We start from the raw sequence: 133,664 nt of genomic DNA on the forward strand, positions 1-133,664 counted from the left end.
TCCATGGCCTTCAAATCTTATCCTAGTGTTCTTATCCTTTGTGCGTTGCGTGCGTGCTTGCGCTCTTATTCTCATTCTTTCTCCTGCGCAAACATTATGTCCTGCATGCTTACTGCGTGTAGTTCTACTGCATCAAGTTTCGTAAATAAATTAGTTTGTTTTTACAGAAATGGCCTACTGTCACACTGCATGCAGCCTATAACCAAAAGCACACATTTTGTAAATAAGCGGGTCGGATCGCGGGTCGGGTATAATTTTGTCCTAATTAATATTCGCGGTCCGAGTTGCGGTCGGGTTGATTAAAATATCGGGCGACCGCGGGCCGCTTGTGACCAAACCCGCGCAACACTGACACACACACACACACACACACACACCATTACAATACCTCCCAAACACACACACCATACCCACAAACCCTATTACTCCTCTCCACATACACACACCATTCCCCCCAACCAAACACACAACATACCACCACCACCACCACCACCACCACCCCCCCCCCCCACACACACACACACATATAGGTACACCCCCCCACACACACACACACATAAACACACACACACCATTTCATCACCCCTTTTTCATTAAGTAACCAAATTCCTGCATATTAATGGGTCACAATTATTTGATTCAGTTGTGTTCCTGCAGTTTTCCCATTTGCCAAGGCCAGACACATGTAGCCTACAAAAATGCAGTGACCTGTAACAGATGAACAAACTATGCGCACAGGAATGTTGTGTTTCTAATACCTTTCTAATATGAAGAAAGTCAGATGGTCATTACAACATAACTGTCATGTCAGTGCCCAGTTATCAGTACTTACTGGAAATGGGTGTGTTTTATAAGCCGCTTCCACTCGGCTCTCTTTTCCATTGCATTTCATATTTTATTGTTCCATGTTCCAGTGCATTCCATATTCCATTCTGTTCCATGTTCCATATTTTTTACAGTCTATGGTTCCATTGCAGAGTTTTCCATAGGTGTGACATCATCTGTGGTGTCTACTATGTTTATTACATACTAAAGTATGAATCCTAGTAGTTGTCTGAACGCTTTATCATTGCTGAGTCATGCTGGTTTGGATGGTTGCATTTTGGAGTTTTTTTTTTAAATCTATTGTACACTATCTGTATCTTTTCTCAATGAATGGAAAGTGGTCAATATCTTTACCAAACAAATAGATTGGCCAGTTTTTAAGATGCCTAAAGATAAAAAAAAATTAAAGCTATGCATATGACAAAAGTGACTCATTCACATCAATGTATTACTAACATAACAATGATTACTGACCTACATAGAGGTTGTGATACAGTTAATTTGTTCTGTACAGTCTGGCGCACTGTGTTTTTTTAGTCTATTGGAAGCTAGTCCACAGACAGACATGTTTGGATGGTGAATGATTTCTTTTATATATACCATATATAAAGGATGCCTCCTCTCCAAACATAATATATACACTGCTCAAAACAATTAAGGGAACGCTTACAGGTTTCAACAATTGTTTGAAACCTTCCACCCTTTTCTCCATTCTCAAACTACATTCACAGAATGACTGACAGTTCTTGCAAAATAAAACACTCGCCTCAAAAGTTTTACTTGTGCACCAAACAGTGTCAGAGTACCGATCCAGTGTATGATTGAAGTGTTCCCTTAATTTGAGCAGTGTGTATATATATATATATATATACTGTATATATATAATCATAATATAATTACACCCCCCCCCCCCATCAACAGATTTTGCTGTGAAAAAAGATGCAGCATGACCTGTTTTATTAGATTAGATTAGATTCAACTTTATTGTCATTGTGCAGAGTACAAGTACAAAGACAACAAAATGCAGTTTCCGTCTAACCAGAAGTGCAATGTGATATACAAAGTATAGACAGGTGGTTGCATAGACAGGACAATATATATAATGCAGTATAGTATATGGTTGGTTTACAGAAGGTGGTTTACAGCTATATTAATTAAATATAAATATGTGCAGTGTATTAGAAGTAACCTTATAAGAGCAGAATAAATATGGTAATGCAGTATGAACAATATATGAACAACATGTACAGATATGTGCAGTGTAGTAACAGTAACATTATAATAATAATAATAATAATATTTATTTATATAGCACTTTTCAAGCATTGAGCACAAAGTGCTTACAGACAAACATGAAGAGCATTTTTTCTATGCACAAAGTGCAACAAAAGTGCTTCACACACAAGACCCAAACAAACAAATAACAAAAATGCCTAATGGAGCGGCGTAATAGCCAGCATACCCGTCACACGTGAAACATACAACATGTGAAACATTCAAGACGAATAACAAACAAACAAACAAAAACAAATAATAAAATAAATAAATAAGACATTTTAAAAAGAAAACTCATGTTAACTTAGTAGTCCAGTTGGTTGCATCTAGTTAACTGGCTGAATAGTCCAAGGGCAATGATGAAGGCGCACAGCTGTGTCCAACCCGGAGGATTTAACGTTTTCCTGGCAGTCTGGAGAGCACTGGAAGCAATGAACAGTCTGAAGTCGTAAGTGATCCTACAGATCAGCAACTCGGTGAACATTGACAGCGACCGTTTGTTGTTCAGTGAGATCGCTGTCGTCAGAGTTCTTTAAACTTCTTTCTAACGTTAACGTTAGCCTACTAAATCCAGACTCCAGGCAGCAGAGCATGGCAGCTCGCAGGTCAATCCAGTGGTCGCGGCAGCGGAGAAATCCCTTTCCGAAGCGCAGCGCCGTTCACGGATGGAGTAGACCAGAGGCCTAGGACAAAAGCCAATGCCAACGTTAGCCATTGCTAGGTCCTCAGCCCTTAACGTCACAGCATCAACAGACTTGTCAGCAAATAAAGGACTAAGAATAACACAAAAAATACCCAAAAATAAGCAAATAAAGAGAGAATACATTTAACTAGACAAAAATACAAAAAAATAAACAGAACATTACATAAAATTACGAACATTACATAAAAACAAACAAAAACATGATGCCAGACGGAGCGGTGTGTCTCGCCAGCGTCCTCGTAACCTAGCAACATTAGAAGAGTAGTGAGAATGACATGCAGTGTATTAACAGAATATATTATAAAACAGAATAAAGTATATTCAGTAGGAACCGTATAGGCAGATATGTACATTATGTACAGCTCTGTGCAGTGTGGTAACAGTACCAGTGCAGAAACAGTAACATTATAGTAAGAATAAGTGTATGTGCAGGATGAATAATATGAAGAGCAGCAGAATATGGCTATGTGGGGGTGGGGGGGTTCGGGTGCGGAGAGACCTGTAACGCCTCCCGGAGGGGAGTGGTGTGGACAGTCTGGTTGGGGTGAGAACAGTCTTTGATGATGTTGCGCGCCTTATGCAAGCATCATTTGCCCTAGATTGCCTCGATGGAGAGGAGTGAGAAACCAGAGATGCGTTGGGCAGTTTTCACCACCCTCTGCAGTGCTTTCTGGTCGGACCAGACCAATATAGTATAAGTATACTCTTTTGATCCCGTGAGGGAAATTTGGTCTCTGCATTTATCCCAATCCATGAATTGGTGAAACACACACAGCACACAGTGTACACACAGTGAGGTGAAGCACACAATAATCCCGGTGCAGTGAGCTGCCTGCATCAACAGCGGCGCTCAGGGAGCAGTGAGGGGTTAGGTGCCTTGCTCAAGGGCACTTCAGCCGTGCCTACTGGTCGGGGTTCGAACCGACAACCCTCCGATTACAGGTCCGAAGTGCTAACCAGTAGGCCACGGCTGCCCCGTGACACAGTTGGTGAGGATGCTCTCAATGGATGCTCTCCCCAGGATCTGAGGAGACAGATGGACCTTCTTTAGTCTCCTCAGGAAGAAGAGATGCTGGTGAGCCTTCTTAATCAGGGTAGAGGTGTTGAGGGTCCAAGAGAGGTACTCAGAGATATGGACACCCAGAAACTTGAAGCTGGTGACACGCTCCACCTCAGTCCTGTTTATGAGAATGGGGTGTGTGCTAGCTTTAGATTTCCTGAAGTCCACAATGAGCTCTTTGGTCTTTCTTGGTGTTGAGAGCCAGGTTGTTGTCAGTGCACCACGATGTTAGGTGCTGGACATCCTCCCTGTAGGCAGTCTCATCGTTGTTGCTGATGAGACCAATTACCGTAGTGTTGTCTGTAAACTTGACAATGGTGTTAGAGCCATGTACAGGTGTGCAGTTGTAGGTGAAGAGGGAATAAAGGAGAGGGCTCAGCACGCATCCCTGTGGTAGGCCGTTGTTCAGGGTGATGGTTGAGGAGGTGTGGTTATCTAACCTTACAGACTGAGGTCTGTTGGTTAGGAAGTCCAGAATCCAGTTGCAGAGGGAGGTATTGATGCCCACTGAGTTTGGTGATCAGTTTGGAAGGGATGATGGTGTTGAATGCTGAACTGAAGTCAATGAACAGCATTCTCACATAGGTGTTGCTATTGTCAAGGTGGGACAGGGGAGAGTGAAGTGCCGTAGAGATGGCATCCTCCGTGCACCTGTTCTGATGGTAGGCGAATTGGAAGGGGTCCAGTGAGGGTGGTATTTGACAGAGGGGTCCCAGATAGCAGGGGGGAATAACATAACCCATGGTATATGATTGAGGGGCCCAATAAGACACATCACATAGATTAACATAATCTGTGTTGACTGAGGGGCCCTTTTCAGATATCAGAAGTTTGGGCTTCAGGGCCCCCTGAACCCTTGGGCCCCTGGGCCTGGTAGGCCCATAATCCATCCCTGCATGGGACACACTGGATCAGACCCTGATGCACCCATGCAGTGAAACACCATAATATTACCCCTTTTCTCTTTTAATCAAAGTCTTTTTTTATTGTGTTTTCACATATAACAAACAACAAACACATAACAACCCACAACTCACAACATACAGATTAACACATTATATAACAGAAAATAGCCACATAACTAAAGAAACATGAATAAAGAAAATTTAAAAAAGGGGATGAGGACAATAATACTCACATCATACAATGTCACTAGAGTCCACCAGTGTAAAAACAGGTTGCCAGATACTACAAATTGATATTACCCTGTATATAACAACAAATTTGTTCAAGTGTTAAGTGGTATATTACACCATTGATCCAATGTTTAAATGTAGGTGGAGATATCCCTTTTCTGTAAAGACATGGTCACACAGAGATATACTCAGGGATGGCACAAGAATATAATGAAATAAAAACAGTTATGTGCAAGAACGCATAACAGAAGCATCAGTGTATAAACTACTTATATATAAAAAATCATACGTTCTGGTTCCAGTGCTCTCGGAATACATATGGAAATATCATTTTTGAGAGGCCATCATAGATGACTCAAATTATAGACCCCGGTCTTATAGCAATGTGCTTTTAAAGTTTTATGACATCATCCCTGATGCTGATATTTCTGTTGACAATAATACTCTGATTACATTTTGATATTAATATTACAGTAACATTTAAGGGAATTTAAGTAAACACACAACCACTAAAAACCTTTCCTGTTGGGGTGGTGTGAAAAGTTCATGAGCTTTTAAAATTGAATCGACAACTGTTATCAACTACTGATAACAGTTCGGTCCATTAGCCAATACCAGGTTGAGGCGTCATTTACAATACCCTGTGTGCACTGACAAGGACTTTGACCATGTAGCTCATAATCGAGATTTGTGAGAAGTGAGGCAACTTTCCCATCTAAATGCTGTTTTACAGAAAAGGACTTTTACAAGCTTCTCCCGATAATGTGTAACTAGCCTTATCACGCTAGTTAACTAAGACGAAGACATAAAAGTTGTGATCGAGCGTTGTGAATGTCACCTGACTTCTCCCGATGCTAAAAACATTGTGTACCGCTACATGGATTTTTACTGCCAGTGCTGCCAAAATATGATTGTCATATTTTCCATTCCTCAAAAGCAACAATGTATTGTGGCCGACTCGCTTGAGGGAAAAGACTTGTGTGTATACATTCAAAACATAAAACATAAATATATCTTATGAATTTTAAATAATTTACAAATTCTCAAAGAAAAAAAATCATTCCTGATGTGATACTCTGTATGTTGTGGACAAGCCATATCGTAAACTATTCTTATTTGGGGACTCTTCTCAATTTCATCCTGCCATGCCTCAGACATACGTTTTGTTCTGGGACGCTGTAAATACTAAACAGGCCTCTCCTTTAGTCACTGCGTCATCCATCTTTCCTCCGGAATGCTCATAATCCCAAAGTCCACATTCCATCATCAGTCCAAGATGAGTCAGCTTTTTTTTTCCCCGTTCACCAGCTTCTGCCAGTTTCCAGTCTTTATGCCCGGGACTAAAGTCTTTAACCTTTGAGTCTTCATGCTTAGGCAACACATGGCACTGTGGCCCAAATAGTAGTCCATGTTCTCTGATTTCTTCTCTGCTCTGGCCTTCCCAACACTGAGACTCGTCCTTTACGAGCCTGCGGCAGAAGATGGAGATGGAGGCTCCGGGAAGGGGGGGGCGTAGGGAGGAGGGGCCGCGTCTGGTGCCATGAAGAGTTCTGGCTTCATTTCCAGCTGAGGGAGAAAGAGAAATGTTCATATCGAGAGTTGCCGCGACGACACCATCACGCTTCATCTAGCTTCACAGATGGCATCGGACTGACTGTCTTATCTCCCTACACCTACAGTGTTGAGAAGTTAGCAAGCTAAGTAAACAATAAATATTATAAGAAATATAACAATAATAAAATAATTATAATAATAATAACAAATAATAATAATAATAATAAAATTGTAATTTTAAAGCAAATTAAAAAATGCTTTAGGCTTTCAGGTTTTTTAGAGAGAGAAAAGACTGTCTGCGCTTTGACGTGCTACCTCATGATAAGCGGGCGGTGGTGGGCTGAGGCTTCTGACTTGGCTGTAGCGAGGAGGCCGGTAGAGGTCATCGTCGGGCACGGAGGGGGGATACGGGATGATGTAGACAGACGAGCTGTCGGCCTCGCGAGCGGTCTGCATCCGACTGCGCTCCTCACGGGCGCGCTGCAGGGCTCGACACGAGGTGTTGCAGCACAGGATGACCACACAAAAGCAGATGAGGGGAACAAAGATCCTGAGGGGGAGGAGGAGAGAGAGAAAAGGATCAGAAGATCTGATCACACATCCTGCATCCTGATGTGTGTGTGTGTGTGTGTGTGTGTGTGTACGTATGTCTATAATGAAAGTGTTGTGAATCAGAATAATTTCTGTAAATGTACATACTGTGTACTTCTTATGGGGCAAGTCCAGATTACTGTTACTTTTCTTATCTTACTGTATTTTATTTCTATGGTTTATGTGGGAAACGCAATTGTAAACATTTGCAATAAGCATGTATCTAGTGTTATTATTAATGTTTACGTTCCCAGTGTCTGTTCCTTCACACACTTCCTTTTCCCCTCTGTACTACTAAGTTTGACTTTTACTCTAGTCACTTAAAGATAAAGATAAGTTATGTACTGGTTTTTGTTGTATGCTCCAGTTTAAGAGCATAGTTTTTTCTAGATGCTGGTAGTAACTAATATCATTTCCATACATTCTTTGATTCTTTGATTTGATTCTCTTTGACTTTGAATTTTATTTTTGTAATTTTGTTGCACCTTTATTTCTTTATATTACTGTTTATTTCAGTTGATTTCCTTTTTAAGTTTATCCTGCCTAGTAGGAATACTTGGTCAGATGATATTGTTACAAGTTTGTCATTTTACAGTTTTTTTTTTTCAGTCGCTAACAAGCGTTTGTCTAACCAGTTGTTACATTTTCAAAACTCTAAACACAATTAGCACAGCATCGGTCTTTTGGGGCCATACCATTCACACATTTCATGTCGTTTTCACACAATATGCAGTCAGTGAACACATTTCCACAATGCTTATTTTCTTAACAGACAAGATACCTCCCAACAAAACTATGGATTGTTTTTGTAGTATTTACGAATGTTAACACACAACATCCCACAATAGCAAACACAATATTACAAACCTTAGATACACTATAAAAAACCTCTGCTTCTGCTACCAAATGGTTTTCATCTCAGGTGCATCGCCTTGGATAATATCAGATGCGATGTTGATGAAAACATGTGGCCTAACTCTGAAGATTGCAGAGATTAGATACAGTAATTTTGTGTTTTTTTTTTAGTTCCCGCCCTTTTTATCTGGGCTTTTTGCTGTTGTTTTTTGTTCAGAATGCTCTTGTGTGTTTCATGGATATTTTGTTCACTGTAAGCAATACTGTAAAACTGTTTCTGTTCTATCATACTGTAAGCAGTATTTCTACTGCATCTCCTGCAGTAAACAGTAAAGGGAAAAAAACTGATTTGCTTTTTACTGGAATACAAACCATGAATGTGGGCATACAGTTCCCAACCAAGAAATTCAGTGTAAAAACTGTGGATAGAGCATGTTTTGCATGCAAATACCTGTAAAACTGAAATATAAAAGTCTATGCCGTTTTTGTAATGTCAACAATAGCCAGTATTTTGAAACCTGGTGTACTTTGATTGACTGCATGTACCTTGTGAAGTGAAAACAAGTGTTATTCTTTGACAGAATAATTTCATTTTGAGTCAGATTTCCAGTGTTTTGGTAAAGTTAGTGTGTGCAAGAGAAAGATGTGTTCTGTTTTGAAATGAAAAGTTAGTATATATTTAACAAAATGTGTTTTTGAGAAGAAAATTATCCATTTGGCCAATTGTGTTTTGTAGGTGTGAGTCTGTGTTGAGTTTAGAAAAAGTATCTGAAGTATGGGTAAGTGCTTGTTAGCGATTGAAAAAAACTGTAGTTATCAATAATGAGATGCTTTGTATGCAGATGGGTATACATATATTTATACTGTTTGTTCTGTAACTGTCTTAATACATTATGGAATTTACAGACTAAAATACAGAATATGCAATACTTGCGACTTCCATTTATTTTTAGAAGGGAAGAAAGTAGGCTCACTTACTCCAGTATGGGAAATGACATATCCAATCCAGACATCTTTATTTTGGTGACCTGATGGCACGCTGTAGAATGGAGCAAATCATTATATTAAGCCAGGTCAACAGGACAGCCTTCACTGAGAACACACTGTATACTTTGCAACACCCTTATTCATTGAAGGGCAATAAATAATGACCATAGTGTCTCATGGATTTCTCACTTATATCTGTAGTCCAGTCCTTCTATCTGGTTGGACCCTTAGATGAGCCCCCACTTGATGGGATTCTGCTCAAGGTTTCTTCCCCTAAAAACAAAGGGATGTTTGTCTTGCTATCAATGCCTAAGTGCTTGGTTTAAGGGGTTCAGTCTCTGGATACTACCATTTTAGTTGTTATTGATACTACATAAATTAATAAATAAAATTGAATTTAATTGACCTTTGAAATTACCTGTAAGACATTTTACTGATGTGTCCATGGGATATTGCGCAGTCAGAATTCACTGAATTTAAACATGAACATTATAAGATTGTGGATTGAAGTCTCTGATTAAGTGGATTGAAGTCTCTAGTCTCTAGTTTTACCCTGAGAGAAGCCAATAATATTACAGAAGACGGATCATACCGCACTGATGACAGATATGCAGAAAAAGATTAAATAATGAAATGCTACCAACCACACTATATCTAGTCAAATACAACTGTGCTAAATCACAAAGCAACCTTGTCCCATTATGTGTCTTAGTGATACACCACATAAAAAATAGTCATCCTCATTTTTAATGAACCAGTAGTAGCAGTTGCAACAATATAATTCTCTGTTGTTGACCCATCTATTAATATTTTGCAGCCCTGCAGAAAAGACACAGTGAATGACTGTGACAATCATTTTCTTTGTGGTGTCAAGATAAGCAGCCAGTTGTGCAAACAGATGTAGGTTACCCTTAGCAAGTAGATGGATGTGTCGCATATAGAACGTTATATGTGCATGGCATTGCATGTCATGTTTGTGCAAGGGTCTGGCGACTGCTGTCACATTCATCACATCTGTCATCACACGACTTTTGAAGCAGCTCTTGACTGATTTTATGCCACAATAGGCAATTGCCAAAAGGCCTTCAAATGATTTGATTGTGAAAAATGTACTACACTGAATTATCACCTTGCAACAAGACATCACCCTGCAATTGTGTTTTAAAGTATACAATATGATAAGATGTTTTCAGTGTTTTAGATGTATATGGCTGTCTGAGAAAAGAAACAGGTAAATCCTCATGCGAACCCTAGGAGCGAATGAGTTCATTATCATTAACGAAATTGGGTTTCACTGGTCAGTAGCCTAATTCTGTTTTGTTTTTTTTCTCCATTTAATGACTGCAACACAAATCAGTCTTTAAAGTGCTATCATGTATGACAACTATGACTTATATCCATATGGTATTTGGATTTGATGTACAGCATACCCTCGCCCACATCACACAATAAACCAAAACAAACCAAAACTACCCAAATTCCAGCTTCTGCATTCTGAAACAGATCCAGAAGGCCATGTAGGAGGGTACCACAATATGGTGACCCTCTGGCTTGCATAAACATTATTTAGCACACCGGACCAATTTTTAAGCTATGTGAGCAGGTCGCACACACAGATGCACTGGCAATCACACATCAGATCCAATTACAATACACTCTTCCCCGAGGGGTGCAGGAATAAACAGTCAAGGCCATGACTTTGAGACTGCAGTGTTTCCATGACAGTCTCAAAAAGGCATCTCAATATCTGACAGGCTGGATTTTTCATGTCGCAAACCTTAGGAACCAATCACATCAATTTGTGAGATAGCTACCCAAAGCATTCCGATGTGACAGGTAAGTGAAACTGTTGTCAGAGGTGAGACTATTAAGGTCTATGAATAATAAATAAGGCAAAGGTTCAGATAGTTCTATTCAAACCATTTTACATTCACTGCAGGCCTCTTGAGCGTCTGCTGAGTCAACCATCAATTAACTCTACGATACGAGGTCACAGTCAAGACTCTTCCTCTGTGGTTCCTCATTGGTGGAATGAGTTATGTAATGTTCTACATTGTTTTTGGACTTTCAAGAAACGTACGACTGATCTCATTGCACTTCATTCATTTCTCTTCCAGATTCAGGGTTTGTATGTTTACAAGTTGGTCTTTTGAAGAAACATGTTCTTAAAACTCACGTAACAGTTTCACAAAGATTGTAATGTTCACCAGAGCTGCCTCATTTAGGATATGCTCGGGTAAGAAAAGAATTATGCACAAACCACAAGTTATATTCTACACACTGAGTGCTGTTTGTAGTGAAACACACAGAGCACACAGTGAGGTGAAGCACACACTAACCCAGATCAGTTAGCTGCCTTGCTACAGCGGCGCTCGAGGAGCAGTGAGGGGTTAGGTGGCTTGCTCAAAGGCACTTTAGCCGTGGATGTGGGCATGGGAGAGCAGTGCTCAACCACTTCCGCCACCCCCATTTTTTCTATAGGTCGGGGATCGAACCGGTAACCCTTCGGTTCCATGCCCGAAGTACGCCACGTAAGTCACGGCTGCCCCCTTTTTTTTATATAGGCTATAGATGTTTTACTCTTTAATTCTTAAAAGCAAATACAGAAATAACCCCCAAATAACAGTTTCCCCCTCAGGGAAAAAAGGAGCATTGTAAAGACGGTGTGCAGACTCACTAAATCGCAAACAGCCAAACCTTAGAACATTGTGATCATTTCTACAGCACCTTGTAATTACCATCACATGTGCCTCCATGTGAATAGCATGGGCCGATTCCAAAATCACTATGCCGTGGCCTACTGGTTAGCACTTCAGACTTGTAACCGGAGGGTTGCCGGTTCGAACCCCGACCAGTAGGCACGGCTGAAGTGCCCTTGAGCAAGGCACCTGACCCCTCACTGCTCCCCGAGCGCCGCTGTTGTTGCAGGCAGCTCACTGCGCCGGGATTAGTGTGTGCTTCACCTCACTGTGTGTTTACTGTGTGCCGAGTGTGTTTCACTAATTCACGGATTGGGTTAAATGCAGAGACCAAATTTCCCTCATGGGATCAAAAGAGTATATATACTTACTTACTTACACACCATTCCCTCACCACAAGACACTGCCCACAGAGTCCGACTGACAGGAATTAAGAGACCATTTGACCAAAGTCAGAAGAAACAAGTCAGACTTCTTACCTCAGAGATGGTTTGTTGTTTTCAGAGTTGGTGACGGTAGAGCTCTGAGAGGCTCTTGGTGTGTCTGTATGTGTGTGTGTGTCTGTGTGTGCACACGGACGGGTGTCTCTTATCTGACAGGGGTACACCATAGGACTATAAGAGACCAGATTAGGTTTTATGGCAACAGCCACGGCCTTAAAGGTGCAGCACCTGGACTGTTTACACACCAGAGGCCAAGTGGGGCTCAGTCAGTCAGTTACAGAACCGACTATACGTCACACAACATTAAGTATGCTACAGAACCGACTAAATGTCACACAACATACGCTACAGAACCGACTAAACGTCACAGAACATACGCTACAGAACCGACCAAACGTCACAGAACATACGCTACAGAACCGACTTAACGTCACAGAACATACGCTACAGAACTGACTAAACAAGCAAATTCAGCTCAGTCATGGGCCTCCGGCTGCAAAGGTGGGCATCCTCTTGGTAAAAATAATCTTTGAGTTAAAAAATAAGAGTTGATACACTCTATCCACTGGTTTCACAGAAATGTTGTTATTTGGACATTTCAAAACTCTCTTTCCAGTGAAGGCAGCAACCCCACACACACAACAGGTGTACCTGCAGGGAATCTATCTGGATCTATAATCTCATATTTGGATTTAGGGCTACATCTACTTCAGTCAGTTTATCAACAGGCTGGGATGTGTACAAATATCTGGCAAGAATATGTGTTAAAGAAATCCACTGAAGACTATTCTTTGAGAATTATGTTAGAAAGTACAGTGTCCTTCTGTGGCAGTGTTTCCCATACATTTACTTATTTGTGGCAGCCCACCACAATATCAACATTGACCACCACACAATGATTTTCCAGGTTGTACTAAATTGTGCTTTTGTCTTTCCTGTGGACTTTTCTTTTGCTGTCTATGGGACAGTGCTGTTCCACAGGAAGTTGATTTACACAGCGGCCCCATCTTGTGAAATGGGCTAATTACAGTGGATTGACAGCAAGTATTTGTGTGAGACTATGTAGCAAGAGACACAGCAATTTAGACAACAGTTTAAAATAATAATTACTTCTTTGAACACTGCAGTTTGCCAACACATAGATAAGTAAGCTGTGGTAATAATAAGTAAGTGTATTCGAGGGGACACTGAATACAGAAGTGAAAATGTAGTCTAATCGGTGAAATTCTCCAGAAGCTGGCCAGATTTTTTACCTGTGGGCCAGTAACCACAGAGAGCCTGTAACGGCAGCAATGTAGTTAGCTTCAATTAACACCCTGATCTACTTATATGGGCAAAGATGGCCGTTTTTGGTTCTTGCCACACCTATGGCCACACCTCCCATGTCATGACGAACAGCTCACACTCACAGCTGACACTCACACCCAGAACACAATTCTAATGACCTTTCATAACCTGTAAGTGTTGCTCAGGACAGTGTCTGTTGCTCTTCTCATCAGCAGCTGTTATGTGTGTAGGTTTTTCATCTGTTCACATAAACTGTCAATTAAATTAATGTAAATGAAACAGACTTTTTCATAGAATTAAGCCCTTTATTTTCCTTCAATTAAACATCGTAACATTTTCTCTTCTTCTTTTTTTTAAATGCAGAAAGACATCTGCAAACAATTATGTTAAGCACAAGAGATGTTGTTAACGTTAATGTAAGTTAACGTCTTACATGTGCGTACAATATGCCTGTGGAAATTGCCAACTTGCACAGATTTCTTGAAAACTATATTTACAAAATTAATTTATCTTTACAAAATATATATTAATTTATTTTAGTTTGCGTCACACCGAGAAAATTAGTTTGACTACAAATGAACTCCTGCTGACTCCTGAGAAACCAGCAAGGAAAAATCCCCTGTAGCAGTCTATACTTTAAGCCATGGCTGTGAAATTGACCTGTTGAGAAAGACTGAGCAGACTGCCCAGCTGCTGTGTGTACCGTAATTGTAAAACTGCCATAGCTTGTTCTGTAGAAGGCAAACGGGAATTTATAGGGATTGTGTTAAATGATCTGGCACTAACTTTGTAATTACAACCCATCACTAATGTCTCAGGACTTGTCCTTAGTCTCAGGATGAAGACAAACACAACATGGGCAGCATACGTACACGTACAACACTTCTCTCAATGGCTGTGACAGCTAGGACAGTCTAAATGCTAGGAAGTGGAGAGGTTTGCTACAGGCAAAGAGATAGTTGTTATCCTTTCTTGGGTATTCTGACAGTTTGACTATCATGTTTTTGTATGTGTGTTGTGAGTGTGCCTGTTTCTCACCTCTGCCTGACTGATGCCCTGATGAAAAGTTCAAACAAAATAAAAAGTTAAATCAGGATTTTTAAGTTATGGGTATTAACAATGTGTGCTAGAGTTTGACCAGTGTGCTTTTAAACATGAGATGGACAAGGTTTTCATTCCACTTATAGTGATGTGCCTTTAACTCTTGTGGCATTCAAGTCATCAAACTCCACAAACTTTGGTCTAAACCTCTTGCCCCAGCACACACCATACATACATACAGTACATACATACATACATACATACAGACAGACAGACACACACTTACAGTGAAACTTTCTGCCAAAGAAAATGTTTCAATAATTACTTACTGAGCTTTTAAGCTTAACACCTAATCACATTTGTAATTTCCTGTGATTTACAGAAGATTATTGCCATGTTGTGTGTATTCATAGGCAGACGCTCTGCCCTAGTTATGTAGCCAGCTGCACATAATTCCCAGGGAAGTATCCCTGCACTCCGTTCAACACTCCTTCGCACCAGCCATCCTCGTTTTTGCTCACGACGTAGATGATATCTCCCTCCTTGAAGGCCAAGTCATCAGCGTTGCCTGCCTCGTAGCTGTACAGCGCCACCACTGTGCAAGTCAAGGAACAGCAGTGTGATTATTAGCCAGTGACAGAGACTCCCATTAACCATTGGCCAGCAGGGGGCACCAGAGTGCATCATTTGTAGGCAGAGGACTGAATTTCATCAGGTTTCTACCCTGATGTATTTGTATTCAGGTCAGGACAGACATTAGAGAGATACTGATTCAGTCCTATTAAACATATCAATAGCACAGAGTGGGGTCATTTAAGTTTATCATATAAACAACTAAACAAATGATGTCATGTTCCAGAAAAGAGCATGCAAGTGCACGCACGCAAGCACGCACACACACACACACACGCACATTAATGCATCGGGTGAATACACACATCCAAACAATGTGGCTTTTGGGTGTGGTCCATGCACCATAGACATGGCAGAGGAAGAGGTCCTACCTTTCTCGAGGTAATTAGCTGGGACAGCTGTGTCGTAGTCCACGGGGGGCGGGAGAGGTGGCATGTCATCAAAGCCATCAAAGCAGTCAAGAGGTGGCGGTGGTGGTGCAGGAATCTCCAGATCTACCGTACACGGAGAGCACCCATTAACACCCTCACCCCAGAACTGAACACGCAAGCTCTGAACACAAAAGCCATAGCATGTCATCATGTGTGTAGTCGTGACATGGAGACGTTTCCCCTTCTACACGCGTGGATCATGTTGCTAATTCATACATCACAGTATATGTACATCCACTGCATTCACATGTAATCAGAGACACATGGAAGAGCTGTAACTCACTCTGTTGTGCTCTAAACCCAAGTTTAAATGTCGCCAGAATCAGAAACTGATCAGAATAAGTTGAGCATTTACTACAGATATCCTCCATCCTGATGATTTGTAAACTAGCTGTAGAGGCCTCATGAGCTGCAGAGGCCTGATTCCATGTGCCTTCACCATAGCTGAAACACTCGTGCCAAACTCATCAAAGCCCACATCTATATCACACTGCTGCTGCACGCATCTTACTGGACTCAGCTGGCTAGTTTTTAATTAGCAGTATGAATCGATGCATACAATTATTGCGTAACAACACACATTCATCATGCACTAATTATGTTATAGATTGGATTGTAGGCTACTTTAATGTGGTCACCATTACTGCACGACACACTGCCACTCAGATCTGCATTTGGATCATTTCATCCAAACCGATAGCGGGGATGAAGTTGCACGTTTCCTTAGCAGTGCTGATGTCGCACCACACACCAAATCTCGTCAGCAGCTGAAAATATGCAACCGTATTATAACAACAGGACGCTTTGTAGTCTATATTTATTTCCAAACTCCATGACAGATAAACTTGATCTCTGCACAGAAATTGCAGTAAAAGCTTTTTTTCCCCGGCGGCCTCTCCGGCACGACCCAACCACCAGCGGCCCAGGCGGCATCAGCTTGCCAAATGTTCACACCTGCGTTGCCGCTAGCTACAGATGCCCTGGGGCAGCCGTCAGGGACAGGCGGGCGAGTGGGCAGGACTCACCCAGGTGCTCCAGGCGGGCAGGAAGCTTGGTCAGAGGGCTCAGCGAGGCGGGCGGTGCGGACGGGGGAGGGTATGAGGGAGGAGGTGGGATCATGACTGACCCAGAGGCACAAACAAGCACAGTGTAAAGCAGCAGCATTACCACAAAACAACACAAGCATTATGCATTAGGACACCTACATATCCAGACTATCCGCTATACGCCAATTCACTTTATTACTGACATATCTGACACTAACTTCACTCCTACATTATTTTACACAATAGGCTACACTTAAGGAAATAAGCATAAAATTATTACTGTATTGGGAAAAAGTAGGCCTACACGTAAAACTGTATTCAATATGAATCATATGCATAGTTCTTCTCTATTTACCATACAATATACTACTAGACTACAGTATGTTAGTCTAAATCCCTCTGATGCGTACATTAGTCTAAATCCCTCTGATGAGTATGCTAGTCTAAATCCCTCTGATGAGTATGTTAGTCTAAATCCATCTGATGAGTATGTTAGTCTAAATCCCTCTATGAGTGCATTAGTCTAAATCACTCTGATGAGAATGTTAGTTTAAATCCCTCTATGAAAATATGTTAGTCTAAATCCCTCTAATGAGTGCGCTAGTCTAAATCCTGGTCCCATGTGGGGGCCACTGGTCTTACGTGATTGGACACCGGGCAGGAAGAGCGAGCGCGTGTAGAGGGAGCGTGTGCTGGGGCCCATGCGTACCCTCAGTGAGAGTGAACGTGCACTTGGGGGGTGGCGGCGAACGCGAGAACGCCTCGTGCGAGGAGCTAAGCCACAGACAGGAAGAGACACAGACACAGAGACAGAGACAGAGAGACCTCAAAAGGTCAAAAGTCAAACTGACTGGCTGACCAGCAGAGGCATGAGCAGACCGTGCATGTAGAGCAAAGTTTATGGTTCAACATAAACACATTTAACCTAAAGACACTCAAAATGAGTTTGTGTGCAAGTCGTGCAAGTTCATGATTAATTGAAATAGTCATTAATTAAATAAGTCATAAATAAGTCACACCCTTCTTCACAATCACAGTTTCACATGCCACTGCACTTTGCATTCTAGCTTCAACATTATTCCTCATTTTGTAAGACACTTTGAACAAGAGAGTGTGCTGCATGAGTACATGTAAATTTAATGTAAATGTACAGTAACTCCATATGAGGTGTAGACAGTGAGTTACACAGTGGGGGTACCATAATAGGTTCTTAAACCTCAGGTTCACCACCACAAAGCTCTTCACATATAGTGATGATTTTCCATGTTTGTGTCACCTATGCAAACAGTTTCTGTTGCAACGTTAATGCTTTTTTGTGTTGAATCATGCAGCAGCTTGCGGCAGCTTACAAAAGCACAGAAACACAGACTGCCAAACCTGTAAGGAGGTGAGACACTGACAAACCTGATTACACATTTTGTCGAGGAAATAAATAAATTGCACATAGCAAATCACAATTCAACAAGCAGGTAATATAACAAGACCCAGGAGTGGACCCAGCTTGTGTGGGAGGGACCGGGCTCCTCTGTTTTGAGTGACAGCTGGCTACCTTCAATCTCGTCCAATGGTGGGATAGGGGGAGGAGGAAGGTCAGAGCAATCACTGATTGGGGGAGGGAGGGCATCATCCATGAGAATGGGAGGGGGGAAGCCATTCTCCTCTGCCACTGGCACACAGGAAAGAAGACTTTTTATTCACCATGCAAGAGCAACATGCAACATGCAACCTAAAACAGAGATCTTCAAGCCTGTATATAATCATTCACACCCAAACTCATCGTCAAGTTTTTAGCATGATATACTATGTACCAGTCAGTTCTTTAATGGTTTGTAAAACCCTTTTCCATTTAATTCTGTCTAACTTAACATCATCATACTACACGAATAACAGTATGGCAGATTATTATTATATTTTTTTGCAACCTGAGATGTGAGAGCATGACAGTTATGTTTTGTGCCAGAGTTCTTTATTTTGATGACTAATTTCCGTGATTAAAGCATCTTGCGTTTCTAACAGGAGACTGAGTGTTCTCGTTTCCTGTATTTGGGTGTAGGAACTTCCAGCCAGTTAACTTAAGTACAAGCGCCACCACAATCCTCAAAGTCTCGTGCCTGTGCCTGCGTCTGAACCGAGGGGTGGAATTTGACAACTGCTCATGATGCAACATCGGAATGCCATGAATAGGAATGAGGAATAGTTTAAAACGTGGCTGTCCGCATGAAGTCCGTTAAGCAGGAGGGTTATTCATAAAAATAACATTAATGGCAATTAGTGCAATGGGCCCTAAATCAAATGAGGGGCAAAGTGCAAAGTCAGTCAATGAGCAAAGTGTCTTGTGCATAGGGTGACCAGATGAGAATCGGTGAAATTCTGAAAAAAAAAAGGGGGGGAGGGGTCACGTGACTATGGTTGGCATGACACGCATATGATAACTCTGCACCAATTATAGTCTGTCTTAATAATTACAATTATGAACTCAAATGTCATTATGAAAAACAAACACAATGACTGCGCTTTAACAGTATGTGTAAATCAGGATTTACATACCGGTAATACTTGTAACACTAATAGGCCTACTACTTTATGGCAATATTTTTTTTTATTATTATTTATAAACTAAACTGTCAGCAATTAAGAAAACACAATGATTGTGTTGTAGCTTCGTGTCAACAATGGATGAAAATGAGCTTATTTTTTTAAAGATACAATAGGGACTGCTGCAGCCAATGAGCAGCCGACGGGAGCAGGCTGCAGGATGACTCAACCACCAAGAACAGTTTTTAATGTTCTATCAGACAATAACTGCTCCAAATTCTGCTCTAGCATAATTTTCGGGACAATAAGGGCAGGATTTGGGATTCGGGACAACTGCTTGGATTTCGGGACTGTCCCGAATTCTCTGGGACGTCTGGTCACCCTATGTATGAACTGTATGTGTGTGTGGGAGCATGGCACTGACCCATCAGTGTTTGTGCCTAGTATTCTTGCTCATGGTATTAATATAGCAAAGAGATTTTGTCTCGTTATTATAATAGTGTACGTTAGACTTTAAGACTTTGCACTTTGCCCATCACCTAACTTAGGGCCCTATGACAGCTACGACTTTAAAAGAGATAGTAAACCTCAGAAAATGGCTTTTAGTGATAAGATGAATGTTAACAGGACTTCAGACTGTGTCCCTCATATGGCCTGCTGACGGAATGCACTGCGAGTTTTGAACCACGACATCCAGGTGGGTGCTATACATTGGTGGTGGATTAGTGAGGTTCCCGATAAAGCGCTACATAAATGGAATGGGTTGTTGTTAATAATAATAATAATAATAATAATAATAATAATAATAATGATAATGCTCTGCCTAAATGGAATGGGTTGTTGTTAATAATAATAATAATAATAATAATAATAATAATAATAATAATGCTCTGCCTAAATGGAATGGGTTGTTGTTAATAATAATAATAATAATAACAATAATAATAATAATAATAATAATGCTCTGCCTAAATGGAATGGGTTGTTGTTGTTGTTGTTTTTGTTGTTTGTGCAGTGTTAGATGTCGATGTAGGCCTACCTGTCTCCAGAGGTGGGGCGGGTGGAGGCGGGGGCAGCGAAGCCTCCACAGGGGGTGGTGGTGGCGGAGGGGGGGGAGGCGGAGCGGCCACTTCCGCAGAGTCTGCAGCGGGGGGCAGCGGAGGAGGGGGCGGGATGAAGTCCTGGACCTCGGCCGTGCCGCCGGCGCTACCACCGTCCTCGTCCATCAGTGGCGGCGGCAGCAGAGAGCCGTCCTCCAGTAGCGTACTGGTGATGTCAGGTTCGGCGGGCAAGCTGGGCACCACCGGTGGGGCCACGGCCTTGCCAAAACTAGATCTGGAGGACGGAGAGTGGACAGTTCGGTACATCGACTGGAAATCACACAAAATCTACAGTAGCATTTAAACAAGCCGTTTTCATGCCTCAGATGAATCCTAGAGGCAGAGTAGAGATCTATTGCAGTAACTTTCAAGAGAAGTAACCTATACACACACATTACATCAGATGGCATCTGTATTGATAGTGTGGATAGTATCTAGACTGAAATCATTACAAATAAAAACAAAAGCCAGTAAAAATACCACACAAAACTCAAAATAGTGAGCAACAGCCTTTCATGCTGCCAGACAAGTCCATGCATACAACCCAACATGTTTAGTCAATATTTCCAAGCCATGGCTTCACAGCACACACATGTGAGAGTCTTACCCAGTGGAGCGGTCACTAAGAGACGTGAGTGATGCGCCACGGGACATCGTCGGGGCAACCGGGCACTGGACAGGTTCAAGCGGCCGACTATTTCTCCTGTTTTGGCACGTGCACGTACGCACACACACACACACACACACGAGCGCGTGCGCGCGCATGCACACACACACATTATTATGCATTTTACTATTATTTCTCTTGTTTCGGCATGTGAGCACGCACCCACACACACACATTATTATGTTCTCTCTCTCTCTCTCTCTCTCTCTTGTACAGTACTTACCCACACCCACACCCACACATCTCAACTCCTTTTGAAGTACTCCCCAAAGTCTGTTTACAGCTATTAATGAGATCAACTAGTCCCAATTATACCAGCACTTACTATGCTCTCTCAACATTTTGATCAGTTTTGAACATATGAACTTTACACATGCCAAAACAGAGAAACGTAAATGTGAACAGTTAGAGCAACGTGAACTGTCTCTTGGTATGGCAAGGTTTGTGACAATTACAGACAGAGGAAGTCAGCAAAAGAGGTGAGGCAAAATTAACTTCCTGTCTGAGAACCCTTCAGAGTGAAAAAAAACAGGAAATGCAACTTCACAGCATCCTACACTTTCAAACCAATCATCCTCCCTGTAACACAGTTGTGGCCTACTTCACGATTCATAAGAAAGTGTGAGTGTTGTTCATAGATACGGTGTTATAAAAGTAGGTATGAAACTCTGATAAATACAGCAATACCTATAGGTATTAGGTAACTTTCATAGAGCTAATAGTGGTTAACCAAATGTAGAGTCCATGAAGATAGTAGTCAGCATTAGCATCAGTTTTTGTCAGTTCAGCATTGCCTTGTTGGCTTGTCTGTGTTTGCTATACTACCAGCTCTGGATGAGAGGGCACCTACCCAAGCGTGCCACCGGGCTTGCGTGTCATGGTGGCTGTTCGGGCCACCTGGTTCCCGGAGTCCTGTGAGAGAGAGGAGGAGAAGCACAGATGAGCTGCAGGGCTCTGGGCTGCTGACCCCAGTCACACAGGAGCTGGATGAGGCCAGTGAGATGAGGAGCTGGCTCTGGGCATTACGGAGGGACCAGATCTCTTGTGGACAGGATGGTTAATGGGCTTTTTAGATTGTAAACATCTGCCAGTCGCTGACAAATAAGTGGTCGAATTCACAGCCTCTCAATAGTAAGTCATTGTTGTGCATCAGAAATGTACCAGCCACGTTCACATTTAAGCAGTACTTGGCTGACGGCTGCATGGTGCCAATATCCAAACTGTGAATCATCTACTAGCTGCTGACAAATAAATTGTCAAATTCAACAGCCAATCAACAGTAAGTCATCACTGTGTGTCAGAAATCTACCAGCCACGTTCGCATTTTAGCAGCACTTGGTTGGTGGCTGCATGGTGGCAATATCCAAACTGTGATGTAACGTTGGGTTAGGGGCTATGTATGTACACAGACAGTCACAGCAGGCCTACAATGAAAATATCAAATGTAGGTAAGGTATGCAAGGACCTTTCATGAACTTCAGTGAGAATAAGAAATCGCCAAAAAAGAACACCTCTGATAGAATGTTTTTGTCTGCCAGTCTGTATGTTTAATTTTGCATGCATACTTGTAGGGCTTTTTGTTTGTCTTGTTGTGTGTTTTTGTGTGTACGAGAAACAGAGTTTGTGTGTGTGTGCGTGTGCGTGTGTGTGTGTGTGTGCACTCTCCGTAAAGGAGAAGAGGACTTGTAAGGGCATCAATGAGACGGCTTAGCCCCGGCAGCACTAATTAGTGCCTCTCGCTGTTTTTTCCCACGCTGTGGCAGACTGTCAGCTCATTGTGCTGCTCTGTGTGTGTGTGTGTGTGTGTGTGTGTGTGTGTGTGTGTGTGTGTGTGTGTGTGTTTGATTACTAATTGAGGTCAGAATCCCTTCAGTGAGCGGATGTGGTAGTCAGAGAGACTAATAAAATTGAGTCTGCTAACGCTGCATAGGCACAATATCAAGGGACCAATTTTGCATGGATCTCTTTTAAAAATGAATTGCAAAATTAAGACACAACACACAATACATGAAATTAGTATCCTTCATTTGACTATGTCATGACTAAATAAAGCACAATTATATTTTTTTTCACCATACATTACTTACACCTACACATAGCCTAATCGTCTCTTTCAAACATCCTGAAGTATAGCCAAAAGAAACGCAGCAGAAGGGTTTCTCACCTTCATTCCATGCCCGAGTGAGTCTAGACTGGCATAGGAGATGGGCGTGCGGGTGTACTTGGTTTTGGGCTCTTTGCCTGTTGCCGGGGGGATGACCTTGTGGCTGCGAGGCACCCTCTTTGCTGCCGTGAAAACGCCAATCTCCCTGCGAGCCACTTTCTCTCTGTGCATGTCCACTGTCTGCGGGGGGAAAAGACAAAGCCGACATTTCAAACAAGTTATTCAAGAATGCACTCCTTTACTTTGAAATCCTACACGGCTGTGTGGATGGTGTCAAAACCCCACAAACTTCTATGTCTTTTTTTTAATCCACAAATAAATGCACAAATAAATGCATCATTTCATGGATGAGGGACATTCCTAGTGCTTTTTTAAACTTCTAGGAATTAGAGTACCAATGATGAGTACCGTCTTGCTTGCTATTTTTCCCATAATACACCAGGCTAATTTATAGCCAGACATTAAGTAACCAAGGCCACGCCAATGACCGGATCAGCCATTTCCTCAAAACGCCAACCTCTGCATAGTATACTGGGGCTGCTAAAGCAGGGACCCCTTTTTTTTTTATTTGGTGCCCCTTTTGTAGCGCACCCCTTCCTGGGTGCGACACTAGACAATGGCCGACATCAATCACGGCGAGTGCTTCAGCCCCCTCGCGGAAGAACAGTGGGCGTCATTCATGCGAGGGCCTCCGAGCCGAGCCGGGCCCTCCGGGGCTCTCTCTCCGTCCCCGGAGCGTGCCTCAGGTGACCTGGTTGGTGAGGCTGGGCACGGAGAGAGAGCTGGAATGCCCGCGGCCCCTGCCAGGGCTTTGGGGACAACGGATGGTGGGAGCGGAGCGGAGAGGAGGAGGAGGAGGAGGAGGAGGAGGAGGAGTGGTTGGCTATAGGCTATTCTCCTGAGGGCGAGGGCCCAAGAGTGGGTGCGGGAATCAAGCACTGGGCTGGGAAGCAGACACTGGAGGCTTCCATCACACAGAGACCCAGGGGAGAGGAGGAGGGGAGCGGGGGAACAGAGCCGAGCAGAGGGAGGGGAGATGGGGAGCGTACGGATAGGCTGTGGGTGGTATGGAACTGGGGATAGCTGAGACTGGTGGCTGTAATGGCTTTTCCCACAACCCCCCTCTGAATTAAGTGGGCAAACAAGGACATTTGGTGGGTGTATCACACAAGGAAAAATAAACTCAGGGAAACAAACTGCCTCGCTGCTTATGAATGCTGTCAGCAGGAACGATGATGGTTGGCTGCATTGTGAAATCTAAGTTTTTTTTCTCAACTTATCTCAAGTAGAAAAAAATAAAACCACAAGAGATGGCGGATGCAACCTCGTGGGAAACGGAAGTTCAACATTTACTGACCTTTACTAACAACTCTACTGTTTAAAGCAGTCACTTCCAAAGTTTAGAACGTATTAAATGGCTCAGTCTTTCATTGCATATTTAGAACCTTACATAACTAAGTTGCATTAAGTATTTCCTGTTGTAGATCAATAAAATGCATGTAAGCCTTCAATGATGTCAATCTGCAAGGATAGTTAAAAGTATTTCTTTAAGAGCTTGTTTATCTGTCCCATGCCTTTTATTGCATTTATCTGAATGTGTCCTGGTCCAGTGAATGTACATTAGTGATGAATGCACAGAATACACAGTGATAATGACAAGCTTCACCTTCTTACCAGTCCTTTGGAATAATTACAGATGAGGAATTACTTACCACATAAGTTAACTGTCATATTTAAAATTGACGTCTAAATATCTGAGTAAGCACTATTCAGCTTTTAAGAATACTAAAATCCTGATGGAATATTTGCTCTACCCATAATCTTATATTGTATCTTAAGAAGTAGTTTAGTTGGCACTGTCCTCAATCTCCACGTCAAGCTGATGTGTGGGGAGCCCTCTGCCGCATAATGGCATCACCCAGGTGGGTCATACACATTGGAGGTGGTTAGTAAGGTCCCTCATTAAATGTAAAGTGCTTTGGGTGCCTTAAAAAAGCGCTATATGCAATGTGTTATTGTTGTTGCTGTTGTTATTGTTATTAACCAACATATCATGTAGTTACATTTTTGATACTTATTTAGCTCTTCTGTATCCTCTCTAGTAAATCTTTCACATTAAAAAAACCCTTGACCTTGAACCCTGGTGTCTATTTGGACCATGCTGTCTGTCTGCTTTAATGTCTGTTTTTTTTTGTTTTGTTTGTTTGTTTGTTTTTTAATGGAAACAGGACCCCACAGATTCCAAAGCCCAGTATCAGGTGTTACTAAATCCTTTGTGCAAGCACTGACAATCGAGCTGATGGCGAACGCAACACTGATGGGATTTGTAGTGGCAGGTTGACACAGAGGAGTAATCAAGTGGACACCCTCCTTCTTCAATGTTTCGTCGTTGATGAGCCCTCAACACTGTGAATTCTGGAGTCCCAAACCCACCCTGTGCCAACCTGGCCTGCTAAGCCCAAAGTAGGCTACAAACCTTAGAGCAGCCGTGGCCTACTGGTTAGCGCTTCAGACTTGTAACCGGAGGGTTGCCGGTTTGAACCCCGACCAGTAGGAACGGCTGAAGTGCAAGGCACCTAACCCCTTACTGCTCCCTGAGCGCTGCTGTTGATGCAGGCAGCTCACTGCGCCGGGATTAGTGTGTGCTTCACCTCACTGTGTGTTCACTGTGTGCTGAGTGTGTTTCACTAATTCACGGATTGGGATAAATGCAGAGACAAAATTTCCCTCACGGGATCAAAAGAGTATACATACTTATACTTATATACCTGAACCGCGACACAGCCTTTGCCATTACCTGTCCGATGAGATTGACCGATGACTCCATCTGGCACAGCTGGGAGGTCTGGGCATCCAGGAGCTTCAGGACACTGCTGGCCATGTTGCTGATCTGATAGGCCACGCTGGCCAGGGACTGGGTCGTGAAGGCCTTGGTCTCCTCCAGAGCTTTCTGGGATTCATCTCCTGCCTGCGGAGAACCAGAACGACAAAGGCATGCATCACTGTCACCAATTCAATTACAGATCTGCAGAGGACACTCAGGGGGCTGGGGGCATCTGTGAATAAATCATGTGACTACACACACCACTTCAGCATGATGTGAACACATTTATTTTCACCTCCAAAAAAAAACAGGTGCTGCCTGTCTCTCAGTTTTGCACCAGCAGAGATAACGCTCACAGTTGTGTCAAACCTCTGGTGTTTTGCTCCGTATCGTGCAACCATCGACACTTCCTCTTCTGCATAGGAGACTGCTGCATTTCTCTTAAGTAGCACTGTCAAGCACATGCAACTAATCTATGAGATGCAACAAAGTGAAAGTCAGGTACAGACCCCAGAGGGAAGTCTCACCTTCATAAACCCATCTGATGACATACAGAAGCATACTGTCTGTGACTTAATTTACTGTTAGGCAAGCATGCTGCTCTAAGAGGAAGCCGGAATCACCAGCCATCAAGACATTGACGACAGCTTGTTCTGAACCTCTGTGGTTTTAATGACATGTTCCTGAAAACAGAAAGAGGTTTTCTTTCATTTCTTCTTTAGGGGTTATTTGCAGAACAGCTAGATGCAGTGCAGACTATTTATGAAGTAGCCTAGAATTCCCCTCACTCACACACATCACTATTAATTTGTCACTTTATATTTTGTTATACTCCATTAACCTTCAGAGGAGAATGTTAGGCCTATTCAACAAGGCAGACTGACATCGCCATAGCAGAGATGTCACTGTCCACGCTTATCAAAAATTCGGCAGCTCAGTTTTACAGTTCAAAGAAGTTCTCACCTCGAGATAGTTTTTCTCGCAGTAGTCCGCCACATTGTACAGGTTTGTGTAGTTTTCCAAAAGAGCCTGTCTTGCGGACGGCGCTTCTTGAAGTATTTTGACTACTTCTTCGGTGTAGTTTTGATCCTTCATCACAATCGTCTTGAATTCCCGCAGAAAATCATTCACCAACGGCGCGTCATGAAAGATGCGTTAAGCTTGTAGAGGGGCTGAGCCGCCCAGCCTTTGACGTTGTCTTATTGAGGAAAGAGAACTTGACAGTCAAAGCGAGAAGGATTTCGTGACAGCGCGCAGCGAGCTACAGACCGCAAGTTCTGTTTCACGCTTGCTCGCAGTGAACACTTTTGATCTACACAGTACACTGTCTGTCCTAAAACTAGCATTAATAAACGAATAGATTACTGCAATTTATCCCGTGCTATACAATTGTCAAAATGAACAGGCCAAATCCATGTTCCGCTCATTATAGCCTAACTGAAATCATTGTCCTATACATTTTTACTTTCTTCTTTGAGCTATATCACAGATGGATCTAATGAATGACGAGATAGGGAACGACGTCTCTGTGCCTACAGGGGCCACCAAAGATCCGATGTAGACTCACACAGCCTCTCATCTCCACCTGTTGGCATGAAACAGTTACTGAACTTTGGTCCAGCTTTGGTCAAACTGAATGAAGGCCTGATTTAAAGTCTCCAGTGAGGTTTACTTGTGGTTAGATGCTTTTGAAAACGTTATTCTCTGGGATTATCTTCTTTCTGTCTCTTTCACTGGGTTCTTTTCATTGACAATCAATGAATGATTAGACAATGTATTTGGTAATGGTGGCTGCAAACTAATATAGAGAGAAACTTAAGTAAGGGAACCAAAACAAGTAGGTTTCATTATACATTTAATAAATAAATAAAAAAAACTTTAAACAAAACACCACAAATTCTCAGCCTCATCAACAAATAAAGAAAATATTTATCTGTGTATAGTCAAATAAAAAACAACCAAAGCTAGACTAAAGCCATCCTCTTGACTTTTGCTGTGCTCCAAAAAAACTGCCCTAAAACTATGAAGAGAAACACCGCCGTGAGCACCGCATAGCACGTGAAGATGATCTTGAGAGCGTACAGGGACTCTGGGTCTGTCAGGAGGCGCTGACGGGCCAGGCGCTGGTACACCCCCAGCCTGATCTCAGCGGCACACTTTCCCTGAAGCCAGCAGTAGTAGGAGCCCTTATCCTCCAGCTGCACAGGCTGAAAGTGTAGGTGGTGGCCTGTGTCGATGAAGATGCGTGAGGTCTGGTTCAGGCCTTCCATACACTGAGAGCGGTAGAGAGGTGTGGAGTCTCTGTCCCAGGCTACTGCGTGCTCAGGCCTGGCCCCTGGGCAGGATAGGATGAGCTGGGAGTCTGCTGGGTGGTTGTGATAGTAAATGGGAACAGTGTCTGACAATGATGGTCGCTCACTGTAGCCGAGGAATTCCAGCAGGGTTTGGTGCTCCAGAGAGGAGGGTGGTTTTGGCGGGCAGGGGACGTGGCAGCTCTTCACCGCCAGCTCAGCTGCATATTTGTCTCTGTCCAGGCTCAGAGCCTGGGGCACTGCTGAGGACCCACAGGACGTGACCTTGTCCGTCTTGTGGCGGTAGCGTACCTCCAGGTAGTCGCTGTGGACGTAGCAGAGGCCTATGCGCATCTGCTCCCCTGGAACGTCACAGCGGTCGCACACTGACCACGACCAGAAACTGGTGAAGGCTTGGAAGAGTATACTGTCCCCAGATTTGACCGTTGCCACCCTGCGCTTCTTGCTCCACGGAAAGGAGACCTTCTTTACCTCCTGGACGTCCACATCATATCCGTAGAAGAAGTCTCCAGAAGCTGTTCCACAGAGGTAGTGGCCCGAGTCCGGCTCCTGCGCCCGGAAGATGAGCAGGCTGAAAAGTCGGATGGAAAACCGGCTCCGGAGCTCAGAACCCCGCCCCACACGTGACGAGTCGACCACAGATGTGCCCTGAAAATCGGTCAGTGCCCGGATGTCGGTGGAGCCCAGTTGTTTCTGGTAGAACCACACTACGCTGTGAGCCTCCTCAGGCTTGCAGTGGCAGGGCAACTCAATGGTCATGTCAGACAGGTAGGCTGCATTGTCAAAGACAAGGAATGCTGGACAAGCTTGGCTGGCAAAGATGTCCTCCGTATCCTCAGGGGCCTCATAAGCAACCAGTGTAGACAGTGCCGAGAGGGCAACGAGGAGCTGTGAGAGAAAGGTCATTTGAGGTTACCGGAAATTATCAAGGACTAAAATAACAAGAGAACTCTAGAATCATAGACTGTAAAAAAATCTAGAATGCTCAAACAGCCACTCAAAGGTTGTCATGGTAATCACTTAGCAGACCTCAGTGCCTTTATTGAGCAACATGCCTGGAACAATGATTATTTTTCACCAATCTCAAAGAACAGTTTTGAGGTCAGTGCTGATTTTTTTTTTTTATACAGTCTGGCCTGGACGTATCAAATCTAGCTCTGAGGACCATGCTGCCAGCAAACATTTTTTTCTTACAACCTATTCCACCTACTACATCCACTCTCTTACAAGACAAATGAAACACCCACTTCAATCGCCCACTTCCTGAAATCAATTTCACTGATAACCCAGTCAGTGATATATAGGATCAATTGTATCTGCACACATGAAAGTTAATCTTGACTCAACTTCACTGACCCCAACTAGATCGGCACGTAACTTGGGCGTTGTAATTGATGACCGACTTAACTTCTGAACATAGCTTCTATTACAAAATCATGTCAGTGTATGCTTTACAACATTAGGAAGATCAGACCTTATCTGATACAAGATTCCACACAACTTCTTGTTCAGACCATGGTCATCTCTAAGCTGGACTATTGTAATTCACTATTAGCTGGTTTACCCGCTTGTGTAATAAGATCATTACAGCTGATTCAGAATGCTGGATCACGCCTGGTCTTCAATCAGCCAAAGAGAACACAGGTAACTCCTCTCCTAGTTACTCTCCATTGGCTCCCTAGTAGCCAGAATTAAATTTAAATCTCTCACTTTGGCCTATAGGACACTGACTGGATCTGCTCCTAGTTATTTTAATTCAATTATCAAGCCTTACATCCCCAACCGCCCACTGCGGTCTTCTGATGAGCGTCTGTTATGCCGACCAGTCATAAAAACTATGTCTAATTCAAGACTCTATTCCTCAGTGGTTCCATGTTGGTGGAATGAGTTGCCCAATGCTCTCCGTTCTTGTGGTAGTTTTGGGTCGTTTAAGAGGGGTCTAAAGACATTCCTGTTCAACATGTACTTAGTTGTTTAAGCGCTTATGTGTTATGGTTTGTATAATATTGTTTTATTTTCATTAGGTTGTTGATTAATCTGACATTATTGTTTATTATTGATATTCTCCTTAATGTAGCCTTACCATGTAATTGTTTTTATATTATTGATTGAATGGACATTATTGTTTTATTATTGCTTTTCCCCTCATTTTCATTAGGCTATTGATTGATATTGTTTATTATTATTACTATTCTCCTAATTATATTTGACCAACATTCTAATCTGTTCCCTGTTGTGTGTCGCTGTGGACAGAAGTGTCTGCCAAATCCATAACTATAATCATAATGGACATGATGTAGGCTACTTTTGCCGTAGATGTGCTGAAAAAAGTGCAGGTACAGCAAGTTACCATGGTACCATTATTTTCTGTTTTGCTTGTTGGTTTATTTATGATAGCCTGTGTCAAGAAACAAAAAGTCTAAAATATTCATGAAAAAGTATTTAATTTTCCAAACCACTACACTGTTTCAGTTCATGAGAAAGTAACTGAGAACACAACCACACAAAAAATCTAAGGTACAACAAGCAAGACTGATATGAATAAGCCCTCTGATCACTTTAGCTCTTAGTTTCTCCATAATCGCTCATGTCATCACCAGTGTATGTAAATCCATCCATGGGTGGCCTACCCCCTCAGATTCCCAACCTGTCTATGGACCACTGCTAGGAACACCATAGATTTGCATTAAATGTTTCAATTGTTCATGAGGATTGTCATTTTCTACTGTTTCCACACCCTGATCTCCACACCCGCTGTCCTCACTGACTGCTGTAGCATCGCTGACTGCTGTAGTATCGCTGGGTGGTATTTCATCCCTCTGACTGACATCAAACTGCGCTTTGCTGTCCACTGCCTTCTGAATCTTCCGAAACAGCTCCTCACAGGCCCCCTTCTCTCCCTTGCTCAGCAAGGACACGTTGAGGCCGAATCGTGGCGTCCTCGACAGGCCGTCCAGCAACCCCACCACCACTGGCCACTCCGCAGGCTGGAAGCCCCGAGACAGAACGAGCAGCAGCTCGCCCAGCAGGCCAAAGCCCACCTCTGCGCTGAAGATGCCCCTCAGGACCTCCCCTCCCAGGGAGACGAGCAGACTGTACTTCTCGCCAACAACGCTGCCCAGCCTCCGCCAGTCCCGGCTGAACTCCGACGCTGTCCTGGGCTGGAAGTCAGACGGCTGGGGCTGTAGGTCACCAAACAGAAGACTGTTACTCAGTGTGTTGCCATAAATGCTGGGCCATTTCTGTTACTCTGTGAATGTAGAACAACATTTCTGTTCTACTATCTAACTGAGACTACTCCTAAACTTGCCCACTACACATTACATTACATTACATTACATTACATTACATTTAGCAGACACTTCTTGACCAAAGTGACTTACATATGTCAGCTATATTACAAGGGATCACATTGTCCCCGGAGCAACTTGGGGTTAAGTGCCTTGCTCAAGGGCACAACGGTGGAAGCCGGGAATTGAACCGACTTTGGTAAAGTTAGACAGAAATTGGCAGATTCGCAAGATTTGCGTTTTGCGGTTCAATAAATCATAGGAGAAACGTTTTCATTGCATAATAGAGCTCTATCTAACCGTAGCAAGGCAGACAACAAGCTACAACCCGGTTTTCACCCGAAAGAACCGTGGACATATGTGGATAAATAAAACGCATCCCTGTGAGCATTCTGCTTTCAGCCGAGCGTCTAGGACCGTCTACAAAGGGCAAAACCGAAAGTGGATACAAATACATTTAAATAGCTTCACTGTTATTGAGCCTAGTGCTTCCAAAATCATAGCACACAGCTAGTGCTTCCCTAGCAACACACTACACCTGCCAATTACGGGAAAAACTGACTCACCCTATTTATAATATATTTTTATTTGGGGTAAAATTCAATAGCTTCACTGTCATTGAGCCCAGTGCTTCCAAAATCACAACACACATCTAGGGCCTCCCAAGCAACATACTACAGCAGCTAATTATGGAAAAATGGACTAGCCCTATTTATAATATATTTTTAATGGGGGGGAAATTCAATAGCTTCACTGTTATTGAGCCTAGTACTTTCAAAATCACAACACACATATAGGGCCTCACTAGCAACATACTACACCAGCTAATTATGATAAAACGGACTCGCCCTATTTTTAATATATTTTTTTTATGGGGGAAACATTCAATAGCTTCACTGTTATTGAGCCTAATGCTTCCAAAATCACAACACACATCTAGGGCCTCCCAAGCAACATACTACAGCAGCTAATTATGGAAAAATGGACTCGCCCTATTCACAACATATTTTTATGGGGGGGAAATTCAATAGCTTCACTGTTATTGAGCCTAGTACTTTCAAAATCACAACACACATCTAGGGCCTCACTAGCAACATACTACACCTGCTAATTAGGGAAAAAAATACTTGCCCTTTTTATAATATATTTTTATGGGGGGGAAATTCAATAGCTTCACTGTTATTGAGCCTACTGCTTCCAAAATCACAACACACATCTAGGGCCTCACTAGCAACATACTACACCAGCTAATTGTGGAAAAACGGACTCGCCCTATTTTTAATATATTTTTTATGGGGGAAACATTCAATAGCTTCACTGTTATTGAGCCTACTGCTTCCAAAATCAAACACACATCTAGGGCCTTCCAAGCAACATACTACAGCAGCTAATTATGGAAAAATGGACTAGCCCTATTCATAATATATTTGTAATGGGGGGGAAAGTCAATAGCTTCACTGTTATTGAGCCTACTGCTTCCAAAATCACAACACACATATAGGACCCCAGTGGCAACATACTACACCTGCTAATTAGGGAAAAATGGACTTGCCCTATTTATAATATATTTTTAATGGGGGGAAAATTCAATAGCTTCACTGTTATTGAGACTAGTGCTTCCAAAATCAAAACACACAGCTAGGACCTCCCTAGCAACATACTACACCTGCTAATTATGGAAAAACAATTTACAATATATATTTATTGGGGGGGGGGGGGGAAATTGAATAGCTTCACTCTGTTTGAGCATAGTGCTTCCAAAATCACCACACACATCTAGGGCCTCCCTATCAACATAATACACCTTCTTGTTTTGGTAAATTATGCTCAGCCTATTTATAATATATTTTTATTGGGGATAAAATGCAATAGCTTCACTCTCATTGAGCCTAGTGCTTCCAAAATCACAACACACATCTAGGGCCTCCCTTTTAACATACTACACCTGCTAATTTTGGAAAAGCTGGCTAAGCCTATTTATAATATATTTTTATTTCATAAAAAAATCAATAGCTTCATTGTTATTAAGCCCAGTGCTTCCAAAACCACTTCACACATCTAGGGACTCCCCATCAACAGACTACACCTGCTTGTTTTGGGAAATTATGCTCAGCCTATTTTTAATGATTTTGTATTGGAGAATAAATTCAATACCTTCTCTCTTATTGAATTTAGTGCCTCAAAAATCACTCCACAAATCTTGGGTCTCCCTAGTAACATGCTACACCTCGTAGTATGGCAAGATCTAGCTCGGTCTATTTTTCATGATTTTTTCAGAGGAAAATGTCAATGGCTTCACTGTTATTGAGTCTAGCGCTTCCACAATCCTTCTTCACATCAAGGGTCTTCCTACGGTTGTACTACACACATCTATAGTCTCTTTATTGTGACAGCCCAGCTCTAACATGCCAGGTCTGTCTTTCTCCCTCGATGGCCTTGCTGCTTGCCTTGACTTTTTCTTCAATAAAGATTAATGAAAGATAGGCTGATCAAGAATTTCCCAAAGTAGCAGGTGTAGCACGATAGGGAGACCCTAGGTGTCTGGAGTGACTTTGGAAGTGCAAGACTCAAAAATACTCAAGCTATTTAAAATGTTCAAATAAAAATATATTATAAATAGGGCGAGTCCATTTTTCCATAATTAGCTGCTGTAGTATGTTGCTAGTGAGGCCCTAGATGTGTGGAGTGATTTTGGAAGTACTAAGCTCAACAGCGCAACTATTGAATTTTTCCCCAATTAAAATATGTTTTAAATAGGGCAAGTAATTTTTTCCCTAATTAGCAGGTGTAGTATGTTGCTAGTGAGGCCCTAGATGTGTGTTGTGATTTTGGAAGTACTAGGCTCAATAACAGTGAAGCTATTGAATTTGTCCCCCATTAAAAATATATTATAAACAGGGCAAGTCCATTTTTCCCTAATTATCAGGTGTAGTATGTTGCCACTGAGGCCCTATATGTGTGTTGTGATTTTGGAAGCAGTAGGCTCAATAACAGTGAAGCTATTGAATTTTCCCCCCATAAAAAATATATTATAAAAAGGGCAAGTAATTTTTTCCCTAATTAGCAGGTGTAGTATGTTGCTAGTGAGGCCCTAGATGTGTGTTGTGATTTTGGAAGCACTAGGCTCAATAACAGTGAAGCTATTTAAATGTATTTGTATCCACTTTCGGTTTTGCCCTTTGTAGACAGATGCTCGGCTGAAAGCAGAATGCTCACAGGGATGCGTTTTATTTATCCACATATGTCCACGGTTCTTTCGGGTGAAAACCGGGTTGTAGCTTGTTGTCTGCCTTGCTACGGTTAGATAGAGCTCTATTATGCAATGAAAACGTTTCTCCTATGATTTATTGAACCGCAAAACGCGAATCTTGCGAATCTGCCAATTTCTGTCTAACTTTACCGAAGTATTGAACCGACAACTTTCAGGCTACTGCACGCTAGCCCAGCTCCTTAACCACTACACTACCATCGCCTGATCAATTCCAGAGCAAGCTAGATAGATAGATACTTTATTGATCCCCAGGGGATCAATAAAGCTACAGCCACTGCATATCAGTAGCCTAGCTCAACAGACCTTAACAAGTGCAAAACCTAGACAGATGCCACACAATAATGTTGGAGGTATTTTTTGTTAAATGATTTAGCTCAATCCAGTGAAAAAGAAAAGAAACACAAAAGCTATAGCCTGACTGTGTGTGTGTGTGTGGGGGGGGTATGTTTTATGATCGTTTCAGACCAACCTGGATCCCTTCAAAAGTCTGGGGGTCGCGACAACTCTTCGTAGAGGCTACCGCGTTCCAGGGCTGCTTCCGTGGAACACGGGCTTTGTCTTTCCTGTCCAAGGGTTTCAGGTGAGATGCTAATACAATATCTCTGAAGACACAAGATTTTAGTTAGCCTACCTTCAAAATGTGACCGATTTTTGACAAGCACAATTCAAAACGTCTCAATTATTAAAAAAAATAATCTATGGCTAAGCCCACTGACGTTATTCAACTAATTTATCCGATTTTACCTAAATTCCTCATAGGTGGCAACTTTCTGATGCAAAGCCCTGAATTTTGCATCATTTTCGCGACGATATTTCTTGTCAGCTTCCACAGCAGACTCCAACTCTTTTTCTAGGGCCGAGAAATTGATCACGAATTCCGACTCCTCCATTTCATGTACGCAACAGGGTTTGAACAACAACAACTGCTATCGATAGTTAGCAGGATCTCTCTCAATGTAAGGATTTAATCTCCAAACGAATATTATCGAGAAGAAACCCAATTTACCAGAGCCACATAAAGAAATGTTCAGTGTACAACATGCAACTTTAGCCCCACTTCCGTTGACATACACGTATCCATGGTAACAATCACATGACCAGATGGGGCGTATCAAGAATTATATTCTATTCAAGATGTTTACTTTCTGTTTACCTGCCATACACATTATAGTATACATTAAAAAAAAATATCAGTTTTTCAATCAAATAGGGGAGGATATGTTTATTATACACAGTAGTAAATGATAGAGGAAAAAAACACAAAAACAAAACGCACACAAGGACAAGGAGGAAAGCAACATACTTCATGTATAAAATAGGTTAAAGGGCCCAAAAATGTGCAAAAACATTAAAAAGGGAATTTATTAATGGGGTGGTTTTTTTTAAAACAAATCTTATTTAACATTTACATTGCTAAAACAAGTCAGCTCTTCTTCCGCCTTAATCGCTTCTTCCAAAGCCTTGACAGCATCTGTAGAAAGGATAGAGTTCAAACTCATTAGAGGGCAATTAAAATGACCACCAGTGAGAATCAGACCCACTTCTACATGACTTCAAGGTGTAACAAAACTACAAACCTGGTAATCTCTGGGAAAAGTCTTTGATTTCTGCTAGACTAGCCAAAGCATTGAATGATGGAGAGAGCATGGATGCACAGAAAACCTGAAACAGTGAGAAAAAAAGAGAAAGAATTTGAGTGCAACAATAGAAGGGAGCAATTTCTATACACCACAGAAACAATACGGATATCAGCTTAAAGGAATGTTTCGGAGCAAAAACAACCTAGGGTCTATTTTATTTAAGGGAAGGCTTAAGCAGATTAGCGGTTGCAGCGCAAACCACAGTCAATGAATGCGAGAGGAGAGTTTGCTACTACTATTCTCGTGGCCTTTCCTTCAAGGTGGCCGCGACAGGAAGACAGCTAAGGTAGCCTAAAAAACCCTTCATAAAATAATTTTATAACCTTTCAAAACATTTACATTACTTCGATTTGTCTGTAGATAACATCACCACACTACCACAGAAGTGTCATTCTATTTTGAACATTGTCAGTGGTGTAAAATAGTTTGTTTTTGATATGAGTGTATGCCCGGTGCGCTTTCACTGTAAGCCAATTTGGCATTACGGCAAACAACGGTCTTGCTCAAAACTCCACCAATTAACACAATTATGCTCAAACAACAGTTTGAACCCGTTAGCTTCTGAAAATAGATCCTAAGTTGTTTTTACTCTAGAACATTCCTTTAACCACTTCAATGGTAGTTCAAATCATATTTCAATGATGGGTAGAAATCAGATATACCAAGATATACTCTCGTAACTTCTCCTCCATCTCCGCCACCTGGGACATGACATCATACAGGGGAACGATGGAGTCCTTAAAAAAAAAAAAAAAAAGCAAAGCCCCGTTATCCGCATGTTCTAGCAAAGTAATTATTAACATTGGATTAACAGTTAAAACAACCGTTAAAATTATAAACTCACATCTGAGGAGCTGCAGCTGGCCGACATCTCTCCCTTGTTGGCTGCGTCTTGCACAGCCTTAGATGTCCCATTCAGCTCCTTCACCCTGTACAATAAACCATTTATATTTCAGTTACATCATTTCCAACATTACTATTTTACTGCTCTAAAGTCATTCACTTGAATTTCCCCTAGGGATCAATAAAGTATATCTATCTATTCCCATCACCCAGTTGATATACTTTGCCCATGTCTTTGTTTTGGTGTCTCTGTCTGGTAAAGACATTTAAACTGAACTATTTTCATTCTTTAAAAGGACTAAAGAATGACTACAGTAGGACAAGTGGAAAAGGCTCAAGATGAGGACTTGATGGAAGTAGCCTACCTGTTAGCATAGCGAAGCGTGTTGAGGGTGTAATCACAAGAGCCCATACCAGGTGAGATCATTGCGATCTGAAGAACAAAGATTTTGTAAATACTTGAAGGACAACATGAATCCAGAATAAACTGAACAATCTATGCTATGATTACCGTACCATGCATGTCCTGGAGTTCTCTCCGATAAAGGAGTCACGAAGAACTTGAGTTAGCTTGCTCATCCTGAATGGGATGTGGTCACTATTGTGTCCCAGGGACCGAATACATTCCTGCCAAATTATGGGAACAATCATTAGTGTTAGGTAACTTACGGACACAGTAAAGAGGTGTTGAAAGATTTCTAGTTAATGTCATAAGCACACATTGACGGGACTTGTCTGACATCTGACATCACTTCCATCACAGGCATTAGGTACAGATGTCTTACTCACACTAGATAATGCAGCAGAGGCATCTTTGGCCTCAATTACTGACCTAATGTGCAAGCTACAAAGAGACCAATGTTTCTTTCCAGACAAGTAAATTGCGAAGCCTTGGGTACATTTATGTATTTCATCTTTGTCTGTCAGTGATTAAACTAATTGGACCTCTGTGTCTGAGAGGCAGTAATTGGGTTGTATGTGGTGAGCGTTCTGACTGGGTGATGCAGGGCCCAAAGTGAACAAAACATTTTCCCCACAGTTCAGGTGCAGCAAAGCCGCAGTGTGGTCTGCATCCATATTTGACATTATGCAAAAGAGTGAGTCATACACACAAGAGAGCACAGAAATGTCACATAGTTGAGGCTGCCATTAGTGCTCATGTTGGAAAGCATGCTTTGCTAGAATAAAAGACAGAAGGACAAGTTTGTATTTCATACCAGTAGCATTTCAATAAATTGGACACTGAAGGCCAAATGGTGCATTTCATACAGTAGGTCTTCATTAAATTGAATAGCGAGTATCCACGCAACTCAGTTAGAAGACACTGTTGAAAGTGAAGGCAAAACCTTGACTTCCAGAAGCTTTAAGCTGCAGTACATCTTTCATACAACACTGCAGTTACTTTTCACTGATCAAGGCATTCAACAGACTTTCATCAGTGGACCTGATAGACAGCATTGCATATTTACAGCCTTTACAGACGCATCCAGGCAGAGACAGACAGACAAACGGACGGACGTTTGTTTTACCTTCAGGGCCAGCAGGCTACGATTGATCTCGGCGGTCTCTGCAAGAGTCTGACGGTCGTTGCTGCGGACGTCCATCCCCCGCTCGTTCCCAGCTAGATCGACCAGAGAGAACTTGCCGTGCAGCTGCAGGTTACGCCGCAGGATAATCTGCAGCACTGCGTGGGAGCGCGAGGAGTTGGCGTTGGCAAACGTCTGGCCTGACGTCCTGCGCGCACAAACACAGCGTGAGAACACTGCTACACATAAAAACTGTTTTCCATTTACTGGCCAGCTGCACAGAAATAACATGGGCACCGAACGAACGCACTTTCCTAAAGGTTCCAGCTCAGAGGCAGATCATGCCTGCTACAAGGAATGGCCACTGGACATTAACAATCATTTAGCAGGAGAGTGAGCACTGAAATTAAGAGATTAAGTAACCCCAGTGAAAACTGAAAAAGAGTGTAAAAAAGTAATTGAGAGTCTGTGCACGCTTCCACCTGCTTTGTTATGAGAATTAAAATTGGGTAATCCTGATTAGAGGGGAGATGTGAAAAGCTGCAAGATCAAAGCATACGATTGTCTGTGAACATTTGCAGAAACATTTTTACAATTTCTGTGAATGAAAAGGTCCATCAACCAAATCGTGAGGTAATTCATGCCACTCCACTTCATGCAAATTTCAAGTCTTTTCAGTCAAAATTACGTGCTGAAAATGTTAATCAAAAAAGTTGGATGGAAACCCAACTATTGACAGAGCCCCTGACTGACCGGCAAGCACTGCCCCTCTCGATCATCTTGATGACGTCTCCCACGCAGGTGACGCTCATCTCCTGCAGGCCGACCACCTGAACCTGCTGCCACTCGTCTTCCAGCACGCGCAGCTGGGCCTTCTTATTCAGCAGGTCAAACACCTGCAACCACAGACTGCATCAACACACATCGCACCATAGCAGCGACAGAGACAAATGCATTACACAGAGTTGGATAGATGGAGGAGTAGCACCAACAACAGTAAATAGGCTGACATTTCCAGATCTCTAGGAGTAAATTCTCAGAGACCAAAGGCTTTGATAACACAGCCAGACTATTGGGGGGCAGCCATGGCCTACTGGTTAGCACTTCGGACCTGTAACCGGAGGGTTGCTGGTTCGAACCGCAACCAGTAGGCACGGCTGAAGTGCCCTTGAGCAAGGCACCTAACCCCTCACTGCTCCCCGAGTGCCGCTGTTGATGCAGGCAGCTCACTGCGCCGGGATTAGTGTGTGCTTCACCTCACTGTGTACACTGTGTGCGTGTTTCATTAATTGGGATAAATGCAGAGACCAAATTTCCCTCACGGGATCAAAAGAGTATATAAGTATGTATGTATGTGTGTGTATATATATATATATATAAATGAAATAAATAAAACTTTTTTTCTGGGGACCCACTTTTTAAAAATGACAGACTATCGCGACCCAATTTGTGACTGTGGTAGTTAAACTAGATAAGTGGTTCTCAAACTTTTTCATTCCCCACTTTGAGGGGGCATTCTCGAGCCCCACCTGTCCCTAATCGCTCTAAGAAAGTGGTAGGTCAAGCTTAAAATTGTCAAATTTATTCAAATAATGACAAGTTCTAAATATATCCTCTTCAACAGAGTTAAAATCAGCTGGTGCTGCAGATATAATAATAAATAAATACATAACACACATATTTCTGTTTTCCAGCAACATATTAGGAAGCATTGGCCATTATACAGCATTGTACAATATATTCAATGAAATTCCAACATGCTGCATTAAATGGATCCATAATCCAGTCATACTGAGCACTGCTGGTTGGGAAATATTTTTGAAATAAACTTTGCAGGGATGTGATGTAGGCCTACTGTTGAATACATGGGATCACAAGAGTGCCTCCCAATCAGACGTTTCAGCGATTTCGCTCAGAAATCTCAAAGGCATAATACTGTCGCGATCGAGGCGCCTGTCCCATACTCAAGTTTTTTTGGTGAATGCAGTAATCTTATTTGCTAGGTGAGGTAGGTGCTTGTCTTTGCCTTGTAACTGGACATTAAACTCAAATATATCGCTAAGATAGGCCAGCTTCGTCAAGAAATGTTCATTAATGAACGTGCTTGCAGATTTAAACATGCGCTCTTCCTCCAAGAAGAGGCGACTCGGAGCTCAAACAAGCGCGACAGCACTTTACCTCGGGAAAGCCACCTTGCCTCGCTGTGAAACAGTACAGCCTTTTGGTCAGCTACCATCTCTTCGCAAAGTGTGGAGAATAGACGCGCTTTTAAGGGCCGGGTTTTGATGTAATTCACCACTCTCACAACAACGTCCATTGCGCATCGGGTGCTACCTGGGCCCAGGCTACAGATAAAAAATAAATAAAAAAACTCCTGTTTTTCACGTCAGTTCGCGCCCCACCTGGCATGTCTCCGCGACCCAGTTTGAGAAACGCTGGTTTAGACTAAGTAAATTAGATAGACAGGTAATTGCTGTTACAGAAGGAGGTGGCTCAATAACTAAAAATAAATTATCCATCATAAACGAGAGAAGACCAAAACAAAACAGTAAATAAATAAATAAATAGTTCTGATTAATTTTGTAGTAATTCAGGAGTCTGATTGCTGAAGGGAAGAAGCCATTTTTGTTGTTTCGTTTCATATGAAATCTGGAAATGCTAAAAATCTGATTTGGGCTGACAGTGTGAACACAGACTTATTAGCCTGGCTCTGCCATCTCAATTAAACTCAATCTTGGATAAGATTGTAGTCTGGATAACCTTCACAAAATGAAATCTCTCAGCCACTCAGAAGGATGGGTCAATCAACAACCAGTAAGCAACCACAGTACAAACCACAGTACAAATAGTTAGCCTATTACATGCAAATGCCTACTGTAAATCATAATTAGTGGCCAGAACCTACCTTGCCATTGTAGATTTCAAAAAACGAAACAAAGGGGTCTATATCTGGGTGCTGCCTCAAGAGGCTGAAAACATCTTGGGCTGTAATGGAAAAGGGAGAGTAAGACTTTGACTCAATTGAATTTGTTCAGATGAGCAAATGCAAGAAACTCCTTTACCTGCCAAAGCATAGATGCCCTTTGAGCTGTTCTGGTTCTTTCCGGAAAAGTCTCCTCCCATTGTCTATAAAAGTGGGCAGGAGATATAATATATAAATAATGAGGACAAATAATCACGTTCCACAAATGTCAATGGGATATGTACAGACTGCAATTGTTGGAAAAAAAAAAGGGCCACTTACATGAGTTTTCCCACTGCCAGTTTGGCCATAAGCAAAGCAAGTTGCCATACCACCTTCAAAGATGCTATGTACCAGAGGTTTGGCTGTGTACCTGGCAACGGGAATTAGAAAGGCAAGAAATAATAGCTATAAATATTAAAGCTGTATTTTGTTGTCATTTTTGCTGTCCAGTTACACCGGCCCAGGCTCAAACCCACATACTTGCAGGACCTTGGATTAAAAGGCGAGCATGCTAGCAGAAAGGCTACACCCCATAGGTGCTAGCACGTGTCCAGGCATAATCTGAGGGAGGTTTACGTGCGAACGTGCCAACACACTGGCTACCATTAAATATATAATGAACATAAAAATAACATTCATGAGCAATACTATCAAGTAGGATTACCTGTAAACAGTTTCATTGGTGACCTCTTCATCAAATGAGTGATCAAAGTGAAAGACCTGGTTCTCCAAATACTTTGTGAGATCCACTTTCTGCTTGGGCTCGTGAAACAACAGCATTCCATTCCCAGGAATAGTCACAACATCAACTTCCTTTTTACCACGTTCTGAAGAATTACATTACACAAGAACATTTATTTAATTTACTTAACTAAAAAAAAAAAAGAATGAGAATATTTCCCCCCCCTTATTTTGTGCTCCCATTTTGTCCATACCTTTCTTGCTTAGTGGACGCTTTCGAACACTCACACATATTCTGGGATTTTGCACCTGTAACACAAGCAAAGACAAAAAAGTTTGCTTGACTTTTAAAAAAAAAAAAAATTTTAAATCATAAACTAATACTTCAGAACTTTACAAGGCAACATACACGGCCAGAATGCGACATGGGAACTTTTTCCACAGTCTCTCTGTATTCCTCAATCATCTGGTGAAATGGTTTGTTAGTCCGACTCGCTTCTGCTGGCTAAAACAAACAAAAATAATCAAATTAAATGAAAACAAAAGCTTTCATGCACATTCAAGCACATCTTTTCAGGAGGTGCTTCACACGTTTTTGGTCCAGTTAGTGCTACAGTTCTGAAAAACGTGTAAGGTCACAAAAGGTCATCAAAGAGGGATGATTACTTGCCTTGACCTTCTTGGTCTGGGTATCAGAGGCTTTTGGCATGATTGACAACCGCTTGCTTCCAGCAGCACTACCATTCTGTGATACAGACATTCGACGGGCTAAAAGAGAAAGACAGAGAGCGCTTGGACTGTTAGCAGACATTTATCAGACTGCAGTTTCGGTCACACACTAAAAATGAGGGTAAGAAAACACACAAGGGAAAGCCTGAGTCTAGTGCAATCATTTTGGAATTTTCCAAAGCTACTTAGAGAAGTCAATTGTATTACAAGGGCATTGTTACATTGTCCCCGGAGCAACTCGGGGTTAAGTGCCTTGCTCAGGAGCAATACGGTGGAAGCCGGAAATTGAACCCACAACTTTTCTGGCTACTGCATGCTAGCCCAGCTCCTTAACCACTACGCCACCATCGCTGTTTTGCCTCACCTGCCGTGCTTGGAGGAGCACACCTTGATTCCTCACTCTCGCACACAGCCTCGACCAGTGGGAGCTGGGCAGTGTGCTTTGGCTTGGTCCTTTTGGGATAGGTAGGCAGTGCTGGGGGCAAGAGTTTGGAAATCAGAACCATCTCCAGCAAAAAGCAAACAGACTCCTTTCACTCAGACTACAGGTAGTGCTTTTCTAGAACATAAGACTTAAAGTAAGGGAACTGTCTGCATCAGACATTTTCAAAGCGATTTACAATTATCCGCAATTATTTACAATCAACCACTTTCAACCCTGCTTAGGGCTGAATTCCAGCACAGAGCCTCCGAACTTTAAGGCTTGACCATAATACAGGATGTGCCTGGTCATAAAATTCAACCGCTCACATATTATGGCCCTACATAATCATGCTCCCATCTCACTGACCTTGGTGAACTTCAGTGCAATCCTCCCCAGCAGGTCTACTTAACATACCAAATATGAATCTCAACACCACAACTCTGGAATTCTCTTCCCCGTCACATCAGGCATTGTGAATCCATTACAAACTTTAAAAGTAACCTAGAAAGCCATCTTTTTCGGCTAGCATGCTCACTGTGTCTTGATTTCTTATGACTGCATTAGCTGATATCTGTCATTTTAATATTCTATTCAATTTGGATACATGAAATGACCTTGGGTGTTATGAGTCTTTGACTCTTTTAATAAAAAAAAAATAATAACACATTTTATCATTTCATTCCCCCTTCCTCTCTCACAGGACCATGTAACAGGGTTAACACAAGTCAACTGTACAATTCCATGACAATTCCTTGACAAAAAAACAGAATTATCATGACTATATACTGAATAGTAATATATAACAACCAATGATCTCAGAGCAGCCACATAGCGTTTAAGAGTCTTTTACTTTTTTTAGAGCAAGAGATGAATAAATGGGCATTGAATAAACAGAGTTGGGCTACTCAAGCAAGCAGTAAAGCTAATAACCAGATATACACCAATTCTCTGTGGAAATATATTTGTATTAATGTATTTTGGCAAGTCAATTTTAAACTGCTACAACAAAATTCCCTGATATTCCATGACTTTGCCTCAAAAATGATCAAATTCCGTGACTTTCCATGTCTGGAATAGACTTTCCAAAATTCCACGATCCGTGGGAACCGTGATGTAAGCATAAAAACATTCAGCAAACAACCATACACCACACCCTGGGTGTTGGCTGAGCCTAAGCCACAGCATCTTAACTACAAACTGACCCACTGATCACTCAGTTATGATGGGTAAATGGAAAAATAATCTTGTTCCCAGCCAGTGTCACGTACCTGATGGTCTAGGAATGGCGGATGGGGGCATGTCCTGGGCCACACCGTCACTAGAGACAGCGGGGTCCACCACAGTTGACTGCCTACACGCAGCCCTCGAGAAATTGGATGTGAACCTCTTGGACACTGATGAGGTTAAAACAAACAAACAAACAAACAAACAAACAAACAAAAAACAAGCCAGGGGAAAGCTAGTTTAGAAAAACCCAGCCAGAGGAGACACATTCACAGCCTCTTCCTCAATCAACAGCCAAGTGACTACTAGGGGGGGCCCAAAACATGATTAGTGAAGCACTTCAGCCAAGGAAAAGCAGAGGCAAAAATAATTAATAATAATAATTTTGCTTTGATCTGTAGAGAGCTACTGTGCAGCGCATTTGATCAAATCCAAAATTGACAACAAAGTCCACACCTTGTGCTCCATTAAAACACATAGTAAGGAGTGAAGCTACTTAGTGTGGGTGGCCGTGGTAAGCACCTTAAGCATAAACCCAATCATTATTTAAAGTGTACAGCGTGTTACAATATTGGACTGTATTCAAATCAAGACTGTAGTCAATCCCAAGAAAACGTGCACGTCATGCAAACCTGGCTCCTCAGACGGACCGGCTTGAGGTGCAGCTTCAAAGGACAAACACACACACACAAATGTGAGAGGGATGTATATCACAATATGACACGACAAATTACTGTATGTCACTGGCATTACAATGATTACATACTGTCTGATGGTGGGAGCATTCTGGACGACCTGAGTCTCCCTTCATATTTCTACAGGAAAATAAATGAAAGAGATTAAATTGAGGTTCTGTTACAATGAGCAGATAACAGAATGTGTGTTTGCTCAGGTGTGTTTCGTCACCTTCTGTGCTGGGGGCTGCTCAGCCGGCACTTGGACAGGCGGTTTGGGAGTCTCTGGCTGCTGGAAAAGGTGCGCGTTGATGACCCAGAGGTCAGAAATAGCGATCTATAACAGATTTTAAAACGAGAAGAAATTGAACAAACAGTCAGGTTTGTTTGCATGTACTGTTTTTTACTCAGCGATCCTCCGATGTTGACAAGTAGGCAGACAACAAGCCAGTGTAGTGTAGAGTGACCAGATGTTCCCTGTTTCTGGGGACAGCGAGTTCCCATCTTTGCCTGTCCCCGGTCAAAATACATGAAAACCAGTTGTGTCCCTGCTATTTGAACACAGATCATTTGATATGTTAATTATATGGACACCCAAATAGTTAGGGTCTCTTGTTTTTCAGGAAATGTCATGTTTCATCTAAAGAAATTTGGTCACTGTAGTATACAGACAGCAGCATGTAGAAACCATAACAAAGCTTTAGTCACTGAAGTGACAAGAACTGAAACACATTCAGATCAGAAGTCACCTCTTTCCCCTTATAAGCTCCATCCTCCTGCCATTCCACATTCACGGCAGCTTTCAGTTCATCCACACTTTTCACAGTGGCAGCATGTGTTCTCCCTGAAAACAACGGTCAGAATTTGTACAAAACTAGGAGACATTCAGTTAAGTTAATTAATGACGGTTTAAAAACAAATAGCATTAGGGTTACCTAATACCTTAGGGTTTTACTTTGACCACTGAACTGATCACATTAAACATCAGAAGAATAGGCCAAGTTAAAACTTAGATGAGAAGCCAGCTACAAGTTAGCTATGCCTAACGTTACGTGAGTTAGAAGTGTAACGTTAAGTTACAAAATGAACCAGGATTGGGGCCTGCATTTCCGTTTAGTAACCAGAAAAGGCTAAAGAGTTAAACAGAATTTAAAACACAGGTCGAATTATAGTAACCTTAAACGACGCCTTTGCTAGGACAAACTGAGTCAAATGTTAGCTAATGTTTGCTAGCATAACTAGTTGGAACCTACGATGCACAACTAGCAGCTAACGTTAACTTAACTTACACTTTCAACAAACTTACCATCGCTGCGACTAATCATGACAGCCATGCCTATTTCAAATTTAGCCTGTTCCATGTCTCTAATTAAAACGCTAGAAGCTCGAAGGGAATATTTTAGTGCAGTTGCAATGAATAAGAAGTTATATCCAAAACAATCGAAAATCGCTCTTCCCGTCAACCGCCCAACATTTAAAAGACGTCAACGGAAGTGGCCGCTGGGCAGGTCGGGAAAGAAAGGCGGTGCCAGGTAGTCTATCCAAAATGTGCTCCAGAGAATTTGCTAGGCTACTATTGATGGGTTTCATCAGGTCCCTTTCCACAGGTGTATTAATCAAGCACCATGCAGTCTGCATTGATAATCAAGGTGCTTGATTTTATACACCTGTGGAAAGGGACCTGATGAAACCCATGAATAGCCAACCTCTCTGGCCCATTGCGGTGCAGCAAAAATGTCACTTGTATATCTGTGGTATTTTTTATTTGGCTTTGAACATAGGCGTACATGAAATCTAGACAGTAGCTTATCAATAGGGAAAAAAAGAAAAACAACAGCACTACCACACAAATCACAGTAGGCCTAGCCTATCAATCAATTTAGACTTCAGTTCAATTAAACTTCCTTCATTATAGCATTACAAAGACGGATGTCCTTTACATTTTTATTTATCCTGCAAATGCTTCTCATGTGTTCTCAGATAAAGAAATGATGCCCAAATGTTGCATCTAGGTTAGCCTACGTCTGTCAATCTGAACCTGACACAACAAGAACAGGTGGTCAAAGCATTCTGTTGAACGGTTTTTATTATTGATGGAGAAGGTAATGTTTTATTTGCAAATACTGTGCACGAGTGGTCACAGGGAACACTGTATCCTATTTTTCATGTAGGCCTAATGAATGCAATGTGTTCATCCATGGAGCATGTTGAATGGCTACACTGAAAAATCTCGATGAGGACATTATTTGTTGTGATGTCATGAGGCAAAAGGTGAATGACACAGCACCTTAAAGCTTATTAGGCTGTCTGAAAGCACATCAAGCCCACATGACTAAAGACAAGCCTGGTGCATTTTCAGCCAAGAATGTGAACATACTTTGTGCTGTAAAAGCTACTGTGTATAACTAGCAGTCTTCCACACTGTCTTAACAATAGGCTAACAACAAGCTAAACTAGAACAATGTAACATTTTGTGCAAAAGACACATATTTTAAATACACCTGCAAAGTAATATAAGGAACATCAGGCATACAATTTTATTACGATTTGTATTTATAAAGATATGACTGAAATACTTACAGCACCTACAGCAGTGAATAAAACCTGTGCAATTTGACAATTCAGATATGGATCATTTCAGTCAAGCACACAAAAAAAAGTCTTCAGCTCACATCTTCATTGTAAGATAATTTAGAAACAGGGTGACAATATTCTTATCTTTAATGATAATCGTGCTGATATTCCTAGATAGTCATATAATTGCTGCTTCCACTGGCGTTAACTTCCCCGCAGCTTAGAGAAACCAAATGTATATAAAATATGACTAGTAAGACCTGGGAAAGAACAGCCCACAGCTGCTGTGCTTTGTGCAGCAAGGGGTGGGACTTCCTTAGAACTGATGATGATGGGGCAAACATTTTCATCACACCTTTAAAGTGCTTCAATGAATTAAAATACTGGTACAATAGCATCAACAGGGACACCATGCCATTACTTTTCACTCTCACAATATTGCTGATTATATTGCTAATTATAACAACAGTCTTGGGTATTTATTGTATGACTGATATTGTATGTTGCAGTGGCACCCCCAGAAAATTTTAACAGGGTGGCCAGATGAGGCCATTGCTGTCGTCACATCCCATGTCATGAACTGTTGTGAATTTACATATTTAAAGGAAAATTCCGGTATTTAGCACTTTGAGTCCCTTTTCTGGTTTGTTTTGGATGAACTAGAGTGGTGGACAGACATTTTGACGATTGGTCCTGTCTCGACTTTTCTGACTAGTTTTGAATCGCCTTTACGGCTTCAGAGTGGCTGCCTAACAGGCATGCACAAACATGTCCTTAAAACAACCCTAACATTCGTTTTCAAAACTGTGCAACTCACCGACTGGTTAGTGGTGTTCGTTGATTATTAAAATCAAATATATCGGCGCAATGTATGATTTCCAGCCGTCTTATTTGCTAATGTGGAACTATTTTTTCAGACAACCGCGTGTAAACTTCCGCTCAATATTTAAGCCTGAAGCATAGACGGTGGCGCAGTAATATCAACGTGCAATGAGTCTTCTAACAGAAATCAATGGGATTTTACAAAATGGCAAATAAAATACGACTGAAACTGTATTTCAGGAACATCAACCAACACCGCTAACCACTCGGTGAGTTGCACAGTTTTGAAAACGAACGTTAAGGGTTTAGTTCATCCAAAACAAACCAGAAAAGGGACTCAAAGTGCTAAATACCGGAATTGTCCTTTAAATTAATAGTAAACACTGTAAAATATAACATATAAGTGTTTTCAGTGTAATTTTTACTGTTAAGCTCTTATCTTGATCATTGGGCCATTTATGAAGAGTTTGATTCCAAAACCCTATTCTCCATTGTAATGCATTTTTTGTGCATCTTTTTTATTATTATTTTGTTTTCAAGTAATTTCAGTGGAACTGTAATTGGGTCATTATTATTTGATTTATTTTGATTTGACTTTTGATTCTTTGATATAGAAACCAAGTTCATTATTTTGGGCTGCTACTTATTCCAATTCCATGCTCCAATTTGGAAACCATGTAGAAATGTACTGCAATTACTCTGGAATGGCTTACTATACAGAGGAATGCTTCATATTGTCATGTCTGGTGAGGTGCTGTTTATTGATATATGGTTTTCCATGTGTTGAATGAAGCGTTCATGAGATATACCACTAAGATGGGTGGAGATGGACGAAGCAGAATGGAAATATGATGAAATGTCATGTATATCCACATTCATTTCCCTGCAAACCGTTTATCACAGCACCTAGCCGCTATATCATTGGAAAGCTCTGCTGTTTTGCATGATATCTGTTTGATTTATGTGTGATAAAGCACTTCAACAGAGAATAATGGGTGTGAATTTGGACGCATTGCTGGGCAATTCCATGCAAAACTGTCACATCCATAACGCCAACTAAATACCATGGCATTGTGTTGCCGTTATGGATGTGACAGTTTTGCATGGAATTGCCCTGCTATATATATATATTTTTTTTTGGGGGGGGGGCTTTTCATCATCTTAGGGTGGCTTCAGCCCACCCAAAATAGGCCTAACGACGCCCCTGATTTGCATTTAACAATAACCCTGACTAAAATTGTCTTTCTTTAAATATTAAACAAACTTCAGTTCTTGGGCTGTCGCTGTCCAATTTGCCCTCATATAATAAGAAAATTATTTACACCAGTGACCGACGCTGATTGCATACTTTATATTAAAAAGGTCAAAACATACACAGATTCACACTCAGTTTCTACAAAGTGGGTCAGTGGAACATCAGACATTAATAAACATCAGATATAGCTTGGGCTGGCAAAACAGCAGGCTATTGGTACAGATCAGCAGTACAGGCAACTTTACAGCCCAAAAGGGTTTCTTCATCTGCGCAGGCACACAAATCATGTCACAGATTAATATGGTCAACACGGAGCTTCGGCCCCAGCTGTGGCGCAACTGGCTGGGGCACCTGCACCGTGCACCGTACGCCGGCGACCCGGGTTCGACCCGTGGTCCTTTCCAGATCCCACCCCTGCACTCTCTCCGCTTCCTGTCACTTTCACCGATTATTAAGCATATTTATTAGGCATAAAAAGCCCAAAAAAATATACTTAAAATATACTTTAAAAAAAAAAGAAATATGGTCAACACAACATTCCGGGGATGGCCATCATTATTTCTGGCACAAATGCAGAAAATGAGCAATGTACCATGGCAGTATTATATAGAGAGGGCTGATGGCTGATGCAATAGCTAATTCTGCCAAAAATACACTCAGTTGGCTGCTGCCATCTTAAAAAATGGCGTACAACTTGTGGTCACTCCTGCCAACATTTTCAACAAGCCAATTAGGTGCCACATTAACGAAAGCCACAAATGATGTTGTCCATGTGGCTGATCCTTCCAGCAGGACATTGCCAACTCAGTTCAGAGTCTTGCTGTATACATTGTGGGCAACCGTGGCCCACTGGTTAGCACTCTTGACTTGTAACCGGAGGGTTGCCGGTTCGAGCCCTGACCAGTGGGCCGCGGCTGAAGTGCTCTTGAGCAAGGCACCTAACCCCTCACTGCTCCCCAAGCGCCGCCATTGTAGGAGGCAGCTCACTGCACCGGGATTAGTGTGTGCTTCACCTCACTGTGTGTTCACTGTGTGCTGTTTGTGTTTCACTAATTCACCGATTGGGTTAAATGCAGAGACCAAATTTCCCTCACGGGATCAAAAAAGTATATATACTTATATACTTATACTTATTTATCTTCATACTCTTCCCCTTAGCTTGAGATCAAGCTTTGCACAGACCGATATTCATTATCACTTTGGAGCAGGCCACCCTCCTCAAGAGTAATGGACAGGAGTGAAGCAGGCTCTACAAACCAACTGCCGTGCACAGTCCTTCTCCTCCTCAATGCCCTGCACAGTCCCATTCGGGTGCTCACTCTCTGTCCTAGCCTGGAAAATCCTGACCCTGGTAATCTAGAAAGATTAAGGGTCTGGCCACGAACAATGTAAATGGCCCAACTTGAGGGGCGGCACCAAGCATTTGAAAATCTCACTGCACGCAATTGGATAACACTACGACCAATGTTTACTGACCTCCAACGTTGCAGCACTGTCTTCATCAGTTTAGCTCGCCTCTGACCCGCCTATATCAGATACGCCGATTTGATTGGTTCCCCGGGATGCAAGGGGTAAAAGTAACGTGCATCATTGCCTCATTGCCAGAGTGTCTCGCATAGAGACAATTCCATTGTGCTCTCGCGAGAACTCTGTATTTCCAGGGTATCTCTGTCCCATGGGTTTCACAAAACTCCTGTTAGCATCCTCAGTGGCAGTGCAGGGCTCATTTACACCTAGGGCCCGGGGACGGCATTCTGCAGCCTATTTTTGCCTCTCGTTTCGTTTTTCCATGTATTTTGTTATCCTGAAATATTGTGATAATTTCATGTGATATCTTGTAAAAATGTGGAAATATCATATCTTGAAATAACATGATATTTCCACGTTATAACGTGAAAATATCATCATCTTGAAATTACGTGATAATTTCATGTAATAATGTGATACATATCTTGTTAAAACGTGAAAAAGATATTGTTATAACAAGAAACTTTTGACATAATTACGTGATAGGTCTACAGAGCCTTACGCTTCCACACAGTAGCCTAACAAAAGAATACTAAGATGCCATAGGCTAGAACACAAAGAATTGCAGCCTACATGTACATGCTCTAACACAGGGGTCTCAAACTCAAATGAGCTGGGGGCCACTTCTGCCAACGTCATCTGATTGGAGGGCCGATTGTTAAAGAATACAAAAAAGAATGGCTATTTCCTAAAATGCAATGGTTTTTTTTTTCAAATACTGTATTTTCAAATACAAAACTGCAAACAGAAAGTAATCGCTTTTATCTATTTTTAGACACCTGTGCTATAAAATAATGATAAATTAAATATAAATACAAATTATGAAAAGAAACAAAAAAGCATAACTTTTTTTTTCTCATAACTTATTTAAACCTGGCATATCAAAATGTCAAAAGGCCATGGCTTGAAAGTGGTCAGAGATAAAGTCTAAATGTAAAAATCTTTGAGTATAAACAAAAGTTTATGAAGGGGGTAAATTTACCCAGCTAATTTGCCACTGGATGGTAAGCACCTCAAATTATGCACCTTTCAGTAAATACTGGATGTTGAACTATTTGAGCAGGTTTACTTTCTTTTTGTCATATTACCCAAATAACAAATTAACAAGAAAACGGTAGGCCTAAGATGTAACAATAGTAAACTATTACTAGCTTGTTCCACAAACCGTTATTATAGGTCTACAATAAAGTAGCCTGGTCAAATCAGTTCCTATCGCGGGTGACTTTGTAGTTCTTCAGAGCTGTCTGTACCACGTCCATTACGGACACTATCATCACGATTACCACTGCAACCTCGAGCTATTTTGGGCATAGGGTCGAAATAAGCATGGTATGCTTAGTGGACACCGTCGTACGCAAAGACGCACCTCCAGACGCACCTTGTCAATAGACGATCGATCATAATATAATCTCCAAAAGGCAGATATTCTCCTTCAGAATCAGAATAGGTGAATAGCATAGCCTACCCAAGACTTCATCACACGTGAATGTTTTTTCAACATTTGGTGTAGGCCTATTTCTGCTTCAATTTGTGCACAACTATGGCCTGCATCGCTTCCGCGTCATTACAAACAAATGCACGTCTTCATGTTTCTCGCGTGTAGGCTAATACACTGTATTTCCTGAAAACGGTGTGCAGCGATTTTGGGCTTGAATCAAGCTCTGGATGTCTAGCAACTAGTGGAGGAGAGTACAAATGAGATTTGTTACCGTACTTGGATCTATCGTCTATTTTAATCAGTGTCATTGTTTGTCACAATTAAAAATACCCTCAAGGACCGAATTACATTATTATTTTGAAATAGGCCGCGGGCCGGAATTGGGCCGGGCGCGGGCCGGGAGTTTGAGACCCCTGCTCTAACAGGTAGTTGTTGCTGACCTGTCTGGTGCTAGTTCTTAAACTGCTGGTCGCCAAAAGTATGGGAGAGCTTTTGCTGTAACTATACAGATCACAACATGTAAATAGGAAAATGTTGGGAGTAGTTTTGTCGCCACAGACCTCTGAAGTTCACCTACAAAAGTAAACTGCCATCTTTTATGGAGTGAGGATTGTCTCAAAATGATTTAAATATATACTAATTTATATATAAATTAATAATATATAATTTCATAGACTGTATAAATAAGTCCATTTAGTCAGCGTACACAGATTTTTTTTATTTTTTTTTTTGGTGTGCACAGAGGTGTGCAGTAGGAATGTCTCAAAATTAAGTCATCGACATGAAAGCAAAAAGGAGATTCACAAATGCAGATTCCACATACAAAGTCAAGCATATTTATTTTCAAATCTCGAAAATATATTTACAAAGACACGTAGGCTATATTTATATAAATTTGTTTATTTATTTGTATGTCACATTTTTATATTTGTATTTTGTATTTGGATATTTATAAATGTATGTATATGTATATATATATCATTTTATATATATTTAAATCATTTTGAGACAATCCTCACTCCATAATCTTTTCCCATATAAGGAGATCCGGGTGTTAATTGAGCTTCCAAGTTGCATTGCAAGTTGCATTGCAAGTTTAGCCTAGAAATCTAGACGTGCCCCTAGCGGCAGCAAATTACATTTTAATGTGGGTCTGGCTCGTCAGGCTATTGCAAGTTAGCTCTGGGGCAAAAATCAAAAGATCACAGTATCCACTCCAAGACAGAGGACAAAAGTGTGTAGAGCAAAATGTCTGCATTTCTGATTTCTTCGTCCCTGCGAGAGTTTGACAGGTGCGATAATTCAAAATCTTTATTTCCCCATAAAATCTCAAGATACCGGATCTCCTTATATGGGCAAAGATGGTAGCTTTTTTGTAGACTTTTTAAAAGCAAATAATAATAAGTAATTCAAGTACAACAAACATGGCTCAAAACAATCCATGAGATATCAATCCATGTACAGGATCAGGTGTAATGTTTAAAAGGAGGAAGCAAAGAAAAAACAAAATAGAAAAAACAAAACACAACAGAGAAAAAATAAATACATAAAAGGGCTTTGTCATTAAATTATATTCTGTAACACTGTTCAAAAGTTGTATTGCTTTTTTAGATTTCATAGCTTTAAGGGCTTTTGTATAATAAAGGAAATAATTGAACCACTAAAAACCGAGTGGCCTTACATTTATGTATAAAGAATTTACAGAGAATAACACATTTACTAAGAGGTCATCATTATCATTCATAATAAAGAGTCCATATATAATGTCCTTTGAGTCAAAGTTACCTAAATAAAACATTTAGGACGGAGCCAATTAACCCTTAGAACCCTAAGCTGTTTTTAGGGCATTTTCACTACCTTTATTCATAAGGATTTATTCTGGTCATTGTAAGTGCCACACACATATATTATATATTGTTTTTTTCAGCAGAGTCTAGGCTATTCAGATCTGCCATCATTTCATGTATTTATACTAGCATTTTGATATATATTTTATATATATTTTATAAAAAGTGTATTATAAAAATTCTTATATTTCGACATGTATCTCACCACAGCAAGCTCACAGCTCTACATGCATTTCATGTGTGTGTAGGGCAGACTGTCCTGAATCGGGCAATATAATTGCCATGTTGGAGGGATACTCTGGGGCTGAGCAATTTACAGAAATAAGTGGTGTGTGATTTACGGAAATAAATGCCATTTTTTATGTAGTGATGAAAAATGACCTTTCTGCGCTCCATATCTGTGACACGAACTGATCTGACCTGATTTGACCCAAGGTTGCGTGTTAGCCTGAGTGCCTGTGTGTATGCAGTCATAATAATTCTCAACTTTTTACTGCATTGCCATGAACAAAGTAAAGGCAAAAAAGGTGTTTATTTGTTGAACAAATTGGGATGCAATGTGAGCCTTGAATTGGATGCCATGCAGGAATTTGCTACGATCTCAAAACCGGAATATGAACATGCTTTGCCATAGAGAAACACATGATAGCATTGGATTATAAACATGCTTTGCCACAAGAACAGACAAAAACGTGGGGTAAGTCCAGCTATATGAAGTTATTATTTTGCTGTCACTTCGTCTGTTTTATAACCCAGAAGGATGTACTTGGTATCAAATGATAGCTCATGGGTCCGCAAGTAATTCAAACGAGAGTAATGAGTGTGCAGCGTTGGTTTGTGTACATGACGTTATTATTTTGCAGTCACTTCGTCTGGTTTTATAAGCCAAAAGGGTCATAAAACTAGAGTAATGTGTGTGCAGGTGAACGCAGAGAAGTATAGACTGTAAATATGATGCAATTTGATTTAATTTCATGATTTTTTTAATTTTCATACTTGATCGTACAGACAAAGCCCCACTTCTGCTCTGTCGTGCAATAAAGGTTTCATCTCGCTGCGATGAACCGTTCCGGAGCAATGTAACAGAGAAGAAAGGGTGTGTTTTTTGACGCACTTTGCCTCAATCGGGTTCTAAGGGTTAAGGTAAAGAGGTGTACTTGGGTTTTTTCAGAGCCCATCCAGAGAATGTCTAATAAGGGGAGAACCTTCACTCTCGGAACTCTTCCGGTGTGGTACTGCATCAAGGGGCGCTCACGGGCAAGTCCAGAATGAATGGAGGTCTATGGAGCTGTACCCCTCAAAATCCACTTTTCTCGGGATATAATTTTTTTTCAAGTAATTTGAATATTGTATTCGAACGGGGAGGCAAAGACAATACACTTGGTTGAGTATTATATTTTTTAAAGTCACTTAATTGTTCTAAAAAGCCTTTCAAACGTGCCAATGACGTCATTCATTAGCATGATCATAGCATAGCATAGCATCAATGCTAGCGTGTTATGGGCAACAACGACCCAACCTGTAAGAAAACGAAAGGACATGACTCCCGGATTATTTCACTTTTGATTGAAAATCCATATCCATTTTGCGAAAAATAAAATAAAATCTGAGGGTTTCAGTTGTTAAATAGGTGAAAACAACAAATGTAGCCATGTAGCTCCATAGGACCCCATGTATTTTGGACTCGCCCGCGATCGCCATCTAGGTGAACTCTGGTGAACTGCAGCCAAATTCGGTTTGTATGGGATTAATAGAGAGTGGGGAGGCTCTCCTTAGAAGGGCTCTGGCCCGTCTTATTAGACATTCTCTGTTTTTTTGGAGACGAACTTCAGAGGCCTATCATTTCTTTTAACTCCAGAACACACGGTGGCAGTATTTCACGGGATGGCTAGTTGTCTGTTAACTTCGAAAACCATAGACTTAAGATTAGCGCTGGCGCTGGGAGGGAACAAAGGATATCAGGGTGAGCGTTGACACACATTTTCGAATTTTTTATCAAAACTTCATAAACGCAGGATACTGTGTATACATAAACTCACACATGTTGTGACACGACAATCGTTTAATGGATTTGTTTTGCGGAAAGTAAGCCTATGTTCTATCTATAGGGCTACAGTTTGCACAGTTTAAGAGGGTCAACATGGCGAGTAAGCACTCGGCGTTGGCCTAGCGTTAAGTTAGCTATCGTTACCTACCAGTAATGTAGGTCGAAGATGTTTGGAGTTTTTTTGTTTTTGAACTTATATGGAGTTAACTAACTCATTCATGTTGTTGATGTAGCTAAACATCCACTTTGAACATGTAATGTGCTTTCAACCATTTGCCGGTTGGATCCGCAAGGGCACGCTAATTTATTTCAGTGGCCTAACGTTATCTCAACCATTGCAGCGCTAACGCTAGATAGCTAGCCAAGTTAGCTAGAGATAAGCTAATGAGTGAAGGAAAAGAGTTTATTCGTAATATTAACCTTGCCTTTTTACACTTTTCCTGTATGGCGTGTCCATACATTCATCCGCTAATTGCATGAATATCTATAATTATGCGAAGTGTTAATGATTGCTTAAGGATTTCTTTTTGTTTGGTGAGGCCACGGATTGTTTAATTCACCGTTAACTTAGCTATCGGTTATCATAACGTTAACTTAGATAGGATAGCCTAATTAATGTTAACATAGTAAAGTCTCATTTACATCGGTGAGTGTTAAGTGTTCATTTGTGTTGGTTTATGTTCAATATACACATTGTTAAAAGACTGGTAATTTTCTCGACGGCAAGAAGAGGACCTGAAGAATAGCGTTTGATAACAGAGCGAGATCACAAATTTAAATCTAACGTTAGGCTAATTCTCCATAAAGTTAGCTCATTCTCTAAAAAATGGCTCATTCTGCCAAGTGTCAGAATGTCCTTGTAAAGTCTTACTCATCAATGTAATGCATGAAAGTGAAATTGCCGAATATACCGAATCATTTGTTTTAGTATTGTCTCGGTTATTTTCTAATTTCTGATGAAACGGTATAACTGTTAGCTTTATGAATTGTGGTTTAACTCACTGTTGTTGTTTTCCCCCGGGTCAGAGCAGAACCAATGAAGAGGATAGCCTGACTTCCTCAACACCTCTGACAACATGTCAAGTAAGAATCCATGGTTTAAAGATAAGATATTGTCGTCTTTTGTAGTGTGGACAAGCACTTTTATAAAACGATGGCTATAACTGTCAATTTTGATACAGTGTTCTTACATGACAAATGCTGCTATAGTTGTCAATGCTAGTATGTATAGTATGTTTCCACACTAATTGTACATCTGCATCACACTACATTAACTTCTGAAAGCTCCAGGTCTTTAAACTATTACATGGAAAATGTTCTAATGTGTCTCTCCATCTTTCAATGCAGAACGGCCATCCTATGCCCCTCCCCCTGCCCCAGCCCCTACCACAGTAAGTATGGCGCAGTGCACCGTTCGCCATTCCTCATCACCTCCATCCCAGATTCTGAGGGGTACACAAGGCAGCAAGAGGTGTGAGGGTTGGAAGGCAGAGCTCACTGACAGCCCCCCCCCTACCCCCCGTCTGTTTTGTCCTTTCCCTTGTGGCCATGTTCTGTAGGCTGATATCCGCAACCCCCTCTCACCCCCATCATATTGGCTGACTGCACTTGACATGTGCTTGAGGTGTGTTTAGAATGATGGCGCTTTTCTGCAAAGCATGGCTGCAGAAAAGCACAACTGGTTCAGCCTTCTCACTAATCACTTGCTGATGAATTGTGGTCCTGAGACTTACCTGTCAGCCCTCAAACTCCCCTCCCCTCCCCCATCATCTTTCATTTTTGTTTGTTTTTCTGTGTTGCCATTAAGAAAGGGTCTGTAATAGCAATGTATGCTGCTATGGAGTAAATGCTTTGGCATGTTTTTATGCAGCCCACGAATGTGGGGAAAAAACAAACAAACAGCAAGATAGCCCTCTCATTTTCTTTTTGTCCCTGCCTCCCCTTGTTTGTGTCATTTCTCATTCGTGTTTTGTCTCATTTGTCTCCATCAGCAATTGCCCACCACCCCAGGCTTTGTGGGGTACAACCCATACAGCCATCTGGCCTACAACAACTACAGGCTGGGAGGGAACTCCGGCGGAAACAACAGGGTAATGGTAGGACTGGCGTCAGGCCGGGCTAGCGTGACAGCTGAGAGTATTGACCTCTCTAGTCTAGATCAAATTAAACCTGACACTCAATCGAACCACTACACGGTTGCTTAGATTCTAGTGTCTCAATTGGTGAAAAGCTGATTTTAACACGTAGAGGCGTTGGTTGTTTTTTAGGTCACCGGTAGAACCTCTAGTTGTCCATAGTAGCTCCATAATCCCCTTCACTCCTCTGATGAGCAATCACTCAGCCACAAGCTTGTTGTTATGTGCGGCGGTATCTGGGTTGGGAGTGAAAGCTCCCAATTTACTTAAAAGGTGATTGTTTCTCAGAGGCGTAGCTCTCACCCCCCTCCCCTCTTTGCCACATTTCATATCTTCATTAAGCCCAAAAGCAAATGCCAGTCAATTGCATGGCTACTGACGCCTGGTACCGTTCCCTGGCATTATACTTTTGTGTTATGCTACGACTCCTCATATCCGTGGGGCGGAGCTGTCCTGCCAGTCGTGGCGAATGAAATGTCCGCCACATGTTCAGAGGCATCTCTTGGAGTGCTGGGAGGACACCAAACCTGCATGTGTATGATTAGTCGAGGGAATTTACAGAAAAAAACCTGAATGCCTTTTCCTCTTTGTGTAGCTCCTATCTCTAGAACAAGATCTCACACACCATTGTCACTTTGAGTTTTGCTACTTCCTCCCTTATTGCCTCTTCTCCTCATAGTGTCGTAACACTGTGTGTCTTAACTTTGGGCTCTTAATGTCTGTTGACCTTTGACCTCTGTTTGTTGGCCTTTCTCTCCCCCTTCTCTGCAGAATTCCTCAGGGATCACCGTTCCCAAGCCTCCCAAACCGCCAGACAAGCCCCTGATGCCATACATGCGGTACAGCCGGAAGGTAAGCAGGAAGGTAAGACACCCACGGTGTCTGCTTTTACTGCTTGTGATCTGGAAGGACTCCCATCTCAAAGGGTCATCTCACCCAGAACCGGATATTTTTATAAGAGGAGTGGGAGTAGGGGGGGGGGGGGTGATGCCCCCACCCACCATCTTTAATTTTGCTTTTCCTTCTCCAGGTTGGAATGAGCTGAATGGTCAATCCTGGAGTTCATTTTGATCAAGTGTTGCTATCTTTGACATTTCTGTACCTCTGGTCTCTCGTGACAGATAACAGAATGGAATTGAAATCTCCTTCCAGGCCGTAAACAAAAGAAAGAAATGGTCCAGGATGTTTTAAGCCATTCGATGTGATGTGGAATGGACTAGTTTCTAATGGATGTCTGTTTACTTAAGGTGTGGGACCAGGTGAAGGCCTCTAATCCTGATCTGAAGCTATGGGAGATTGGGAAGATCATTGGTGGTATGTGGAGAGACCTTTCTGATGAGGAGAAGCAGGACTACTTGAACGAGTACGAAGCAGAAAAGGTTTGTTTCACAGATGGTCTTTGTGAATTGCCAACTCGGGCAGAAAATCTTCACATAGCCGTGTTAACTTGGAATGCACCTTTTCCTTGGGTATCACAAATAAAACTGCTGTTTGTGGGCAATGTTAATCCTTCCATCTGTTCTGGATAATTATGCAGTTTTTAGTTGTTCATCTGTGCAAGTCCCTTTAAAGCAGATGCCACCCATTTTGAGAGACAAGAGTACTTCTCATTTAGATCCAAAGGAATATATACGACAGAATATATATATATATATAACACAGCAAGTACTATTAAAATAGTGGGGAAAATGCCCTTTGTGAATGATCCAAGCTCCTATTGAGCATGCATGCCATATGCATCTCCTTACTTTCGTTTTTACTATTGTTATTATAAAGCATTCTACTTCTATCACTGTACCTTTGCAGTAACAGCAGGCTCTACACTGTAAGGTTGCTAATGAACTAGAGTGAGATGGTGAACACGGTAGGTGTCAGTGGTGTCATATACATGTATATGCTATTGACTAGTTAATTAAAATGTCCGCCTGCAACCCTCTTTTTTTTTAACATTATACAGCAATCTGTGTAGCGACAGTTAGCATATTTATAAGCATCCCTTTAATGTGACTAAGAGTTTTATGAGGCTGCAAAAAGACTCAACAGCTGTAGGAGAAAAACAAACAATAATTTGAACTTCTCGAGCAGCAATCATGTTTGCGCCCCAAGTATCTCTGGGTTCGTTTGCCTTTGATCTCAGCCAGTTGGTCCATTTGGAGGTTTTTTGCAGTGTTTTGATATTCCACTCTGACTTGGCGTGCCCTCTTGCTCTCCAGATTGAGTACAATGACTCCTTGAAGGCCTACCACAACTCCCCCGCGTACTTGGCCTACGTCAATGCCAAGAACCGGGCCGAGGCGGCGCTGGAAGAGGAGAACCGACAGAGACAGTCTCGCCTGGACAAAGGGGAGCCCTACATGAGCATCCAGCCCGCGGAGGACCCCGATGGTTAGTGTTTTATCTGCGCCTGTCAGTCTGTCCCGCTCGTTTCCTCTCTGTCCCCTGCACCGCAGTGCTCTCTGAGATAACCGAAGGACGTCCACACACACGCTAATCCCATGGGCTTTCTGCTGTGTGGCAGGCAGCTGAGTGGCCCGATCGCAGACTTGTGCGAATTCTCCTTGCTGACATTCTCGTATCTAAAGCATTCCCCGATCCTCCTGATGGAAGGTATTCTCTGTGCTGTCCAGAGTTTACATTGACAGAGAGCATACAGGCCTCACTTGACCCCGTGTGCAGCATGTAGCAGGGCTAATTCTCTCGACCACTGGTCTTTTTAGGCCTAACGGTGAAGATAAAGAAATACTGTACACTGAAATATGTGTGTCCTCCCCCCTCCTCAACACATAAACTAAATTATATGACTGTGATGAATCATATCAACAACTGTGTGGAAAATCTCTCAACCCACTACGTAACGTTTAGTCATCCTGAATGATACTCGCATCTAGTTGGTTGTGTCGGATTTCTCTACAGCATGTAATCAGCAGCCCATCTCCGCTGGCAACAGCTTGTGAGTCGGTGTGTCATTTTTTATTTCCTGAGTGATGCACTCACAGAAATGTACGTGCCCCTCCACCGCCACCGCCACTCTCTCCCCCCCCCCTTGCTTACTTCGTCAAAATAATGTCCTGGTTGGAGTTGGGCTCAGGGCTGGATGTGCCGTTATACTTACAAATTACCTTATTTCGTCTTCTTCAATCCTCTGCCCTCATACCCACACACGGGAAAAGCGAAAAGTGACATTGTTGAGCCGGTTGCAGTTAGTAATTCAGTCCAATGTGAATAGAGATTGGGAACTAAATTACAGTTGACGGGTCCTTTCTAATCTCATCATCATCATCTGTCCCACCCCCCCACCCCCCCCAGACTACGACGATGGTTTCTCCATGAAGCACACAGCGGCAGCCCGTTTCCAGAGAAACCACCGCCTCATCAGTGACATCCTCAGCGAAATTGTCGTGCCAGACGTCCGCTCGGTTGTCACAACGGCTCGTATGCAGGTCCTCAAGCGCCAGGTCCAGTCCCTCATGGTGCACCAGGTAAACACACACACACACACACACACACACACACACAAACAAACCGTTTATGCCGTTGACTAAGATGTCACACCGCGTCTCTAATAATAACCCTCTCCATCATGCCAAATACAGTAATTGCCTGTGACTGCTATAAATGCCTCCATTCTCTCCCCCTCTCAGAGGAAGCTGGAAGCCGAGCTGCTGCAAATCGAGGACCGACACCAGGACAAAAAGAGAAGGTTCCTGGAGACCACTGAGTCTTTCAACACTGAACTCAAACGGGTATGCACAGTGAGTCCGTCTTGGCACACAAGACATTGGCACAACACGACTGACCTATTTTCTCCACTTTCCCTCTTTGCAGCTTTGAGTTCAGATACTCATTGACTCTGAGACTAACTGCTCACTGCCCTCTGACATACATTCACTTCTTGAATATAATCCCAGTTAGCTGAACTGCGAGTGACTTGGAGGGCCGAGTCCCCCTGAGTCAAATAGTTGCTCGTAGTCTTTCCTGTAATGCAATGTGTGCACTACTTTGACTGCTTGCACAGCAGAGTCCTTGATTTTGATTGAACACGTTTCTGCACCTGTTCACAAATGTTTGGTTTGGTTTGATTTGTAATCTTTGCCCGTCGCCGCGCTTCCTGCTGCCCTGCAGCTGTGCGGTCTGAAGGTGGAGGTGGACATGGAGAAGCTGGCGGCGGAGATGGCGGCGGCCGAGGAGGCAGCGCGTCGTCGGGCAGAGGAGCGGGAGAAGGAGGCTGCCGAGCAGGCGGAGAAAGCCGCGGCGGCGGCCGCTGCAGCCGCCGCCCAGCAGCAGGAGCAGCAACAACAACAACAACAGCAGGCTGCGGCCGCCTCCACAGCCTCCACGGCCTCCACTCCACAAGCCAACTCTACCCCTGAGCAGAGCCCTGGCAGCAAGGAGGCCGAGGACAAGCCAACACCCATGGAGACAGGTGGGGTGCACCACCACAGCTCATATTACAGTGATTAACACTATAGGGCGGGGCTATTCAATTAGTTTGTAATTGGGGCCAGTTCATGAAAAGCATCACAACTGAGGGGCCGGAGAATTGCGGCTTGAAATATGAGTAATCACATTACAGCTGTAGATACAATGAAGTACAACAGCAGCAATATGGGTGTTCAAATGTTGTTGTTATGCATGTACAAAATACATCTTTAACTGGTTGTTGATATTGAATGGGCTAATATGGAATGAAATCTGTAATAAGATAACAGTAACTGCCAAGATCCAAGATTTCCAGTGAGTACAAACAGGATTCAAACACTGTTCAGGTGAATTAAATGTGTAATCAGTCGCATATGTAGCTCTTCTGACGTATAGGCCTACTTGTTACATTTGACGTTCCCACCATTTAAATGAGATGACCGTGACCTAGATTTTTTTTAGCAGTGGGGGCAGGCCAGTCATAATAGCCTAATAATAACTAGGGGGTCCGGGGTTTTTTTCTTTTCTGGTTGCTAATCACACTATTTTAACATGTTTTGAGAGGGACAGGCCCATCTTTTTTCTGACGTACATCACGTTACCCCATGCATTATATCAAATGTCACTGCTTGACTAAATGAAAAACATAGCCTACTGAACATGGGCATAGTTCACGATGACAATGAAAACGTTTAGCCTACTTGTTTTCTGACAGAAATTACGTTTTATGCCAACATATTGTAGAAACACAACCACGGCCTTTATTTGGTGAACGGAGGTGCAAATCATCTCCTTCACTTTCTTTGGTTATTATATAGTCTACGATTCACTTTAACCACAAAACGTTTTGCCGTCGCCACATTTACAAATGCAATTAACCTTCGTTAGGCTATCGGTGATACTTTTGCAAATTCGCAATCGCAATTGAGTGCGCATTTAATGTGACATGACACATGATTTCCAAGAGGCCTTTGGCTCATTTCTGACTTCACTAGACTATTATTGCATTATGTTGTAAGACGTGAAGAAATGAAGGACAACGGCAATAGCCTACGCACAAATTCATCATTCACTAAATGGACACAGAGAGACTCCACGTTTTTCTTTCGCTATCGTTGCGAAAAAAATAGCCAGGCTACTATATAGAAATACTTTGAAATTCCGTTTGAGTCGGATCTGCTCCACCTTTCCACCAAGTTTTGCAGAAATTGTGCCCGTGGTTTTTTTGCGATATTGTTGACAGAAACTATTTGTGTGGTGCAACCTGTTAAATATTAGTTCATAAACTCCAATGTAGTGCCAGGTTAGGTTGAAACTAAACTAAGATGGAACTTACGTTCAACTTACGTACAAATGTAATGAATTGTAATGTAGTCTAACTTGTGCAATGGGCTGAGGGGCAGTGGCTGCAGGACTAAAGCGAGCGAGAGATGCAAGAGTGGAGAACAGCTCATGCGCTTGCTAGAGCTTACTTTTTTTTTTTTTAAAGGGCCAGTACAAATGACCTTGCAGGCCGCCAATTGAAGAGCCCTGCTATAGGGTGTTGTCTTTTAGCACAAACTTCATCCTGCATCGACAATTTGCTCATTTGTCTGTTCATTCATAACACTATCAGGAAGTGCAATACACTTTACTAATTCAAATGCATTAGCTTCAAAGGGAGACAGAGAGGACAATGTTAATACGACAGGGGTGTGTGTGTGTGTGTGTGTGTGTGTGTGTTTGGACCTCATAACTTTTCATCTCATTAGCCTGTGCCTAATTAGAACTTCAGGTTCCATCCCAGCAGTTTTATTTAGCATTTTGATCAATACATTAAAGCTTTTTAATTAGCGCATTATTAAAATACTCTGAGAGCCCCTGACGGATAGCAGAGCTGCATCTCCATGGTCTGCCTCTCTCGCCCTTGCAGATGAGGCCCCCAGCGAGGCTGCGGAGAGTCAGCCGGCCGAGGTGGCCGAGGAGAAGGCGTCCCCTGCCGCTGCCCCGGAGACCCCCACCCCCCCTGAGCCGCCGGCGGGGGAGGGGGCCACACTTGAGGGGACCAACGACAGCAACGCCTCGTCTGAGAGCAGCAGCAACAGCAGCAGCAGCGCCAGTGGTGGAGGCAGCACCTCAACCCCCACCACCACTATCACCACCACCACTAACAACAACAACAACAACAACAATGACACCACCACCACCCCCAACACCCCCCCTACTGGACCAGGAGAAGCCATCCCTCCACCTGAGCCTCCAGCACCCGAGGAACGGCCACCCCCACCCCTCCAATAACCTACAGACACACCCCTCCAATAACACCCCCCCCCCCCCCCACACACACACACACACACACACACACCCATCCCTCCAATAACCCACTCACACCCTTCCCTCCCTTTTCACAGCCAGCACCTCCTAACATCAGACCCCCCAAACTCTTTAACAAATGCCTTCTTTCAGTTGTCTCTTAACTTAAAGGTGCTCCTTCCTGCTTAAGTCTAGTGTGTACACGCACTGGTTTTATTGAACTTGATTAACAGGGACTAGTTAACAAATATCCAGCCAGAGCGAAAGTGTACTGAATATATGTCAGATGAAATTCCATTTTATTCTGTTCACGACATTCTTTAGCTTTATCAGACCTAGTCTCAACTATTTAACAGCTGGTGGTGCTGTCTTTAATTACCTATGGACACACCAGCCTTCTTATGTATGGGCTGTGCTGTGCTCCGCTCTCTACAGAAACAAGGCCCCTAACTGTTACAGGAAATGACAAATTTAGAGGTTAGGACCTGTGCCAACTGTCCAGGAAGTGACATCAGTGTACCTGCTGGTCTTGTGCTCTACATGACCCCTGTTCAGAAGGAGGGAGGGATGCTGGGCTTTTGCCAGGTGTTATCTACGCCTTTGTGGCATAGTCTGTTGTTGCCCCCCTCCCCTTCTTTATTTGTTTTTGACATGCTATATTTTGTTTTGTTGCCTCCTTTTTTTTATATATGATGAATTAGTGAAATGATAGTGTGTGTGTGGACTAGTTACCAACTATTTTACCAAAAAGCCCCAGCAAATGAACTGAGTATTTGACTTTTTTACCATCTGATATATCTACTGTAAGTAAAGGTTGATGGGAGATCTCTTTCATATCCTTTCACTCACTATATATTTCAGACTTCAAATGAATTCCTTTTAGATTTATTTGAATTGGAACTTTTAGCAAGCCTTTGTCACCCCTATAGTTTTTGTACTGTTAAACTATATTACTCCAATAAAGTAATTTCTATTGTGAGTTATGTCATCGTGTCTTGTTATTCAAACAGGAGATGGACTCTTCATTAACGTTCTTTAGGTCACATGAAGCATATGCATAGGCATAACTCAGTGTAAAGTATTTTCCAATAAGCACATGGTAAATTGAAGCAGAATTTCGCTAACAGGCGAAATCCAGCAACTCGATCGGTAACACATTAGCTGTCTCTGAGAGGGTGTGTTTTGATGTGATCCACCAATGGAACAGATATGTGTAGTGTGTCGCTTACATGTGGTCCCGGGCACCGGGCCATAAGCGCGGGCGCCTCAAAAGCGCACGCAAGCCAGTTAGACCGCTATAGCACTGACATCGGCAACGATGCGCCCTCGCGCTCTGTGCCTCTCCGTTGGGATCCTGTGGTGCATATCTCGGGCCGTGTCTGAATACTCATCCAAGGCCGACCTGGAGTATGAATTCGGCGACTACCGTGGCAAGTGGTGTATCGATGACCATGGCTTCGTGTATGGCATCGGTGAGGTCTATTACCCGAGCCCCACCGCGTGCCCCTGCACCTGCACCGAGGACGGTCCTCTTTGTATCAGACCGAAATGCCCGCGCATCCACCCACGTTGCACGCGCATTAAGTACAAGTCCTGCTGCCCCGTTTGCGAAGCTGTCAGCAAGGTCTGCCTTTATGGGGGGAAAACATACAGACCTCTGGAGGAGTTTAAGGTGAGACGCTGTACTCTTACTTAATTCTTCAGGAATAAAAAAAAAATGCGCCAAGAAAGTTTTATTTATATAAACGAATAAGAGGTGTAAAAAACGCTTCAAATGTGAAAAACTTGTTATAGTTCTGTGTGGAGTGTGCTGAATAATCTGTTCCATTGGGAGACTTCCGCATAAAGTATTTTCACGAGGAATCAACATTCATTTTAAAAACATAACATAGAGACCACTACATACAGTTGTTTGTAAAGCCAACTACTGGACTAATCACAACGCTAGGGGTCATAAACCAGTGATTTTCCAGGATTATGTAACATGGTTCCTGTTTGGAAAACTGTTTGGCATCTGCCATCTTTTCGTCCATAAACGTTATGGTTTGTCTAGGATCCTTATGTCAAACTGAAGTGAAACAACATATTCATAGAATGGGACCCTTAGGACAAATGTGAGATTAGAATAGATTTAGTAAAAAAAAAAAACTATTTCAAGATTTTAAACTGAAAATAGAATAGAAGCATATTTATTTCACATTAGACAAAAAAAAATAAAAAAAAGAATAATTTTTGAGACAAGAAATGTTCCTGGCAAAGCACATAACTCAAGATTTCCCCCAGTATTTTATGACCCTCAAAAGCTTTATTGTTTTTTTTTTTTAGTTAAACCCTCCGGGATATAAATGTGCTGAACAGTAAAATCCCACAATGGCTTTTCTGATGGGCTCCTTTAACAGAATTTCACCTTCAGAATTTTGCAGGTTGAAAAAGAATGGTTTTTTTTTTTTTAAATAGACTTTAAAGTAATTGAAAATTAATAAAATCAAAAGTATCCAGTTTACTCATTTCCTTCAATAAGATACAGTTAATTTGATTAAGGAATAGCTGTGCATGTTCTGTGCACTTGAAGGTTCCAGATGATAAAAACTGAATAAAAATTCATACAAGCCTCAAAGTGAGTATGCCATGAAATTAATTATCTAGATGTATTTCCAGAGCTTGCGTGCTGTGTATATACAGCATGTGCGTGCTATAGTGAATCACAGAGGTCTGCATATCCCCAGTCCTGTGCCTGAGTTCAGATTTGCCGAAATTGAAAATGTCATGTTATGGTTGATGAGGATCAATAGTGGGAAACTTTAATAAAACCAGAGGCTACTTTTACATTTGTGTCATTTCTAGTTTCAGCCATAGAGCACCTCACTGGAGCGGCACTACTCTGGAAGTAGGCCTACTGCTGTCTTTGGTAACAGATGTCCTGTGTTAAAACTATTTGTCTCTAGTTATCTCCTTGTGAGAAGTGTCGCTGTGAGCCTAACAGAGAGGTGTACTGTACCATTTCTGGATGTCCTGCTCTGCACTGTGTAGACCCCACATTTGAGCCCAACCACTGCTGTCCAATATGCAAGAATGGTGAGTGACTTCACAAATAGCCTACGGCATATTGCCTCTGTATATGGCATTTTGCACATTGCATATTGATCAGGCACCATATCGCTTCTGCACATTACACAGGGTTTGATGTATTAATATTTCAAATGCAGTCTTCTTCCTGTTTTATAAGGATTAGTCATAAGCCCATAGGCTCTCATTTCAGCATCATAGTTGGCAACAAAATGCTGCATATACACAAATAACAATTACATAATTATAGACCAACATGAATATGCCATGCTGTTTTGTAATAATTCTGCACAGTCATTTGGTTTTGTCGTATGTTTATATTTTATATAATTCAAAAGGGCCCAGTGGATATTGGTTGACAGTCATGGCTGGGGGATTCTTTGTAATTGTATTGATAGGTGGAGGCCCTTTGAGTGTTGCATGGGATGGGCTATCAGTGCAATGGAAAAACTGTGACGCAACCAAGGTGCTCGATAGACTAAATAACCCTCACCACTATTCAGACCAGAAATAGAATCTAGCACACAGCCACATGGGGCCAGTCTTCAACAGAAGGCGTGAAAGGAACAGATTGTGTGTGTGTCTGTGTGTGTGTGTGTCTGTGTATGTGTGTGTGTAGTTCTGCAGGCGCATGCTCTCTGTCTGTGTGTGCTGTGCTGCTCTATCGTTTTGTTTGTTTGTGGAAAAACCAAGAAGTAACAATGACTTGAGCTGCAAATCCAACAGAATCACAGCTCCTTCAATTACTTTACTGAGGATTACAGATGATTGGTGTTGGAACAGGAATAAACTCGCATGAATTCTGACACGAAAGGATAAACATTGTTGAGGACTTACTGTAGCATTTCAAAGCTTCCACAATGCTTATCACACTGAAGTCTCACAAAGTGATTAAAATCTTGGTGGTGACAAGGGGGATACCCCCTCCCCCCTCAACAACAAATAGGAAAATGAACTCCCACCTATGAAGCACATTCAAGTAAAGTAACTGCATGTGAAAACATTAATTATTACTCCTCTTAAAACAATACTCTGTTACTGCTGCCACCCAATAACACAACAAAACATTAAAGTTGAAATGCATTCAGCCTAATTCTGCACCACTGACTAAACACATTCAACAGAGCTATACTCATTTAAAATAAATTTTCTTGTTATCCAGTATATCAATTCTTTATTCTCTTAGAATCAACAGAGAAGATGAAAAGACCACAGGAAACATAATTAGGTTGAATGACTATTTTCTGAATTGTTTCTGACAGAGAAAAGTAAAAGAAAACATAAAACACTAAAGTTGTATTCTCAGTAAACAAAAACTCACAGATCACAAACATTTCTGCTCTCTTTATGTCACAGGCCCCAACTGCTTTGCGGGGAACCAAGTGATCCCAGCGGGGGAGCGTGTAGACGTGGACGAGAGGACGGTGTGCTTCTGCACCTACCGGGACGGGACGTGGCAGACGCACCCCCACGCTACCTGCGAAACCCGCCAGCGAGACGACAACGACAACGAGCTGGGCGGAACAGAGGCTTCCACCACACAGATGGAGGAGAGCGAAAAGGAAAGCGAGATCGAAATCGAGTGGGAAACGGAAAGGGAGAGGGACCGCGAGAAAAAAAGACAGTTCTCACCCAGGCTGGACTTTATTCCATGAGGGTGGGCAGGGGGTTGTTATGATTTCTGGCTCTGTTGGTCTGGTCAGAGGGAGGGGGCCAGGTACGCTACGTGCCCAGGGTAAAAGCATGCTGTGTGAGCACGGCTGCCAGGACTGACCTCTGCCATGCTCCACTCCCCTTTCCGGACCCACATATGTTGACAAAACACATTAGATCCATTAAACAGACTGTTTCCATCTGTAGTACACTAAATGTGACACGTTATAGTGTTGGAGGTCCAACTAACGCCAGCATGTGCGCGCACACACACACACACAGACACACACACACACAAACACACACACACACACACACACACACACACACACGCAATGTTTAATGCCTGTTTATCTTGTAAATATATGACTGCAGTAAAACAGACACAGGTAGAGTACACACAAAAGAAACTGTATAATAGTTATATCGATAAAGGGCTTATCAACATTTCAATTAAACATGCATAGAGGTGGTGTATTGTAATTTGTGTCTGTATTATAAAGTGGAGGTCACTGTTTCTTAAGACTTTCATTCAGGCCTTTCTCACCTGATAGTCATCATTCATTGCTTTAATGCTTAAAATCTGTAAATACTTTGTCATAAACAGGTTATCGAATGCAGAATTGTTTTCTTGATAATACACAAAGATAGAAATTAACACAATAGTAACCATATTTCAATTCTGTGTTTGATATTGATATATGTAAATAATATGTGTGTGTCGGATTGTTTACTTTTGGGCAAACATTATGCATTTTATTGGTCTTTTACCCTGTTGCACAATGTACAATGTACAATGGTGATGGTTTGTCAAGTTAAGTGATGATTAAAATCAGCTGAGTGAACCTTCTTGCTTCACTGAAGGTTGTGCTTACAGTCCATGCTCCAAGGTGCCAGGAGAGCTTGCTTCAATGTGATGACTATACCCTAGCCTACATCATCATGGACATGATGTAGGCATCGTTTAAATGCCATATGATGTGACCTCATCCACAAGTGTTAAAAACCTAGGAGTTATAATTGACCAGGACCTATCACTAAATAATCACATAAAACAGATCACCAAAACGTCATTTTACCATTTAAGGAACATTTCAAAGATTAGGAAGTCCTTATCCTTACCAGACTCCGAGAAATGAATCCATGCTTTTGTCACCTCAAGGATAGAATATTGCAATGCTCTATACGCTGGCTGCAATAATACCTGTCTAAAAAGCTTACAGCTTATACAAAATGCAGCTGCAGTCAGGTTATCTCTGGCTACCTGTTAAAAGTCGCATTGACTTCAAAATATTACTTTTAACATACAAAGCCATAAATGGCTGGGCACCTGAATATATTAAAGACCTCCTAGTCCCATATAACCCACCTATACCGCTACGATCACAGAATACTGTACTTTTTGTAATCCCAAGAATCTCAAAAACTAGTAGGAGGCAGAGCTTTCTGCTACTGTGCACCCCTCCTCTGGAATAATCTCCCTCCCTCAATTCGATTAGCAGACACCCTCCCTATTTTTAAGTCTAGACTTAAAACATACCTCTTAGTGCAAAAATTGAAGAAAAGGAGAGTGCTGCGTTGGGTCAATTGTTTGAAGAAAACATCAGGTGCCTCTTAGTGCCTCCCATAGTTAGGTATGGTGCAATGTGGAACTTCAACCACCTCAGGGTTTTTTGGAATGGACCACGCTGCTGTGTCCTCGTGTGACTGGGACCCCAGTCATGCGTGCAATGGTGGTCATTGACCATACCTGTGCTGGTGTCGACTACCCTTCACCATGCCTTAGTTATGCTGCTATAGCATAGTGTTCAACCGTCGTACAACCCCCCCTCTCTCCTCTTCCATCTCTCTCTCTCTCAACTCTCCCTCTATTCTCACTATGGTATAACACTATATAGTACCATTGATATACTTATTGATATTAACCATTTTGATTTATAGTAATACCCCACTCTATATCTCTCTTTCTTCCCCCCTTACCTCACTTGTGAGGTATACCATTACCAGTAATCAGCCATCCTTGTGTTTGGCCTTCATCTGAAGTCCCATCCCTACGACTGCCGTATCATTGCCTATTGCTGTCCCCCTGCCTGGATTCCTGGCCCGTGCAGCCTATAGCGCCACTACTTGCCCTATGACAACTCCTAATCCCCCTGGACAAATTTCATTTCCTACACTGGACTATTTGAACTTTCTGACACTAAATAGGATTCATGCATTGTCATACTGGATATGTAACCATCTCACCTCTTGTAACATATACCTCAGGTGGCTTTAAACACCATGTTCTATTCTCTACATCTAACTAACTTGCATTTATCATGTATACAGACCTTGTTCTGTAACTGACCCTAGGCAGATGGGTCAGGCCCTTTAGTCATGGATCTGCTCGAGGTTTCTTCCTATATGTATCTCCAATTCTAGGGAGTTTTTCCTTGCCCCTGTTACCATGGCCTTCTTTTCTTTTCTCTGATTGTCTAACATTCTGTAAAGCGCCATGAGACATGTGCAACGTTTTGACGCTCTATAAGTGAAATTAAATTGAAATTGAAATGATGAGGTAGACCTTTTTCTCAGTAATTTGCCTAGGGAGGTGCGACAAACATATAGGATGGAAATACCCTATATGCTTTGGAAAATTTGGGATTTGCTTTGCAGGTCCGTCTGGCTAAGAAAGCCATTGAAGCCCATTTAACCCTAAAACACGGGCACGTAAATACAATCGCTAATCCGCAGGATGTGTTTTTTTGGATTTGAGTAAACAACTGCGTTTAAAACCTTTGTTTATAAGATTGCTGCACTTCTGAAACAATTTGGTAAGTTTAATGCACCAATTTAAGTTTAATTTCACTGTTAGTTACGGGCTGCTGAAAGTCAATGAACCTCTGGTGTCTGGTGTCAGCAAGGATAACAAACGTGAACCCTCACATTTCACATTCTAACTGAGCAGAGCAATTTAGGCCTAGTCCTATTTTCCTTTTTCAACAAGCAACAGCAAACCTGCAGGCTATTCAGAAAATGAGGTGTATGTACCATATGTGGTATATATATACTAAGTTAATATAACACTGAAGTTTGATTTTGTCATTTAGATTTTTAAAATCAAGAAAGGTACAGTGCAGCAAGAGCAAGACCTGCTAACAGCAGCAGTCTGCATGACAAACGGAAGTGACGTCCTCACAACGTTATATCCCAGCATTCCTTTTTCCTCCTCCCTCTTTCCCCCTCAGCAACAATGTCCAAGAGAGGTAAGAGGCCGATGCTGAAATCTACCTTAATCCTCTTTTTACAATGATCTAAAATGTTAAGTTAAAGCAGTTATGCAAAGATGTATGGTTTTTCATTGAACCTAATCTTGTATTTAAGCAAAATGGATATTCCGTGTAAGGTACGATAAATTCATATTTGCGGACGAAGACGGAAGCCATGTTTGCTGTTAGTAGCTAGCAAATCAAGCTATTCATGCTAGAAAAGAATGACTCATTTAAATGTCTTATTGAATTAACTGCAGGTTCTATTGGCGTTTTAATGGATTGCGTGAAACACTTTATTTTCATATATAGTGAAAAGTGCTGGCTGTCTATACTGTCAGTTGAAAGGAGTAGCCTTGTCAAATATGGCTAGGCTAATAGCCACTAGCCGGTAAGAGTGTTGGCATGCGGGGGGTGGAAGTCTGCTTGCTGCTTGCTCTAGGCAGCGTTAGGGACACGTGGTGTGTTTTATAGTGTTTTCATTACTTAATTTCTGTCGTTGGAAGAAAGTGACTTTATATTTATCATCTGTCGAGACGTATCGAGGTCCAGAAGCTGACTGCCAATTAGTCTTCCGTGAATTAGCTGCTGTTAATGTTAGCACAGGCAGGGGAAATTGTCGTAAGGTTAACATTAACACAACGTTAATTTGGTTTCATCTTAGTAACAATCCCACAAGTAATGTTGCATGGCTAATTAGGGACGTTATGTATGTCGGGTTCACCCTAGTGGGTTATCTCTAGAAACGGCAGGATATATTAGTAGTATACGTTCGTCTTGATCTTAACTTGCACATCAAGGTTAATGATGGAATCTGCTATGAACGCACTAGTAAGAAAGTTGCACTTCAGATTGCAAAGCAAGATTCATCAGTAGATATGGCTACAGCAATAGTGATGCACCTTTGTTATGACCATTATTTATCAGCTCACATCCATCCCTCCTTAAAAGCACTTGCTTGGCCTGATTAGTGGCTGGGTGAGTTGTCGTAGAAGGGAATATTAAACCCCATTTCTCTTGGGTGAGATGGCAGTGCCTTGTACTGAAATGATCTCAATCCGGAATGGAACATGCTTGCCCCTATAGTTTTACAACTGAATGATAATATTTGCTAAAAACTAGGTAGGGTGGCTCATTCGAATTTGCCTGAAATATTGCATTACTCAATTTGTTTATTTTTTTGTCAGGACGCGGTGGGTCATCTGGAGCGAAGTTCCGCATCTCACTGGGTCTCCCAGTGGGTGCGGTCATCAACTGTGCTGACAACACAGGTATGCTATACAACCACACCTGCACTTGATCTGTGTTTTTATAGGTAAATCAGCAGCACAGGTATGTTATACAACCACACCTGCACTTGATCTGTGCATTTTTATAGGTAAATCAGCAACACAGGTATGCTATGCAACCACACCTGCACTTGATCTGTGTGTTTTTATAGGTAAATCAGCAACACAGGTATGCTATACAACCACACCTGCACTTGATCTGTGCGTTTTTATAGGTAAATCAGCAACATGGGTATGCTATACAACCACACCTGCACTTGATCTGTGCGTTTTTATAGACCCTTTCAACAATAAAAACAAAAACAATGCTTGAACATTCTATTTGGTTCGTAATCTACTTCCTCTGCATTACGATAACATATGGAATGTTAAAACGGAAGCCTTGTGGGGCCAACTATGATGCTGATAATGAAACTCTTGAAAGGGTCTATAGGTAAATCGGCAGCGGTGATTTACTACTGTTGTGATGACCATTACGCATCTGCTCACATCCCTCCTTAAAAGCACTTGCTCTGTCTGCTTAGTGGTTGAGTGAGTTGTCGTGGACGGGAATATTAAACCCCATTTCTCTTGGGTGAGATAGGCAGTGCCTTGTACTGACTTGATCTCAATCCGGAATGGAACATGCACACCCCTAAAGGTTTCATATCTGAGTGATCTTTTGACAGGCACCGGAATTCTAGCCATGACTAATTCAATTGTTTTTATTTGATGACCAGGAGCCAAGAACCTGTACATCATCTCCGTCAAGGGCATCAAGGGTCGCCTGAACAGGCTGCCTGCTGCAGGTGTGGGTGACATGGTGATGGCCACAGTGAAGAAAGGCAAGCCAGAACTCAGGAAAAAGGGTAAGTCTGCTGTGCCAGTTACCTCACCTGTGCCAACACTGACCCTAGTTTTTGTTTTGCGTGTTATTGCACCCAGTTTCACAGCACTGGACTGCTGTAGGAGAATGCACACAGGACTTTAACATTTCTCACAACCAAAGGAGTATGCTAGACGAATATAAATGAATCTGCAATGAAAGCAGTTTTAGTAGTAGAAAAGTTGCACTTATTCACATTACAAAGCAAGATTCATCAGTTGATCTGGTTACAGTTACAGCAATGGTCATGTACATCTGTTGTAATTGACCGCTTGGTGTCCGGACACATCCCTCTTTAAAAGCACTCGCTTGGCCTGATTAGTGGCTGAGTGAGTTGTCGTGGAAGGGAATATTAAACCCCATTTCTCTTGGGTGAGATGGCAGTGCCTTGTACTGAAATGATCTCAATCCGGAATGGAACATGCATGTCTGATGTTTTAACATCAGTGATAAGTGATTAGATTTAAGATGGACATAAGGTGATGACTCAATCAAATTTGTCTTTCTCAATTCATGATCTAAAGATCAACGATTGGCTGATGACTAACTATAATGGCTATAACAATGTCTTGTGCAATTTATTCCAATATGTGAATATAATTATCTGTTTCTAGTTATGATGTATGGGGTGAGAAAAAAAAAAAAAAAAAAGCTCCAACAGTCATAGATGGCTGGGCAAAGTTACTGATAATGAAATTTGCCTTTATCTGACCAAAAATAAGTTTTCTAGGAATGGATTTCAGTTTACTTTGTGTAATTGTCTGCACCGTATTAGCCTGTTCATAATGAGGCAAACATGTTCTGAAACGCATTTGTGAAAAATCAGAAGTAATGGAATTGGAAGTTCTGCTGCTTTGCATAAATGAGCGCGCTTTGAGAATTGTGGCTTTGTTCAACTTGTGTATATGGTCCATGTTTCCATGCCTTTTCCAGTAAGGACATTAGAATGTAATTGAAGGCCATACTCCCCTTTTCCCTTGTGGTTACACTTGTAATGACGTATTGGGCTATTGATTAGGTTTGACTCTGTGTGGGCGTCTGGCAAGAAGACTGGGCCGTATCTAACATGTAGTGACACTGGTTTTCAAGGCCATTGCTGATTTCTATCGATTCTCTCCCCACAGTGCATCCTGCGGTGGTCATTCGGCAACGGAAGTCGTATCGACGAAAAGATGGCGTGTTCCTATACTTTGAAGACAATGCGGGGGTCATAGTGAACGTTAAAGGGGAGATGAAAGGTGGGTGCCCCTAAATGTTTTTTCTGTGTGTGTCCGTCCCTCCTTAAAAGCACTTGCGTTGTCTGCTTAGTGGCTGTGTGAGTTGTCGTGGAAGGGAATATTAAACCCCATTTCTCTTGGGTGAGATTAGCAGTGCCTTGTACTGAATAAATCTCAATCCGGAATGGAACACTGCTATAATGGTTAATTATAAGGAACAGTCATGGAAGAAAATTGGCAACATTTTGAATTTCTAGTTTGTGCTGTTCCAGATTTGGTGCTCAACCTTGTGTTGAATGTAGTTAACAAGATCTCTGTTGCCTTTAATTGAATTTAAAGTGTTATTGCAAGCTTGGTGTTGCTCATATCTATTTTATCTTGTCTGACACAGGTTCTGCCATCACTGGCCCTGTTGCCAAGGAATGCGCCGATCTGTGGCCCAGGATTGCCTCCAACGCTGGCAGCATTGCCTGATGTTGACCCTGGCATGTTTATTTTCAATAAAAACGCTCAGAAAGTCTTATTGCGTCCTGTCCCTTTTCTACATCAGTAAAACTTGTGTATTCTGCCTGGATGGAAAGGTATAAAGGTGATGGTGTGCTGGAGCAGAGATTGGGTCATGTATTCCCAGACCTGTTAAATTGCATGCTATTTTTGGCTGCAGTAAGCGGCGCTATGACCTGTTGATTACTGCCCAGTGGATCCTGAGGGATTCCTGGTTGCAGTGCAGTCTCGTCCTAACCTAAACATTCTTCTGCCAGATATTCAAAAGCCTCAGTCTGGTAAATATTGAAGCAGTCTGCTAAGCCTGAAGTTATTGGGTACTGGACTAGAATTGGCAGGCATGGATAATGCCTATTTGAAAATCAATGAAGAAAAATCTGGCTTAACACGACACGAAAATAAAGTCTGAGCTGTGAGTAGTTTTTCTGCCTTGAGTAATTGTGGGTATCTGATAAAGAGGACTACTGTGCTCTGGATCTGGCCTAGCTTGCTACTATGTGGGACCCAACCTCAATAATTGGCTGTCTGTCCACTTGACAAACCCTTTCAGGTAATTATGATGGATGTGAACAGATCTGCTCATTGGTGGTCCTGTTCAAGGTGTATTTTGCTACAGGTGTTACCGGAGACTTTCTAATGAGGAGACTTGATACTCAAAGTGTCTCCCATAGAAATGTATGGGTTTAGTTCGTAAACCAAACTTGGCAGTCGTCTACACATTCAGTCCCTTCCGCTGCCAAAAGTTGACATTTGAATACATTGTGGCAAGCATGGGGTATGTTTTGATTACATTGTGCCAATCATGTGTTGTGATCTCGCAGCTGGAGTGAGGTTGGTGTGTCGTGAAGCATTGCATACGCGCAGTTCTACCTGAAATAGATGCCCAAAAAGTGTTGCAATATGGCCGCCGAGTGGAGGACCTTGCCTAAAAGGACTTTGGTGTCACTGGTTTCCTTGCTGTGTTCCTGAGGGGTTATATCAAGGCGAATAATGTTTCCAGTCTGATTCTTCCATCCCCTGCATGCTTTTAAATTAAACTGTTAGTGGGAGAGAGTTCTGCTGCTTGACCCGCCTGAAGGATGGATGGGCCTATAAAATGTAATATAGCGCTATGACCCCAAATACTATGTTTGTCTTATTTTGTGCAATATTACACGTCAAGGTTAATGCCTGGTATAATAGTGCAATGAAGAACCATGCGACTGAGGGCAACAGACCAATTATGAGACTCTTGACTTCAGATTGGCTCTGACGGGGAATAGGACTTGGCGATGGGGAAGCATTGTTTACTTGGTGCGGATGTAGAACAGGTCTTAACACACCAGCTTTAAGTTTACCCAAGAGTGAGAGGAGATAACTTGCCAATCAAAACAATAACCAGGGGATAAGCACTATGTTTGTATGCAGTGGCCACATCTGACCAAATGCTGACATGTACGCTAAAAGGAGTACACCTTCCAATGAGTTCTGGAATGAAAATATTCAGCTGGCTGAGCCTTTGGGGGATAAGGCTGAAGAACTTCCATGGGAGTGATGATGGTGGTGGTGGTGGGGGGATGAATTGAAAACCAGACTGAGAATCACTGCATTTGTTTCCTATTGGCAATCACACCTTGGCCAGAATCTAATCAGAACTCTGCTGTTGCAAAATTGCCTGAATAAATTGAGGCCTTGGAGTCATGCTTGCTCTCAAAGCTCTGCATTGTGGTACAGGAGGAACCTGGCCCTGCATGAGCACAGAGTGCCCCCTACTGGTGGAAAGAAATAATGCATACATATTACACAACGAGCCTCGGTTCCTGTACAGCTTTTGTGGAGAATCAGCTGTAATTATATTGAATATCTCAAAAAACTTAACAGTGACAATGTAAATATGTACAACACACTTGACATTTGACTTGAAGCTTACCGAAAAGAAACATCTAGGTTAAACGAGATTGTGCTCTGTAGAAGGCAAAGACCCACAATGGTTTTCTGGAATATTATGAAATTCCAAATAATCAGACAGCTTGAAACTGCATCCCATGTTTCCCCTCGTTTAACCAGGCATTGAGCTTTGATGGCGTACACAAATTCTCAGTTGACTTTGACATAACCATTGAGCCACGTAATTTTTTTAAAACATGTAAAACATTTCTTAAAAGTTTCTTCTTTCTTTCTTTCTTTCTTTCTTTTTTCTTCTTCTTATTTTTTTACACACATATTTTTATCATAATATAAACACTTAAATATAATAGAAAAATGAGTCTCTTTGAATTCTGTAGTGAGTGGATCCTGGTGTGAACTGCAGGATGGATTTGTGTCCGGTCTGGGGGCTTCGTCAGCTGGTAGCTCTCCACAGCCGTCCCTCAGGGAGCGCTGGACCATGTGTCCTCAGCTGTTTGTGCTGTCTGCTATTTCAGAAGCCATTCATTCACTGAAAGGGAAAATACAGACACGGCTCGATTCAGAATGCACACTGACAAGTCAACCCATTACATTATCTAATGCCCTAGTGATTGGTTCGGTATGCTATTAACACAGTTGCTGATAAATGTGTTACTTTTTAATAAGCGGCCCCGAATGTAGCCTTCTACAAAGCGCAGTGCACTGTAGACAAATGAAAGGTGTGAACAAAGTCTGATATCAAAGCAAGAAAATCCACAGATATATATATATTTGGTATCTGACGTTTGTTTCTTCCTCCAACCACCCACCCACCACACTAAGAACAGTCTGTGGTGTGCGGATATGGTTGTTGGGGGAGGCATACGCAAACACCTCTGCATCGTCTTAACAACTAATTCACACATACACACAATCTGCCTTAATGTAAAATAAATACACAAGCTCCTGCAGCATTTGAAAACTGAAGTCAGTCACAACAAGAAATACATAAAAAACACACACACACATACACAAACTTCCATAACCTCTACACAGCAAAGATAAAGACACACACACACACACACACACACACACACACAGTCTTAGGCATTTATCTTAATGCAGTGTTTCTTTTCTTCCCTATTCGTGTCTCTACAAATGTAGATTTCTAAAACATCAGCACCACAGCACCGTTGCCAGTCGTGCATATGCGCACCTCTGTACTGAGGCCTCTGGAGCCGGTTGTTGGGGCAGTCGCGTCCGCGCTGCGTGAAGTTGATGTTGGTGCGGATGCAGCGCTGGTTGAGGGCCTGCACTGGACGCATGTTATCACTCATGCTCAGGAAAATGTCAGACGGCTGGTTCTGACTGAGCAGCCGCAGAGACTGCATCTGCGATGCGGAAAGAGATAAGAGAGAGAGACAGAGAGAGAGAGAGAGAGTAGGAGGGGGAGATAAGTGGTCAAGAGTGGAGTGGAGGGAGGAAGAGAGGAAGAGAGAGACAGACACAGAGAGAGTGGGAGGAAGGAGGAAGGAAGTGGTAAAGAGAAAAAGAGTAGAGGGGGATGAAGAGTTAGAGAAATAGAGAAGAAAGGAGAGAGATAGATAGATAGAGAGAGAGAGAAAGAGAGAGAGAAAACGAAGACAGGGTAAGGAAGTGGTAAAGAGAAAAAGAGAAGTCGACAGAAAGAGAGAAGAAGAGGAGGGAGATAGAGAGAGATAGGAGGAGGGGGAGAGAAACAGTAAAAAGAGAAAAAGAGAGTGGAGGGAGAGAGGGAGGGAGGGAGGGAGGAGGGGGGTACGGGTGAGGAAACCATGAGGGGAAGAGCGAGAGAAGTGAGACGGATGGGGGAGTGCAGAGGGGTTGGATGGATGGAGGGATAGAGACAGGGTGGAGGAAGAGGTTAAGAGGGATAAAGGGAATAAAGAGAATGAGAAAGACAGAGTGAGAAGGGGAAGGTGAGGAAGACATGCACAGAGGAGTGATGGGGAGAGGTAACGACAGCAGGTAGGTAGGTTTGATAGGAAGAGAAGAGAGCGAGAGTGAGAGAGAGAGAGAGTGAGAGAGAGAGAGAGAGAGAGCGAGAGTGAGAGAGAGAGAGGAGCAGGGGGAGGCACGAGTTGTATTATTAATTAGAGTAGCAGAGTATTCCAGGGCAGGTGCCTCACCAAGGGATATGAGAGAGAGGAAAAATGGAAAGATGATGTTGTTTATCTGCAAAAGGCAAGGCACCAGAATATAATGAATCCATTTCTCTTTTGCACTGTGTACACTTTGATAACACAAGATCTTCACAAATACACTGTACTAAACCACGCGCCCACTAATTTAACATAAATTACTCAAAAATCAATGCCATGCTTTCCCCTTCATCCCCTCTCTACTAAAAACGGTTTAAACAGCCTCATTTGAATGAGGTACTTAACATCCTTGCGTATATACCTTAGACGCACTCCAAAGGTCCAGCCCACTGAATAATTCATTTGTGATGAAGAATAGAACATGAACACGTCAACCTCTCCACCAACCAACAGATCTATAAAAAGCCTATTGGTTTGCTCTCAGCATCATAAAGTATTCCAGCCCTGGCTGGACTGGCCACTAGAGGGACTGACTAATCAGCTCCTGCTGAAAGGCTGCAGGCATAAAACACTGGCCGTGTCCCAGCGGAGTGTGTGCGTGTGTGAGAGTGTGAATGTGAGAGAGACAGAGAGAGAGAGAGAGAGCAAGAGGGTGTGAAAGAGAGCGCGAGGGAGAGAGAGAGAGAGGGAGGGAGTGTGTGTGTTTGTGTGTGAGAGAGAGAGAGAGAGAGAAAGACAGAAAGAGAGAGTGAGTTTGTGTGTGAGAGAGAGAGTGTGTGGATGTGGTGGAAGGGTACATTGCAGCCTCTGTTGCATACAAAATCGTTCAAGATAATCATTATGGTAGGGGTTGGAGTGTATGAGTGTGTGTGTGTGTGTGTGTGTGTGTGTGTGTGTGTGTGTGTGTGTGTGTGTGTGTGTGAAATTGTATGCAATGATCTGAGTAGGAAACAGTGGCACTGAACAGTAGAGCATGTGTGTGTTTGGTGTGTGTGTGTGTGTGTGTGTGTGTGTGTGTGTTTGGTGTGTGTGTGTGTGTGTGTGTGTGTTTGGTGTGTGTGTGTTTGGTGTGTGTGTGTGTGTGTGTGTGTGTGTGTGTGTGTGTGTTTGGTGTGTGTGTGTGTGTGTGTGTGTGTGTGTGTATGTGTGTGTGTGCGTAGCGGGGTGGACCCACCTGCAGCCGTGTAATGTACACCGGCTTGTTCATGATTATCCAGGTGGCGGTCTCAAGGCACGGGGGGATGGTTAGGGAGCCCTCATACGTGATGAAGCGCGACGTCTCGGGGTAGAGCTCCTTCAGGTTGAGGCCCATGAGCAAGAACGCGTTGTCTGAGGTGGGGAGGGCGGGGGGGGCAGTGCAGCAGGGGCAGCGAGGGCAGCGGGCAAACAGCACCACCAAAGCAAAGAGCACAGAGCAAAGAGAATACAAAAAGAGGTTGGTTGCTTATGGGCAGAAGAATGGAAAAATGGAGAAATATTGTTGTGTGAGATTTATGTGGTTTGGGGTGATTGCAAAGTATCAAATATCACATTGACTGAGTAGTTCAGTGTCATAGGAGCAGGGGAAAGGAGAAAAATAATTTAATGTCTGAAGGAAGAAAAGGCATAAGCCTTGAAATATCACCAAGCCCAAGGACACTTACGCTTATAGGTTATTTGTGTAATGGTCTCTCTGACAAGCATGCGATTTAGGAATGAATTTGAAGCCTCGGCTATCTGTAAAACAGACGGATTAAAATTAAAATAAAGCCATAAAAAGCTGCAAATAATAGTAAAATATCAGTACAATATTTTATCACCAGCATAAAAAATACATCAATGTATCTCTGAATCTGGTCTTACTCCAAAGAGATCAAAACATCTTACAGCTGTGTGTGAGTGTGTGTGTGTACATACGTGCTGTTTCAGAGTGTACGTGAGAATATTTTTCAATGTGTTTTTTGTGCGTCTGCTTGTGTGTGTGTGTGTATGTGTGTACTTCTGTTTTTCCATCACAGCACCACCTGGATGGTTGACTAACCTTCAGGAACATGGACACAACTGCTATTCCATTTGGACTCTTGGCAGCCTCGCTGTAGTTTAAATACAAATCGTGGTTGTAATGAATGAGCTGCACCTACATATGAGAGAGTGCCGAGAGAGAGAGAGAAAGATAGAGAGCACAAGAAGGGGAGAGGGAGAGAGAGAGATAGCACGAGAGGAAGAGGAGAGAGAGAGAGAAAGAGAGAGAGAGAGAAAGGCGAAAGCGAGAGGGAGAAAGCATAATTCATGAGTCACACTTTTTTGTGTAGAAAACCCATTAGTCCACTTGAGTTATTCCAGGGCTTGTTTACAGGCAAAGGCTTGTTTACTGCACAGGATATGAAACAGAGTTTTCTCGTTATTAGTAGAGTGTCGCAGGGAAAAAAAATGTAAGGCTTGCAAGACTGGTGCATTAGTGGCTCTCCAGCCGAAATCAATTTGATGCGGCTAAATGTGGTGCCACGAGGGTTAAGGCTCTGCTGACTCTGCTGCTTAAACCACCCCCCAACCTGGTGGAGCTCAGATCTCTATCCAGCCTGGTACGGACGGCCGAAAAAACACAACTACAGTCATTAATTACAATGAACGTGCCTGTCTCCACTATAATGAAGCAGTTAGGATGCAAATTGCTGGTGCTCCCCAGCAACCCCTGTTTTGACAGAAACCAAGACTGTGGATTATCGGGATGAATGATGGCGTCGGCCCGGGGAGGGCTGGGCTGGGCAGACGTACACCCAGCGACGGGGAGGATCACCGGGAATATCATTCTCATCTCTCATCTCCTTCAGAGCCCCGTTTACGCGCGTGAACTGCGGGAGACGAAGCGGTGGCGGTGATGGAAGTGCTTGTTCATTGCTTAAAAATGAACTGTGTTTGTTTGATGCTTCCGGGATTCATTCATCAACATACAAACGCTAGTTCTCATATCTGCAATGGTTATGTGTTCTGTCTTAAACACAGCAGGGTGGTTGCCATGGAAAGAACAACAAATCATTAGAATTCTCTCTCTTTTTTTTTTGATCAAACTTTAACAATGAAACTATCGGAGTTCTTTTTTTTTCTCCTGCGTTTCCTCTGGGCTTACTGCCCACAAGAAAGCACATCCACATCATAGCATCGCATCTACGACGTCAGCCCGAGAATGAGCCAGCCAGCAGATTTCTTCTCTAATATCTTTTAAAGTTACCCACCCCCCTCAGCCTCATCTATCCTCCCTCCCTGAGTGCAAATCCAATCCAATCGCCGTTTCAAAAGCTGGGCCACAGATGCCTAAGACATGCACAAGAACCTGTTAAATTTTTAATAGGACTGTTCTGTGTAATTAATAGGCACATACTTTAGCCCCTGAATTAAACCTTGATTCTCTCATTGAAAATCATCAAATAGGCCTTGGCCTGATGCATATCTCGATAGCACAAGACTGGAGATCAACAGTGCTCAGATTTCGTGCTGTGATCTACTTGTGACAATGTGACAGCTCAAGGGTGACATATTGGTGATGAATGATGGGTTGGAGTGAATAGAAATATGAATGCCAGTGATCTGTATTCTCAGCACATACACATTTGTCCAAAGCAGAGCAATATCGAATTTCACCCAGGACACTAGAACAAGTAGGCAAATTAAAGTAAGAGAGCAGTGTATGATGCATGCATACATTGACACGTCGGCCCACTGAGCAACAAAAAACATCCAGCTAATCCCCGTGATCCTACGAGGCATTTAGAAAACAGATTAAGCAAATGACTACAGCTGAAGAGTGATGCTACTACACACTTGCATCTCTTTAGCACAGAACATTTTCTCTGATCCACAGCCCCATACCCACAAATTATTACAATTACATGGGTGATTAACTCTCATTTGGGATCACACACATATGCATTTTACATTTATACCTGGTCAGTGGACATTTTAAAAGGATGGCTCATACAATAATGACATTATGTGTAATAACCTACTCATTAGAGATGCGTTAGAGATGCTGTTTTTTCTAAAGTCTTGTAGTAAATAGTGACTGTTTCTGCTTTAGTCAAGGGCGTTCTGCTGAACAGATCATTTTGTACACAGCTGACAACCAAGCCTCATATGGCCGACTACTTGCATAGTCCTTTCCTTTTGGGTCGATAAGGACATTTTTTTTCTTCATTTTTGTGAGAGTTATCCCTCTAAATCCAAAATGACAGACAGCGAGGGCAAGCATCTTTGCAGTACGATCCACACGGCAAAGAAAGCCCATTGCTTCGGCCGCACCGCCGCAGATAAAGCTGTCACTGCCTCGGAGAACTGCATCTCCCAGTCAATCCTGGGGTGTGTTCAAATCATAATGCTGATTCTCCACAGAGTTTTCCAAAACGATGACCTCAGCACTTCTGCAGTGTTTAGCGCAAAGCGTGGCCAAATGAATGGGGAAAAAAAATAAATCCTTGATTTCTACCTCTATGGAACTCTCTGATAAGGGCTCCCTGGCCTATCAGCTGTAAGTAACCTGTCACAGGCCAGAAAAAGGTACAGCTGTTAGCTGTTTATAATCGGCTCCCTACACGGCTTTTCTTTTAAGAGGGCATGTCACGCAGCACTGGCTCGGCCACATGATGGCACCGCCAGGTCCAGGTATTGCACCTGCCTTCAGAGAGAGTCTGGGCCGTGTTGGTGCCAGACCTGATCCTGAGTCAGCCGCTAAGTGGGCCATGCAACCCCCCCCCCCCCCGCCCCCCAGCCCCCGCGTCCGCCTCACCTCTCCAGGGAATGCCTGGCCGTTGAGCAGGTGCTCAGAGCCCTGGTTGTCCTCGCTGCCGAAGTGCAGGCGCATCTCCTCCAGTCGGTAACTGTAGCTCAGCGGCCCACCAGAGATGTTCACCAGGTGGGACTTATCGGGCCGAAAGGACACGTGTCGCCCAGTGTTGTACATGGTTCCGCTGATCTGCAAAGGAAACCAGGTGGAACTGTGAGGGAGGAGGCTGGAGGGAAGTGGAGGAGTGTGTGTGTGTGTGTGTGTGTGTGTGTTAGTGTGTGTGTGTGTGTGTGTGTGTGTGTGTGTGTGTGTGTGTGTGTGTGTGTGTGTGTGCATGTATGTGTGTGTATGGGGAGCTGGTAAAGCAAGAATGTTGTGATCAGTTGGCGTGAGCCTTAACCATCCCCAAGAGATCCTTAAGTAGCTTACATTATGCTTTCAGTGTAACATGTCAACAAGTAGGCTAGATGTGTGTCTTCCTACAGCAGAACATCACATATGCAGTCAAATGTGATTATGGCAGCATCCACTCGCCCCTGAAAGCTTCGGTGCGCACCCTGAAAGCTTCGGTGCGCACTATCTATCAGGACCCCAGCTGTTACTTACTTAGACACACCAGCACATACGCTATGTGTTTTTGCACATAAATGAGACATACCTGGGGCTAGAGGGAGAAAATAACATGCCAGATTTCTTAAATAGATGTGGGGGGATTAAAGTCAAAACTAAGGAATGCTGTTTCAAGCTGCGGTGCAGTCAATTCCTGCCTGATGAGGCCGCGGTGTCAAGTGCAAGGGAAGCTAACAGAAGAAGGAGAGGAGGGAAGAGAAGAGAATAGAGAGCGAGAGATATGGCTCAGATGATGAAAGATGGCACTTTGAAGGTGAAGGAGAGTTGTGTTCGCAGCTGTCGGCACACTTGCGCATGAATCTTAATAGAGTCGTTTATAACGAGGTAATCTGGTTTGGGTTAGGGTTAGCAGGAGAAATATCGTAGAGGTTCCCGGCAAGGGTGGGGGTGTAATCAATTTTATTTGACACATTGTTTTAATAGGCTTCCAGCGAGAGGCCGTAATTTCCATCATGGCGCATAATGTAGGGGGAATCAAATGAGAGCGAGATACGCGTCCGGAGCGGCACGGAAAGGCAACGCTACGGCAACGCTACGGCGGTCTGTTGACAGCATTATGAATTGTGCTCAGCATCCCTGTGACAACACCCCTAATTACCAACCAGCGCAGTCACTCAGCTCACTCACGTCCTGTATCGCCTTGCACCCTGACCTGGAGGCAGGTGGATCACTGCACAACACGGCTGATAAGCTTAATAACTCACGATCACACTCTCTCATTCACTCACTCACTCACTCTCTCATTCACTCACTCACTCACTCTCTCATTCACTCACTCACTCACTCTCTCATTCACTCACTCACTCACTCACTCACTCATTCACTCACTCACTCACTCGCTCGGTCACTCACACATGCAGTCACGTTCATATAACTCTGTGATGCATTTTTCATTTGGCTGCAAAAGTGCAGTATGTTTATTATTACCGTCACTGTGGCTCCAATAAGTTTATTAATATCATGCAATTATAATATATTTTGAGCAGCAAACCCAGTACACCCTCCACCATACACACAAACACTCTCACTCTATTTTCTCCCTGGAGAGGCTCTGCGCCATCTTCAGGAACTAGGCTCACGGAATCCACGAGCGCCTCTTAAGTCTCTGAATACTGGCCCGCCTCTTGGACAGCCGACAACACAGACAGGCCATTTGTAGCACCAACAGGAGCATATTCACATGCACCTTCACATACATACACCACTCCATTTAGGTCATCGCCAAGCCAGCACACTTGCACACCCACACACACATTCTCACACACACACACATTCAAACACTCACACTCACACACACACACACACACACACACACACACACACACACACATACACACACACACACTGAAACACTCACACACACACACACACACACACACACACACACACACACACACACTAAAACACTCAGACAGACACACACACACACACAGTCTGTCGGTCTCGAAGGACCCTCGGTGTTGGAGCACACATGGGCACCTCTTTCGCGGAGCGTGTTCCCACTCGGGCTGCGAGTCAACGCGACGACGGGGCCTGATGCATTATTAAACGCTGGGGAGACACACTGCTGCACCAACAGCCTCCATCTCACCGATGCACGCATGCAGGCAGGCTGGCAGGCACGCACGCCACACACACACACACACACACAGCCGCAAAAACACATACGTGCAGGCGGGCGGGCCACGGCACGCAAACACAGATCCGCAAACACAGACGGGCAAGCCACGCACGCCATGCATACACACATCCGCAAACACATACACCGCCCCAACTCTGGCAACTTTGTCGGAGAAAATTTCTCCTCTGACGGGCCAGGGTGGGCACAGATGGTAGAACTGCCTAATCTCTTCCAACAGATGCACAGCTACATTAATCATAGGGCAGGGCTTTAAATGAGGAATTAACTCTTTGCTTTCTACCCTGGCTGCCTCTGTCATGTGAGTCAAGCTAATCCTCCTGCCAAGCACTGGCTAGCATTGGCGCTGCCAAGCCAAGTATTCTCTGCAGGAATTAATGCATCAAAACAAATAAAATAAGGACATATATATATATACACATGTGTGTGTATATATATGTATAAAACCTATGTATGTGTGTGTGTGTGTATACACACATGTGTGTGTATATATATGTATAAAACCTATGTATGTGTGTTTGTGTAGATGTGCTTATCTTGCTTTATCTTTCTTGAGCCTGTCTCCATGGTTTCCGCAGGTTGAGTAGGTGTTGAAGGACACCAGAGAGGCCAGGGGAGCTGGTGAATGAGGTTTGGATGGCCGTGCAGCCAGCACAGAGAGACAGTGAGAGAGTGCGTGTATGTAGAAATGATGCTTGGCAACAGCCAAGCCATGTCTGCCTCTGCATGTGCAAATCAGAAAATATGATAAATATGATAAAAATATGACAATTTACATGTTTCATATAGTACCCTTATATATTCACACACACACACACACACACACACACACACACACACACACACATACACACATACACTCTCTCACACACACACACACACACACACACACACACACACACACACACACACCAACATAAACACACACACACTCAGACAAACACACACACACTCAGACAAACACACACACACACAGACACACATACACACACACACATACACACACACACACACACACACACACACACACACTGCACACACAAAGAATGGCAGGCCAGACACATCACAGCTGACTCAAGAGTCCAGTGGGGAGATCTCATGGCCTTGAACTGTGGATGACATTCCTGCTGTGCTGCTGGAGCTGTTCTGGCATCTGAACCCATTTGGCAGCAAACGCCCGAACGAATGAACACCGAGATTACGATCGGCACGGGTGCACCAGCTCCCCCGATCCCTGTGGTCAGTCACGGGCAGGCAGCCAGACTGTCTGACACCGCACCAGGGAAGCTACTAATGATCGCCATGTCAAGAGAGGAGCATGTTGTTTGCGCAAAGAGGTAATGAATAACGTAAATACCATGTTGACCTTAGGGGGAGGGGAAGTGAAATGGGCACATTTCTGGCACACTGGCATATCATTTGACACTGAGAGTAATGCACATCAGAAGAGCTTTTATTCTTGGAGTGGTAATATATTACATGTACAATATGGGGAAAATATTAATGAGTTAGGAAGATAACAACAAGGGAGAGGCAAACAATCTTTTCAAGGCTTTAGAGATGTCTCCAATCTTTGAAGTAATGCTTTAAATTAATGCTTCAAGATTTTTCTCTATTATTATACACCTTTATAAAGCAAGTGCGATAGAGGAGATATTGAAGAGTCATGATCATACCAAATCAGGCCTAATTATGATTTAGTGAAATGGTGGGGTCCCTGGTGGTTCCCACCTTTTACTGGTGCCCAGGGGTGGAATTTGTAGACCCAGAAAGTGGAATGGAGGTGCTCCGCAGTATTCTGTGTCAAGCATATGGATTTGCTAATTAGTTTTACTACAGGGCAGTCTTTAACCACAGGCAGATCTAATTAGTGGACTCATCTGGCCCACTTCAAGGGTGGAAAAAGAAACATGGTAGGTAGTCCTTTTTTCCCAAGCTCTGACTGCCGCTACTACAGTGCCTTACCTAAATAATGTGACTTAATCAGAGCCTTCAATGCTAGTCTATCTATCTATCTATCTATCTATCTATCTATCTATCTATCTATCTATCTATCTATCCATTCATGCATCTGTTTTTATCCATCCATCTCTCGACCCTCCCACCCACCATTCCCCAACAATGTGTGTGTGCACTTCATAATCTCTTACTTTCCGCCCGCCTGTGTTAAGGCGTAGAGGTGTCAGAAAGGGATCGAACATCATGTGGCTGGTCTCGATGTTCACCGGAGACTGTCTCTTCCCAATGGCACACAGGTTCCAGGCCGAGTTGACCAGGCCCCAGAAGGATGGCACTACAACACAACGAGAGAAAGAAAGACAATAAACACAAAACAGAAAAGGTAGAAAGCTTTCGCATTCAGTGGCCTAAGGCAAGGCTTGGCACAGGTTACCCCAGAGATTTATCATTCAGAGGCAGAAATCCCAAGGTCATGCTCATTCATTTTTACAGCGGGTACCACCAAAAAGCCCAACAACAACAAGTTTGGCCTGCAAGACTTACACCGAGTGTCAGTCGTGAGCACATAAGATGCATTACAAACCCCAGTGCAGCACAGGGTCTGAAATTCATCACTTGGACAGTATCTGATAGCATGGATTAGATACAGTCCAGACACATTTGGGTTAGCTTGTTCTGCGGCAAGATGGCATTCAGCACTTGAATGCCTCATGAACGTGTAAAGCAATCTGTCACCAGCCGGCAGCCACTGCCATGCCCTCCACCAGGCAGAGTTTCTGATTTATGCAGGCTCCTCTCACAGCCAAGAAGATCAGGGAAGAGATCAGTTGTTATCATCACTGATGTACCGCAGCAGCCCAACAGATGAGCCTTGGGCAACGTATGGTGATAGGAGTAGGAGGAGGCTGGGAAAAACTAACTAACATGTTTGTTGTGACAGGGTCTAAAATTCCGATATTCTCCGCAAATGAAGATGAATGATTGCCATTTGGCAAACACAGGATGCTGATAATGATGTGAGCTCGGTCTCATTAGCACACCTCAAGCCAATCGCGGCCCACAGGTGCAGTGCAGGGAAGGCAGGGCCTTGGAGGAGGGAGATAAGTGCTTGCAGGCCTTGGGAGATATTCCGGCCACTTCATCAATGACATCATTAACCTGCGGTGCTATAATTAAACTCAGGTTGCCCCTGGTAGCATGGGTGTTGTCTGCTTTCTCAGCCAAAGCAAACTTCACAGCAGCGGCCTGTTTACACAGACACACAGACCTGTGGAGTAGGCATTTACCACACTTAGAGAAAAAATCCACTCCCAGAAATTATCTCCAGAATATAGATGTAGCGATTGACTCCATATACTGCAGAATCAAATATATACCTTGGAATTATAATGTTGTATCTGCATGCTGAGTAGTTCTGAGATACTGTATTGAGCTTCAAAGTTATAGAATTCCATAGAGTTTTATTGATACTGAAGTGGAACAAAGCTATTTAGATATAATGTCAAAAAATGCATGCAACTTCAAGAAACACCTCACCTCATCTTACAACGTTGAATTTGTCAATGATTCAATTTTGACACAAATGTCAAATACAACCTTATAATTCTAAAGAGATGATATGCATACGTATGCGTACCTATACATACAGATAGACAGACAGACATACATAAATACACAAGTTTTGTATATGAAGAGTTCAAGTGCAAAACCCTCTAGATCCGTCTGATCACTTTAGTTTAAATCAAAGCATTTTTTTTTACGGAGTGTCTATTTACACCCCTGGTACGCCACACAGCTGAGCTATTTACACCCTGTGACATAACAACAAAAAGACGTTGCTCACGTGCAAAAAAAACATGGCAGACATTCGTTTTTTCCTCAGCAGAAAGTGAAGAATTAGGGTATGGGTAGGATTAGGGTTAGGGTTCATGTGTCAGAACAGTGTCATGTGTTTATGACAGTGTCATGTCTCTCTTATGTCGATACAGAAGTGTTACCGATTTTTGCCTAAAAATACATTTTTCAGACCAGATATTGAGTGGTATTTAGCGGGTTTTGAAGCAAAATTATTTGATGAACATATACTATGTGTAGAGAGCAATCCCTCACCATCGTAATCTCATTTTTTATGGAGGTGACGTTTAGAGGGTTTTGGATCTGAACTCTTCATATGTATTATGTGTTACCATATAAGGCAGTATCAGAATATATTTTTCAGCCTTTGACTTCAGAATATTGGCATTAATAACATACACCGATATAAGAACTTTTTTATGTGGTTGCACTTAAATTTAACTTGAACTTAAATAAAAAAAAAGTGTTCATGAAATGACAAAAGTTTTTAAAGCTTTGTAGTGAAATTACTATATATGGAAGACCCCCCCCCCCCCCCCCCCCACACAAGCCATGGCACAGGCTGTCAACTCCATAACTGAAATGCCACAGTTATTACTTTGCTGTTATTACTTTCCTGCACCAGAATTTGAAGAATGTACCAGTTGGTCAAATATGGCCTTTGCCTTGACATTCTTTGCTTATGACATTGATATACAGCGGCCCGAGCCCCAGTATCTGCACTGGTGCAGTATGCTGTATGGTTTCATGCTCCCCGGAGCACAACGCCAGATAAAATGAATGACTCGACTAAATTGCTTTAAAGTTGCTTTAGACATAATCATCTGCTAAATGTCAGTCTGCAGGGTGGTTTCATTATACCACCACCTAACTGAGTTATTAGAGGAACGGATTAGTCCGACTCGACGGGGCTGTTTCCTGGACTTTGCCTGTTAATGGGGAGGGCATGGGCAATCTTAATGAAATTCTCAATAGAGAAAAAAGGGAAAAGGGAAGGAGACATAAAACCGCTCTGTAGGAGCGAGTACACGACTGCTGATCCGTGAGTTCCATGTGTTTTATGTAGGATTTACTCTCGCCTATGTCTGCGGGCCAACGCGCACTGTTCGTTTGTTATCACAGAGCCTGCCAAGATACGGCGGGCACATCTTCATACTCGCAGACAGAGTCAGCAGGTAAGCAAAAAAGAAAAACAAATGGCCGCATTTTAATAGACATGATGCATGGAGTGCGAGGATGGGGAGAAAAAAACACAGAGAATCCCCCGCACAGAGTGATGAAGCCAGAAACACGGAGAGAGGGAGGGAGGGATGAAGAGGGAGGGAGGGAGGGAGGGAGAGAGAGATATGGAGGGAGGGACAGAGAGCGATAGAGAGAGAGGGTGAAAGGGAGAGAGGGATATAGAGTAAGAGGGAGGGAGGTTGAGATAGAGAAATGTATGTGAGGGAGGGAGGCAGGGAGGGATGGAGAGAGAGTGAGAGTGAGACAGATTGAGAGAGTGATAGAGAGAGACAGAGAGAGAGAGGGAGAGAGAGTTATCTTGGCATGCTGTGAGTGTGGGGAGGGGCAACAGATGTGTCTGGCTGACCTCACCGCGAAATCCTGACCTGTCAGGCCCCTCACCAGAGACATCCGCCATGGCGCAGCACCCACTGCGGGCGCGTGAAAGCTTGAAGGGTTTATTGACAGGGTGACGCGCCTCCTCTCCCCGCCCTAAGTGGAGAGATTAAGAGCTGATACGCTCCACGCCCCCCCCCCACACACACACACACACAGGCCGCCCTTCCGAGCAGCGGCTGTCCCACAAGTCGAGCAGATTGGCCCTTCATCGCTGATCTGTAAATGCACCACAGGCTTTCAAAGATCTACGGACGTAAACATAGGTGGCGTCTGTGAATGGGCATACATGCTGTTAGTAGATTGACTGCTAAATATGGAGCTTTAAACGCATGTGTGTGATACATATAGGCCTACTCGGTATATGATTCGCAGAAAGATCACAGCCCTGTTTTCTCCTACCTGCACAAGGGTACACGCCAACATGCTCAGTCAATTAATTAAAAATCCTGATCCATCTTTCTCAGTGATTTGAAAATTCTGCTGATGGATTTTAATGCATTTCAGTCATTAATTTCCAGAGCCATCTCAGCCTCATGCCGACTCAATACAGCATTTGTCACTGATTGACGTTTAACTAGCGACCAAATTAACAAATAAGGGAAACTTGTGAAATCCGTTACAAGCTTGTCAGCACATTAAAGATTTGTGGGGCTATTTCATGTTTTTCTTATCTCCCCAGAGGTAACGGTAATGAGCCTAGACCTCAGTGTGAGAGGACCATTTTGACTTTTTCTGGTAATCAATTATATCGCTCCTCTGGCTGCACTTTGGGGCGCTTTATGTGTTAGGTGACCTAAATAAATGTCTGTTTCCAAAAATAATGATGTAACCGTGTGGTAATCCCCTTTGCTGAGCTGCACACTGACATTTGGTTGGTTGGTTTGCAGCAAATTCTCCTTCCAAAGGAGACACAAACCCAAATTTTGTTAAAATTGCACACACCCTCTACTATGTAACGTGTAGGGCCACACCGACGTGGGGTCAATATTGTGTGCCACAGAGGGCGAGGCAGGCGCCTTTTGTATCAACACAGGAAGCACATTCAAAAGGTTGAATAAGCCCTTTGCATGAACATTGCAATTCTGCACCACAAATGTAAAACCTGCCAAGGTGAAATCGGCTGCAAGCGCTGCGAGCAGTCTTTGTTGCTGTATGTTCCCTTTGAAATTCTTAAAAACACTGTCTGGGGTTTCTTGCTACCAGCGATGAAATTCTCCGTAATATATTCTGGGGGAACTTTCATAGCTGCCCTTAAATGAATAATGTTCAAGTGTGCCCTTTCAAGTGGGATTCCACAACAAAAGAGATAATGTTAATCTGATGCTTTGCCTAAAGTCTATCTTTTTTTCACTCCTCTGTGCCTGATGTACAATAGCTTAGCCTGCGTGCTGCCTAGCAGTCGCTTATCTGCCAAAACTGTTATCAGCCCATCTTCTATTGACCTTAGCATGAAACGCCCTCTGAATGGATTAAAAGGCAATTTGATTATCAGCGTTTTTAGTGTTCTATTCTTTTGTTCAACAATTTGCGATGTACAGTTAGGTTAAACACATCACAAGTGTGTATAGAATGCAAATACAGAAGTATAAATTGTTCCACAAAAGTCACATTGTGGAAGTTCAGACCAGGGAACAAAGATGAATTATGCTTTTGAAATGATCAAGTACGGATGAAGAAGACTTTTCTATTCAGTTAAAAGACAACTGATTCTTCACGCCGGCGAGAGCTGTCTCGGAAAACAAATTAATGAGATATATTCATACACTCTGGAAATCCGAAGCAGAGACAGCCATGACACTTTCTCAGTGTTATAATAGCTCAGCAAAACCCATATAATTTATTCCTTTGCTGTTCAACAGGAGCTTTGGGCTGAGGATTTGACGTCAAACTGAAAGATTTTTATTGAATTTTTTTGCTTCAGTTACATCTTCTGGGAACATTGTACCAGTGAAAACCATCCACTGCAAATACATGTAAATTCTGATCAACAATTAATTATGAAATTATTATAGAGCAAATTGTTAAATTATTAGTGACTATCTATTCTAAACACATTCATAAAGGAATATATTAAGTAGTAATAATGCCTCAGATTGATAATGGCTCAGAAAGACTGAAGATATACAGTGCTGCTGCCCTAGGGCTTGGAATATCTGAAGGCGTACAAAAGCATGGGACAAGAGCCATTGTGAAACGGTAAAAGAAGCTGTTTATTCAGCAAATGCTCTTTATGGGGCTATATGAGACTCCATATAATCTTTCATAATAAGAGTTGTCTGGGTGTATGCTACATCATAACGCTTTATGAGCGTGGTCAATTATAAACAGTTATATACAGTAGACTAGTGTTGATTCTGTGATGCATTATCTATGCTATTATTCTCATCCTGATGTGCCCATTCTCATCTATCTACACAGCTGGCCTCCAGCAGATTGCACCCACCCCCCCCCCCCCCACCACCACCACCACCCCACCCTCTCCTCTGGGTGTGCTAGAGGTTTCTTCCTACAAGGGAGATCTTCTCTAGCTCCTGTCGTCTTACGATTACCGTGGGGCTTTTAAGGATCAAGTTCAAACTGGGCGCAGTTAAGTGCTGTGTGACATAGTTTTATATCACGTTGTTATATACTCAAAAAATGAATTTAATTACAAGGCTTTTGTAAACATTTGTAACTGCTTTATGGATATGGAAATTAGATAAGTTATCAAAGCATTTAACATAGGCAAAAATATGAGTGCCTTAAGGTGTAAAATTGTCTTTATTCTGAGGGCATTTACTATATGCAAATAATCATGATTTATATCAATCATTATGAAGCATTATGAATGAACCATTTTTTTAAAAAAACTTGTAGCAAAGGCAAAACATTTGTTAATTATGATTGAATAGGTGTTTGGGGGGTGAGTCATTATTACCAATGGTTTAAGAAAAAGGCTGTTTTTGAAGTGTTAGGCTCATGGATAGCAGTGCCGTGATCATCAAACCGGGCCCAGTGCCCGATTAGTACCACCTCATCTTGCATCATTTTTAGGTGTCATCTAAGGTAGCCTACCCTCAAAGTCTCACTAACAAGACTTACATCACCAGAAACATTTTGCTGTCTAGGTAAGTCGAACGTAATCTGCCAACCGTGACGGATTGCACTGAAAGAAGAAGAGGAAGAAGAAGAGGAGGAAGAAGAAGAAGAAGAAGAAGAAGAAGAAGAAGAAGAAGAAGAAGAAGAAGAAGAGGAAGAAGAAGAAGAAGAAGAAGAAGAAGAGGAAGAAGAAGAAGAAGAGGAAGAAGAAGAAGAAGAAGAGGAAAAAACCCTCTCTGTAATAAAGGGTGATTTCACTCACGCCCTCGGGGGCCTGAAAGCTGCTATCTGAAAGCTGACGAGTCAGCCACTCCCCACTGCCAAGGCCTCCGTGCCGCAGCCCCTAACTTTGTTGACGCGGGTGATGGGGCGGGCGGGCTGGGAGGTCCTCTACTGTACTCTAGCCTACACTATTACATTTGCAGCGTCCCAAATTTCACTAGATTGCATTTTAGCATGGCGCGCGCGCGGAGAGGTGCGCCTCCTCGTAGCTCATTTGGTTTGAGAGTCCGCCAGGGAGGGGGGGGGAGGGGGGGGGCTCAGACTTGATTGCATATGCCCAGACATCACACCGCTGAGGGGAGGAGGAGACAGAGCATGGAAATGAAAGACATGCAAAAGAGGGTGGGGAAGGTTACAGATGATGGGAGCTGACACACAGGAGCTGAAGTGAGCAAGGGAACAGGAGGAGAATCTCTCTCTCTCTCTCTCTCTCTCTTTCACTCTCTCTCTTTTTCACTCTCTCTCTTTCACTCACTTCCCCCCTCTCTCCCTCTATTTCACCCTCTCTCCGTCTATCTATTTCTCTCTCTCTCCCTCCCTCCCCCTCTCTCTCTTTTTTCTCAGTATTCACTGTGGATCATTTGTGAAAGCCCCCAACCTTCATTTTAAACACCATTTTAAATTCAATAACATTTGAAAAGATCAGTTGCACAAGATATCCTCTCATCAAAGTATGGGCAGACTTTGCTTGCAATTCCAAGAGACTTATTTCCATTCTAAGATTCTAAGATTTATTATCTTTATTCATAATCTGCTCAAAGTGAATGACATATTTATCAAAAAGGAGAGGCTAACTGAATTCAAACTCTGGTACACTTTAAACAAGTCTGATGCAACTTACAGCAAATTTTTGCCAGTGTACCCTTGAATGTTTTGAACCACATCCCTCTGTTGTCATAAACAACGATTATATAATCGTTTTCAAATAGACCTATTTCCTTCCAATTTCCACTCTTTAATATGTAAGAGAGACTGCACTGTTTACAAGATATTCACTTTATTACTTAGAAGAAAAAATACAAGGCATTGTAAACTGAGAATACACGGCCCCCATACTGGTAGAATTTACTTCTTTTTGTTCCTCATTGAATCGAATAGAATAGATAAGCAGTCTTGCCCTAAGTTTTGCATATACATATGAGCTCATAAATATTTACAAACATGATATTCAGACAAAGTATATACACAGGATTGTAGAATTACATCTGATATAAACCTGCACACATTACACTCACAGATCCACCATTCAATCTCTTCCCATCTCTATTCCACTCAGGCAGAGTGAGGCGTAAGTACATGGTTGGTTATTGTGTATGTTTAACCAGGGATCCTGCAGGATTAAAAACCCATTTGGCCCACTGTGGTAGTGGGGAACAGTGGCCAGAACTCCAAACAGTCGGATGTACCCTCAAAAGCCCAACAGTGATCAGACTTGCAATTATGCACAGCAATGTTCGAGCTTCGAGAGCAGAAGTGTGTGTACCGAGTGTCACAGTGCCAGCTGCAATAAATCTGTCAAGTCTGCTGCTACTGTACTTGGCCTCCTGAACATGCTGATTTCAGCTTTACAGAGTGTTCTACACACAGACCTGTCTGTCTGTGTTTGTGTATGTGTGTTTCTCTCTCTCACTCTGTGTGTGTGTGTATGTGTGTGTGTGTGTGTGTGTGTGTGTGTGTGTGTGTGTGTTTGCTTGCACATTTTGAACCTATTCTTTATAAATTGGCTTTGTCTGCACTTAGACTTTCCTGCCTTGCTTTCACTTACTTCCATTTGTCAAACACACATCTCTAGTTGTCCACCAGAAACTTGTGGGCTGACCCCACAGACCAATAACTGGTGCTTTTAAACAGCAACAATTGCTTCATATTTTTTATTTTGTTTGCTAAATGAACACTGTCCAGCAAAGTGCATTCGGGCACCGCATGCCATGTTCCTCATTACACAACATCAATAAACAGCTTTCCAGTTTAACACACGCCAGATAGAATGGGATCAGCGCATAAGTTGGAGGGTGGCACATGACAATTTGATGGCTTCCAATCAGTGTGTCGGGGACAGATGGCAAGTTCATCCAAAGGGGGGAACTGAGGACAGATTGGACTTAACACTGGATTGGACAGATGAATGAAAACTCAACGGTGCTTTTACACTGACACTGGCAAATGAAGTGTGAAGTGCTCACTGACAATCGTCATTGGGTATCAGTCATATTCTGTTCATAAGCCAACAAAGTCTGTCTGCGTGTGCAAGGCCATAGACTAGAGAGGCACTTTTATGGCCTTGGCAGTGGTTAGCCATGTTATTTCAGAGGGCACGGAGAGGGGCAGTAAAACGCCGACAGAATGGAAACATGAACAGACGGCTGTCACCGAAACACATGTTCTGTGTAGACACGCGTGGCAGGCGAGGAGAAAAAAAATGGAGCCTACCACGGAAGAGCGGCCGCCATATTGCTCTTAAAGAAATTCCGCCGAACCAAGTGAAATATGAATAATATGAATTAATTACTGTGCCATTCAAATCAAATCAAATGGCCGCAACCATACACAAAGCGCGGCGGTGTAATTAAGATTCAACACGTTCATTATAATTTGCCTCTTTACTTCACAACAACCAATTACAGATACCGCATTACCTCATTTGCAGGCCGTTTTCTCCTGAAGCAAAACATACCAATCCTGGCTCATATTAAGTCAAGCAACTGCTTGTTTTCTTCACTGACCTATTTGTACTAATGGGAGCCTGCTCACTGAAAGCACCCATCTTGTTTTTCTTTCTGATGCCTACCCTACCCTCCATGAGCTCAACAACACAATGAATGCCCATAAAAAGCCTCCCGTCTATTTCCACATTAGTGTGAGCTCTTATGTGAGTGAGCTTGGGGTGAGCGTGTCTGTAGATGCGGAGAATCAAGCCGGTGCTGGCCAGGAACTGTGCGGACGGTGAGTGGCCATGCAGAGACTAGGGCAGCACTGTGGCACGGCCTGGTCAAAGGAGGACTTAGAGCCTCGGAGGCCGAGTTGTGTCGATCCCCCAGTAATCGGGGACATGGAGCATCCCGACAAGCGAGATCCCTTACGGTCTATCCCTCTTGTATTACACCCGCATCACACCACCAAAAAGGGCTCCCACGCACAGGAAGGAATTAAGCTATTTTGGTGCTTTTGAAACAGAAAACAGAAGAGGTGGGTTCAGAGCCAAAGTGCCAAGGGAGGTGAATTTGCGCAGGTTTTTGTACCCTGCCAGATGCATGTGGATTTCAAAGAATTTACTCACAGATTAATTATTTCCAGCATCAGGCATTCTTAGAGAAAAAAATAGCTGTTCCACTTTATTTTCAGTAACCTTAGGATCTATGTTACTAAAGTTTAATTAATTAGTACAGATTTATAATACAAGCGCACATTGCCACAGACCCACTTAGAGGTACTTAGTGTTTGGGTAAGAATGGAAGAGTAGAGTCATGTGTACTGAAAAGTAATGTTAGAGTAACTTAATGACATTGTACCTAAGGCTATATTTAAATAGAGTGGGACAACCTATTCAAATAGGTTCACATAAAAAATACAATTTCCCTTTACACACAGTTGCCAGTACCTTAAAAAATGTTAAACATGTACAGATCAAATACTAGAATGAGTGAGGCTTCGATATTCATAATACGTTTAATATTACGAGTGAGTTCAATCTGTGTTTGACACCGAAAACCACATCATATTTCCATTTCAGCTGAGCACAGTTCCAGCCATTTAAACCTGCTCTTCAGCACGTACTGCGTAGGAGTGATATTTTCCCACTCCCATCTATCTAACTATCTTCCCTCACCATCACCATCACTTCGCTCGCTTTCTCTCTCTCTCTCCTTCCCTCCCACCCTTTTCAACTCCCCCTGTCGCTTCCTCCTCCTCCTCAGTGAGAGTTTCAAGGGCGTATGTGCAGGAGCTGGCTATGATCATAGAAGATTTGGTGACCTACTTTCTAAAACTGTATAGCGACCACAATAATGCTCAGTGGACTGACAGATCAAAATATACTGTATAAATGTATTTACTGTTTTTTCTCCTTTTCATTTCTTTTGCCTGGAGTGAGTGACACACATGTACGTCATGAAATCCCAGATAAAAAACTTGCTAGTGACAGTGCTCTGTCAGAGCTTCACCACTTAAGCTCCTTAATTGGCTTATGGGATATTAGTATGGAAAATTGTCGTCTCAGAAAGAACAGATGCTTTGCCTTCCCCTCAATTTTAACACCCCCCCCCCCAACTCTGTAGCACCCCTCCACCCCCCCCCCCCCCAGCAAACACGCCCCCCCTCTTTACTAAACATCACACCCATGTGCTCCAACACGTGCAAACGCACCCATGCACATGCACTTGCATAGAAAGCAGAACCAACCCGACGCAGCGTTTACTCACTCAGAACACATTGTGGCAAACAACACCCTGAGTCATATTTGAGCAGTCCTAAAGGCTGCTGTTCACGGGCTGTTCCGGAAGGACGAGGCTTGGCTTGTGGTGTGCAGCTATAACAGTACTGTTGCCATTTACAGCCCAGTCATTAAAAAGCACTGTCTGGACCTGTGTCCACATACTTCTTCACCAACGTGCTTTTTCCACCAACCACCAACCATTCTGTACACTAACAGCTGAATGAGTCGCCACAATGCGGCCACTGGTGATGTTGATGCTCCACATGTGAGGTGAAATCACATGTGAATTGTGGTCGACAAGAAACCATACACAAGAATTTTCTGGGGGAAGGAACAGAATTCAACATCATAACCACCGGGACTGCATTCACTGCACCTGGTTGGTGTGCGGCATGTTGGGATTCAAAGACCAATCTGTTGTTATTATGGGTGAGATAGATCCCAAAGGAACACTTTACCTGGAACAAAGCTCCCTTGAACAGCGTCTTTATATGCCCACCAACCATCATGAAGCTTTGATGTTGCGGGCTGAGCTGCAGAAAAAAAACAAAGGACAGCACAGATCACACTTTATTCCATAAAGCTTTCACACAGAGAGCCACATGTCATGTTGTCATTTATTAAACACAATCAATCATTGAACGGCAGACACATGATGATGAAACATTCACTATCTCCATCTGACGTGGGACCAAGATTTGAAAACTTTTGTATTTTTTTTTTCCCTTGACATCTGCATGTGTGCTGACCACATTCAAAAACGGGCGCCCAGCGTTCATTTTAAAACACATAGACCGGGGGAAGTATTCCCACACGTGCTTAGTTGTGCACTTTGATGCGGGAACATGCATTAGGATGGCGGGGAAATTCCTTGTGCATCATGTATGCTCCGAACCGGGTACACAGTGGAGGAAAAACTAGGTCAGGATGGAAGCCGACTACTGAGATGAACATTCAAACGCACTCCCTATCATTGCTATTCTCCTCATCTCTCTCTCGCCCTCTCTCTCCCGTTCACTCTGGCTCGCTCTCACTCGTGGCTGGCTGGCTACAGGTTGCTTTGTATCTGATCAAACCCCCCCCCTCCCGCCCCCGCCCCACCTGCCCCTGGCTGGCTGGATGCATCGCACACGGCATCAACATTTCAATCATTTGATGGAGACGCTTTCCAGGGTGGGGGCCCAGCGCGCATAATTCATCAAGCTGCACTGATGCATTATGCAATGTTCCTTCCCATTCAGGGGCATTATGATGCATTGTTAATAGGTTTTAGTTTAAATAACTGTAATCTCCGATGCACACTATGACATGTATAAATTATGTTTACATTCGAGGAGCTGGTTGAAGGGTGGGTCAAGAGGAGGTATTGAGGTGTGAGAGTCTGATGGCATGGTAGGGGAGTCTGCACTTGGGGTGAGTGACAGGAACCTCAGCTACCCTCTGTTCAGAACAGGTCATGGCACCACAGAGAACCCCCCCCCCCCCCCCCAATCTGTGGTGTCATTGGCATAACCCGAGTTTAGGGTTAGACTATCCTGCCATAACATATTGTCATAAATATATATTTTGACAAGATTGCTGATGAAAAATTATTTGATGCTCTGTTGTTGGTAAATAACACTCCGAAGGTTATGTGATAACAGCTAAACAACGCATGTTATGAAACTGTCATAGCATCATGTCATCATGACAATTAGTGATTATGGTGATAATGATAAAGTTACATCAATGGCCAGTGATTGATGTAATTATTTATGACACCATATGACATCTGCCATTAGAATATTACGAGATGGTTATTTTAAACAGTTCAAGCCTTATATACAGGCCAGATACAACTTAATTAATGTAAGCAATGGTTTATGCTATTGTTCTTAAGTTCAGATTTGACCCTTTGTCTGTGAACAAAACACGTGTGGTTTCCATCTAAGAGATGAACGTTGGCATATTCAGTCAAGTTGCTAGCAGGGTTCATTCAGTTTTAATGGAATTGTGTGGAAACCACCAGCCTCGTCCCTTTGGCTTAAAGGAACACAGTGTTTGACTTCCCTTTTTCATCTATTTGCAATGTACTGGGTACCCAGTTGGTGCTGAAGGAGGTATCCAATTTGTCAGCATGCAGCTGACAGAAAGGGTCATGCTTTTAGTCGGAACAACAGAGCTATATAGTGCAATGCTAGATAGTCGTCGTCGCCCATCATTACTAGAGGAGCCACAGTCCTGCCTATTATAAGTCAATTATCAAAATTAGTTTGAAGCCATTATTTTAAGGTAAATTAACTATTGCTTTAAGGTAGTGGTTCCTAAAGTATGGGGTGGAACCACCAGGGATGGGATGGGGGTACAGGCTGAAGATGGAGAACACAAAATGAGAACCCTGGTCAAACTAAGCCCGATAGTGCTTTTACAGCATGCCAATCTTACTATTTGGTGACTCTACTACCTATTTTTTAGCCTGGAAAATCCAGACCTTGCAATCTAGAAAGTCTGACCACGAACAATGTAATGGCCCAACTCAAGGGGCGGCAACAAGCATGCATTTAAAAATCTCACTGCACGCAATTGGATAACACTAGACCATGTTTACTCTGAATGATTTCGGATTTTGACGCAATCGGATAACACTACGACCAATGTGTACTGTCCTCCAACGTTGCAGCGCTGTCTTCATCAGTTTAGCTGGTTCCCCGGAATGCAAGGGGAAAAGTAACGTGCATCATTGCTCATTGCCAGAGTATCTCGCAGAGACAATTCCATTGTGCTCTCGCGAGAACTCTGGATTTCCAGGGTACCTGTTTTGTGCATAATACAGACCAATAGGCAGGGTCTAACGTTACCACCTATATGCCAGGTTTCAAGCGGTAGCCTAATTATTAATACAGCGGACTTGTACTTAGAATTAATCATTTATTAAAGGTTAGTGTTATCTTTAAAACCATATTTAATTTGGCCAAATTTGATGTATTTCAAACACAAGCGCTGCTAAATTCAAGTTTAAGTGATTAATTAAACGGTATAAAAATGTTTAGCAGAAATGTAGACAACTCATGTTTTTTTCTGAAATTAAAAACAAGTAATTGAGTTGGCACCATGGTGTGTGTGTGGGTGTGGGTGGGGGGTATTCTCAGTGTCAAAGGGGGCCTTGCCATGAAGAGTTTGGGAGCCACTGTGTTATGGACTGTAATATAGTAGGTATCTTCCTGCTGGTTTCTTCACTTCCAATGGCAGTTATGAAACAAATGCTATTGAAATATCACTGTGAAAAAAATGGTAATATGAGCAAACCTTTCAAGCCAGACTATTGAGCTGGCCGTTTTTAAGTGGCCACAGTGCTGTGTTACGGTGACGCAGACCCACCACTGCTTTCATGGTTCTGCTGGCAGACACCGACCATGGTGACTCCAAGGACATTTGGATTTGGAGGTTCATTTCAAGGGACCATCTCTACTAAGGCCACTTTTTGCACTCATTTTACACCAAAGGCCAACACTAATGTTTCGCCATGCTGCCAATATCCAGCCTTTTTCATCCTATCTGCTTCAATATACCTTCCAGACACGTACTGTATAGATAGCTCTAGCACAAGCAAGGCTTCAGAGGGCAGAAGTGATCGGTGGGAGCTCCCTGGGGAGAGAACCTATGACCTGTGGTCTGTTTACTCGGCTCCCTTCCATTTAAGCTTCCAGTGCATTTCTCCTGAGCAGATGCACTTGATCATTACTAGCCGCCTGCCTTTACATGCACTTAATGTGTAATTGCCTGACACATTAGCATCTCTGGAGTTGGTTTAAAAGCAGATAAGGCCGGCTGGCACGCAGCAGCGGCTCTGTTACGGGCTCGCTCGCTGTTGTCTCCCCAGCCCCTGCGCTCTCTCACCCCACCTGCCCACAGAAAAGTCCTGCATTGATTTCCTGCTCACGTCTGACTCATGTGCTTTGAGTCATGCTGTCTCCAGCCTCTTCTGATTCTCACTCCACTCTCACTCAGCCCTCTCGTCCTCCTCGGCACGGCGCGGCGCGGCTCGGTCGCACCTCTTCTGTGTGCTGCTGCATTTCCTGTCTCCCTCACCCTCCCGTCACCCACGGACATGCCTATTACCCGGCCAGGGAGCCAGGCTCGTTGTCGTTGGCCTCCTTCTTACCCCCCCCTGCCCCCCCCCCCCCCCCAAAAAAAAGCTAAAGAAAAGGGGGAAAAATGATATCGAAAAAATAAAAAAGAATTGTAAAACCTCGGGAGTCAAAAAAAAAAAAATGCAAATCACAAGACTATGTGTGTACGCCAACCCTGAATCAAAGTCCCTGGAGGAATAAAAAAAAAAAATACTATGGTTCATCCATAAAGTGCATGCAGTGGATTAAAACTGCAGTGCATGACTGTGAAAAATAACAGTGGCTGTTATTATGCCAAGCATATGCCAAGATTATGCCAGGCGTATCAGCCAAAAGGCAACAACTTTTTCAGAGATCAAACCTTTGAAATGTATAAAGGCTACTAAAAAATTCTGTTTAATTAGCATTACAGCTGGACTACAGGGATGTATGAGTGGCAAGCATGGGCTAAATGTATGCCATTGCTTGAGTGCCTGAGTGATCTACAAAGCAAAGCAGCACAGCTGGTGTTTCAAATGAAATGGTGTTTGAAAATCATGGCAAGTCCTCAAGACTGTCATTTCCCACCAGCCTCTAGTATCAGCAACTAGATCTGCTGGTGTGGATTCTCCCAGAACACGCTTAAGTGAGGCTAGAGAAAGGTTATCTAGACTTTAAAGGCTCCAAGGCCAGTATTATTAACACTAAGCTCCAAGATTAAAGCCTGTCCAGATGAAGATCCAGAGACAACTAAACGGCGTGTTAAAATGATGGAAGTCGTAGTAGGAACGGACATGCTTTGAAGAAGCATTTTGTGTGTTTTCTGTTTGCCAGAAGAGCATTAATGTGGCTTATTGTGCAACTGATGTTTGATGTCAGGAATTCTGAATGCCTGCCAGGCATCCAAATGACGTGAACAGCTGGATGCATCCGAGAACGTCAGAGGTGTGGATGCGAGCCAGAAGTGGACGCGCAAGGGAACGCGGAGAAAACATCGCAACTCTGCCAAACACAATTTCAGTGCCTAAACATTTGCTTTCACAAGATAAAAATTCAAATTAAATTTAGATTGTGTTAGCATTGGAAATTCGAACAGACGTCTGTCTGATTACATCTTTTGTGCAGTGAGTGATTCTAACTCGTTAATTTTTTATAAGGGAGGGGAAAGAGAGAGACATAGAGAGAGAGAGAGAAAGAAAGAAAGGAAGAAAGAAATAGAGAGAGACATAGATGTATGCAGACCTACTGAATACAGAATGAAACGGTCAGTGATTAATTAAGACAATAATAATGAGTAGGATTCTACCTGTGAAAATGGAGTGGAGTCAATGCAAAACTTAAAAAATACACTAAAGTTAAGTGTACGTCTATCTGCATGCACAAGAACACTACTTTTGCGATATCTGACGGTCCCACGTTAATGTCTTTGAAAACAGCATAATAATTCAGTGTGCGTTGCCTTTGGCTCGTAGATCCGTATCCCTCTCACCACCCACACCTCCCGTTTCCCCGTCGGCATACCTGCAGAGAAGATGATCAAATTTGCATGAAGAATTGCAAATATTTCCCAGACTTTATGCATTCTTCTATTATTCCATATTCCTCAGACTGCAGTCAAGGTGATGTTGTAAACTCCGGACCAGTACGGCGATCACAGGGCATTATTCCAACCGGAGGCAAAGCGGGTCATGTATATCCCGAGTGGGAAGTGGAGAGAAATTGCACGATTCCAGAGGCGCTCTACGGGTACACCCTGGACTATGGAAACATGTAAAACAACACGAAAATATCACACGGCGACAAGCGTGAAATGTCCTTATCGGGTGTAGTGTTCTCCATGAAACGCCTCTGTCGCTCAAAAGTCCGTATTAATCCAAACTGATAATCTTCTGTCTAAATCGGGGATGACATCCTGTTCGGTAGCACTAGTGGACAGACTGCCTGCGAGCGCTAAAACACACTACCGGCTATTACCGTCATCCTGTGGCTCCTCATGAGACCCAAACGGGCGGCGCTGTTTACGTTTCATCTCCTGGATGCGATGCGCACTGAAACTAGTAAAACGAAATCTATGACGAATGATTTTGCCCCACTAAGTTTTGGTGTGTTATAGCACAGACTGATATAGACTGCAATAACACGGTTATTACATTTTATGGAAATGTATATGTAAATCACAGAATGTTCCCTCTGAATGATATGTGCTATAAGATTGCTTCCCTTATAGAGTACAGTACCTCAGCAATCATTTCAAGACAGACTGAATATTATTATACCAGATGAACCACACTAAGGAACATCAGTGGCTTGACTTGGGGGTACCCTGGCCACAGAGGGAAAACTGTTTCCTGAAACATGGGCTAATTATGAAATGGTAGCCTAATTGAGTTGGTGTACTGGGCATAATTTGAATGTCAAAAGAGTCTGTTTTTTTTTCAGGAGCGCACAGAAGGCAACACATTCAGCTTTCAACCCATCAATGTCAGGGGGTTTCATTAGAGTCACAGCTAAGGAGTCAGGATGCGCCTTTCCGCTCGGAACACTCTCCTCAGTTCACCACAGAGACAATCAAGTCAAGCGTTATAGATTAAGGCAAGTCGTTTTATTTCACACACAGGCCATCCAAGCACTGCAGTGAAAGTCGAAAGAATGTGTTACTTTGACATTCTGCTCTAAGGCCTCTGAAATACAGTGATGCTTGACAGAAATGCACGGTTCTCTCAGCTTGTGAAATCATCAATTGATATCTGGTTAAGCTTTCAACTGTTCATGCTCTAATGAAGGCAGAGACCACGAGCTCTGCTCTACCTAAGGCATCTCACATGGCAGCGCTCAATGTATTACAGTGAGTAAAAGATAGAAAACAGATAACATGGACTAGAAAAATGCTAAAACTGCTTTGTTATTTATAAACACTACAAAACCACTGCTATAATATAATAACAATTTGGTGGCCAAGCTAAGAGTTACATGATTATAAATAACACAGTTCATGAAGGAAGAATACAACTGTCACCATAATAAGGCATGCAACCTTTAGCTTCCATCCAGTGTGAGGTGCTTGGGCTCAGATCAAGTTGAAAAGGGGTACCGCAAACAAAGTTTAAACGTACCATTGTATACCTCAGTGAAAGCCCATTAAACATGAGATAAGTATTTTCATGATATCTTAGCCTACCACAGCAATGATTCCCTCGGTGGTGTCTGGTATTGGATTAAAGAGACCTACTTGTTACATGAGAGCAGGCGATCGTAATCTGATGCAAGCCACTGGAGATTTCATGGTTTTGGGGTAGTTTAAAACCAGAGAGTTCTGCAATTTATAAGATTTGTCATTTTAACCTAGTCTGAGAGGCCCAAGGTCGCTGCAATGTCATGTAAGGCCACACCACATGTAAAAACACATTTACAGGAAGAACAAAGCTTTGGTTTTTTCAAAGTTCTACTACCACAGTTGATATTACATCTACTTCAGCGAGTGTCTGTGTCTGTGCCACTCCAACACAGAATGTGTAATCTACACAAAGAATCCAACGGCTAAAATGCGGCATAATTATTTTCTGCCCAAATTAGGGGTTCCAGATCAATTGCCTGGCCAATTTCATGGAAAAATGAGTCAAGTATCACAATGATTGCATCAGTGTATGTCTGATGTGCACACTCTATGCTTAATATTTCAATTTTCTGACAATAATTTCATTTTAATGTCGCTGGTAGGACCTATCTTTCAGGCTAACATAAAAATGACAACATTTCTGGTGTTACGGACTGGTATTTCGCAGGCATCCTCTGCTTGATGTGCTCTCTGAATGCTTCAACAGTCTCCCACATCTTTCTTAATAGATGATCATGAAAGTGTTTTCATTGCCGAGAGAGCAATTGGTGCTCGGGTCCAACAGGGCAGATAACAGTAAAATTCAGAGCCATGCAGTCACAAAAGCAGGCTTTACAGACCCCCCCCCCCCCCCCCCCGTTTTTTGGATTTACCCTGTTGACCTGACTCACATATACTTATCATATTTTGAGCGTTGTCTGAAGGATCAGTCTGCCAATGAAGCTATCCAGCTAAAAACACTGTCATTCATTTCAATTTCACCTCTGACGGTTTGCTTGAAGGATTGTTTAGGATGACATTCCTAGGTGGTCAATTTATTTGGTCACGCTGTAAATTGCTTTCAAGACTACTGTGTGTAGTACGTCTTAGCATAGTTTACAAATGATTTCATTTCCCCGCTGCATGCTTCCTTCCCTCTAAGATAGGTGTGTGTGTGTGTGTGTGTGTGTGTGTGTGTGTGTGTGTGTGTGTATATTTGCATCTGTGTTTGTGTGTGAGTGTGAGTGTTTGTCTGTGGTGAGATTAGTTTTAAAAAAAAGTATATTTTAGCTCTTTCCAAACTGTTTAAGAAGACCTCAATTGGAAATCAATGACTATTACAGGCATTGGCCATTCATCTGCTTGCCCCCTCTGCTTGATATAACACAAACTCCACCCTGCGGATGAAGAAGTTCTAAAACCATTATAGCTATCTTGTTGCAGTCACATTCAAAAGAGAATGTCTTAGCCTGGTTCACTTCAGAAATGCAGTCCACCCAGTCATTTGTTTGTATGAAAGATATTCATGGTTGTTTAACCATAGAAGTAAATATTGACTCTGTGGTAGGGGAAGCATGGGATTAAACAGGATAATAAAATTAGGGCATTTTTGTGTTTTATACTGTATATTTATATTTTATCTGGATAAAGCCATATGTCAGACTATAACCTCTGCAACCCCCCTCGTTCATTTCTGTATCATCTGAATATTCAAGTAATGGTAAAGTGTTAGTAGGCCTATTGGTCATTCTAAAAAGGCTACATTTCTAACATCACAAGTAGTATGTGTCAGGGGTAGACAGACTGTTGCTGCCTTCAGACTGGAGTGTTTTCCTGTAAATGAATTCAAGTTGTGGTTGTTGGATCACACCCTTCACACATGAGCGGTGAACTCATAATCTCTCGCAGAAGGTTGCCTGCCGAATTATTCAATGGGTAGCAAAACACTGCCTTCAGATTAGTAGCGAGTTTGAACATTGTGGCATGGCCACTTTTCTGCATCGGCATGTTTATTTGTAGGTTTTTTTTTATTTTATTGTTTTTGTTGTTTATCCTTCTGTCGTGAATAATTGTTTATTTTAATGGATGCAACTGAGACTCTTCATTTTCACAGAAATGGTGCTGTGATTTTTTTTTTTAATCAGCTTTCAAGGCCTTTGTGAAGAGTTCCTCATTTGGCTTCCTGTTGGTGGGGGCCTTGAACCAAATGAATAAAACCAAATGACTTCTCACTGTACAAATATTTGGCTATTTGTTTGAATGGGTATTTCAATGCAAAAACAACCATTATTTGTCATGCCTTATTAACGAGTTTATTGCTTATGGCTATGCTGTGTAGCAGGCAGTGTTTCCTTGAACCTTAACTCGCAAATATATTAATTAAGTCTGGTGCATTCAGAGAGGGAAACATTATCACCAGACAGGTATATAGCACTGCAGTGAACCGCTAACACACAATCTTTATCTCAGAAACACAAGCCACGTCAGGCAGAGAAGGCTACTTCCGGACCTTAAGACAGCTGTTACTTGACTAAGTGCATTTCACAAGAAGGAATTTCATTTGACGTGTTTGCCTCTGCAATATTCTAGTCTGAAAAATTGAATGAAGTAGATATAGGTGAAAACCTCTATATACAAAATCTATTACCTTCTGTACAGAAAATGAAAAATCTTGTACAGTTAGTGTGAAGCATTTGGCAGAGAGGCAGTAGATCTGTTATAGGTCAGATGTTATCATCTTTAATCCTTTGAGAACCGGTCAGCTATTAGAAAGAAATACTAGTTGTCACTTTGTATTTTGCAGTTGATAAAATACTTTCATCCAAATGTCATACGTCTACACTACAGTTAACATCCAAATTGCAAAACAGCCACTGGTGGATAACATAACACATCAAAATATCTTTGTTTTGGTGATGCCCTAATGCCATTCATAAACCTACTTGACCTTCAGACTCAAACCTCACTGAATGTAAGGACCTCTTATCTCAAAAGTAAAGGCATAATTATCTATTATTTTTAAAATGAAGACTGAGATCAGGCTTGGTTGGAAATACCGGTAACACTTTACAGTGGCATGCCACTGTCATAACCCTAACCCTAACTTGTCATGACAAACACTGAATGACACTTGACATAAGTGAATGACAGAAGCGTTATGTCATAAATCTTTATGATTGTTTATCATTTTTATGACACGTTCATGACAGTGTCATGTCACTCTTATGTAGATACCCTCAAGTAGGCAAAAGTGTAATTGAAATACCCATTGTATCAGATGGGTGTAATTGATACCCAATGTTTCAGATGGGTCTCACTCTTGGACAGGAAGTGAGTACAAAATAAATCTTCAGTCTCCATGCTATGGTGATGTTCTTATGTCACACTCCTGAAGATCATCAATATTATTGATATCTCAACATCAATCAAAAGTTTTATTGCACATAATATTGCACTTTAAGAGAAAAGTTTCAATTTAAATGTTTCTAAATATTCATATAAAATATTCAATATTCATGAAATGAGAATTCTTGGATTTATCCCCCAATCTACTTAAAAATAGTCTGCAAAACACATTTTGAGTCATTTTGAGTTCAACCAAACTGATCTTTTCAGAGAGCATTTCCCTGGTAATAAGGGGCTTCAATAGCCTGGCAGGCCATCCTATATCATTGAAATGTATAGTCTGGAATCGAACCATTCACCTCGCTTAATCCAAGGGGCGGGCAGAGAATTGTCTTTCAAACTGCCTAGGCATGCAATAGGCCAGCGCTATGACCAATCAGAACAAAGAGCAGGATGACGTGGCCAGAGCGATGAAAACCATGAAAACAGTGAACGGGGAAGTAAACTTTTACCGTATCCGGTCGGCAAAACGCCAAATACATCCTTCTTCGAAAGGAATGACTTAAGTGCATTGGGTATCACTTTATTTTAAGGTTCACATGTTAGCCACCAATACATACCTAATTAATACCTGTATTAGTGACTTGTAAGACATGTTTTAGGCAACATTAACCATTTGTTAGGTGTGTATTCACAAATTTCTTGTTCATGATGAATTAGGCCTTTATTATTGATATAATCTTAATAATGACCTTGTAAGCCTTGATCTCTACATACTAATTAGTATTAAGTACCAAAATAGAATATGCATAACCTACTTGTATACTGTCTGAATAAATCCCAAATAGTAGGAGAACAGTTGTAGAATAAGCAAGTATGGCTCAACCTCATTGCTGCATTTCACTGCCCAGGTTGCTGTGTGAAATAGCACTTAATAACTGGGAGATTGTCTCCCATTCTAAAGTGGAAACTGGTTCCTTGGTAGCAAGCACATTATCATCAGTAATACCTCTGCAGAATGTACTTATTAGTCATGAATTGGTTCCATATTCTAAAGTCAGGCATTATTATTATTAAAAATTATATGATGGGAACAGTCTAGACTATAACTCCTGGTCAATACAGACATTCTTTACCCTTAATACATTGCTAGTGCATACATTGTTCATTCAAAATATGGTCCCTGTTCTAAAGTAGAGGCTGGGACAATGTTTATTTAACAAGTTCTGTAAACATGTTACATTGTACTCTCAATGAGTTCACAAAGCACAAAAAGACTAGCAATACCTTCTCCCAATACTGATAAAATACTACTCCACTCTGGCAAGTAAATAGCAAATGTTCTTTTGTGTGATTTCTTTACTGCTACTGTAGTTTTCAGGCAAATAGGCCTGCTGTCTACAAGTTTTTGATATGTGGTAGATGGGTCCCGTTTCAAAGAAGACCACCACAGATGTGTTGAATGACAATTCTTTTGCCCTTTTTATTTGTTTAAAAGACGTGTTTTTATCCTGTTAGTTCTAGTTAAAACTAGCTTTTGCTAGTCTTTTTGTGCTTTGTGAGCTCATTGAGAGTACAATGTAACATGTTTACAGAACTTGTTAAATAAACATGGTCAGTGCTGTCACTTTTCTCATCTTCTTTTCTATTGTTAACACCCTCCTAGCCTCTACTTTAGAACAGGGACCCTATTTTGACATATCATGACTAATAAGTACATACTGCAGAGGTATTACTGATGATAATGTGCTTGCTGCCAAGGAACCAGTTTCCACTTTAGAATGGGAGACAATCTCCCAGTTATTAAGTGCTATTTCACACAGCAACCTGGGCAGTGAAATGCAGCAATGAGGTTGAGCCATACACTTGCTTATTCTACAACTGTTCTCCTACTATTTGGGATTTATTCAGACATTATACAAGTAGGTTATGCATATTCTATTTTGGTACTTACTACTAATTAGTATGTAGAGATCAAGGCTTACAAGGTCATTATTAAGATTATATCAATAATAAAGGCCTAATTCGTCATGAACAAGAAATTTGTGAATACACACCTAACAAATGGTTAATGTTGCCTAACACATGCCTTACAAGTCACTAATACAGGTATTAATTAGGTATGTATTGGTGGCTAACATGTGAACCTTAAAATAAAGTGTTACCATGTATGGTGTTGCTCAACTTTTAAAGAAAAGCACAAGTCCAACTCCTCCAAAGTTGACGCCAACGCCGATTCAAACAACCGCTCTTCGTTCGCCATAGCCACCTTCCTTGTTGCTACCATCGCAGGACTGTTGTCTTTCTGTTAAGCCCGCCTTAAGACTCTCTAACAAAATAGAGCGCTGTGATTGGATGACGTCCACAGCGTCAGCCAATAGAAATCCCTATGGTTTGATACTAGACGTACAGGCTGAGCAAATTAATTTCCCGCCGCTAGGGTGCGTCTAGATTTCTAGGGCTTCAAGCCTCCCAACTAAAATAGATGCATTACTATAGCAAGAACATTTTATTCAGCGCCTAAAACATGGCCTCTTTCATGTAATGGGCAAGGGAGGAACTAGGCAAACATGCTAAAAGGACACTGAGTTACGTTCAGCAAGAACTTGGCAAACTTAGGGACCACACCAAACTGGTTTTAATAAATTCAAGATACAACAATGCCTTGTCCAGCGTTTTATCTCCTACACACATATTAATATATATATATGTATATATTTCTCAGACTAATATTATTATGCCATAAGGCCCAGAGAAATAAATATAAAATAAGCACCTTTAGAACACCTTTAGAGCACCTTTAGATGCATTTATTCAAACTGTTCATTTGCAAGTCATTTGCATGTGACGCTTATGAAATCCCCAAGAAACGGATGCTTAGCCAGTTTTCTCCATATGTTCAGCAAACTGCTGTCATAGCATAGAGGCAACGCAAACAAGCAGCTAATTAAGAGAAAACACCTTTAAAGATTTGATGAATGTTGAAGTTTTTGCAAACATTTCAAGTGTTCAGCTCTTAAATTGTATGGGGAAATAGACTTATGGCTGCTCTCCCCATTTTTGAATTACTTTAAACAGGCTGCAGTGCATTTGCATATATCACCCATGCAGCAAAAAACATTTAAGGTGATTGATAATGCAGTTCTACACTCATTTTTCCAGCACATGTGGTCCCTGGAAGCTGACATTCTTTAAAGCTCCAGGTCGTTCTAATTGAAACGCAGGTACACAAAATCTGTGAGGTAAATTAGCAACAATCAGCAAGTTCTCATGTCATATATCATAATAATGTTTTCTGCTGATACATTAGATACAAATCAGTTCAATGTGATTGATGGTTATCTTCATTGTAATGAAACTCTTTGATTCAAATACAGTGACATATACGCTAGTTTCTGTCTCTCTCTCTCTCAGGCAATAAACATTGAGAGAGAGGGGGGGGGGGGTATGATCCGTTTTCACTTCATAGTGAAGCCTAACTAGTATATCTCAAGTATCTGTCAACTCCCTAGCCATAATTTAGGGAAAAATAGGCGGTTTATTTGATATTAGAATTAGGGTAACCCCCTGTCTTCAGCAGACTCTGCTGGCAGAGTCAAATTTAAGGAGGGCCCTTTATAAGAGAGTATATATGGATGATGTTTAAGAAAGTGAATGGTGTGGGATGACCATGTCTTAGAGTAGCCTAGCTTCTAGCTTCAGTCTATATACTCACATTTCCTCTTAAGGGAAATAAAGTCACACCGAACACCAACAAGAATAGAGGTGAAATCTCGGCCCAAAAATTATCCCAACAAAACTCCACATAGGCTGCAAGAGTCATGTGAAAGGATTCAAGTGACGACATGGAGGACATATTTTGTGGCAGCTGTTTAAAGGAACACGATGACTTTTTGGGACTTTAGCTTATTCACCGTATTCCCCAGAGTTAGATAAGTCGATACATACCCATCTCATCTCCGTGCGTGAAGTTGCCACCACTAGCCTAGCTTAGGTACCTCAAAGTGGCTGGCTCCAATAGCCCACACTTTCCGCTTCGAGGCACCTGTGCCAAGCTAGGCCAGGGATGGATTACTGCACGGGCCTACCGGACCCAGGCCCAGGGGCCAAAGGGGACAGGGGGCCCTGAAGCCCAAGCCTTGGCATGGAATCATTGCCTCAAGATCAACACAGGATGTAGGCTATGAATCTGATTGAATTTAGTATTGGCCATCCCTAAAATGCACCAGAATACAGGAAATCACATCAAACAGATTAAAAATGTTCTGGGGGAGGACCCCCAAACCCCCCCTCCCACATATGCAACAATTAGTCAGGGGCCCTTAATACATCTGGGCCCAGGGGCCCGAAAATTCATAATCTGTCCATGAGCTAGGCTAGCTATGTCTTGTTCCTTAAGGGTTCAATATGTTTGGTTTACTAATTTATTATCTCTAATTGATCTCATGTGTTCAAGATTTGAGCCAGAAGCTGTTTGACCTTAAATATCATTTGGATCAGTGGTCCTCATAAACTACAATACCTCATCAGCTACAATAAACATGGTGAATATATGACTTGGGGAGCCAGTGTCACTGGCAGGATGAAAGGATATTTTAATAACAATTATGAGAAACATCAACAGAAAAGATCAGTCAGAAACTTGCTTTGTAAAGCCCAGTGCAGCTGTATTTTAGGAAGTGCTATGGTTGTACACACATATGCAGCAAAAATATAGCTATGCTGACATGCAGCTTTGCTGTGAATTTGTCAACGATCTGCATTAATGTAACGAGAGATAGTCATGAATAGTTGACACTTTGAAGGCACTCTGGAATTATGGGAACACTTAGGTAGATTTTGATTCAATATAATATATTTTACATATATAAAACATATCACAATATATCACAAGATTGAGGACCAATGTTATTATGACATGGCATTTGCCCAACCAGAAGAGCCAAAAAGTTTTACATCTGCTTAATGACACTGATCTTATCCAGAATTGGGAGGCAGGGTCCAATAGAACCAGAGGCACACATCTTCCAACAGACCAGATCTGAGGGTCGCCTTCATTTCTGGCTCTTAACTGGCAGTTAACTAACTCAGATGGTGAACCTTGGGGAAGTTCCTGACGTTGGTGGTGAGTGTTATCACAACTCTCTGTAGCCACAGCTCACAGCTTGCATCATAGCGGAAGGGTGAGTGTGTGTGTGTGTGTGTGTGTGTGTGTGTAGGGTGTTAAAGTTGCAAGTTGTTGACTTCTTAATACATGGTAAGTAACCATGTGCAGCAAACACAGTGACACAGAGCCACACAGCTCAGGCAGGCTGTATAGGAGACAGACAGGAGGTTGGCAGGCGTTGGCAGGCATTCAGATTCTGTAAGTATGTGTGTGTTGTGAGATGGCATAGTATTTCACATTATGTTGCAGCCTAAAAGGGGGAGAATTTTGAAAAATCATTAGCAAATATCAGATGGTCACAGGCAATATTACATTACTGTAAATACAAGCGATTTCTTGGATATTCTCAATAAGCTGATAATGCTTTTAGGGAGCCAATGCATACTTTTCCTCCTTTAGACAATCAGATCAGATGGAAAGCTTGTAGGAGCTGGGCCTTTGCTAATGGTTCCATCAGTACTTTGGGACTTTGCACTTTTCAAGGAAACATCTTGTGCTGCTATGACATACATTTTTTTTTGAAACAACGCAATGCCTTTTGTCCACAGAAAATACAAATATTATCATTGTGGAATGTTGACAGATTCTTTTGCAAATTCTTTTACAAGCAAAAATGAAACACATGTTGTACACCGAAATAACTGTTATATTTTGTGGACAAAGGCTAAATGGACTTGGACTTGGACTGAGGTTAGATTAGATTCGATTCACTTTATTGTCATTGTGCAGAGTACAAATGCAGTTTGTGTCTAACCAGAAGTGCAAAAAGCAGAAAAGTGCAATGTGATATACAACAGGTGGTGCATAGACAGGACAAGAAATATAGTGCAGTGTAGACAGTAGTATGCAGTTGTTTTGCAGAAGGTGGTTTAGAGTAGTATAAATTGAATATAAATATGTGCAGTGTATTAGCAGTTACCTTATAAGAGCAGAATAAATATGGCTATGTAATATGAACAATGTATGAACAACATGTACAGATATGTGCAATGTAGTGGCAGTACCATTATAAAAACAATATAGATATATGCAGTGTATGAACAGAATATGTTACAGAAAAACTGGATAAATGTGGATATTTAGTATGAACTAGACAGATATGTATAGTATGTACAGCTATGTGCTGTGTGGTTAAAGGAGAATTTTGGTGAATTTCATATAGATCTCTGTTTCTTGAGGTCACCAAGAACTGTCGGTACTAAAAAACCCTGAAAACAATCAGTTCTACCTAGATCGAGTTGCTGCAGCCATGAACATTAGCCATTAAAGTCAAAGTCAAAGTCAAAGTCAAAGTCAGCTTTATTGTCAATTTCTTCACATGTTCCAGACATACAAAGAGATCGAAATTACGTTTCTCACTATCCCACGGTGGAGACAAGACATATTTTAACAATTTTAAGTCCACAGACAAACATAACATTCAAGTAAACAAAAAAGTAAGTAAATAAGTAAATAAGAGGGCACATATAATGAAAAAATAAGAGCAGCAAAATTTGGTTGAAATTGTGCATAGACAGTCAATAAAATAAAATACTAGTGCAAAGTCAGGCCAATAAGAGGCTGAGGTAGTTCTGTTTGACCTAAGTAAGAAATAAAGTGGCATAGTGGTGCAAGTTATGTAAGAGCAGCAGAAGTGTTGTGTTTCCAGGACAACAACAACAAGTTGCAAAGTGTACAAGTGTGCAAGTGGAGTGGTGCAGGCGGCCATTTGTGGGTCCAATGTCCAGGATGTTATGTAGCTGAGGGTGGAGGGGGGAGAGGAGGGAGAGAGTTCAGCATCCTAACAGCTTGGTGTATGAAGCTGTTGGTGAGTCTGGTAGTGCGGGAGCGCAGGCTTCTGTACCTCTTCCCAGAGGGCAGTAGATCAAACAGATTGTGAGCGGGGTGACTTGCATCACTCACAATTTTGGTCGCCTTGCGGGTGAGGTGGGTGGTGTAAATGTCCTTCAGGGAGGGGAGTGAAGCACCAATAATCCTTCCAGCTGTGTTCACTATGCGCTGCAGGGCTTTCCTGTTGTATTCAGTGCAGCTTCCGCCCCACACAGCGATACACATTAACCATTTATAGTTAAAATAATGTGAAATAATAGTGGTACAAATAAGCATAATTGGTATTGTAACACCCCCAATTATCACCACTTTCATTCAGAAATTCTAAAACAACGATGTTTTTTAACACTTCAAAATAACATTTGCTAAATGAACCTTACATTTTTCAGTAGCCATAGGTGTGTAGATTTGGAGCTCCAAGCGGTTGTGTAGATTTACAACACTGTTTACAGCTCTTCGAGTCATGGTAAAATGTCATTTTTTTGGTACATAGCTAATTTAGATACACCTATGGTGTGGGTGGTTGCGTTTCTTTAGGAGTCCGCCGTCTTGGTTTGTATAGAAATGGATATTAAGTGACACATACACGCAAGGCGGCGGATATACGGGACCGACGGTAATAGGGGGAGTTCCAAAAATTCATCATCAACAAACTATTTAATTAGGCATTGACTACTTTGTTGCTTATTTTGGCTGTTATAATAAAGTGCCCAAAACACTTTGGACAGAGTAGTGTACAAAGGGACAAGGTAGAGAAACAACAAAATGAGGAATCATTAAAGTCCTTTTATAATTTGGAATGTTTAGATCCTATAGCATTTTCCTCATGCAAAGTCACATGGGAGATTTAATTGCCTGTCACTCTTTCCACAAATGTTCAGCCTGTTCTTCTTTCTGATCACTGGCATTCTTTTGAATAATTCAGTTAGGTGTCACACTGACAAGCAAACCTGTGATGTATGACCGGTGGTACATGGTTGAGTATCATTTTTGGAGGAACTACATCTGTAAAATAGTCAGCATCAGAGGGTCTCTGTGTTTATTTATCTTTCAGATTGACCGGTGACAGGAAGATAAGATGCTAATCATCTTCATCCATATTCTGCATTTCCAAGGTATAGACATGACCCCCCCCCCACCCCCTCTATAGCTCATTACCAAAAGTTATTTGTAATGTAGTCTACAGCACATTGAACAAGATGTAGGTGTCTGTGTTTTGACAATGAATTGTAATTAAAAATGCAGTGTGAGGAAACGAATCAACACTTTGAATGAACTGTATTAAGGCATACAGTTGATAAAAATGCTATTGCAATAAATCATTGCAATGAGCACAAATTAACTGAAAAGGGCAAAGAGGTGTAATAGAGACATCTCAGAATTTCAGTCAATGGGACTCATTTAATTTTTTTCTGGCAAATACATTTATATATTTATTTACAATAAATTCATTTAGCAGACACTTTTATCAAAAGGGACTCACACAATATGGAATAACATTCAAGCTATGTCGCAAAGGAGACCTTAGGTAACAATAAATGCTACTACAATAGATACTTCTACCAGTGAATGAGAGCGCAGAGGTTTAAGTTGTAGCCAGGGTGGTCTAAGGAAAAAGTGGTAGAAAGAAAAGGAGGTAGAAGTTAGTAGAAAGGAAGGAAGAAGCGAAGTGCATGTTAAGCAGGGATGTAGTGGTTAAATACGAGATGGGTAAACTGTGTGTGTGTGTGTGTGTGTGTGTGTGTGTGTGTGTGTGTGTGTGTGTGTGTGTGTGTTGTGTGTGTGTGTGTGTGTGTGTGTGTGTGTGCAGGGCTGTAGTGGTAAAATAAGAGGTGGGTACAGTAGGCCTAAACTATGAATTCTGTGATCTCGGTGAGGTGGACTGCGCCATGCTGTATCAGATTTTTTAAAAAGGCATTCATAACATGTTTGATAATGGTGGAGGTTATTGTCCAATGTTTATAACAATACCAGTGGTATTAAATGGTTCCTAGTGTTGATGAGTGTACATATTGTGAATGTCGATAGTACAATGTGATTTTTAAATGTTAACAGTTGCAATTGATGAATAAACTCTTTTGAGAGGTGGATAAACTTTAATAATAAGAGGTGGATTTCTGAAATTTTAGAGTTGGATAAACTGCGTTTACTTGTGTTTAGCCTCCACTACATCCCTGATCGTAAGTGCATATTAGGTGTGTTGGGTTGTTAGACGTGTAAGGAGAGGAGGTGCTCTCTGGGTTGGGTCTTCAGGAGTTTTTTGAAGATAGACAGCGACGCCCTGCTCTGGTGCCACTTGGCAGGTTGTTCCACCAATGGGGAACAACAAATGACAATAGCCTGGACTGCCGTGTGTGTAGGGACGTTAGTGCCAGATGACATTCCTTGAAGGAACACAGCGGCTACAGCGGATAACAAGGTTTTATAACAGTCCTTGGGGCAGCCGTGGCCTACTGGTTAGCGCTTCGGATTTGTAACCAGAGGGTTGCCGGTTCGAACCCCGACCACTAGGAATGGCTGAAGTGCCCTTGAGCAAGGCACCTAACCCCTCACTGCTCCCCGAGCAACACTGTTGTTGCAGGCAGCTCACTGCGTTGGGATTAGTGTGTGCTTCACCTCACTGTGTGCTGAGTGTGTTTCACTAATTCACGGATTGGGATAAATGCAGAGACCAAATTTCCCTCACGGGATCAAAAGAGTACAGTATACTTATACTTACTTATGCTTAAGTAAGTGGGAGCAGACCCACTCAGCAATCACTTTGTAGGCAAGTGACTTGAAGTTGATGTGGGCGGCTAATGGTAGCCAGTAATGCTGAATGTTTGATTATTTTAATGCAAGTCTATGACATGCTAAATATGGAGGGAGGGGGCTGCCCTGTCCATTTGTATGCACACTGACAAGGGCTGTAAAAGCGTAGTTATTCAATTAATTAAATGACAAATGAATTATTGAAATAGTGACTTAATTTTGTCACATTTTGGTGTCCAAACTAGTGATGATTTTATGATTATTAGTGAACTCATTTCTGTGAAAAAAAATGTCAAATGATAGAATGTCCTAATTTGATAGAAGAAATAATGTGAGTTTTTTTTTATTGTACTTATTTGTACAGGTTATGTGGCCTGGAGTGCAAAGAATGGATGGAAAGCAAAGATACCCTCATCTGTAGTTGCACTGGAGAATTCCTGTGTCGTTGTGCCCTGCACTTATGAGCATCCCAACACAAACACCCAAACAAAAACACTCAGGAAGCCATTTTGGTATATCAGTGATACACAAGCAAAGATGACGAAGATTGGAAAGATGGTTTACAGTGTAACCACCACAAAGATTGAGGAACGTTTCCAGAGCCGCACTTCAATGCCAGGAAATATAAATGAGAAAAACTGTTCACTTCAAATAGATAATCTGAAAAAAGATGATGTTGGTCGATATATCTTTAGAATTGAGATGCCACAGTTCGATAATTATTCATTTACAAAATACTCTGCAAATATTAATGTTAAAGGTAGGTTATTATATGCAATTGGAGTAGTCATCAATGTATTTTATTTCAAGGGTTATTTTATGTATTATTTCAGTTTGAGTGTACAAATCTGTGTTTGTGTGTGTGTGTGTGTGTGTGTGTGTGTGTGTGTGTGTGTGTGTGTGTCTGTGTGTGTGTGTGTGTTTGTGTGTGTGTTTTGCGCATTTCTGTGCAGATGATCCTGACCCTCCATTATTATCTCAAGTGAAAAAGGATGTGAGGTCTGGAGAGAATGTGACTGTTACCTGTTCCACATCTCATTCCTGTCCCCCTCACCCTCCCACCATTACCTGGAGCCGTGACGGCAGGGTCACCGTCCAATCAGAGCCACTGACAGGGGGACAACATAAACTAACCTCCAGCTTGTCTTTTAATGCCGGCGCCTCGGACCAACAGCCAATCACATGCTCTGTACAGCATCATGGTAGAAAGAAATACAGATCTAACCCTATCACAATCACAACAGGAGGCGAGTCCATTGATATTCTGCTATTGATATTCTGCAAATGATATTCAAGAGATGTTCCACTGTGTTATTTATGGTAGAGGTATCTAGGGCTCTAAACTCAGCTCAATTGATGAGGTTGTACCAGTAGGCTAACTGATCTTTAGGGATCAGCGTTTAGATCATTCTTTGGCCTGATGTTCTGCACCTACAGTACCACCCTCCATACACATTTTGTGCAATATGAGACAGAATGACAAAAACAATTTAGGAAGCAAAGGGGAAAAAAGCATCTTTCAGAACAAAAAGGGTGTTTGGGTCTAGATTCCTACCTACACACACAGCAGTATAATGGGTTGTTTTTCTTTTTCTTACCTTTTGATGTTTTGACATAAAAAAAACCTTAGAAACAGCACAGTGTTGCTGAGTCGCATTCTACATTGATCACTGTTGGCCTTAGAGCTCTGCGCCACTTTGCTGGCTTGGGTGTTAGCTCTGTGGAAGTGGAAGCTGTGTTTGTGCTGAGTGATACTGTTACACACATCATCAAGAATAGGCTTGGTTTTTAGAAGCATGGTTTGGTTCTATCATGTATATATGTCTACCAACCCCCCCCCCCCCCCCAGACAGTCATGCTTACTCCATCTAAAAGAGCCAGTGGTCACCACTGCGTGAGATGGGTCATTCTCTGAGTTGTTGGATCTACTGACAATCACAACCCTCGTTTTACAACATAGCTTTACTACTAAATAGAATCCATCAATAAAATGTAAAGTGAAAGAGAGAAGAGAGAGTAAAAGAGAGAGTGAAAGAGAGTGAGAGAGAGTGAAAGAGAGAGAGAGAGAGAGAGAGAGAGAGAGAAAGAGAGAGAGAGTGAAAGCCCACTCTCTCCACTGCTTTGACTGTGGACATGCAGCAGATCCTCCAAGCGGGCTCTGTGTGTGACATGCCAGGTTGCCTGACACGCCCGGCACCCAGTTTTGATGTATCGATTCATTAATGCAATCCAGCTCCTCGGAGGGTTGCCTGGAAATTATTTTTGTTTCAGTGGGCTCCCTCTCTCCTCAGCAACACCTTTTGAAACAGAGAGGAGAGCTGTGATAACAGCTTGGGTGCTACTGAAGGAACACAATGAGATGCAAGGTTCCTGTGAAACTCAGAACCGTAACTTTACAGCACATTTGTATTGAATTGGAGGTAGTGTACGATGTATTCTATTGACTTGAATGTCTCTATTGTCAGTAAGAACCATTTTTTTGACTTTCCAATGTTTGCCAGATTCTGCAACACCAGACGACAAAGAGAATGTTGTCCACACAACACATGGTATGTGCACTTTGGTGAAGCCAAACACAATAACTTTACAGCCTATAGTCAACAGCATAAACAAGCATGTGTATTCCCAAGGCATTTTCAGTGGCACACAAAACACCATTGAGCTAATGCTAACTTGGGGACAAAATACGATTCATTTTAATTTCAAATGATCTGCGTTGGTTTTGAATGTGTCATCCGGGAACCCTCTAGGAACATATTGAAAGGGTCTATATGTTATTGAATCAAAGGTATAGTGCATGGTGTCTGCTGTTGTCTTGAATGTCTTTATTATCAGTAAACATTTTGACGGCTTTTCAATTGAATATTTCCCAGCACCAGTGACCGAGGATATAGACGGTGGTCCAACACATGGTATGTACACTTGGTAGTGGCACACATTTGCACCACTAATCACTGTGTTGGCAGCCTACTGTAGGCACGGTCCTTTTGATGTGTATGCACCTATTAGTGTCAGAGCTTGGGAGCTCATTCTCAAATCAGTTTGGCTATACAAGCAATAGTTGCTGATGTCTGTTGCTTGCTTGCTATTGCTTTGAAGAACTAAATGGTTATGGATAACAAAAAAGAAAAAGATTGCATCGTCATAACAATTTTTTGAATGATGGAAAGATCTTTGTTAGAATGTGGTGGGTCTTTCAGCTGGTCAGTCTCCCAAAACTGTATGGTTAAATTATTTTTTGTTTACAAACATACTTAGTTACTTAATTGAAGTGGTGCTGGCACCAGTGTGCTATTGTGTTTGCACTCATAAAATATATGTCCACACTCTTAAAACAAATGTGTTGTCCCTATCGGGGAACAGGGATGTGTTAAAAAAAACAACGCACATCGCAATTTGTTTTAAGAGTGCATTTAAAATACTCTTTTTGAGCGCCATTCTGATTGTAACATATTTCTTAGTTACTGAATATCCCGAAGACGTAACAACACAGCTTTCCGTCCCAGCATCCCATGGACCAGGTCTATAAATGGCTTTATAATTATTTCATCATTATTTCATCATTATTTCATCATGTCATTTTACATTTAGGTGCATGCTATCATTCTGTCACAATGTATTATTCTGGACAAACAATACTTTGTACAATTAATGAAATGTAAATGTATTGTTTACCGCTTTAAGCCTACTTGTGTTTGTCTTTCTGTCAGGTCTTGTCGTAACTGTGGTAGTTCCTCTGTTGATTATTGCCATTGCCATGCTGGTGGGATTCATAGTCTACAGGAAACATAAGTGAGTGCTTTCAGTGAATGCCTGCGCTCATTCTATAAGCATATATCAGAAACACCTTGTTATTGTAGATAAAAATAACCCTATCTTTCATTATTTTTCTTCACAGGCAAAAACAGAACACACAACCTAACCTATATGTTGACAAACCGTAAGTGTTAGCCTCATCCGCTGAGTAATTATACATGCATTTATAATGCTGAGTAATTACATGCATTTATTGTACAGATGTGTTACATACATAACTGTATGTTTATTATTACATACGTGTATGTGTGGCAACATGTGAATGTTAGGGGACAGCCGTGGCCTACTGGTTAGCGCTCGGACTTGTAACCGGAGGGTTGCCGGTTCGAACCCCGACCAGTAGGCGCGTCTGAAGTGTCCTTGAGCAAGGCACCTAACCCCTCACTGCTCCCCGAGCGCTGCTGTTGTTGCAGGCAGCTCACTGCGCCGGGATTAGTATGTGCTTCACCTCACTGTGTGTTTCACTAATTCACGGATTGGGATAAATGCAGAGACCAAATTTCCCTCACAGGATCAAAGGAGTATTAATACTATACTTATATTTATGTTAATATAAACACTGGTGATTGTCTGAACTGTGTGTGTGTGATCCACCAGGTTGGGCAATCGGCCGTGCCTGGAGATGTCTGACGAGGTGTATGCCAACATTGAAGTGATTACGGTACTTGAGTCATTATGTCATTCATTATTTCAAACAGGTACAATTAGCACTTGAGAGCACCACTTAAGATGCTTGAACAAAAACCTGCTCCAGAAAAGATACAGACTGATAAAGTGGCACCCTTTAATTCACGGCGAACGCGCTACTTAATCATCATTTTAAACATCTTGCTTCACTTTTTTTCCCCAGGCTGGCAAAGATGTTGATGATGATGTTGGTGATGAGGATATCTATGCAAACGCTGAGGTGATCCACACATTGTCTCTCCACATCAGCATGCACACATACAAGCTCACACTACACTAATTGGTGCCGTGAAATTATGAAAATAGTAACCATATGTCTGTGAAATGTGTTTTGTATTTGTTGTTGTACACTCTACACTCTACACTATGCATGATATTACCGTCATTGGTAAACATACTTTACTGTGAGAAATTATCTGTGTATCTTTGTGTCAGCTAAACAGAGTATATGGTGTTTACTTTACGTTTGTCTTTGCAGTTTCTGCAGAGCAAAAATCCAGCAATATGGATGAATCATGGACTTGGATCTGCTAAGGAGCCAGATGAAGACATTTATGCCAACATGTAGTCGGAGAGGGAAATTGAGAGATAGAGACATTGTGCAGTGCATCTGTACAGATAGTGATGCCTGATCCTGAACACGATGAACTGAAGATGAGTCCAAATATAAATAATATTGCCAAAGCGCCTGAAAGAGAAACTACACTGGGCCAAATATATGCCAAGTGAAGAATTAGCTTTGCTTTTTAGAGTTTTATGATACATGACAGTACTTTATTAATTACACAACCTGACCAGAGTTGATAATTTATTAACTTTCTTTATATTTCTCTTCTATACTCTGCTGTATGTAGACCAGTGTGTACTTAATGGGCCATGGTATTAGTTACCCTTCCTTTAAAGCCATGGCTTCTAAATGTTTAATCAATGGATCCATGCCTTTGATGTTAAGTGTACTTGCTTATTGGGCTCCTTAATGAGAGGGTCCTAGATTTTATTTCTTTCATTTGCTTACCTATTTGAAACAGTTATACCTGCAACATCCAATCAATGGACACCCAACAGATAAGCTGAGCATATGCTCACTGTGGTATACCTTGTCCTGACTGAAGAAAGTTACCTTGCAGAACATTGATATTCAAACACTGTTTCACTGTTCCATTAGCATTAAAGCACTGTAAACAAAGCTGAGTGGTTCTTTAGTTTAGTGTTAGTGATTAATACAATAAATGTTTTGTATCTGTATTAGTGGTCAAAAACGTCCGCAATAAGCATAAATAATTGTCTAAAAGGCCTTTATTCACAAATATTTTATATATCTTATACATTTATATTTTACATATCTCATACAATTTATTCTTGGTACATTGTTGCATCACTAACTAGTTGGTCCTGTAATAATATATATAATTATATATATATAATATATATAATTGATTATTAAGGATTTGCCAAGAATACATTACCAGTACCCTGGAAGTCCAGAGTCCTCACGAGAGCACAATTTGAATTCTCTGACAATGAGTAATGATACACGTTACTTTTACCACTTGCATCGTGAGGAACCAATCACATTGCAGAGGCGAGCTAAACAGATGACGACAGCGCTGCAACGAATCAGTCAGTAAACATTGGTTGTAGTGTTATCCAATTGCGTGCAGTGAGATTTTCAAATGCATGCTTGGTGCCGCCCCTCGAGTTGGGCCAGTTTCATTATTCGTGGCCAGACCCTTAATCTTTCTAGATTTCCAGGGTCTGGATTTCCAGGCCACATTACCAGTACAATCAGTAAGGAATTGGGGAATAAAGGCCTAATAAATTATTAATGATGCCTAATGCAGACTTTATTGGGCACTAATGCAGGCACATTAGATATGTGTTAATGGATAATGTATGTTCCCTAAAATGAAGGATTACCGACTGTGGTATGGAATTATGGGAAATGTGATGGGATCTGGGAAACCCATCACATGGTGAAATCAAACAGAAATCCTTGATTTCTGCTCCGTTTCAACCCTCTCTGGTGAAATTTCATCAACTTAAGGTTCTGATACCATTCTAGCAACATACTGGATACCGTCCCTACAAACATCCTGGATGTTGGTAGGATGGCATCAGAATCATAAGTTGGTGTAATTTTACCATGTATTGGGCTTTCCCTACCTGAATTTCATATATTGATTTCATTGTCCAATTCATGAACAATTGTTTATGTTTATAATTTTGTTTCTTAGCAGACACTTTTGTCCAACCTAATCAACACATATACCATTTATTTAACAGTTCTTTGTGTGCTTGCATGTGTAATGTGTAGTGGGGCAGGTGTTTGCGTGGGGTAGTCGGGGGCAGATGAAGCTGTATTGTTCGACTCAGTTCATTGGTCAGTTATCTGTTAACCAGCTTCACCTGGATGTGTACTTGTAGTTTAGAATGATCTCACCACATACCTTCCAGTTAATGACTAATGGATAATCATAAATCGTGAAACATAAATACAGGTTTATTACCAGCCTAATAAATGACTAAAGCTTCCAACAACCTAAGTCTTAATTGAACCATTTTTTTCCGATAAGCAAAAACAATAACACCATTAAAACCATTCATCCTGAAATGTTACAGCAAAGCCAGCTTGTGCTATTACGGTTATTAGACGTGACATCAATTAAACTCACATGTGTCACGGCACATTATCCTAAATTATTTCAAAGCTAAGTTAAAGAGAATGTCACACAGCTTTGGATACATTATTTTATGTTTTATGTTACTTGTTGAAAGTAATTTCCTTTTATCCAATTTGGTGATGACTTTTGGACAATTTCCCTCACGGGATCAAAAGAGTATATATACTTATACAATTAAATTCAAGCGTGCTTACAAACAGATATTTTCACGCTACATAGCTACACAACAACCTCAGAATCTACACAGAGGAAAGAGACAGGAAATATTCCTATAGTTGAAGTGTCCCAATTAATATTTTATTTCTTCTAAGTAATAAAGATTTTTATGGGCCATTGGTTGAGACCATTAGCATGAATGATGGTTGAAAAAGAGTAAAACAACCGTGAAATTGTCCTGTTGAGAGATACATGTGTGTGTGTGTTCAGAAAGGTAAGCCTTCTACTTTATAGGTTGCCATAGTAATGCAATTTGCTCTGTTGAAATCAGTTTGTGTTTGCAAGGCTGCTGCAAAAGTGCAGGAACACCTCACCTAATGCTAAGAAATGAAGTGTCCTCATTTTTATGAGGTGCGCACGGATGCAATTTTCTGTGCCTCCAAACATCCATTACTGATAAGGGAATATGCCAAATTGAACATAGTTTGCTGTGCACTTAATTCTAACAGATTTGAATGACGCACAGAGCAATCTGCACAATTCTTATTATTGCAAGAAACCAATTAATGTGCTACATGTGTTCCTGTAATTCTGCTGGCTGATCAGTATACTGCCAACATTTAAGTCATTTGTTTGACTCCCTTGGGGGGCCTCAAACATGCGAGTCATATCTTCTCATGTTGGCATGTTGGCTGATCTCATATGAAAAGGACTGCTAAGTAGGTAGACTCATGTAATTACATATGTGTCTGACTCAGAGAGACATGAGAAACAGGAGAAATTGAAGAGAAAAGAGGAAAGAGTAATGCTTTGTGGTATTTTACAGACTTACATGTTTTTGGGTGAAATGTTAGTGGTGCGGTACAGTGGTATGCCCTTAAGCTCTACTTAAAATAAATCAGCATAAATACATCTTTCAATAAACACAACCGAAAAACAATTAAACGTAATATGTTACCAATGCTGATCATTTCAAACACAAAACATAATGTTAAACATAGCACACAATTCAACCTATTTATGGGTACACCAACAGTCCACTTACCAAAGCACTTAGACACTAACATTATGTTCCTGTACACAAAGGTCCTTACATGATATTATTGTTACCGCATGTTCATGCTCAGAATGGTTGGGGTGGGGGGGTGGGTTGGCGCTGTGAACCTTCAGAAACAGCCCAGCTCATAGGTAGCTCTGTATTTAAGGAGCAGTGGAGACAACACTCCCCTCACCCACGACTTGGCAGTCACCCCAATCTCTCATTCATCAGTGCTGTCACAGTGCCACCATGTGTCATTACGCTGGTAATATTACTGCTGCTAGTGAAATGCTCAGTCTGTTCACTTCATTTATTTGCCTCACATTCACTCACTCTCTAGCACGCATCACTCTCTCTTTCCTCCCCATAAGGCTCAGTCTTCCCCTGTTGTTCAGGTATTTACTTCCTGTTTAGCTGTCATGCCGTTATATATGTCACTGCACTTAATAACCTTTAGGTCGCCCTCAGATTTGTCCTCTTTCCCTTTCTGCATCCCCCTTTTTGACCCAATGAAGGATCGCTTGAAAAATGCACTGCAGCACCTACCATGACAGATGTTGGTGGTTTTTCATATCCCAGCTGTCCTGTTTGATCACCGGGCAGTCCTCCAGATGGGCTGGACTACCTGTCTGACGGGATGACAAGATCATTTTCAGGAGGAGCCACAGGGACAAATGGAGGGTCAACTGCTGACCACAACCTCTGTCATAGAGGGACGACTGAATGTATGATGCTAATAAGGTAGAAGCTACTCAAGGTTACGATTTTTCCAAACTGGCCACTCAAATAGGTGCTTTAAATATGCATTGAAATATATTAAAACAAAACTATGATCATCCATCTGTCATTGTGCTCTGTACTCCTCAAAGCATGCAAGCGTGTTTAAGACCACATGATGTCCCTCACCACTGCATGTCATCAGGCAAGAATGATCCCTATTTGACCTCATATAGGCTTGTGGTCTATTTGACCTCCTATTGGCTTGTGGTCTATTTGACCGCCTACAGGCCTGTGGTCTATTTTACCTCCTATTGGCCTGTGGTCTGCGGTGGAACAGCTTCTGTTCTTTCTTTGCTTTCCTTGCTCAAGAGAGAAGAAGGACAACAAGGTGGGGAATGTAGAATGGCAGTAATAAAGTCAGCTAAATTAAAAATTGCTCAGCCAGCAAGCTCATTTTCATGATATAGCTTTAACTGAAAAAACAAACAAACAAACAAACAAAAAAACTAAACAGCTAAAATCAACTATCTTGCCACACAGACAAGCATTCAGTAGCTGTCCTCACTAGAATGTTAATTTTCTTTTTTATTTTCCTTTTAAAATAAAAAAAGGACTTGTTTACAGAAAATCAAAAGTATGCCTGTAATTCCTCAATACCCTGAGGCCATAGATTTACCAATTAATAATTCTCTGTGAAGCTATGTCCAACACCCCATCTTCCTTGACTGAAAGGTACGTGATGTACTGTAGGCCTGACAAAATATGCCCACACCCTCTGTTCGATTTGTCTCCCTCTGTTATATTCTTTTGCATTTTTCTCATGGATGCATGCACATAGGCAGTGTTATCAGGGTTACAGCGCTCCAAATTGGGCTACAGAGCAAAATAAAGTTGCATTTGAAATGAACCTACTGGAAGGATTTTCTCAGGGTAATTTGGGCCAACTCCAGGTGTATTAATCAGTGCAACACCCTGGTGGTGGTGGCCATGGTTACAATTGGCATAGCCTATTGTAAGTTCCTACTTAGCTTAGCTTTCACTTTAGCCCAGGTCTGTTACAATATTACTTTATTTGATCTATTTTATACATGCATACATGCATACATACAGTACATACATACATACATACATACATACACAGGCCCGGGGTGGGTAATCGGGAGAATCGGGAGAATTCCCGGTAGGCCGCTTCACTTTTGGGCCGGTCGAGGAAAAAATATTGACATTTTGTCACGTTAGTCTTTCTTTGTTTCTGTCTTTCTTTCTGTTTTTGTTAAAGGAACCATATGTAAGAAATGTATTTCAATTAATCATAAAATGTCCCTGATATGTCACTAGACATTAAGAAATCATGTTCATTTCAAATACTTATATCACTGACAACTGTAGTCCGGCCAGGATATTGCCATTTAAAAAGTGAAGTTGCAGCCCTCAACTGATGTTGATGTTGTGTTTTGTCATGTCATGTTGTGTTTTGGCCTGATGCACCACCCTCTACCTATCTACTAATCACAAAGTCAGTAGTGTTTTGGCATCCGGGTTGGCAACTCGAGTCGGGGGAGGAGAAGGGGATACACCGCTCTACAGTAATTTGAAAGTGATTGCAGTACCAGTTTTGGCCAAAATCTTACATATGATTCCTTTAACTTGTGGAATAGTGGAATATTTTTTGTTAACTTCTCAGTTGAAGTGAATTATTATATAATCTTTACACATTTGTTGAACCATGGTACTAATAAAAAGTACAGGATAGTAAGAGCTGAAATGTTGCTTCATTTATCCAATTTCCACCACTATGGAAAACGTGGGCCGGTCTTGGGCCTGAAACTCCCGGGCTGAAAAGTGGCCCCACTCCGGCCCTGTACATACAGTACATACTGTACATACATACATGTGTATGTGTGTGTGACATGTTTTGTGTTTTGCTATATTCTTGTTTTAAGCACATTATATTGCAGTTTCGTACAAAAAGACACTATTATTTGTTTTAAAAATTATTTTTGCTTGCTTGCTGGATTGATTGATATTGTCTTACTGTAAATAAAGTAGAGCTTGGTGTTCTGTTGAGTATAGGCCTGGCTACTGTCAAGGCCCATTTTGTCAGTTAGATTTGATTATATCCTCAAATGTTATTCTATTTGTCATTCCCATTCACTGTCCAGGACCTTTATACCTGGCTGAGGTAACATGAGAAGACTTTTGAGCAGGCTAGCTGCCTAGTCTTTTCGGGGGAAAATAAGGTAAACAAACAAACAAACAAACAAACAAATAAAAACATAAACTAGAAAATGTAATTTCGAGGAAATTACCAGTGCATGAAAATATAAACATACTGTATATTAACATAAAATGCCAAACAAACTTTTATTTGGAAACAGTTGGCAGGAGTCATAGTTGATAACAACTGACAGTTGAAATGGCTGAACAGGTAAATAGTTGAGTAGTTTAAATAGTTAA

General features: G+C 42.1%; 10 protein-coding genes across 19 annotated transcripts; 4 read left to right on the plus strand and 6 right to left on the minus strand.

The window, feature by feature from the left end:
- Positions 1-4,884: 4,884 nt before the first annotated feature.
- LOC143101708 (uncharacterized) lies at positions 4,885-9,329 on the minus strand. 2 transcript variants are annotated; one of them, XM_076264862.1, is made up of 4 exons: positions 9,176-9,329; positions 8,978-9,038; positions 6,869-7,103; positions 4,885-6,565 (listed from the first exon to the last, which is right to left on the minus strand). In XM_076264862.1, the coding sequence occupies exons 2-4, from the start codon at positions 9,010-9,012 to the stop codon at positions 6,461-6,463; spliced, it is 375 nt and encodes a 124-aa protein (XP_076120977.1). In that variant the 5' UTR covers positions 9,013-9,038; positions 9,176-9,329; the 3' UTR covers positions 4,885-6,460. The 2 variants fall into 2 exon arrangements, with proteins under 2 accessions (XP_076120977.1, XP_076120976.1); XM_076264861.1 differs by having other exon boundaries at positions 8,978-9,329.
- Positions 9,330-13,699: 4,370 nt separating this feature from the next.
- On the minus strand, positions 13,700-27,334 carry abi3a (ABI family, member 3a). Of its 2 annotated transcripts, XM_076264852.1 has the most exons (11): positions 26,820-27,334; positions 25,830-26,000; positions 23,033-23,212; positions 21,719-21,780; positions 20,809-20,904; positions 20,141-20,436; positions 18,113-18,232; positions 17,209-17,340; positions 16,546-16,641; positions 15,461-15,583; positions 13,700-15,051 (listed from the first exon to the last, which is right to left on the minus strand). In XM_076264852.1, the coding sequence occupies exons 1-11, from the start codon at positions 26,949-26,951 to the stop codon at positions 14,888-14,890; spliced, it is 1,572 nt and encodes a 523-aa protein (XP_076120967.1). In that variant the 5' UTR covers positions 26,952-27,334; the 3' UTR covers positions 13,700-14,887. The 2 variants fall into 2 exon arrangements, with proteins under 2 accessions (XP_076120967.1, XP_076120966.1); XM_076264851.1 differs by lacking the exons at positions 16,546-16,641; positions 17,209-17,340 and having other exon boundaries at positions 18,116-18,232; positions 26,820-27,327.
- A 486-nt stretch (positions 27,335-27,820) lies between these two features.
- On the minus strand, positions 27,821-29,074 carry LOC143102332 (Ig-like V-type domain-containing protein FAM187A). Its single transcript, XM_076265846.1, has one exon. It carries the CDS (start codon positions 29,072-29,074, stop codon positions 27,821-27,823), a length of 1,254 nt encoding a protein of 417 aa, XP_076121961.1.
- Positions 29,075-30,722: 1,648 nt separating this feature from the next.
- dnaaf19 (dynein axonemal assembly factor 19) lies at positions 30,723-35,720 on the minus strand. Its single transcript, XM_076264858.1, has 3 exons — positions 35,474-35,720; positions 35,199-35,331; positions 30,723-31,350 (listed from the first exon to the last, which is right to left on the minus strand). Exons 1-3 carry the CDS (start codon positions 35,617-35,619, stop codon positions 30,820-30,822), a joined length of 810 nt encoding a protein of 269 aa, XP_076120973.1. The 5' UTR covers positions 35,620-35,720; the 3' UTR covers positions 30,723-30,819.
- A 203-nt stretch (positions 35,721-35,923) lies between these two features.
- On the minus strand, positions 35,924-46,918 carry kif2c (kinesin family member 2C). 2 transcript variants are annotated; one of them, XM_076264838.1, is made up of 22 exons: positions 46,742-46,918; positions 46,185-46,279; positions 45,668-45,772; positions 45,528-45,576; positions 45,394-45,426; positions 44,806-44,931; positions 43,478-43,588; positions 43,055-43,152; positions 42,794-42,889; positions 42,639-42,693; positions 42,368-42,530; positions 41,983-42,073; positions 41,801-41,864; positions 41,644-41,723; positions 39,492-39,634; positions 38,742-38,946; positions 37,729-37,839; positions 37,578-37,645; positions 37,214-37,298; positions 37,032-37,106; positions 36,307-36,391; positions 35,924-36,200 (listed from the first exon to the last, which is right to left on the minus strand). In XM_076264838.1, exons 1-22 carry the CDS (start codon positions 46,794-46,796, stop codon positions 36,124-36,126), a joined length of 2,070 nt encoding a protein of 689 aa, XP_076120953.1. In that variant the 5' UTR covers positions 46,797-46,918; the 3' UTR covers positions 35,924-36,123. The 2 variants fall into 2 exon arrangements, with proteins under 2 accessions (XP_076120953.1, XP_076120954.1); XM_076264839.1 differs by lacking the exon at positions 45,394-45,426.
- Positions 46,919-56,805: 9,887 nt separating this feature from the next.
- On the plus strand, positions 56,806-66,770 carry smarce1 (SWI/SNF related BAF chromatin remodeling complex subunit E1). 7 transcript variants are annotated; one of them, XM_076264842.1, is made up of 11 exons: positions 56,806-56,861; positions 57,972-58,028; positions 58,293-58,336; positions 58,937-59,041; positions 59,852-59,944; positions 60,328-60,459; positions 61,294-61,465; positions 62,387-62,559; positions 62,722-62,823; positions 63,203-63,503; positions 65,412-66,770. In XM_076264842.1, exons 2-11 carry the CDS (start codon positions 58,022-58,024, stop codon positions 65,774-65,776), a joined length of 1,494 nt encoding a protein of 497 aa, XP_076120957.1. In that variant the 5' UTR covers positions 56,806-56,861; positions 57,972-58,021; the 3' UTR covers positions 65,777-66,770. The 7 variants fall into 7 exon arrangements, with proteins under 7 accessions (XP_076120957.1, XP_076120962.1, XP_076120964.1 ...); XM_076264847.1 differs by having other exon boundaries at positions 56,807-56,861; positions 59,852-59,932; XM_076264846.1 differs by having other exon boundaries at positions 56,809-56,861; positions 58,937-59,035.
- Positions 66,771-67,109: 339 nt separating this feature from the next.
- Positions 67,110-70,518, plus strand: LOC143102333 (von Willebrand factor C domain-containing protein 2-like). The gene is made up of 3 exons (XM_076265847.1): positions 67,110-67,463; positions 68,737-68,866; positions 70,214-70,518. Exons 1-3 carry the CDS (start codon positions 67,110-67,112, stop codon positions 70,510-70,512), a joined length of 783 nt encoding a protein of 260 aa, XP_076121962.1. The 3' UTR covers positions 70,513-70,518.
- A 3,170-nt stretch (positions 70,519-73,688) lies between these two features.
- rpl23 (ribosomal protein L23) lies at positions 73,689-77,652 on the plus strand. The gene is made up of 5 exons (XM_076264860.1): positions 73,689-73,758; positions 74,949-75,032; positions 75,770-75,898; positions 77,040-77,153; positions 77,524-77,652. The coding sequence occupies exons 1-5, from the start codon at positions 73,746-73,748 to the stop codon at positions 77,604-77,606; spliced, it is 423 nt and encodes a 140-aa protein (XP_076120975.1). The 5' UTR covers positions 73,689-73,745; the 3' UTR covers positions 77,607-77,652.
- Positions 77,653-79,435: 1,783 nt separating this feature from the next.
- Positions 79,436-107,849, minus strand: LOC143101700 (carbonic anhydrase-related protein 10-like). Its single transcript, XM_076264853.1, has 9 exons — positions 107,443-107,849; positions 102,292-102,366; positions 90,759-90,901; positions 86,343-86,528; positions 83,604-83,699; positions 83,227-83,299; positions 82,758-82,912; positions 80,719-80,893; positions 79,436-80,052 (listed from the first exon to the last, which is right to left on the minus strand). Exons 1-9 carry the CDS (start codon positions 107,501-107,503, stop codon positions 80,030-80,032), a joined length of 987 nt encoding a protein of 328 aa, XP_076120968.1. The 5' UTR covers positions 107,504-107,849; the 3' UTR covers positions 79,436-80,029.
- Positions 107,850-117,633: 9,784 nt separating this feature from the next.
- LOC143101705 (myelin-associated glycoprotein-like) lies at positions 117,634-123,934 on the plus strand. Its single transcript, XM_076264859.1, has 4 exons — positions 117,634-117,725; positions 120,412-120,472; positions 122,473-122,868; positions 123,062-123,934. The coding sequence occupies exons 2-4, from the start codon at positions 120,436-120,438 to the stop codon at positions 123,394-123,396; spliced, it is 768 nt and encodes a 255-aa protein (XP_076120974.1). The 5' UTR covers positions 117,634-117,725; positions 120,412-120,435; the 3' UTR covers positions 123,397-123,934.
- Positions 123,935-133,664: the final 9,730 nt, after the last annotated feature.

The sequence above is a fragment of the Alosa pseudoharengus genome, unplaced genomic scaffold (assembly GCF_046254945.1).
Source record: "Alosa pseudoharengus isolate Yale_2024_CS ecotype anadromous, Long Island Sound unplaced genomic scaffold, YU_APseudo_1.1 YU_APseudo_1.1_scf_4, whole genome shotgun sequence".
Lineage (NCBI taxonomy): Eukaryota > Metazoa > Chordata > Actinopteri > Clupeiformes > Clupeidae > Alosa > Alosa pseudoharengus.

Coding starts and splice junctions, on each gene's coding strand:
- LOC143102333 (XM_076265847.1), top strand. CDS start 67,110: ATGCGCCCTCGCGCTCTGTGCCTCTCCGTTGGGATCCTGTGGTGCATA. Junction 67,464..68,736: donor GACCTCTGGAGGAGTTTAAG/GTGAGACGCTGT, acceptor ATTTGTCTCTAG/TTATCTCCTTGTGAGAAGTG. Junction 68,867..70,213: donor CTGTCCAATATGCAAGAATG/GTGAGTGACTTC, acceptor TTTATGTCACAG/GCCCCAACTGCTTTGCGGGG.
- LOC143101705 (XM_076264859.1), top strand. CDS start 120,436: ATGCTAATCATCTTCATCCATATTCTGCATTTCCAAG. Junction 120,473..122,472: donor CCATATTCTGCATTTCCAAG/GTATAGACATGA, acceptor TTATTTGTACAG/GTTATGTGGCCTGGAGTGCA. Junction 122,869..123,061: donor TGCAAATATTAATGTTAAAG/GTAGGTTATTAT, acceptor ATTTCTGTGCAG/ATGATCCTGACCCTCCATTA.
- LOC143102332 (XM_076265846.1), bottom strand. CDS start 29,074: ATGACCTTTCTCTCACAGCTCCTCGTTGCCCTCTCGGCACTGTCTACA.
- LOC143101700 (XM_076264853.1), bottom strand. CDS start 107,503: ATGCATAAAGTCTGGGAAATATTTGCAATTCTTCATGCAAATTTGATC. Junction 83,700..86,342: donor GCCAGGCATTCCCTGGAGAG/GTGAGGCGGACG, acceptor TCTCATATGTAG/GTGCAGCTCATTCATTACAA. Junction 80,053..80,718: donor CCAGAGGCCTCAGTACAGAG/GTGCGCATATGC, acceptor TTTCCCTTTCAG/TGAATGAATGGCTTCTGAAA.
- dnaaf19 (XM_076264858.1), bottom strand. CDS start 35,619: ATGGAGGAGTCGGAATTCGTGATCAATTTCTCGGCCCTAGAAAAAGAG. Junction 35,332..35,473: donor GCCACCTATGAGGAATTTAG/GTAAAATCGGAT, acceptor TTGTGTCTTCAG/AGATATTGTATTAGCATCTC. Junction 31,351..35,198: donor AGACTTTTGAAGGGATCCAG/GTTGGTCTGAAA, acceptor GGTGACCTACAG/CCCCAGCCGTCTGACTTCCA.
- LOC143101708 (XM_076264862.1), bottom strand. CDS start 9,012: ATGTCTGGATTGGATATGTCATTTCCCATACTGGA. Junction 7,104..8,977: donor ATGTCATTTCCCATACTGGA/GTAAGTGAGCCT, acceptor CCTCCCCCTCAG/GATCTTTGTTCCCCTCATCT. Junction 6,566..6,868: donor CACCGCCCGCTTATCATGAG/GTAGCACGTCAA, acceptor TTTCTCCCTCAG/CTGGAAATGAAGCCAGAACT.
- smarce1 (XM_076264842.1), top strand. Junction 59,042..59,851: donor GCGGAAACAACAGGGTAATG/GTAGGACTGGCG, acceptor CCTTCTCTGCAG/AATTCCTCAGGGATCACCGT. Junction 59,945..60,327: donor GCCGGAAGGTAAGCAGGAAG/GTAAGACACCCA, acceptor TGTTTACTTAAG/GTGTGGGACCAGGTGAAGGC.
- rpl23 (XM_076264860.1), top strand. Junction 75,033..75,769: donor CAACTGTGCTGACAACACAG/GTATGCTATACA, acceptor TTTGATGACCAG/GAGCCAAGAACCTGTACATC. Junction 75,899..77,039: donor GCCAGAACTCAGGAAAAAGG/GTAAGTCTGCTG, acceptor CTCTCCCCACAG/TGCATCCTGCGGTGGTCATT.
- abi3a (XM_076264852.1), bottom strand. CDS start 26,951: ATGAAGGATCAAAACTACACCGAAGAAGTAGTCAAAATACTTCAAGAA. Junction 23,213..25,829: donor CGGTCAATCTCATCGGACAG/GTAATGGCAAAG, acceptor TTCCCCCCGCAG/ACAGTGGACATGCACAGAGA. Junction 15,584..16,545: donor TGCCCGCCTGGAGCACCTGG/GTGAGTCCTGCC, acceptor CGTGTACGGTAG/ATCTGGAGATTCCTGCACCA.
- kif2c (XM_076264838.1), bottom strand. CDS start 46,796: ATGGAACAGGCTAAATTTGAAATAGGCATGGCTGTCATGATTAGTCGC. Junction 42,890..43,054: donor CCCAGACCAAGAAGGTCAAG/GCAAGTAATCAT, acceptor TGTTTGTTTTAG/CCAGCAGAAGCGAGTCGGAC. Junction 36,201..36,306: donor CTTTTCCCAGAGATTACCAG/GTTTGTAGTTTT, acceptor TCCTTTCTACAG/ATGCTGTCAAGGCTTTGGAA.